The sequence below is a fragment of the Vidua macroura genome, chromosome 14, assembly GCF_024509145.1.
Source record: "Vidua macroura isolate BioBank_ID:100142 chromosome 14, ASM2450914v1, whole genome shotgun sequence".
Classification (NCBI taxonomy): domain Eukaryota; kingdom Metazoa; phylum Chordata; class Aves; order Passeriformes; family Viduidae; genus Vidua; species Vidua macroura.
In genome coordinates, this window is record NC_071584.1 from 20,454,181 (window position 1) to 20,586,571 (window position 132,391).

Consider the following 132,391-nt stretch of genomic DNA (forward strand, 5'->3'; position numbering starts at 1 on the left):
TGGGACCAGAGACCCAGGCCTGGCACCAGTGGGGAACACTGCACGATCCCAGAGAAGGCTGTTGCCTGTGGCTCTCCCTCTACACCCTCCTGACACTTCTCTTCCCCGGGCAGATAGCGATGAGACAAGGGGAAATGGTTTTAAACTGAGGGGAAAGACTCAGATTAGATGCAAGGAGGAATTTCTTTACTCAGAGGATGGGAAGGCACAGGCTGCCCTGTGGCTGCCCCATCCCTGGAAGCGTCCAAGACCTGGATGGAAGTGGCTGTGGGCAGCATCGTCCAGGGGAAGGTGTCCCTGCCCATGGCAGGGGGTTGGAATGACAGGAGCTTTAACCTTTCCAACCCGAGCCCTTCTGCGATTCCCTGGCTCCCCAGGCAGCGCCCGGGCCCCTGCTGCAGCCGGGCGCCGAGCTCTCCTGCAGCCAGGGAACAAAGAGCCATTAAGGGTAAGGCAGGCGCCACGTTCAAAGGGAAAAGCAGCAATTACAGCCCGGATCCTGCGTCAGAGTTACGAGCTGCACTACGTGAGAGCACGCCCTTCGTGGCAGGGCTAAGGCGTACCTGCCAGCATCATTTACGTTAATTAGCCAGCTAATCAGCTGTGGGCGCTGTGGAGCCAGGGATGGCCCTGGGTGACAGCTGAGGGTCCCAGAGGGGACAGCACCTGCTGGAGACCCGCGCAGCCCCTCGCAGGGCACCCCTAAGCCGGCGCTAAGCTCGGCTCAGAGGGCGCCGGTGGGGCTCAGCTGTCCTTCCCCATCCGTCTGTCCATCGGGGAAAGCCTGAGCAGCCAGCCCGGCACCCAGGTCAGATTTCCAGCCCCGAAGAATGAAAAGGCAGCTGGGCCGAAAGTGCGCCTGCCTTGGCGACCAAAGCGGGCTGGGGGTCCCGGCTGTGCCCGCACAGAGCCGGCGGCAGCGCTGCTCAGCCCCCGCTAAACAGCAAAGCTGATCAATTAAATACTCACTCTGCTCTTCTGCAGCGCGCACAAACGCCATGGGGACCGTCCTCTTTAATGCCAGCCGGTTGCCCACCCCTCGGGGAGCCTCCTTTAAGCTGCTTTCTCCCAAGCCCAGGACCGTATCTCCCCTTTCCCGGCTGCTGCCGAGCGGCACAGGCACTGTCCCCTGCCGTCCTCCCCGAGGGGATGTTCCTGCCCGCATCTGGAAGTGGAACAGCCTCCCTGGGATTTGGCATAAGACCCCTATCTCCAGAAATCACAGCCACCAGCAGCAGCTCTGCCCAGCGGGCTCTGCCTGCTCCCGTCATTCCAGCGCTGAGATTTTCATGGCTTCGGGCTCTGCAGAACCTGAGCTGGAACGGACAGAGCTGGGCTAGGTATTCAGCAAATTTGCAGCAAACAGCTTATTGGAAACATTTAGCCCTCTTTCTGTTCATTAACGAAGTTCAAACATACTTTGATTTTCTTCATATTTGCTCATTATTGGAAATTGCACAGGGATGCTTTAATGGGGACGCCGCGGAGCGGGGACAGCCTGCCCGTTGTTCCAAGGCAGGCAGCAGCCACAGCACGTCCCTGCTACGGAAACCTGGCAGGGATTCAGGCTCCTTCCACCACCCCCAGACCTCCCCTTCCGCAGGCTTTGCTGCGAGCAGACTTTGCTCCAGACGCAGCAGCGCTCGCTGAGAGCAATTTGAAAGGGTTTGCAAACACCAGCATGGTTCTTATTGAAACAAATATCCACCAGCCTGCGTCACGATCCGAGAGCAGCAGCTCTGGGAACGAGCACATCTCCCCAGCTGCCTTGGACACGGTGTCACGGCAGCAGCCTTGGAGCATCTTGGCCACAGGCAGCCTCCTGCCAGCCCAGCCCACGCCACAGGGCAAGAGGGGACACCCCATGACCAAAACGTTCCCTGTGGTGGGAGCACCCAAGCCCAGGCAGAAGGCCAAGCCCACATTCTCCACCCCCGCAACAATTCCTGCATGGACAACAAAGCTCCATGAGGCTCCCACATGGGCAAGGAAAGGCAGAGCAGGGCCGTGAGATATCTCCTTCCCCTGCTGCCCGAGCCACCTCTTACCTGGGCCAGGAGGTGTGAGGTGACCAGAAGAGAGAGCCGTGGCTAAGACACGAACCCCTCGTCTATCCCATGAAGTGTTGGTGCCACTGCCACACCTCCCAGCCTGCAGAAGGTCCCACCAGCCCCAGCAGAGCTGCCCTGCCCCAGCTGTGGGACGAGCAGCCACCACAGGGACTTTCCCAGCCAGGAGCCAACACCGACCAGCAAAGGGGTTTTGTGTGAATGCTCCCCACCACGGCCAAAACCCCTGCAGGCCCAATATTCCAGACCTGCTGTGGCATTCGGGTTACTTCACGTATTGTATGGCACAATCCCAGTTTATTTTGGGAATTACGTGGTGATGGATAGCTAGATGTAAGGAAAGGCCATTACACGCTATAAAAAGCTGCACAGCCTTCCTGACTTCTCTGTGACAAACCATCTGCTTCTCCTGCACCTCCCTTTGTTTATCCTGCTCAGCTCAGCTGAAATTAAAATTGACAAAAGCAATTTCTCCCGATCAAGTTAGGGAGATAAGGAGAGCGGCTGCGGCACGCAGTGCCATAGAAACCTGGGCCACTCCAGCACTTCCTCCTCCTCCCCGTGCAGCAGCTCGGCCTCTGAAGGGAAGAGCCCAGCTGCAGGGGGAAGATCCCCCCACTCCTGCCAAAGGAGAAACACAGATGGATTTAGCCACGGGAGATCAATCTCACAAACGCAGCGCTGAGAAGGAGTTTTGTTTCAGTCCTGTTCCCATCCCCTCCCCTTGCATTCAGACGTACAAAGTGGCCCCTTTGATTAGAAAAGCACATTTGGATGAATTTGGAATTATTTCCTGATCGAGGGAAAGGAAGGGGAAAGGCAACATATTTTCTTGGAGAACATTTCTGGGGCATTTGAGAACCTTCTAGGTTATATTTACACTGCTAAAGCACTTTCCAGATCAAAGCACACTGAAAAATATGGGTCCAGGCTGCAGACACAGCTGTAGCTCTGCTCTGGCACCAAGCCCCCAGGATTCAGTACCACAGCCTCTGACAACACACCTGGCAGGGGGGTTCAAAAGCTGTAGGATGGAAGAGAGCCCCTCATCACCTCCTGGCACCTCTCCTCAAAGGGCTGGGGCTCAACATTCCCCCCTTCAGCCCAGCAGGGTCATCTCCTGGAACCTATTTGCATCCCAGAGCGCTGCTCCACTCAGGCAGAAGCCAGGAGCCCAAGGCAGGGCGTGCAGCTCTTAAAAGATGAGGGACCTTCATATTTCTACCTCCAATTTCTTTAGACATGTTAATAGCACGAGGCCTTTTTTCTCTGAGATGCAGGAGCAGCTGCTCAAGTCTCCACTGAATTAAGCTAAGGGCAAGTTTTACGTTTTGAAGAGATTTTTTTTGGGTCTGGTATTTTTCTTTCAAACCTGAGAGCAAAGAAAGACATCACAAAAACATCAAGCTGCAAGACATGCCATTTCCCCTGTGCTGGTATAACTCAGGAATCGCTGAACAAAATCGCAGTCCATGTTCCTGACAAATTCCCCAGTGGGCTGAGTAAAGGCTGGAGAAATTCCACCCCAGAAGGTAATTACTTTCTCTTCTCTTTTTTTTTTTTTTTTTTTTTTTTTTTTTCCCTTCCTGAAGTTATTAGAGCCTCAGGAAGGCCTTGCAACAGAAGCACCTTGGATCACAGGAGCAGCAGCCCAGTGTGTGCTGGAGCTCGCTGCATGGGCTGCAGGTACCAGCCTTTGCAGGGCAACGCAGCAAAGTAAGGGGACTGCCCAATGTCACAGCCCTTCCACTCACTAAATTTGGAGGTGGAAACCTCCAGGGCCAAAGAGGAGGCCAAAAAGCACTCTAGGTGGGAGCAGGAGCCTCACTGATACAGACTGCACCTTTTGCAGGCATCCCTGGCTCCATGGCCACCTCTCAGCAAAGAAAACCTCCCTCAGCTCAGGTGCCAGGGAGCAGGGGGTGCCTTGGTTCCCAGCCAGCACTGACCCTCCTCCCTCTACTGCACTGCTGCAGGAAGTGCCTGCCGTGGCCCCACAGCTGGAGCAGGCTCCACAGCCCGGCAGCCAGAGCTGCTGACACTCACTGCCAGCACTTAATCAAGATTCATCAGCTGCTTTGATTGCATTACACATCAAGGGGCAGATAATGCCGATAAACCCCTCCGCAGCGAGGCCACCACGCCAGCAAATCAATAGAGCCACTCTGCATCTGCATAGGATGCATCACCCGAGGATCTGGAGCTGCTCCTGGGTTTGTCCAGGATAAGCACGATTAGATCTGGATCAATCCCAGCCCTAGTGGGGCTAAGCAAGATTAGACCACAATCAGCCTACATATCGATCGTGTAATTTGTCACCACTGTGCCTGGGGAAAACATTCCCCCTGCAGGTGACAGAGCTGCCCTGGCACGAGGGGGTGGCAGTGCCAGCCCCGCTGCCCTTGCTGAGTTCATTAGACAGGTCACTCAGCACTGCCATTGCTCTCTGTGACAACGTGCTTAAAGTTCAGCACTGCACTCTTCCCCACATTGAAACAGAAACGGGGGTTTACTCTGGGGCGGACATTTTGCATTAAAACAGTATTTTAAGAGTTGGAGTAAGGATTGAGCTGGCTCCTCATTTATCTGCAGCTAATGAATCTCCACCAACCAGCAGCCCTGGAGTGCTCTCACCCGGGCCAGAGCCAGAGTGTGGCACAGGAGCAGTGTGAAGCCTGGGGAGGAGGCAGCCAGGCACACAAAGAGAATGGGGAATGACCCACAGCACCACAGCCTGACAGCCTGTGCTGGCACCAGCCAATGCCAGGTGACGTTTTGGTGCCTGGGAAAGGGACGTGACTTCATCCAGACCTTGCTAAGTTCCCTGGGATTTGGAAGGGTTTGATGATTATAATAACTTTTTTTATACATCCCTGCCTGTAGGAGTTCGAAGGATTCAAAGACTTTCAAACCCTCTGGCAGCTGAGGGGCCCACAGCAGGCAGGGAAGAGAGGCAAGAGCTCTCCTGGCCTCTGAAGTCTGCTTCTCCTCAGGGAGCAGTGGGAAGTTATTTCTGCAATATTGCAGCTGGATCAACCGAGGAGGAGATGACACGAGATTAATGAAATAATCGTGCTCTGTGGGCTGAGCAGGGAGCAGGGCAGGATATTGCCCTGGCAATGCTCCTGGCAGCAAGCTGAGCACCAGGCAGGGAAGCTACAGGCACAAACCTGCCCCAGCCTTCTGCCTCCAGCAGCAAGAACTTCTGCCTGCACCTTTCCTCTGCCTTGTCCCCTCCTGTGCAAGGGAGGGTCATCTCCAGGTGCAGACACAAGTTACTCTGATCAGGAGCACTGAACCCACCTTGATCTGTTCAGTGACACGAGTCCAGTGCTTGGTTTTTGTCTGCCCGAGCAAACACCTCCAGAGGTGTCCCTGTCCTGCTCTCACTGACTGTGCTATTGAAAGTGTCACCTGCTAAAGACAAACATTTTTGTAAGTGTGGCAGGTGACGCCAATAAATCACGGGGTCACACTGCTGCCAGGGAGACCCTGATGGGCCACCTCGTTTGTGGCCCTCTCAACACCCCTCTGCCCCCATTTTCCTTTCCCACAGCAGGGTCTTGCTCTGTCATGTGCTGGGAGTCCCTGGAGGCTCCAGCCACATCTGCAGACGCCAGTTTCTGCAAACACCCCCTGTGCAGGTTTTTTCCCCCTGTTTATCCCACTTAATCCAATTTGCTCTTGCATTGAGTCACATTGAACACAGCGGCTGCCAACCAAATATTCAAAAAAAAGCAGCTCCAGCCCCTTGCCCATGGTCTGGAGAGGAGGCTCTGTGTGGGCATCACCCTTGGAGAGGGCAAAAAGCTCCCTTGGCCCCCGAGACACAGCTGTGGTGCACCAGTGACCCAGCAGCAAGTAACACAGGGGCAAAGGACTAAATCACATTTGTACAGCCTCCTCCATCATGTTTCTCTGCATTATTTAAGAGAAAACATGTTCTCTTCTAGTCTTTATCCTTTCCCTTTCGCACTCAATCCCTGCTGTGGGCAAGTGAATTAAATCAAACGCTCCAAGCCCGGGTTTCATGAAGCCTCTCTGATCACACTCTGGGACTAATGTAGGTCTAGAAAGGCACCCCCTGTTCCTGCAGCAGGCCAGACCCGGCTCTGGGATCAGCCAGACCCGGCTCTGGGATCAGCCAGACCCAGCTCTGGGATCAGCCAGACCCGGCTGCTGTGCATGCACTGAAAGCCCAGAGCCCAGCACCCGCAGGTCCAGCTCCAACCTGCGGGACAGAGCCATGCCTGGGAGCAGACACAGGGGCAGCTGTCCCCGACCCTGCCTGGGAGCATCACCAGACAAAGCCCGAGCCTGTCCCCAAGGCAGGCACCCCACCCAGCACAGCCCCAGCTCCGCCGCCCCAGGCTGTGCAGACACCCCACAAACCCCTCACCCCTCCACCACCCAGGGCCTTGCAGGAGCAGCAGCACATCTCCCAGAAAGCTTCACCTGCGGGGCCCCTGCAGCCAGCAGGGCAGGAAGAGGCTGGGTGACAGAGGGGCAGCCCCTACACGGCCGAGTAAAGGCTGGGGGGCAGGGAGGGCAGCCTGACCCCCGAGGGCACCCATAAGGGCGTGAGGTTGGAGCAGGCACCCACATCTCTATGGATAACCCACCCCTGCAGGGCAAAGTCGGTTTTTTCTGAATTAATCTATTTGCAGAGCTGGAGTTGAGCTAGCTTTAGGTGCTATTTAAGCTGCTTTCCCGGTGCTTCATGTTCAGCACTTGCACGGTGGGGTTAAATCAGATGGGGGAGCAGGAGCAGAGCTACCAGCACCTCTGGGTGCTCAACCTCCTCAGAGCCCTCCATCCTGCATGCCTAAGGCATCCCCCCCATCAGGGGAGCAGCAAAGGAGCCCCAAAAGCTTTAGGATGCAGCATTGGAGGGTCAGACCCCACCAGGGCCCCCAGCAGAGATCCTTCATGCTTTGGAAAAAAGCTTAGCGAGGAGGATTTCTCCTCACTGTCATTAACCTGACATAATGTCTTTCCTGCTGGCAGCTTTCAGGCTCAGCAGGTTTGTTATAAAATTCATTATCAGATATTGCAATCACAGTCACCTTTATTGGGCTCTGCATTTACAATAATTAGGCCAATAAACACTGATTTATAAAAATGACAAACAGGAACTCCCAGTAAGCAAGAAAAATGTGCTTTCTTTAGCGAGCAGTTTCTCACAGGATGAAAAAAAAATTGTAGAAAGGTAGGAACCAATCACTGTAGGTGACAGCAAAGTAAAGCAGATTCTCCTGGGAATTTCCACATCCCAGCCAAGACATCACCAGGGACAGACCCGGGGTGCAGACCCCAGTGCCAGGGTCCCTTCCCAAGGGCTGCAGAAGCAGGGAGCAGGGGAGATGCTGGAGGTGCAGCAGGAAGAGAAGATCACAGCAGGTGGCACAGAGAGGGAAAGAGCAAGGAGGAGGCAGCAGGAACCAGGAGGGAGAGTGGGAACAAAGCAACGGCAGAGAGAAAAATCCAACAGAAGGGAAACACCTTGGCAGGGAGGGAGGAAAAAAAAGAACCTGGGGAGAGGAAGGGGAGAGCAGAGGAGCAGAAGAGAAAGAGTGTGAGATGGAGCTTCAAGGCTTAACGTCAAGGAAAAAAATGAGAGAGGGACTGCAGATGCTCTCTGCACTGCCAGCCTGCTCCAAAGGCACAGGGGCTGTCTCCGTGGGCTCCCTGAGGCACAGCCAGGCTGGGACAGCGAGCTGGCCCCAGAGCAGAGCCCCGGGGTGGAAGGTGAGGGCAGACACAGCACACGCAGCACAAGTGGGCGTGAGTGGGATCCCAAAGGCAAAGGCTCCCTGAGCCAAGGAAAGGGCAGAGCTGCAGCCAGGGGAAGGAGCTCGTGGGACACAGAATTAGGGGGGCAAACCAGCCCTCCTACAGACCCCACACGGGTGCCAGGAGACCCTCACCAGGGCCAGTGCCCCGGGACTCTGGCACCTCCCCAGAGGGCAACAGCTGAGTCCCCCACGTCCAACAAGCCCCAGCAGGACAGCAGCTCCTGGAACAGCCTCAGCGTGTCCCTGTCCCACAGCCACGAGCCCTGGCAGCCCTCTGGCCTGACACCAGTCCCCTGCAGCAGCCTCTGGGGGTGGGTGCCCCCAAAGCTGGGCAGGGACAGCCCATGGGCCGGCAGCCAGCCCGCCCTGGCAGCGTGTGCCAGGGCACAGCAGCACCAATGTGCTCACCGTGTGCCCTCTGCACCCCCTTGGCAGCCCGTCTGCCACCACACGTGGCTGGGGCAGAGAGAAAGCAGAGCAGCAGGAGGAGGAAGAGGAGGAGACCATCCCCTGCCATCACTGCCCCGTGGGCACGCAGCCCAGCCTGGTGCAGGTGCCCCACAGCAGCAGGGCTGTGCCCACCTCACTGCCCTGACCCACAGCTCCCACCTCCCCTGCCTGCACCAGAACCTCCTCCCACCTCTCTCTCCTACTTTTTTTGCCTGTTTCCCCTTGCTGACCCGCAGCTCCCAGCACACACTGCTACTGGGAGCCCTGCAGCCCCACTCTGCCAGCCAAGGGCACACCCCAACTCTCCCTACAGCCACCCCATCCCCTTTACACCCTCCCAGGCAGCGTTGGCTCCAACCACCTTTGCTCACGAGGAACACCTGATGCCCCAGGAAGACGCATGGCTGTCAGGAGTGCCCCCCCAGCTGCCAGGGAACACTCAGAGGGGAGCCAGCATCAGCTGATGAACCCCAAAGCTCGTGGGGCTACGGAGCCTTCCAGCACTTCAGTCTGTTTGAGGCAGACGTGGGCAATCATGCTGACTTTGTTTCGTTTTATTTATTTTATTGATTTTTAAAATAGCTGCTTTTTTTTCCAAAAGCGCCCTGGGGCTGTGAACAGCTTGGCTGTACATGTGAGAGCTGGGAAAGAGGCAGCAGCAGGGAAACAGGTGAGGCTGCATGGAGACATCACGGAGAAGAACCAGGCAAACCCCCTTCTCCTGAGCCTCAGAATCTCCCCAGGAGCCTCGGGGCACCCAGGAGACCTGGGGAATTCACCCTCCCAGCCCTGGGCTGCAGCTGCCTGTGGTCTCAGAGGACGAGGGAAAATGGTGTTTGCATCATCACTGGGCAAGTAATGGTAAAAGCCATCAATGGGAGGTTTAATGACAATCAAAGAAAAATTAACTGTGTTGAAATTCTTCCGTTTAATGGATCCTCTCTTGATTAGTAGCATGTGGGAGTATTCTCAACTCTTTCTTTACTTGCTTTAGAGTAACAACATTAATGCATGTATCAGGTGACAGTAAAATAAGGCAGGAGACATTGTGGTGCTGCACTGATTCAGTAGGAAATGTTCAGTATGTTAACATTAAACACTTTAGGTCTGCTAAGCAGTGATAAAATGCTGGTTATTCCCTTCTCACAATCCCAGAGCAATGCAGTCCCTTTTACCAAAATTTTTCTTCTCCTTGTAGGAGAAGGTTCTCAGCTGAGGTAAGAGACTGACCTGGCAGTTCCTCAGATGGGAGCCTGGTGCCTCTCCAGGTGCTGACGAGTCTATGCTGGTGCCCAGAGCACCCCTGGATCCTGCACGGCACCCCCACAGCTGCAGCCCCACACCTGCACCTCTCCAGGCAACCAGGCCTCATCCACCTCCTGCCCCCAGACACGGTCATCACAAAACTGCCCTCTGCTAATGAAGCAGGCTGGCAATTAACTGCTGCCAGCAGAGCGCTGGCATCGCTCCGAGCATCCCTGAGCAGGGAGCCAGTAACAGCCCATGGTGGTTCTGGGTGATGGGTGACAGGGGGAGATCCCCAAAGGGCAGGGGGAGACACCAACCCATCCCCCAGGTTAACCTCTTCTTGCTCTCCTTTCCTGCACATCCCAGAGGAGCTGCAGACTATTCCTTAACAAACCTCAAACTGTTTTTAATAAAAGGCACCAACGCACACGGAGCTTTCAATTACGTTTTAGCTGTCCCAGTAGGAAGCAGCTCTTTGCTGGGAAAAGTGCCTTACAATAGTGCAGGATTATGGGCTTGCACTCTGCATTACAGGTATTCAAGGCCCCGTGAAAATAAAAAGTGCTCAGCACACATTGCATTGCTGAGCTAAGCCTCGTGCACGGGGAAGCATTTCGGAAGAAGTTAAGTGTTTGAAGTAAAACTGTGCAGTCATCTGGTAGAACAGAGACATGAAATTGTTATTTATCAAGATGAAAGTGGCATTTGGATGAAATTCTCGGGCGCTGTTAATAACTTCTGTTGAGGAGGGAGCTGCGAGAGCAGCGCCGAGGCGGCCGTCCCCGGAGCTCGCAGGAGGGGGATTTTTCATGGGCTGTGAGCAGGGGCAGCACGTGTCTGCTGTAATAACTTCCTGGGCGCCTCCGTCACAACGGCCACCGCGAATTTATCTTTTTCTGTTCTCTCCCAAAGCTTTGTCAGCTTTGAGTAATTTGCTGTGAGCAGCAGCTGCTGGAGTGCCACACGGCCACGTGCGCCTCCGACATGAACTCCAACTCCCCGAGCAGTTTTATCATAATGATTAAGTTTCTTAACTTGAATCAAGGATGTCTCTGGAGTTCCCCACGACGATGTGAACTTAAGATAAACAATGAATGATGAATAGGCCAATTACTGAAGCCTCCCTTACAGAAACCTTTGGCTGAGGCTGCCTGATAAGAGGAGGCACACGTCCTCTCATCTGGCAAGTGTTAAAATTGGCCGGTTTGAAGCAAAGATAGTCCTGGGTAATCAGGCGCTGGCTAATGAGCACCCTTCTTTTCTATGTGTTTTTTTTCCCTTTCTCTGTTTGCTGTCCATAATGCTGGAAGTGGAGAGGGAGCCGTCAGCCTGAGCCACACGCTGCAAATGCTGCACCAGGGTACAAATCCCTGCCCTCGGCCCCCGAATGCACCCCGGCACAAGGCACAAAAGCAGCAGGAGGCAGACGAGGGCTGTCTGGTGGTCCTGCACATCTTCTGGGCTAAGGAGGCCTTTCCTGAGAGACCCACCCAAAGGAGAGGAGCAGCCATGCCCTAAGCCTACCAGCAGTCTGGTGACACTTCGTGGGCGCACTGCAGAGGGATACAGATGGCACAGCTGAGGGCGGAGGGAAAAGCACCTTGGAGCAGGGCTGCAGCACTTCAGCCGTGCTGTCAGCCAGCATTCAGGACGTGCTTGGGGCTGGAGCACCAAAAAGAGCAAAGCAAGAGGCATTTTCCCTAGGGAGAGGTCTCCCAGCAGACAAGGGCTGCAGTGGAGGTGGTCTCAGTGGGGTCCCTCGGGTGCTGTGGCTCCGTGTCGCTCCTCTGGCCCCGTCCAGGAGCAGGTGTCACCCCTGCCAGCAGTGAGAGCTGCCTGGCACCACGTGCCACAGTAAATGGTATGATTTACTTACTACCTATGGAATTGCCCAATTAATTCACTATCCACATTAATATTATGGCTCATTTTTAACTTTACTGTCTCCATCGTTCCAATTTAGTGCTGCTCAGAGATGCTGCCACTGACCTTAATGGGTTTTTCATTATAACAAAGAGCACGATATTAATCACGAGGGGCTTTCAGCTGGAGGTTGCTGCCCAAACCCCCACTGCTTTGAGGAGCTGCTTTTTAGTGGTTTGGGGACCTATTTTATTTCTGCCAGGCTGCTCACCCCCGCTCACACCGTGTACAATCCTTTGTGCTGTCCAGGAGGAATCTCTTGGTATAACATTTCCAGGCACAGAGATTTTATGCAGCAGTCAAGCTACGCTGCAGATATGATAGATTTTTCTGGGCAAATTGGAACACGGAGTAGAAAACTGAAAGGATGCACCAGTCATAGCCAATGAGCCTCTTATTGTCCTGTATAAAAATCAAATGCCTTTTAATCATTTCAAATGTTCTTCTGGGTATCAATTAGTCACACATTAATATCAGTATTGCTTCTCTTCCTCAGTTCACATCAGATTAAATTCTCCCCTGTCATATACACTCGGTCTCATTAGCTTCATGGAAAATTAGTAATTGTTCCCTCTCCTTTGGCATTGATGGGAGATTTTCATCAGAACTGCTTTTATACAGAGAACCTGCTTGTCATCTTAAGGACACTAAGAGGTTTTCCCTCAAAATTATTGTCTTTTCAGAAAGAATACTTTTTTTTTTACTTCTTTTTTTTTTTTCTCTGAAACCCTGAAGTCTGAGCCAGAGCACTGGGGAATGGGTCAAAAAAAACCCACCATTTTTTATGAGTGTCATCCTGCAGTTTCTGCCCCTGTCTGCATGCCAGCCATGTGTCTCCTGTCAGGATGCAGTGGCTGTAACACAGCCACAGGCGCTGAGGGGGGACACCGGGGGTTGCAGAGGGGTTTGCTGCTCTCAAAGCCCCGATCCAAGGCTGGCTGCTCTCTCTGTGGAGAGCAGCAGTGTGGAGGGCTCTGATCCTGCTCCCTGCCCTCCGTGGGGCCAGCACACCCTGTGCAGAGCTGGCCCTGGGGCTGGGCGTGCACGCGTGCCCGTGCTCACCCCGCTGCTCCTCCAGGCAGCAGTGCCCAGCTTTGCAGCATCAGCAGGGCTGCAGCCCAGCCCTGCATCCCCCACGCCCCCAGCACCCACCCTGGCCTCTGCATCCCCAGCACTGCCAGCGCTGCAAGGGGCCTGTGATATTTATTGAGTTTTATTAACTCCCAGCCCCTGGGAGCTTCTCACTTCTTGCAGCTATTTCAGACACCCGACTCCTGATGGAGTTACAGTGATTGCCATTAAAAAAGCTTGACATTTACCTTACAACAGTAATAAAATAATAATGCCTAATTTGGTTTATGAGTGGTATTTGCAGTGTTTCCTGTGCCTTGAGTGGGGGATATGGTGAAGATCTGCTGATCAATTATGTCTGCTTAGCAGCACTGCTGTAATTCTTTCCTGTAATCAGAACCATCTTTCAGTAGAGCTGCTCCAAAGTTTTCCTCTGAAACCCTAATTTTGACAAGAAAAGAAAATGTTTTCAAATACTTGAGTTTCCAGTGAATAACAAAAGCTTCTGAGATGGAACTTTCTGGTGGGAAGCGGAGACAGACAAACCTGGTGTCTGCACAGATTTGCTGCATTTAGATTTCCAAAACCCCTCAGATGTTTTCAAAGGCTGCCCACGATTGCTTTCCATTAAAAAGGGGTTTTTTTCTCCTCCAAATGACCTTGTCAGTAGGATTCCCTTCTGTTATTGCTATCTCAAATATTAAACCCCCCCACTGTGTATTACTCCCCTGCACTGCTGAGGGGCTGTGGGGTGAGGAGCTCCTGCTGCTCTGGGGCCAGGGAGCCCAAAGCCCTTTGCAGGGAGCAGATACACACAGGGCACACCCCCAGCACACACACGTGCACAGTGCTCTCCCCTGGCTATTCAGAATCTCCACTTCTGTCCCTCCAGGATTTACCCCTGGCTGCAGGCAGCAACATCCCAATGCTCACAAAGCCAGTGCCAGACCTGCTAAAAGCAATTTCTTTCTCCATTTCTCATCCTGAGCAAAATTCGATGTGGATTTTCTTTTTTCAGTGCAATTTTAATTAGTGCATGATGCACTTTGGGTTTTTATTAGAGTAAACAGCCTGGAAAAAAAAGCCCATGCCAGCTCTTCTACACCAGGGAGCCTCATCCTGTTCAGACCAGAAACCTCACGCTGGATTTCTGAAAGCCTTTCTTAAGATGGGTTCATTTCCATGAAGAAACTCTACGACTTCAACAAATGGAAATTTTTGAACGTAGTAAAAAAAGGAGAAAAAAAAATTAGTCAGGAAATTCCTGGCTAGGCTGACTTTGGGGTAAGGCTGTGCAGAGGGGAGAGCTGGGGCCTCTCCCCACACACGGGCTGCACACGAGTGCTCACTGCATGGCCACGCACACCCTCTCACCTGTCTGCACACCTTACACACACACCTGTGTGCACACGTGTCCCCTGCCACGCCCGTGTCCCCTGCCATGCCTGTGTCCCCTGCCATGCCCATGTCCCCTGCCATGTCTGTGTCCCCTGCCATGTCTGTGTCCCCTGCCATGCCCATGTCCCCTGCCATGTCTGTGTTCCCTGCCATGTCTGTGTCCTGTGCCATGCCTGTGTCCCCTGCCATGTCTGTGTTCCCTGCCATGCCTGTGTCCACTGCCATGTCTGTGTCCCCTGCCATGTCTGTGTCCTGTGCCATGCCTGTGTCCCCTGCCATGTCTGTGTCCCCTGCCATGTCTGTGTCCCCTGCCACACCTGTGTCCCCTGCCATGCCCGTGTCCCCTGCCACGCCTGTGTCCCCTGCCATGTCTGTGTCCCCTGCCACGCCCGTGTCCCCTGCCACGCCTGTGTCCCCTGCCGTGTCTGTGTCCTTGCCATGCCCATGTCCCCTGCCATGCCTGTGTCCCCTGCCACACCTGTGTCCCCTGCCATGCCCGTGTCTCCTGCCACGCCTGTGTCCCCTGCCATGCCCGTGTCTCCTGCCACGCCTGTGTCCCCTGCCATGTCCGTGTCCTTGCCATGTCTGTGTCCCCTGCCACATTTTTGTCCCCTGCCATGCCCGTGTCCCCTGCCATGTCTGTGTCCCCTGCCGTGTCTGTGTTCCCTGCCGTGTCTGTGTCCTGTGCCATGCCCATGTCCCCTGCCATGCCCATGTCCCCTGCCATGCCCATGTCCTGTGCCATGCCCGTGTCCCCTGCCATGCCCGTGTCCCCTGCCATGTCTGTGTCCCCTGCCATGCCCGTGTCCCCTGCCATGCCTGTGTCCCCTGCCGTGTCTGTGTCCTGTGCCATGCTCATGTCCCCTGCCATGCCCATGTCCCCTGCCATGTCTGTGTCCCCTGCCATGTCTGTGTCCTGTGCCATGCCCATGTCCTGTGCCATGCCCGTGTCCCCTGCCATGCCTGTGTCCCCTGCCGTGTCTGTGTCCCCTGCCATGCAGCTCCCGGGCTGTTCCCACACACACATGAACACCGCAGCAGTGTCCCTGTCCCCAGGCTCATGGGGCAGCGGCAGTCTGGGCACCTCCAGCCGTTGGCACGTGGGCCCAAGCTCAGGGCAGAAGCAGAGGCCGAAGGAGAAGCGCGGCGCTGGCCGCTCGTGACAGCCACCAGCGTGGGAACGGCGGGGCCGTGGGGCCAGCAGCGCTGCGGGACAGCTGGCTGTCCCTCCGTGGGGGTGGCCGTGGCCCAGCCTTCCCACCGCGTGTGCAGCCAGAGCCTCTGTAACTCCACCTCGGAGCGGGCTGGCTCCTCGCACACGGAGGAGACCATGGGAGGGACAGCTCGGCGCAGCCCGGAGGACTGCCGCTTTCTGGACGTGAGTTCATGGCTTGCCTTGCCACCCTGCATCCCTGCAGTGCCAGAAATGTCTGAGAGGTGCGTGCCCTCGTCCCGCCGGGAGCCCCTGCAGCCTGCCTATCGCTGCTTTGTCATTCAATAGGCAGAAGCAGCCAAGCCGCGGAAGAAGAGCTGCCCCAGGTACCAGCTCTGTGGACTGCTCTTCAGCGTGCTGCTCCTTTCCCTCATTCTGATATTTTTTGGTGTCAAATACCTCTGGAACCCAGCACCCAGAAAAGTAAGTAAAAACTCTTTGATCCGGCATTTCAGAGCGTTGCTTCCCCAGACAAAGCTGTCCCCCTCCCCTTGACGCGCTGAAACTTTTAACAACTCTCCAAAACCCAGGCAACTTCACAAAATGCATTTTCTCAGACCACAGGTATTCATGGGACTTTTAAAATTCTTTGTATTATTCATAACTAGCTCTTGCTTTATGCAGGCTGGCTTTTTCCCCTGTCACCACGTTCTTTCCCCAGTTGACAATTACAGGGGATGGGAGCTACGCCATGAAGAGTTAAAGTTTCTCTTATTTCACCGGCAGCAAATTTTATGACAAGTAAGAAAATATTTTCCATTTCATTTCAATTATCTTGCCAGAAACCGGTGGAAAAGTCATTATGCCACCGCATAAAGAGGAGAGAAAGCCAGGACGCAGTGGTGATTGATTGTCATGGATTATATTTCTTACTTTAATGTGTCTGCAATGTGAGGGACGGTGAGACGGATTAGCTTCTGGAGGAGCTCCTGCTAACTGGATTGGGCTCCTTTATTCCCAGCTGCAGACGGACGCTGCTGTGAGTGCCGGGCAGGGACAGCTGGAGATGCACAGCCCTGCTGCCGCCCAGCACCCTGACAGTGCTGCCAAAGCCCTTCTTTATCCCACACCCCAAGCAAATCCTTTAACCTTGAAACCCACAGCCTGCCTGGTGCCCCTCCTCCTCCCTTCCTTCGAATTTCCATGCTCATCCAGGAGGCCCCGCTTTGCACCCCATCACCAGTGGGTTTTGCTGGCTCTTGAGAACGTCTCCAAAATTCCTGCGCACAGCCGAGGCAGCCTCTTTCCCACGCTGGCATCTCCAGTGTGCTCCCTGCACTATCCTGGAGCTGCTCCAGCCTGGCCAGGCCGCCCTCCTGCCGGGCAGAGGAAGCACCCTGCTCGCTGGAAACTTTATCTTCTTATCAGCGAATAGAAATAAATACCCCCTGAAATAAAAGGAAAAACAATAAAAGCCATATGTTCCTCCAGAATCCTGCCAAGACGATTATAAAGTCTCTACTGTTCCTAGAAAAACAGGGGTCATGCCAGCCATGAGGGGAAGAGGCTGTTAACCCCTGGAGGGGCGGTTTTCTCCAAGCAGGCAGCGCAGAGACAATGCCACAGCTCAGAAAGGACATCCAGAGCCCCAGCCCTTGGTGTCCCCACTGGTGGAGGATGGAGTCCATGCAGCACTCCCCAGCACCTGATGGGCAGGGAAGTGGGGTGTGAGGTCACGAGAAAGCAGAGCTGTTCCTGCAGCAGAGCTGCACACAGAGCCCAGCACTGCCCTGTCCCTGTGGCCATGGGGCTTCTCCAGCTTGCCCGGGAGTCCTCAGGACAAACAAGCTGGGGGGGGGGGGCTGGAAGTTGGTAACGCTCAAAAATATCAGCCAAGGGGAATTAAACTCTTTAAGGAACATGAAACCCTTCAAGCTTCCTTCATGTAACTGGAGAGTGGAAAAAAACTTGAAAGAAGGTCGCCCCTCCCAGGGGTGGCCTTGGACACGGCTCTGCCCTCTGCACAGCAGCCTCCTCGCCAGCCAGCACAGCTGATGATTCAGCTAACGAGGGGTTCATCACAGCCTTGCAGAGGGACATACTTCAGCCATTCACCAGCAAGTGTCATTTTTAGCCCTATAAAACATCTCATAGCTCTCTGAGCAGCACAGAGCTGGCAAAGCCCAAGTGGGTTAGCTGGCCGCTGTGCTGGCCAAAGTAATTCTTTGTAAATGGAGAGGCACTTGAAGGTAAGGTGCCACCTGGGATCCTGCCCTCCTTGAAATGATTTATGGCACTTTGTGCATTTTGTCAGTCAAAACCAGACGCCTTCCACCCATCTTAGGCTTCAGATTGTTTTACCATATCATAAAATCCACGGAGAGCTATAGATCTTTACAAAGTCTTCTGCAGACCAACAGGAGGTGTCCGTGGCTGCCAAGGCACACATCACTCCTCTAACCTTTGAGCAGGGGTGTGAATGTTCCCATCAGCTCCCGTCTGCACAGGCAGTTCTGCACCCACGTGGGTGCCAAACAGGGGACACCAATGCTGGAACACTGCTAAGAGGCTTTGAAGCCCCACGGGGAGGGATGTGCAGGAACCAGGGCACTGTGAAAGGGGCTTTGGGCTGGCACTAAGGGCAGAGCTCCTGCCCCACACCAGTGGGGCCAGCATGCTCCTGCCCTGGTTCCATGGCCATGCCGTGGGATGAGCAGGGCTCTCCCATCCCCGTGCCTCCATCTCTGCTCCCTGCCTGGTGAACTGGAGGGGATTTGCACAAGCCCTTCACTTCCACGCGGTTCGAACTGGGAAACGAGGCTCCCCAGGGCCCGCCAGCTCTCGCCGCGCCAGCAGGATCGTTTTTGTGCTTCAAATAGCATCTGCCACTGCTCATCCTGTAAGGGTCAGGCATCCGCAGAGACCGAGGGCTGCCGGGCTGGCGGCGTGCGGCGAGACCTGCCAGCGGCAGCGGGCTGCTGCTCCCCGGGGAGCGGCGCCGCCGCGAAGCCGGCTGCCAAAGCCCCGAAGCTCTGCAGCAGCCCTCGAGGAGGTCTTTGATCCGCAGGCAATCCTTGATCTCCTCCAGGCAGAGAGAGGCTCATACCTCTGCCTTTCAGGAAAAACAGAAGGCACAGGGGTGGAGCGAGTAAGCTGGGGAGGACACGATGGAGCAGGTGAGCCGGGGACAGCGTGATGGAGCAAACGAGCCAGGGATGCAGTGTGCAGGCCAGGGAGAAGGGAGAATGAAGTACCTGTGGGTTCGGGGCTTCAGTCCAGCCTGGGATGTAACCAGGCTCGTGCCACAGAAAGCACCAGCAAAGGCTGAGCTGGGGCAAAGCTCCTGCTGCAGGTGTGGGAGGAGCATCTCCCCCCAGGTTTGACACACATTGCCCCTCGTCCTGGCTGCAGCCTGCCCTTTCACCCAGCCCAGGCTCCCCCCTGGGAGCTGCCTCCCCTCGTGCTGGCCTGGTGATCGCTGTGGCGCAGAGCTGGGCTGTGAGGGAGCAGCCAGTCCCATGGCAGGGTCCCCAGCAGCAGTGGTCACACAGCCAGCACAGCCTGTCTGCCCACTGGACAGCCTGTGAAACCAGAGGGGTGCTCAGCTGAGCCCTGTGTGACTTTGGCCTCCCAGGTTTATGACATGGAGCACACGTTCTTCAGCAACGGCGAGAAGAAGAAGATTGTGATGGAGATTGACCCACTGGCCAGGACAGAGACCTTCAGCAGCGGGAATGGCAGTGAGGAGATCCTGGAGATCCATGACTTCAAAAACGTGAGTGTGCAGCTTGTCCCTGAGACCCTGCAGGCCTGCAGCAGGACTGGTGGGATCCTGCAGGACACTGTGAGGTCGCTGGAGCAAGTCCCAGCACTATTTATCCCTGCGTGGGGGGAGGGAGACCCAGACACGCTGGGGATGCTCTCAGAGGAAAGGAGATGTGTTATCTACATAAGCTTCCACCTGTATTTAATGGTGGCGTGGTTCAGTCCCAATGAAATACAGCTTAGAAGCCAGAGCTAGTTATTGGATTTACCCTTGCAAAGGAACGCCATGATCATCAGTCTACCTGAGCCCAGTGCATTTGTCTGTCTGGAGAGCATTAAAACCTCATGGCACTGAAGAAGGCTCTCTATGAAACCTAATTAAAATTTGTAGGGAAATACCCTGTGCAGTGACATATGGCAAAATTTTGAGTTAATAACCTAGCAGGAACTGGGGGCTGAATGTTCATATAACCATAACGGTCAGATGCTATTCTGCATATTTTTATTTATTATAATGAGAGCTCATGATAGTTATCAGGAGAAGAGGAGCAGCGTAAAATTTTATGACTACCTGCCTTAAAATATTTGTAAAAAGCCCAGTTCTCCCAAACCATAAAATGCAATATCCCTTATGAGAACCTGTTAGTACATCTTAGCACCGCTGCTGAATGGAACTGGCACAAAAATAGCAACAGGAAAAATATGACTAAACCTTCCTCCTCCAGCTGTACCCTACCTCCTACTCTTTGCCCTGACTGCTTTTTGGGTGTTTGCTTTGATCCTGTAGGGAATAACTGGCATCTTCTTTGTGGGACTTCAAAAATGCTTCATCAAAACTCAGACTAAAGTCCTACCTGAGACAACAGAGGCCAAGATCCCTGAGCTTGAGGTAGGTGACTAAAACAGGGCTCCCCCCTGCCCTGTGAAATCCACTCCTCTCCCTGCCATAGGGGCTGCCATTCCTGCCGCCTTCCCATCTGCTCCAGCCTTCCCAGAGATGCTGCAATAAAGAAATAATGAGTTGTGATCGCTTCATAAACTGATCTTATTTCAGAGGATTGCTTATAAAAACAAGTGAAAAGAGATTGGATTAGAAAGCAACAGACAAAAGCCTCTCAGCACAATACCAGAGATCAAGAACAATAATCCTGTTGTAGTCAAAAGGTCGTAAGGCAGCTCAGGATTAGCAGGCACCAAAAAGTCAATCAAATTGCTTTCTCCAAGATTTGAGCCTCATGTTTTCAAACAGAATGAGGCAGAAGTAAGGGATTTAAAAGAGCAGCCACATTTAAGAAATGCAAATTGAGAAAACTCTTGGCATGCAGACCTGAGAGGTGGGAAGCACCAGGCTGGGGCCACTTCCTTGTCCTGCATGTCCCACTGATGGGCCTGATTGCTTCCTGCACCCCTTTAACTGCCCTGCATCCTGCTGCAAGGAGCATGGAAAAAGCGTGGACTCCATGATTTAACCCCTCCCTGACAGTGTGGCCTGGAGTGACAGCTCAGTCCCGTGACAGCAGTGGCCCTTTGTCCCCATCCCCATGCCCAGGCCCCGGTGGTGGCACAGCCTTCCTGCCTCCCCATTTTGTTAGCAGATTGAATCCCCCCCAGGGAAGCTGCTGCAGATAAAACGCCAGCAGGACACGTGTTTGAAATGAAGCGTGGGCAGAAACATTTCCCTGAATCATGACCCAAATTCCCAGACACCGATTCTTTGATTATGCCCTGAGAAGCTAATAGATCTTTTCAGCTACCGTCGTAAAAGGGATATAACTTCCCAGGCTTTAGCAGAACATTGCCCCGGGTAGAGAGCTGAAATGTGAAAGCCAGTGAGATAAATGTAGATTTAAGCTCCAGTCATGTCTTCTTGGAGCCTGCACGCTGCCAGGTCCTGCAGGCAGCACCTCCCCGACCCTGCAGCTTCCACCAGAGACTCCAAAAATGACCCAGACTGGGTCAGGTTGTGTTGGCTCCTTCCTATGACTTCCCAAAGCCGTAAGGAAAAACTCTATAAAAGAGATACACAGCTCTAGATGCCTTCTGGAGAGAAAAACACTTTTTGCCAGCTTGCTCTATGGGCTACCACCACCAACACAGACAACGTTGCCTTGGCAGAGAGCTCAGCGCAGACCCATCCCATAATCTTTATATATCTCCCTCCCTAAGTGCCTGCCAAAACACACCATGGACTAATGCAACAGCAGAGACATGTGGTATAAATTACAGAATACAGCGTGCAAAGAATTTCTGTGAGGAGTAAATTAAAGCATTCGATCAAAAAATCAGTAGCAGAAGGAGAGAGGAATTAAATCCCAGGAGCAAAGTAGAGCAGAGGTGTTTTAATCTTGTGTTTTAAACGACATGGGGGGCTCCAGAAGGCTCCTCCAGATAATGGGGGCTGTGCAGGAGAAGGGTCTTGGGTGATGAACTAAGAGAGAGGAGAGCAGGGTGGCGAGGGCTGTTGGGGTATTGCCTGTGCATCCTGTGAGCACCACGAGCCAAGGCAGGTGAAGTCCAGCTGCTCTCTGGGAGGAGAAGCAGCCAGTGGTGGGAACAGGGTGTCTCACCACGCCAGGGTAATGTCTTGCTCTTCTTCCAGGGACAAGAAATCACCACCACCTACTTTGAGCAGTCTGTGGTCTGGGTGCCTGGGGAAAAGCCCATTCAGAACAAGGAATTCCTGAAGAGCTCCAAAATTTTTGACATCTGCAAAAACGTGACCATCTTCTGGATCCACCCCACGCCAATAGCAGGTACGAGGAGCCATCTCCTCCCCAAGGGACCCATGAGCCCTCTCACTGGCAGCAGCCCTGTCACACACCTGTGGCCCCCCTGCCACGTCCCCCTCTGTGACGTGGTGGGAACCCACTTTCACAGCCTCCTTGTACACCTCAGACATGAACACAGTGCTGCCTGTGACCACAGGAGATCATGGCCAATGTAATAGCAGGGGCTGAAGTTTCTCTCTACAAAGCACTTGTTTCTGCCAGCTCCCCGCTGCCCTGCACTTTGCAGAGTGGCCACCCTCCTCATAACAAGGGGAAAAAAAAAATAATCCCTTGTACCTGCAAAGAAAGCAGCACTGCTGGAAACTGGGACGCCTAAATTCTCGTCACCACATGAACATCAGAGTGTGAGCAGACATCTGCATCGAAATCACACGGCGGGGTTGCCACCTCCAGCTGCTCACTACACAGCCCTCGCAGAGGTTGTGGCCTCTGAGATGTGCTGGTGTAATTACCCGCTCTCTCTAACCCACTTCCAGCCGAATGAGCCAGTTTAAAAATCCCTGCTGAGCAAACTCCCTCTGCTCTGCAGCCGCAGAGGCACACGGCATCGCTCACAGGTGCCAGCTCACCGGTGCTCCGGGGGGCAGGTGGGCACCAGAGCTCCCTGTGCAGAGGGAGGCTGGTGTCCCTGCCTGCTGTCCCCTCTCTGCTTCCCTGTCCTTGCTGTTAGACCCACCTGCAGCAGTGTCCTGGGTCAGTGAGTCCGGCTGGGCCACCAAGGTGCATCCAAAGCCTTTGCCAGGACAGCAGTGTCCCCAGGCTGTCTGGCACCTTCCCTAGCAAAGGAAATTATTGCTGCTGCGGTTCTTTCCCAAGCTAAGAGAGCTGAAGCTGGGCATGATCTGCCCCAAATCATGTTGCTTTGATGGGGCCCTACAAATCCACCCCCCAGCAGCAGAGCCCACCAGGAGGATGTGCTTCTGCACGCCCACGGCCCCATGCAGGAGGTGCCAACAACACCCACCGATGGGCACGGGGATGGAATGGGCCATTATCTCCTACAGCCCTGCCCCAGGCTGCGTGAGAGCAGGAGGCAATGGAGCACTGGTTTGCAGCGGGCTTTTTGTGTACCTTGGCACCAGATTCTGCTAGAGACATCAATTCTTGCCGCTGCATTTGTCCCCCTGCTCCGTGGTTACTGACAGCGACGTTTGGACTCTTCCTGTAGCTCCTGAGCTGGCCAACCTTGAAGGGGCAGAAGAAGAAGAGCCTGAGCTGCTGATAGGCAGCCAGAGCTGGCTGGACGGGGGCAGCGAGCACGAGCCGGAGGAGGACACGCAGGCGGGGCCCAGGCGTCGGGCACGGCAGCTCACCGAGGAGGACCTGCCCGTCAACGACTACGTGAGTGAGGGCATGCCACGCTGGGCTGCCCTGGCCACAGTCCCGGGCTAGCCTGGCACGGTCAAGGGTGTGCCGGCTGTGCTCCTTGGGATGCCCCGTGCATGCCCGTGGGGAGGATGTGCATGTCCCGTGGAGGACCCCAAGTGCCACCAGGTGTCCCCAGCCCTGTCACCAACAAACGGGTGAAGCCTGAGCTGCAGGAGGGAGGAAGCGGGGTGTCTCCATGTGTCTGCTCCTCTCGCGGGGTGCCCAGAGTGCCCTGCCAGGCTGTCCTGCCCACGCCCCCGGGGTGCCTCAGCCCCCTCCCTGCCCTGACTCTGTCTCTCCCTGGCAGTCGGAGAACGGGCTGGAGTTCCACCCTCTGTGGGATGAGCGAGGCTACTGCTGTGCCCAGTGCCGCCGTGCCAACCGCTACTGCCGGCGGGTCTGCGAGCCCCTGCTGGGCTACTACCCCTACCCCTACTGCTACCAGGGCGGGAGGGTCATCTGCCGCATCATCATGCCCTGCAACTGGTGGATCGCGCGGATGCTGGGCAGGGTGTAGCCTGGCCGTGCCCGCTGCCACCCTGCAGGCGCTGCTGGCACAGCACCTGGCGGCCGTGGCCCCTCCCGCGGTGCCACCCCGCACGCCCAGAGCTCCCGCAGAGTGTGCGGCAGCCGCGCCGAGCAGCAGCGAGAGGCGAACAATAAACGTCTTGTATGAGCGATTGCAAAGAGAATGGAAAGTCGTTCCGTCTCCGTCCGATGCTTAATGGGTCTGCGAAGTGATCTAATTGCGCGGCTGCCTCGCCGGGAGCATCCATAACTCAGGTGCGGGCGCTGCCAGCGCTGGCCTCACCCGCAGCGTGCAGAGGTCCCCGATGTGCTCCCTGGTGGTGCTGGTGGCTGTTCAGCACGTCCTGACCTCTTCCAGCGTGCTCTGACGTGCTCAGCAGCTCTTGCTGGCGGCTCGGCGTGCCACCAGTCCTCTCTGGTGCACGGGGACAGGGAGAAGCTGGCACAAGGAGCTCCCTGAGCAACCGAGCAGCCAAAGTCAGGAGTCCACTCCTGTGGAGGACCCCAAGTGCCACCAGGTGTCCCCAGCCCTGTCACCAACAAACGGGTGAAGGCTGAGCTGCAGGAGGGAAGAAGTAAGTCCTGAACACTGCAGCTGCCCCGAGCAGGACAGCCTGCCACAGGGCTGAAGGCTTACACCAAAATCCCCGTGCACCCCTGGGCACTCTTCTTTCTGCCCGTGCCCTTGGGGCTCATGCCAGAGCCAGGTCCCAGATTTCATCCCAGGGAGCCAGCTGCTGCTGAGGAGCTCTGGCATCCTGCGGGTGTCACCAGGCAAACCCCTCAGTGTCACCAGGGGAGCACACTGCCATGGCTGGAATGTACAGACAGAGCAGGGAACAGACACAGGTGCCAGGTGTGGCACCCCCAGGGCTGCTCCTCACATCCCCACAGCTCCCAAGGGGACCTGAGCACGTTCTAAGGGCAGTTCTCTTCCTCCCTGCACACAGCTGCCCTGACAAAGTGGTTAAAACACTGGGAGCACAGCAGCAGAGCTCCCCACATGGCATCCCAAGGGACACCAACCACCCTGGGGACACCAAGCCTTTCTGACAAGTCCCTTGAGACATTTATCCCACTGAGAGTGGAAGTGCAAACACGGCAGGGGGATGTGCAAAACCCACCCAGCCACAGCTGCTGCAAGAAACCAGAGCCCTGGGGCCAGCCAGAAATGCTTCTGCCCCTGCTCAGGGTGTCCAGACAGGTGACCAAGGTGCACCCAACGCCTTTGCCAGGACATTGGTGCCCCAAGTCTGCCTGGCACCTCCCCCAGCACGTGCCTGTACGTCCAGAACATCTCTCCAAATTAAAGTGAGTTATCTACATCAGTGCTATTTAAGCAGGTAAGATCCACACCCTCTGATGGCTGCTGTGCTTCTGCTGCCTTTGGGGACGAGCAGGTTTGCACAAGCCTCCACAACCCATGCTGGTTTTCCTGCAGCTGCTTGGGAAACCTCCAGGCTCTCTGTGCCAGCCTCTGCCAGAACCATCCCCATCCACCTGGCATCACCTCCACTGGATGCCCCAGGAAGGAATCTGCCCGCAGAGGCAGGGGCACAGAGCAGGGCAGGGCCCTTCCCTCTGTGCAGGCTTTAAGATGACCATGGGTTTATCCGAATCCTGCTTCTCACGTGTCCCTGCCCTGCCTCCATCCACCCGTTCTCTGCCCTTAGCCAGTCTCCAGCCCAGCTCCCGTGCTCTGACGCACTCTGCCTCGCCATCCCGAGCCAGGAGGCTTTCAGCCAGCCCCGAGCTGACAGCAGTCTGATTTACTCACCTGGGCGAAATGCAGCACGAGGATTTGGGGCGTTTCCCTCCAGGCTCCTCCGTCAGCAGCCAGGCTGAGCCCGTGCCAGGTCCCTGTTGGGCTGGGGCAGCTCCCCCAGCACCCAGGCAGCTTTGGCCACAGGGGTGACACTGACAGGGCCACCACTGCCACCCTGGCTTCACTGCTCTGGTTACACCTGCCTGCTCCCTAGGACCAGGACAGGCAGCCCCGCATCCAGCCAGACACAGACCATTTATGTTCAGTGCTTGAGACCCAAAAATGCCCCGAGCCTGGCAGAGGGGTGCTTCACTGCAGCACCAGGCTCACAAAGGCAGGGGCTTGCTGACAAAGCAGCCCAAAAATGAGCAGTAACAAATGAATTTAAAAGCTTAAATCCACATTTCTTGCCCTGGGGAGCAGCTGGGGCCTGGCACTGCCCTGCCCTTTGCCCCAAGGCGGCGGCCAGCAGGCCAAGGGTGCACATGTTCACTGTGGGCTGAAGTTACCCACCCCGCTCCTGGGCTGGGCTGCTCCAGGCCCTCTGCTCCAGCACTGTTACACAACCGTTGTAATGAAGAAAATTCAATTACAGAAGTTATTTGCAAGCAGAAGTGCACCAGTGCACATTGGAAGAATGCAAACTGCAATGGCCAGAGGTTCCTGCCTGGCCCAGAGTGAGCAGATCAGCCCCGGGGGGACTTGCTGCTCTTCAAGCAGAGGAATTTCCAGGACATGAAAAGAAAAGTCAAGGAGCTTTCATAGAGTAAAATATCTTAATATTTATTGTGTCTCAGGACAAAAAGAATTCTACTCAATACATAAAATGAGTTGAAGCAGCATATAATACTGACAATCAAGTCACAGCTGAATCGGTGCAAGGACACCTACCAAGGTAAAGGCACCAGGAGCTACATCACCAAACCTCACTACAGCTTACAAAGAACCACTACAGCCCGTACTTAGAGAAGTACAACTATAAAAAAGTATATAAAACCCAGGGGAGGGAGGAGACAGCTTGGCAACAACCTTGCTGAGCCAAGGCTTCAGGCAGGCAGGACTGTGTTTTAACAGCCCTATCTCAAGAACAACTGTGTCTGGAGAGTGAGGGGATGTCCAGGGGCTGCCCGAGGGAAGGGAAGCATCTCTTTCCCAGTGGAGGCACTGAAGATGAGCACTGGGACACCTGGGAGGCCACCAGCACAGCAGTTCAGCACAGTGTGGCACTCGGGGCACGAGCCAGGGGCTGCAGTGCCTGCAGGAGCGCCTGCCTGCAGCCACCACAGCCACACCAATTATTATCCCAGGCGGTGGCACAGCAGAGTAGTGTCAGGACAAGTCCCTGAGTGCACCAGGACAGCTGCTGCACTCCCTTCTATGAGCTAGTTGAGAAGAAGATCAGTCAGTTCAAAGCAAGATTTCACGACGTGGCATCCAGAGGAAAACTGGAGGTGGAGGCCATTCCCCAGCCATTCCCTGCAATGCACACAGCAGAGTGTCAGCAGACAGGATGGATTTATGCACAGGCTGAGATGACACAGGCTGAGATGACACAGGCTGAAATGACACAGGCTGAAATGACACAGGGTAAAATGACACAGCAGACACGGTCTTGCAGGTGCTCCCTAACCCTAAACCCCCCCACGTGTGGTACCCCCACCCCACGAGTGACCAGCAGCAGCCAGGGGGGCAGAGGCAGCCCACCAGGCTTACAGACATACCCAGCCACAGGCACAGAGAGCTGGGGGCCAGCTACACCATCTCATACTGATTGTTCGTGATGTACCGGGACAGGCAGCAGGAGAGAATGATGCCAATCAACTGAAAAAGAGGAAAAACAAACCCCACCTGTCAGAGAGAGCCAAAACCAGGGAGAGGTGTTTTCAGGAGAAAACCTGACAAATTGCTCCAGGGTTTTACGAAATCCAAGGATGGACAGTGGGGTTTACAAACCACTACAAGGGCTGCTGCACCCTGCTTCAGAATCACTGAAAGTGCCTGAAGCACGGGATCCTGGCAGGCACCAACTAAACAAGCTCCTCACAAGGGATGCTCCAGGTCCCATCCCCTTACAAGCTGCTTCACAAAGCATCTACTGTTTTATGGTAACTGCAGAGATTACACAGATATCAGGAGTGTCACAGCCAATGACACAGCCACTGGAGAATGGCAGCACCTCTCCCTGCTGCAAGGACCGGGGGAAGCAAGGCTGCTGCTCTCACAGCAGGAAGGTACTGTTACCACAACATGCTCTGGTATCACAACACAGCCTCCCAGCACCTGTGCAGACTCCAGGGCCAGATCCTGCATGACTCTGACCGCCACAAGCCAAGTTAGAGGCACATCAGCACAAGGGGTCCCTGCCAGATGTGTGACCCAGCCAAGCTCGCTGAAGGGGCAATAAAAGCTAGGAACTGGTTACAATTCCCAAGCCTGCCATCGGCTGAGATAATGCTGCAGCTGGGAGTGTGTGTGCAGCTCACCACTGGTGTATCAGCCACATCTCAGCGAGTGCAGAGCCAACCCAGCCCAGCCCAGCCCAGCCCAGCCAGGGAGGAGCGGGGCGAGCAGCGGGCAGAGAGGAGCAGCTCCAGCTCTCAGGCTCTCCCAAAGCCCTCGGTACCACGAGCTGCAGGCTCCCACCTCTCCCCAGTTCAGCCCATCTGTTACAGAAAACACACTGTGACAAGCTCACACAGCAGTATCTTGGCAGGTTCCTGCTCCCCAGCCCGCAGCCCCGGGCCAGCAGCACCTTGACGCTCACACCACGGCCTCTGGGTGCCGGCTCAAGGGGAGGCAGAATCTGAGCCCCTCCGAGGGCAAGGCTGGCTGCTCAGCACCAGAGCCCAGCAAGCTCCCAGAGCACAGCTGGAGGAGGGCCAGCTGCACATCCTGCAGCCATCGGAAAGCCCTCGGCACCTCGGGAAAGCCCAGCGCGGCGTCAGCGCCCGGCGCTGGGGGCAGGGGCCTCCCGTTTCCTGCCGGGATAAAGCTGCTGGAGCTGGGGCTGGCCAGCACGCTGCTGCTGCTGCAGGAAGTGCCCTGCACAATAAAGTGAAGGAGACACTGGGGGAGAGGCCATAAGGGCAGGGTGGTCAGCCAGCAGCACAAGTGGTGCCACACCGGCACTCACGGCGACGCCACCGCACGGGAGCGATGCCGAACACCCTCCTGATAACAGTGTGGGTGGGTAGGAAAAGGAAGGGCACAGATTTGATCCCTGCCAGCAGCAGGCACAGAGAGTTTGTCCATCTCCGTTTGTTTTTTCTTGGAGTCTGTTGGAGAGGTCTTTCCAAATAAACCTGGGCACAAGGAAATAGAGCTGGGGCCTGCACAGCAGCCAGACTGAATCCAAAGGGAATCCACAGAGCAGCTGCCCCTCCCTGACCGAAACCAACTGTGCCTTTTGTACACAGCAGACTTTGCACTGAAATTAAGACCTGCTAGCTTCACTCTGCACTCCTCCCGAGCCAGACAAGGGAGATTTACCTGGAAACACGCGATGCCAAAGGAGATTCCGGCCACAACGCTCATTTTGGACTCCATTGTTGACGTTACCAGGAAAAAACAACCCTGCAGAGGAAGCAAAGCAAGCACGTGGATCCAGTGCTTTCCACCCCTAGGAGTACAGACCAGCTCCTCTCCAAAGCACCGGCAGCTCCAGGGGAAGATGCTCCTGTGCAGGCAGCAGGGGGGTCCTGGCTGACCCCTCTTGCCAGACCTCAGCAAAGCCATTTCCCTACCCGGGCTGCCCCCACCAGTGTCCCAGCCCAGATGCCTTATCAGGGGGAGCACTGCCCTTGGGCTGCTCCCAGCCTGAGCCAGGTGACTCGTCAGAAGAGCCCTTGCATCGCTCAGCCTTCCCTGTGGATGAGGTCACACGCCCTCACCACCGGGTCAGGACTTTGCACCGAAGGGAGATGTCAGCACTGCCGAAACAAACTTCACTGGGAAGCTCCTTCCTTACTCACCTGCTCTTCAAAACACACATCCCCAAAGGCCAGTGCTTGCGTCTGGCTGGGCCCTGATCTCAAAGGAAGGAGTGGGGGAACCTCAGGCAAGAAGGGAGGATTCCATACCCTTACCCTACCTGCACTCCAGGGGAGTCTCTGGACCACTGAACATCAGCATGGATAGGGCAGTTCTCCTTTCTGCCAGGGACAGACCAGCCCTCCTCCACACACCCATCCCTGCCCTTCCCACCTCCAGCACCCACAGGCAGATTTTTCTGAGTTTAACTTACATCCACAAACACTTTCAGCTTGGCCTTGTTTGGGTCTTTCAGATCTTCCTCCGAGCAGTCGTTCTGGTTCTTGCAGCAGCTGCGGGGGATGCCCCTCTGGCTGAAGTATTCAGTCCTCTCCCAGTCAGAATAGTTCTGCACCCCGCAGCAGTGCAGCTGGAGTGGGAAGCACATTTGGGGAGCTGCTCACACCAGGGAACTGACCCCTAATGCCACCAACATGCCATGGCTGCCCCAGCCTCGCCCATCTCACCCAGCCTCTGCCAAAGGCCAAAGCCTGTGCAGGGATGGTGATGCCACAGAGGTTGGGGGGACACCCTGGGCCAGGGGAGAGCTCCCAGCTGTGACACCCTGGTCCAGGGGAGAGCTCCTCCTGTGACACCCTGGTCCAGGGGAGAGCTCCTCCTGTGACACCCTGGGCCAGGGCAGCATCCCCCTGTGACACCCTGGGCCAGGGCAGCATCCCCCTGTGACACCCTGTGCCAGGGCAGCATCCCCCTGTGACACCCTGTGCCAGGGCAGCATCCCCCTGTGACACCCTGGGCCAGGGGAGAGCTCCCAGCTGTGACACCCTGGGCCAGGGGAGAGCTCCCAGCTGTGACACCCTGGGCCAGGGCAGCATCCCCCTGCTGCCAGCCCGGGCTCTCACCGTTCTCTGGATGGTGTCCACGGCCTCGCTGTGCCGATCCGCCGTCACGTTGTAGTCCTTCAAGGCCAGCTCCAGGTTACTCTCAAAGTTTGTCTTTATCTGCAAGAGAGAGGTCTGAGGGCGGTGCTGTCCCTCCTGCCCCGCAGGACCCCGTCCCGCCTTAGTCACCGCTCAGGGACGGCAGCAATGACTCTGGCCGTGGCCAGCAGACGTTCCCCAGCCAGCAGGCAATTAGAGGCTGTATTAAAGGGCAGGCTGGATGCACTGTGGCAGCAGGGATGCTGCCTGTAATAACAAGGACGTGCGCCGTGCCCAAGCAGGCACAGAAACCCTCCCGGGAGCTTTAATTACTGAAATTATTGCAGAAGACAGACCAAAGCCAGAAATTACAGTCCAGGGCTACTCTGCCTGTTCTGTTGGAGGGACAACGTGCTGTGCTGGGCTGACCCTGCACCCAGGCTGGTCCTTCTGGGTCCTTACACGGACCAGGCTGCTCTTTGTGCTGGTTTAACCCTGTTTTTGTTAAACTAAGCACCGCTCCCAAGCAGCCCCTCTGTCCCTCGGTGACATCTGCGACTGCCCTGGGGTAAAAGCAGCACCAAACTCACTGTGCAGCGCCGGGAGATGGCAGTGGCCACCCAGACTCACCTCGTGCCTGAAGACGAACCCCACGATGGCGGCCACCAGGACGATGAGGAAGATGAGGGACAGGAGCATGGCATACTGCGGGCAGAAAGGATGGGATGGGAGGGGATGGATGGGATGGGGTAGGACAGGACGGGATGGGACAGGAGGGGATAGTGGAGGAGGAGAGGAGGGGGCAGGACAGCATGGGACGGGGTAGGGATGGGATGGGATCAGACAGGAATAGGATGGGATGTTTCGGGATGGATCAGGACGGGTCGGGATGGATCAGGAGAGGACGGGGCTCCATCCCGCCCTGTCCTAGGCCACCCACCAGCTTGAGCATCCAGGTGCTGCCACGGCAGGTGGCGAAGCAGCCGAAGGTGCCCAGGAGGACAACGACGGTGCCAGCGCCCACCAGGACGAACGGGACATTGGTGGCTTTCTCGTCCAACAGGGAGAAGTAGACGGCCAGGCTCACCCTACCCCAGATGCCCACGGCCAGCAGCACAATGCCCGACACCTGGTGGGGAGAGGGGAAAGCCGCGGTGGCTCGCAACTATCGCGACAGGGCGGCGCAGCCGCGACGCGTCGCGGGGGAGAGGGCGGGCGCTCACCCAGAAGACGAAGGTGTAGGTGAGCAGGACGCTCTTGAGGCAGGTGATCACCGGCTTCGTCTGCAGCCGCCGCGACGGGGACGCCATGGCCGACACGGGGCGACTGCGGGGCCGGGCGGGGCCGGGGCGGGGCCGGGGCGGGGCCTCGGGGACACGCCCCGGACACGCCCCCGAGCGGGGCCGGTCCCGTCCCCTCCGGAGGTGGCCGAGCGCTCACGGAAATGGCCGAGCGCGACTGCCAGCGCCGTGCTCTTCCCCCCTCCTCCCGCAGGGGGCGCCCCGGAGACCCCTGTCCTGGGACACCCCTGTCCCCTGTCACCCCCTGTCCTGGGACACCCCTGTCCTGGGACACCCCTGTCCCCTGTCACCCCCTGTCCTGGGACACCCCTGTCCTGTGACACCCCTGTCTTGGGACACCCCTGTCCCCTGTCACCCCCTGTCACCCCCTGTCCTGTGACACCCCTGTCCTGGGACACCCCTGTCCTGGGACACCCCCTTTCCCCTGTCACCCCCTGTCCTGGGACACCCCTGTCCTGTGACATCCCTGTCCTGGGACACCCCTGTCCTGTGACACCCCTGTCCTGGGACACCCCTGTCCTGTGACACCCCTGTCCCCTGTCACCCCCTGTCACCCCCTGTCCTGGGACACCCCTGTCCTGGGACACCCCTGTCCCCTGTCACCCCCTGTCCTGTGACACCCCTGTCCTGGGACACCCCTGTCCTGTGACACCCCTGTCCTGTGACACCCCTGTCCTGGAACACCCCTGTCCCCTGAGACACCCCTGTCCTGGGACACCCCTGTCCTGGGACACCCCTGTCCCCTGAGACACCCCTGTCCTGGGACACCCCTGTCCTGTGACATCCCTGTCCTGTGACACCCCTGTCCTGTGACACCCCTGTCCCCTGTCACCCCCTGTCACCCCCTGTCCTGGGACACCCCTGTCCTGGGACACCCCTGTCCCCTGTCACCCCCTGTCACCCCCTGTCCTGGGACACCCCTGTCCTGGGACACCCCTGTCCCCTGTCACCCCCTGTCCTGGGACACCCCTGTCCTGGGACACCCCTGTCCCCTGTCACCCCCTGTCCTGGGACACCCCTGTCCCCTGGGACACCCCTGTCCTGTGACACCCCTGTCCTGTGACATCCCTGTCCTGGGACACCCCTGTCCTGTGACACCCCTGTCCTGTGACACCCCTGTCCCCTGTCACCCCCTGTCCTGGGACACCCCCATCCTGTGACACCCCTGTCCTGGGACACCCCCATCCTGTGACACCCCTGTCCTGGGACACCCCTGTCCTGTGACACCCCTGTCCTGGGACACCCCTGTCCCCTGTCACCCCCTGTCCCCTGTCACCCCCTGTCCTGTGACACCCCTGTCCTGGGACACCCCCTGTCCCCTGTCACCCCCTGTCCTGGGACACCCCCTGGTCCCGTGTCGCCTCCTGCCTGTCCCCTGTCACGACCTGTCCGGTGTCATCTGCTGCCTGCCCCGTGCCACCCCGTACCTATCCCTGCTACCTCCTGTCCGGTGCCACTCCCTGCTTGGCCCGTGTCACCCTCTCTCCAGTGCCACCCGCTGCCTCCCCCGTGTCACCGCCTGCCGGTGTCACCCTCATCCCACCTCCTACCTGCTTGGTGCCACCCGCTGCCACCTCCCGCCTGCCCCGCGCTACCCTGTGCCACCCCTTTCCCGACCCATGCCATCATTCCCTGCCTCCCCGGTGCCACCCCCTGCCTGTCCCGTGCCACCTCCTGCGCGGTGCCAGCCAGCCCTTGCTGTCCTGCTCCAGCCCTGGCGTGCCCCACTCCCTGTGCAGGTGTTCAGCGGGACAGGCACCCCGCGCCTGGCACACGGCACTACCGGCACATGGCACTACCAGCCCGCCAACAAGCGCCGGGCTTCCTGCCCTCCGTGGGCTGAGCCCTGCCGGGGGTGTCCCGGGGGTGTCCCCGGGCTGCGGGGGGCTGCGGGACCCCCGCTCCGGCAGCAGCAGCCCCTCCCGGCTGGCCTCTCCTGCCCGGGACAGCGTGTCGGTAATTAGCGCGCTCTCAGCCTGGCCGCCGCATAATTAATTAGCCCATTGAGACAGCAGCACGTCCCCCCCGCGCACACCCCCGGCGAGCGCTCCTACCTGTCCGTGCCAGGCTCACCCCTCGCTTCTCCCGGCCGCGGCGGGCCCGGCTCCTGCCCGACCCCAGCCCGACCCCAGCCCCGGGCTGCGGGGCAGCGGCCCCAGCAAAGGCGCTGCTGCGCTGCCTCTGCCTGCGGGGGCCGGGCTGCAGCGGGGAACAGACCCCGGCTGGAAGCGCTTGCCTCGGCAGCGGTTTCGGAGCCTTCCGCCTGCAGCGGGGTCTCTCCCTCCCTCCCTCCTGGCAAGAGGTGGGAAAGGGGACCCGGCTCCTGCGGTTTGTGCTCGTCCCTGCAGGCCCCGCGTTCCCGGAGCCCGTCAGGGCTGGCACGGGCTCGGTTTGGCTCTCTCCTGTGTCCACACAGGCTCCTGGCTCTTCTGCTTGCAGAAGAAAACCTCTTACAACCTTTTAAAGCCCCGGAGAAGCAGGAGGCGCGTTGGAAAACGGGCGATCCTGGGATTTATTATTTTTTACAATCTCATCATTTTGGGCCTGACTCACGGCTTTTGAATGTTTGGGATGGGCAGCCAAGGGGGAAAGTAAGTTTGCTCAGCACAAGCAGAGCGGCCAGGCAGGAGGGACAGACATCAGCGCCGTGACAAGGCGACAGAGGGGGCCGTCATCCTGCCTCCAGCTCCTCTCCATCCTCGCCAGGGCTCGCGGCTGCTCCCGGACCCAGCACGGCAGGTGGGCTGCCCAGCGCAGCCCCCCGGCTCCCCAGGATGGCGCAGGAGGCAGCCCCCGTCCTGCTGCTTGTCCTTGCCAGGCTGGTGTCATCCACGTGGCACGAAGGTGAGTGCGGGCACAGCGGGGCTGGCTCCTGGGGTGGCAGCCTGCGCGGTTCTGCTCCTGTGGAGGGCTCGTGGTGGGAAGGGACGGAGGATCCCCGGGAGCAGCGATGCCGGGAGAGCATCAGTGCCTGAGGAACGGGGTGCCTGTGCGGGTGAGCTGTGGGTACAGGGAGGAACGGAGGGGATGCTGGCAGGCATCCAGGGAGGAGCAGAAAACCAGCCTGTCTTGCTCACGCCCCCGCCTGCGGGAGCGCCGCTTCCCGCTGACTCCGCGCTCCCACGGGGCCACCGGCCGCAGATGTTTGCTGGACGGAGCACACAGTCCCGACCGCCCCATGGCTGGACCAGGTCACAGGCCTTGTTTGGGGTGATTTCCCCCTTCCCTACTTCCATCCCGTCCCCTGGCCATGCTGCCAGCACGCCTGGGGATGCTCCTGCCCAGTGCGGCCGGAGCCGTGCCGGCGCCAGGTGAGAAGGAAAAGGCAGCACTTGCAGTAGGAGGAAACATTAGCATTAAATGGCACATGGGCCTGCGGGGACACGGTGCACTCCGTCCCCAGGGCCCCGGCGGGAGTCTTGGCAGCCCCCCCGGGAAACAGCTTCGTTCCCCAGGTCACGGACACATCCCCACCGCCGCCCCCATGGTGCCGCCCCTGCTCCTCTGCTCCCCGAGGATCCATGGCAGCGTGAGAGGGCAGCTGGAAAAACGCATTGTGAAAACGGGCGGGCGACTCGTGGGGAGCAGTGCTCCATAGTAAAGTTCATTTTGGAAAGATGCGTAATGGAGTTTCCTCCCCGTGACGGCGGGGCTTCTGCTCGCGTCGGCTCCGGCGGATATCCCCTTCCCAAAACCCGGAGCAGAGACAGGAGGACATGGGGTGCAGGCGCGGCGGGGCTGCCGCCTTTCCTGGGGTCCCCCCCAGGCCGAGCATCCCCGCCACGCCGGAGGGGAGGCGGTGGGCTGGGCGGGCGGCGGGGAGGGGGCAGCGCTGGCGGGGGCCAGCGGAAACGCGGCGGAAACGTGAGCTCAGTGCTGGGGAATGCCGCGGCCGGCCGAGGCGCCGAGGGGCCGAGGGGAAGGACGTCAGCCTCTCCCCCTGCACGGCCCCCTCCTCACCGGCGAGTACCTTGCCCGTGAAGGCACGGCGCGGCCGCAGCGCGGCCCGCGAGGATGGCGCAGGGCTGTCCTCACCCCGTCCTCCGCCGGGCCCCGCTGCGCAGCACGGGTGGCGAGGGGCCGGCATCTCCGGCCGAGCCCCTCCAGCAGCTCCATCCTTCCCTGGAGCACGGGCAAGGGGCTGCACGCCCACCAGCCCCCGCCCGGGCAGCGTGCTCGTCATCCCTTCCTTGGTGAGGGGACGGGCAGGAAAGGGCAGGAAAGGGCAGGAAAGCGCAGGAAAGGGCAGGAAAGGGCAGGAAAGGGCAGGAAAGGGCAGCTTTCTCCCTTCCCTGGGGATGCCCCGTGGCAGTGACGGTGCCATGGGAGCGGGTGGACGGACTTCCCGGCAGCACGAAGCTGGGGGTCGGTGCCAGCCCGCTCCGCGCCAGCGCCCGTTTCCTGCCACAAGCACGGCTGCCCTGCCGCTGTTTAGTCTGCGGCTGGTGCCAGCGCACTCCATGTCACCGGGGACCGGGCTCGCGGTCTGCCCGGTTTAACCCTTGGCAGCAGCCCCAAGGACAGGGTCTGCCCAGGGCTGGGATTGCTCCTTGGCAGCTGCGGGACGTTTTGCAGCCATGAGCTACCCTGCAGCCTGCTCGTCTCTTCCTTCCTCCCAGGCTCTGGCTACTACCTGGAGAGTCACACCAACGAGGTGTACGCAGAAGAACCACCCCCCGAGCCTGCCCTGGATTACCGTCGAGGTAACGGCACCCAACCCATCCTTTGTGTCCTCGTGGGGAAACCGAGGCATGGCAGATTCCTCCATCACCTCCCTGCTCTCCCGCAGTGCCCCAGTGGTGCGCCACGCTCAACATCCACCGCGGAGAGGCCACTTGCTACTCACCCCGGGGCAGCTCCTACCGCAGCAGCCTGGGGACACGCTGCGAGCTGAGCTGCGCCCGCGGGTACCGCCTGGTGGGTCCCGGTGCTGTCCAGTGCCTGCCCAGCCGCCGCTGGTCGGGGATGGCGTACTGCCGACGTGAGTGTCCCAGCCCTCGCCTTGCCAGCATCCCACAGGCACCCACAGCGGCCAGTCCCGGGTGCTCTGCCCACCCACGCGGCCGCCAGCCGCTTCCCTCCCCTCTTTGCTGTCTCCATCCCAGAAATCCGGTGCCACGTGCTGCCGGCGGTGCTGCGGGGCTCCTACGTGTGCTCAGCAGGCGTGCAGATGGATTCCCGCTGTGACTACACCTGCCTGCCCGGCTACCAGCTGGAGGGCGACCGGAGCCGCATCTGCATGGAGGATGGGCGCTGGAGCGGGAGCGAGCCAAGCTGTGTAGGTAAATTCTCAGCCCACGCTGCTGGGGCGTGCAGGGGATCATCACCCGTGCCTGGGGTGTCTGCAGGTGTCACCCCACACCCAGCCCGGACATTTCCCGCACCTCCCTCCCTGTCGCTGCTGCTCCCCGCAGTGCCATTAGCCCTGAGGCACAGGCACCAGCCCGGACTGGGGCACTCAGCGCTGGCTTTACAGCAGGTCCGGGTGGCTCCGAGGTGCCTGGGGTGGTTCTACACCGCTCTCATAGCTCAGCCAAGGCATCCACAGGTTTCATCAATCCCTCTCCTCCCTCTGGGCAGATCTGGAGCCTCCCAGAATCCGCTGTCCAGACTCCCGGGAGCGCATAGCAGAGCCAGGCAAGCTGACTGCCACCGTCTACTGGGACCCTCCCCGCGTGAGGGACTCTGCTGACGGTGTCATCAAGAGGTGAGGGCAGAGACGCTGTGGGCACTGCCAGCGAGGGCTGGAGGCCGTGCCCGGGCTGCTGATGGAGAAACCTGTCTGTTGGGTCAGGGTGACGCTGCGGGGCCCGGAGCCCGGCTCCGAATTCCCTGAAGGAGAGCATGTGATCCGCTACACCGCCCACGACCAGGCTTACAACCGCGCCAGCTGCAAGTTCAGCATCCGCGTCCACGGTGAGAGCGCTCCCGCTCGCTGCTCCCCCAGCTCCAGCCTGCACGCCCGCTGCTGGGCACCCATCACCCCAGCCTGTACATCCAGTAGTGGGCACCCATCACCCCCAGCCTGCACGCCCACTGCTGGGCACCCATCACCTCCAGCCTGCACACCCAGTAGTGGGCACCCATCACCCCCAGCCTGCACACCCAGTAGTGGGCACCCATCACCTCCAGCCTGTACACCCACTGCTGGGCACCCATCACCCCCAGCCTGCACGCCCACTGCTGGGCACCCATCACCCCCAGCCTGCACACCCACTGCTGGGCACCCATCACCCCCAGCCTGCACACCCACTGCTGGGCACCCATCACCCCCAGCCTGTGCACCCACTGCTGGGCACCCATCACCCCCAGCCTGTACACCCACTGCTGGGCACCCATCACCCCCAGCCTGCACATCCACTGCTGGGCGCCCATCACCCCCAGCCTGTGCACCCACTGCTGGGCACCCATCACCCCCAGCCTGCACGCCCGCTGCTGGGCACCCATCACCCCCAGCCTGCACACCCACTGCTGGGCACCCATCACCCCCAGCCTGCACACCCACTGCTGGGCACCCATCACCCCCAGCCCTCACACCGCTTCTCTCTCTGCAGTGAGGCGCTGCCCTGTCCTGAAGCCTCCGCAGAACGGGTACATCTCCTGCACCTCCGACGGCAACAACTACGGAGCCACCTGCGAGTACCTGTGCGACGGGGGCTTCGAGCGCCAGGGCACCTCCCTGCGGGTCTGCCAGTCCACCCAGCAGTGGACGGGCTCCCAGCCCCTTTGTGCACGTAAGTGGGGCGGGCAGGGCAGGACTTGCCCGTGGCCATGCCCAGAGCTTTGCGGGGCGCTGCCCGATGGGTCAAAGGGATGATGGGAGCACCATGGCACCTCCCCACACGCTTGTGTCGTGCCCCAGCCATGCAGATCAACACGGATGTGAACTCGGCCGCCAGCCTGCTGGATCAGTTCCACGAGAAACGCCGCCTCTTGGTCATCTCGGCCCCCGACCCCTCCAACCGCTACTACAAGATGCAGATCTCCATGCTGCAGGTGAGCAGAGCTTCCTGCCGCCCCCCTCCCCACCTCTGCATCCAGCACCGCCTCAACTGTGCCCTCCTCCACAGCAAGCTGCCTGCGGGCTGGACCTGCGCCACGTCACCACCGTGGAGCTGGTGGGGCAGCCCCCACACGAGGTGGGACGCATCCGGGAGCACCGGCTGTCCCTTGGCATCATCGAGGAGCTCAGGTAGGGCAGGTGGGGCTGTCCTGCAGAGCCAGGTGGCTATTCAAGGGGACAGGGAAGGGGAGCGCCTCTAGCAGTGGCAAAGCATGAGGTTGCAGCTGGGCTCACGAACAGCCCCTTTCTGCTGCACCAGAGGGGCTCGTGCAGCGGGGGGACCCCCTGCAAGTCGGAATGCAGTGTCACCAGAGCTTCCCAGAGCTCACAGCCCCGAGGAAGAGGTGGGAGCCCCCACTCCAGGAGGACCTGAGCGTGGTCGCAAGAGGCGGGCAGGCTCAGCCCTCAGCGCAAGCCCTGAGCAGCGACCCCCCCCTTGCACCTGCAGGCGCTTCCTGCACCTCACACGCTCGCACTTCAACGCGGTGCTGCTGGACAAGGCGGGCACCGACCGCGAGCGCTACATCTCCCCGGTCAGCCCCGACGAGCTCTTCGTCTTCATCGACACCTACCTGCTGAGCGAGCGCGAGGCGGCGCGGCGGGCACAGAGCGGGGACCCCTGCGAGTGACCCCCGGCCCTGCCCTCCGGGGATGGACACCTTCCTTTCTGCTTTTCTAGTCGCCCACTGTAGAGGAGGAGCAGGGTGCCAAGGAGCTGCGGGGAAGGGGAGCCCCTCTCCGGCCGTTCTGGCACACAGAGGTGAGCAGGGACTGTGTCCCAGCAGTGTCCCGCTGCCCAGAGCCAGGAGCTGTTCCCAGCTGGGGGATGGTTCAGCCCAGCCAGGACCCTGGTGGGAGACATTGGAGTGCCCCTGCTCAAATCCCAGGGCAGGGGGGAGCCGGGGAGCCAGAGGAGAGTGGCAGGGCAGGGAGGGCAGGCCGGCCAGCAGTGTGACAGCCTCTAGCACAGCAGCTTCAGCCTCCCCACGGCTCACCCTGCGCACAACCTGGACCCGACGCCTCCCACTCTGATAGCCCTGATTAAAAGCAAATAGCCCCACACTCAGCAGAGCCCATAGCAGCCAGCCAGCATGCAGTCCACCCTAAAGGGCTTGCCATCTCCCCTGCCAGTCACTCCCCTCTCCCACCACCCACGGGGAACCCTTTCTGGGAACTGCTTTGGCAGTAGAATATTAACTTGAAATAAATAGATTTGTATAAAAAGTCAGTGCTGGCACATGTGTCCCCGAGAGGCCTGGGAAACAAATGTTTCCTGGCCACCACAATCCCCAACCCCCCCAGGCTGACCCCACACAGTTCCATCCATCCAGTGCTGCAGCTGGGGCTGGGCTGTGTATGGGGAACAGGGTGGAGAGGACAAGGAGAGACCAGACTCCGGAACGGGGTGGTAGGAAAAAGAATGGGAAGAAATAAAAACACAATGACATTTCAAAGCATTTTGCCCGGGGGAAAAGAAGGGAGGGTCCATGAGGACTGCAGTTCAGCCTGAAATCTGGTACGAGGCTTATGACAAGAGGAAAACCCTTTAAACGAAGCTAGGCCAAGACGACTTTCTGCCCAAGCCTGTTTAGAGAAGGTCATGTTTATTAAAGTATAAGGAAAAAAAAAGAAACCAACGGGTACTTGGCAGCCCTGCCAGGCTGCGCAGTAAGCACGGCTCCCGACAGCGGTGCCAGTCCTGGTGCCACAGCCTACGGCCTCAGCTTGGCCATGGTGGAGCGGAGCTGGAGCGTCCCCTCCGCCCAGGAGCCCGGGTACTGGCACATCTTCTGCCACAGGTTCAGCTCCTCGCCCGTGGAGTCCATCCAGTCCACAGCCTGCCCGTTGCTCATGCCTGGGGGAAAGGCGTGGGAGAAGTCACCGCTGGGGCAGCCCGGCGCCCGCAGCGCAGCAGCCCCAGCGAGGGGGGGCCCGCCGGCTCTCACCATTGCCCACCCCCAGGCGGACGCCCCCGAGGAAGTCGTTGCTGGCCAGCGGCTCCCGGTCCCAGACCGTCAGCTCCAGGCAGATGTGCTGCAGCTCCTCGGGCTTGATGCCGTTGTAGACAAAGGTGTGGTTGTAATGAGGGTTCAGGGTCTTCTTCACCACAGGCGTCTTCCTCTTGGAGGCTTTGTTTTTGTGTGGCAGGAGGTAGCTGGGGGAAGCAGCCCCTTGGGTGAGCAGCACATGGGCAACTGCCTCCTGCTCTGGGGGCTGGGGCACCTCAGCACCCCAGGACCCGGCCTGGAGCCCCCCTTCCTGCTGTTCCTGGCATGGCTCAGGAAGAAGGACCACGACACCCTGCAAGGGGCCCTCCTCCAGGTCCCCCAGCAGCTTTGGGAATACAGCCAGGGAGGACAGTGCCTTCCTCGCCCCCTGCCCCAGGACCCCCACTCACCCCTTGACAAAGCTGTCTGAGGTCCCTCCAGACTTGGCTGCTGTGAGGTTCTTGGCTTCTTTGATCCACACCTGGAGCTCACCGCCTTCCCCTGTTTTGCCTAGGAAAAACCCAACACGGTAGAAATTAATCAAATTTAATTTCTACCACTGCAAACTTCTGGAAAGTTCCTGCTGAGCACCCTTCATCCCAGAGGTAGGTGCAGAGCCTGGACTGGCATCTCCTCTTGCCTTCTCCTGTATTGGCCCTGCCTGCTGAGGGCAAAGGCAGACAAAATTGCTTCTTTGCTTCATGCAGGGACAGAGATCAAGCCTGGTCCAGCCCCAGAGAAGTACTGAGATGGTTTGGGCAGCCTGAGGACAGCCAGGTCTGCCCTGACCCAGAGCAGCTTTGCAGGCACTGCAGAGGAGAAGGCTGCAGTGACACCACCCAAAACCCCCATCCAGAGGCAGCCTGCATGGCCATGAGCAGGCCCTGCAGGGCTACACGATCCTGGAGCTTCAGCACTTACCTTTCCTGCCATTCCCAGCCCCAGGATGCTTGGCAGATGGGATGTACTTCATGGAGACCACCAGCTCCCCCTTGTACTGGTGGAAACCAGCAGCATCTGCCCCAACCTGCAAGGAGGTGAGAATTACCAACCACTGCAGAGAAGCCATGGCACACACAGTGACAGCCTGGTGTGCAGCACCTCCAGGCTGGGACAAAGGACTTGGCTTCTCCTAGATGTGGCTGAGGTGGCACACGTGCCTGCAAACTCTCCCTAGCATGACCAGTGCAGCCCAGCTCCTTTGGGAACTTATTTTATAAGTTCCTTTGGGAACTTATTTTGACCTGACGAGGAGAGGGAAGCTAGGCTCAAGGCAGAAGATCTGCCCTTTTTTACTACAACAGCACTGCTGTCTGCCCCTGGGGTATTCATACCTCCCAATATTTGATTTGGCACAAGCCTTTTGGCAATGCTCAGCTGAGGTCTCCACACCCCTCCGCCCACTGAGGGCTATACCCCCAAGAGGACCAGGCAAGGGAGGCTGTGGGCAGCAGGGGCACACCTTGCCATGCAGGGGTAGGAACTCCTCCAGGTGGCTCTCGAAGTTCCAGGCAGCCAGAGGGACCTCCACCTCCCCCAGGAACGTGTTGCGGCCGAAGCGATCGTGGTGCCACACCGAGAACTGCAGCGTCCTCGCGAGCAGGAGGGACTTGTTAATCTCATACTGGGGACAGAGAAAAGCACTGGTGAGCAGGCAGGAAAGGACAGGGGCAGGCCTGGCAAATTCCATCAGCTACAGCTCACGAGCACGAGAGGAGACAGGTCTGAGAAGCAGTGGATGCGCACAGGAGCCCGTTCCTCTTTCCTTCCATGCCTGCCAACACCTCAGAGTGCCAGGGCAGAGGTGCAGGAGCCTGTGCTGTCCCAGCAGGTGGCCCCTGGAGACAGGACTCATGGCATCTGGCCATCCCACACCAGCAGAGCTCTGCCAGACCACCGAGCCTCAGGTGGTCAGAGCACAAGACCTCAGCAAACCTGGCTGTGCGAGCCTGAAAACCAAACCGCAGCTCCCACTTCCTCCTGTGCAAGAGTGCCTGGCCTCAGAGGTGCACTGCCAGACTCAGGGACAGAGACAGCCAGCAGGGATGGTAAAGGAGAGTGCCAAGTTGTTCTGTGCTGGGGCCCAGAACTTATCTCTGCCCCTGTGGCGTGCTGCCCTCCCTCCTGCCACTGTAACACGCCTCCAGGGGCCAGGAAGCCTTCGCCTTGGAAGGAAATACCCAGGGTAAGCAGGATGCCTCTGCTCTGGGGAATGCCACAGGAACCAGGGACATGTCCTGTGACACAATTACATCTGCAGCTGTGCCTCCACCCCACCGTGGCACTGGGGCCTGGCAGCACAGCCAGAGCAGAGCTGGGACTGCAGGGATTTTGCAGCTTTCAGGGCGCAGTCTCTGGACATGGGTCCTCTGCAGAGACGCTGCTGCAGGGTTAGGAGCTCACCCCTCCCCTGGCTTGTTCCAGCAGCATCCCCTGGGTACCTGCAGGCCAGCCCAGCCCCACTCACCTTCAGCAGCTCGTTGTACAGGGGATTGATGGTATTGCGTTTGATGGTCGTCTTGCGTTTGCCTTGCCGGGATTTGTCGGGCAGGAGGTAGGTCTTCACGTACCTGCAGGGAGAACAGGCAGCACTTCAACAAGGTCCCCCCACAATTAATCCTCCGAGCTCCCCAGGGCAAGCCCAGACCTTCTGCCTCGCCAGGACCCTCCCACTTACAGCTCCCATCTCTGGTGGGCACCCACAACCCAGCTGGGCACCACCAGTGGTGGCAGCAGCCATCGCCCCCCTGGCTCTCACGGGTTGGAGCGCTTCCTGCCCTCGTCCCCATAGGCCAGCTGGCGACACTCCTTCACGTGAATGAACAAGGTCTGCGTCTTCTGCTCGTAGCTCAGGGAGAAGGAGATGCCCCCGGTGACAGCCACGCTGCCGAAGTCGCCGGCCTCACTGTAGATGCTGACCATGCTCCCCAGGGTGCTCTGGAAGACAAGGCAGGGCTGAGCTGGCACGGGATCACCGGACAGCCCCTCCTCATCCTCGGCAAGGTTACTCCCTGGGCCTCTTCTGCACAGCCCCCCTCAAGTCCCCGTGGCTGGGGATGGCCACAGGTGCCTCCCTCCCACACACAGCTGCCTGGAAGAGAGCTGGGTCTCTGCATTTTGATTCCCTTCTAGGGGAAGAAGCCCCCACACACGAGGCCCTTGCCCCTTCCCTCCAGGAGCTGCCTGCCCTGCCTCGCTCCCAGCCAACCCTTTGGCACTGCCTTTCTCCCCCACTTCTCCCTGCAGCAGAGCAGAGCCACGCCACGGGAGCTCACCGAGGAGGTGCCGCTGCGCACGCTGCCCCGGGCCACCCGCTGCCGGTGGATCTCCACCAGGTTATCGATGTCCTCCTCCTCCTCCTCCTGCAGGGACAGAGAAGCCACCGGTGTGGGGAGCGGTCAGGCACAGCCAGACAGACACCCGGCTCCTCCAGCTGGCAGCCACCTCCGTGGCACTCTGAGGGTCTCACCAGCTCCGTGTTGAGGCCAGGGACTGACTTGCTCCTGTCCCCCAGGGAACCACCTTCCCCCACAAGGTCCTCGGGGCGCAGGTCGATCACGGACTTGGTGTAGTCTGCACGAGAGGTGGTGAACAGCGGCACGGAGCAGGACTAGCAGAGCCCTGCTGCTGCCTCACGCAAGAAGGCTGCCCCAGCCTCTCCCATCTGCACTGAAAGCCCTTCCCAGCCCAGGGAGGAGGAGCTGCCCACCCCGGCTGTGTCAGCACCCGCGCATCTCTCACCCGCAGGCCTCACCACCCGCCGAGGGTTCTTCTTAAATATCATTTCATGCTCGTCCACCAAGGTGCTGCTGCGGGTCCCCACGGTGGCATCCTGGGGAGGAAGAGTCCCTTGAGAGCAGGGCAGGGCTAGGAGCCCTGTGGGGTGCCCAGCCCCATGCCCCAGGACAGGGCTGAGCCTGCCGGAGCAGCGTCACGCACCCGTCCGTCAGAGAACGCGTTCTTGGAGCGGAGAGGCAGGGTCAGGCTGGAGGAAGCAGGTCCTGCTGGCCCAACAACCTGTTTTCCAGGGATGGCTCTCTCCAGGGAGTTCCTCCTGTGGCGGACACAGAAAGGTCTGTCCCAGGCCACAAGCACAGCTGGCAGAGCAAGTGCTGGCCAGGAAATGCCACTTGAGCTGCCCGTAGCAGCCTGGGAGCAGAGGACCTTCCTGCCCAGGGACAGGCTTCAGCCCAGCCAGAGGAGCTAGTTTCCCCTCACTAGACTGAGAAAAACACACTTCAGATCAAGGTCCCAACCTCTGCCAGCCAGTCCTGCCAAGGACAACCCACGCTGGGATCCTCTCACCTGCCCCCCACATCAGCAGGACTAGGTCTGTAGCTGTCCAGGCTCATGTTTTCCATGGACTCTGTGTCGCTTTTGCCATCCCAAGGGTCTGAGGCATCTGGAAACAAACTGCAGACAAGCAAAACCACAGGTATGTCCTGTTTGGCGAGGAGGTCGGTCTGAGAGAGCTTCTGCACCGCCAATGATCCACTGGGGCAGCAGATTCCTCTCAAACCTGCAGCAGATGAGAGCTGGTGCCTGGAGCATGGGAGACAGCAAGGATTCTTACCTGGACCCCTCCCGGGGTGCAGGGGGGCTCGGCTGCCGGAGTGAAGAGGAGCTTTTAGGCTCGCTGAGCTGGGCTTTCTGGAGGAGAGTTTGTCCCACAGTCTCTCTTTTGTTGCCTGGAAGAGAGGCATCAGGAGGAACACTGCTCCAAGCTCATTGCCTGGAGCAGGAGCTGCTCCCATCCAGCCCCACACTGGGCAGAGATGCACTGGGGAAGGCTGGAGCATCCCAGGTGGCTGGGCTGTGGGAGGAGGCTTTGCTGTGGCACCCCTACCTGTCGGCCTGTGCCGCAGGGACAGCCGCACCATGTCGCTGCCCAGGTGGTTGGCAAAGCGGTTCACCCTCTGGTCATAGAACCAGTCACCCGTTGCCTTCTTCAGCTCCCTGCAGGGCAGGGGTGGTGGGGGCAGTCAGGGGCAGTGGGGGCTGTCAGCTGTGCCCCAACCCACCCTCGGTGCTGCCACAACCCAAGAACACAGGCACAATGGGCAAAATCAGCAGGTGACTGGGCAGGGACCACTCATGGGGCAGTTGACAGGCTCAGCTACATCCTCAGCAAACACGGGACCAAGGCAAGTTTTGTAGGATGGGGGAGGCCAAAAGGGAGGAAACCCGGGATGCTTGGAACACAAAGTGCACAGGGGAATGCTGCAGTCAGTTCAGAGGGTGAAGGAGACACAAGCGTGGGGTAGACCCATTTCTCCATCACCCAAACACGAGAACCCTCTCCAGGAGTGACAGCAGAGCAAGCTGCCCTGCACTGGGGAGGACCAGCCAGGCTAGGAAAGGCTGGCTATGGGGCATCAAGTTGAGGCAACTGAGAGGAGGAAGGGGACAGGAGGCATGTACAGAATGTGCCTGCCATTTGCCCTGGCTACTCACGCCTCCTTGGTGCAGACTTTGCAGCGCCAGGAGCCGCTGGGGCTGTAGGAACGGCAGTCCCGACACACCAAGTGGTTGCAGCCCCGGCAAGTGTTGGCCTTGGGGCTGACGCGGCCCAGGCTCTGCTGGCAGCGGGCGCAGGTCCGCTCGCTGTAGCGCTGGCTGCCCCGCTTGGCTCCCTTGCGCCGGATCTCCAGCAGCTCATTCTTCAGGCGCCTGCTCAGAGCCGACACCAGGAGCTGTCAGGGGCGCCCCGGGACCCCGGCGACACCCGTCACCCACACTCGCACTCATCCGCCCGCCTCCAGAGCAAAGCGGGGAAGCAGCTCCTGCCCCGCTCCAGCCGCGTTCGCACCTGATCCTTCTCTCCTCCGCCTTGCGGAGCTCCTCGTCGCGCTGCAGGACCTGCAGGATCAGATCCCTCTCCACGTCCGACAGGAAGGACAGGTCCACAGCCTCCGACATCGCTCCACCTGGGATGGCTGGCCCTCACCGGACGCCAGCTAGGGACATGCCAGCTGCTGAGCGCGGGTCCCGCCCCGCGAGGTGCCCCGTGCCCGCTCCCGGGGCTGGACGGGATGGCGGCACCCGGGACACCGGCCCGCCCGCCGTCTCCACCGCCCTGTCCCGGGCTGGGCTCGGGCCGCCTGCCAGCCCCGCCGCCCCGGTGACCTCAGCCGGCTCCGTGGGACCGGGCTGACGCCCAGCAGCCGCGGGCAGCCCCGGCAGGAAGGAGCCGCCCCGGGCTGCCCCTCCCACGAACGCACCGCGGCTCGGAGCTGCCCGAGCCCGAGGAGCCGCCGGGAGCGGACGCGCACCAGGGCGGCAGGGGCCGGATCCGGCTCGCAGGCGGCGGCACCAGGACCCGGGCGGCCGCGGCCGCTCCCGCCTGGACGGAGCCGGAGCGCCTGCTCGGGGGCTGCAGCCGCTCCCCGCTCCCGCCCGGCTCGGCGGAACCGGCGGGAGGGACCTTCCCGTCCCCGCAGCCGCACTCCGGCGTCCCTCGGGGAGGAGGGGGCGGCGGGGCGGACCCCAGGCTCCTCTCTGTCGGGGAAAGGGGGGCCGAGGGCACCGCGTTCCCAGCGCGGCCACCGGGGCTAGGAACTGCCCCCCGCCCGGGACACCGCGGCTGGATCCCCGGACCACAGAGGGACCCCTGGCTCTCCCCGACTCCCCACCAGCCGAGGGATCCCCGTCCTCCCCCGTCCGCGGAGGAACCCTCGGTACCCCCGCCGGCGGAGCGCCGCCCGATCCCGCGATCCTCCCGGTACCTGCAGCGGCTCCGGGCGGCGCCTCCCGGCAGCGGGAGCGGGGAGCCGGCAGGGGAGGGCGGCGCCGGTGCCTTAAAGGAGCCGCGCCGGCCGCACCTGCGGCACGGACGGGGCGGCCCGTGCGGGAGGCGGTGCCCGCTCCCTCCAGCCCCTTCCCCCGCCCGATCACCCCCGGCAGAGCTGCGGCTCCGGCCCCGCGGGCCGCTTTCCCCGGTGCCCCGTGGCCCTGACTGGGTGGGCGGCTTCTCCCGAAGAGCACAGAGCGCACGGACACCCGAACTGCGGGGGACCCCCCGGCATCCCCAGGGAGGAGCCCAGGGGCGCGGCCGTGGTGTCCGCCCGCCGCAAGGCTCCAGCCGCTGCCCTTGTCCTTCGCGGCAGAGATACCGTCCCCGCAGGGCGCCTCGTCCCTGTCCCCCGCAGCACAGGCACCGGGGAGCCCGAGCACCCGCGGCTGGCCGAGCCGCGGGGCTCCACCCGCGGGCAGGCGGTTTCTCGCCACGCAGGACAGCGGGGGAAGCCACCTGGGTGCAGCCCCAAGGCAAACGAGAGGACGCGGCTCTGCCCACACTTTCGGCCGCACCCCAGGGATGGGAGAGCCGGAGGCTCCCAGCGCTGTGGGAGGTGATGGGACATTGACACAGTGGAAAAAACCACGGAGACATCAAAGGGCCAGCGGGAGCTTCCTCCTGGGGCAGGGGTTCGCTCCATCGGGAGTACACAATAAATATGCAGAGGGCTTTGGGCTTGCAGGCAGACAATGCCACAGAGGCTTTGCTCCCTGAGCCCCTCCACACACCACCCCAGGACCCAAAGTGCCCAGGCCAGACCCCCACGCTTGCACCAATATTCACATTTTAACTGGACACCAACAAGAGGTGGTGAGAAATATCTTTATTTCTGAAAAAAAAAAAAGATAGGAAGGAAACGGGATGAAGAGACTTGCTTCCAATACATTAAAAAAGCATGCTGGTAAATACAAGCACAAAGCTTGTCCCTGACCTGCTGAAATGAACTCAGCAGGAACCCAAGGCTTCTCAGCACTGTGGCTCTCTCCTGTGTGAAAATGGGGCTCAAGGTGCTACCACATGTCCGAGACCTGGGCAGCGAGTGGCAGAGCCAGGGCAGAACACTGGCACTCTGTGCCCCAGCTTGCCCCATCCTCGTCTGGATCCTGAAGGGATCTGCCGTGGGGAGCACAACCCTGTGTGCCCTGCTGGCACTGCTGGGCAGTGCTGCCACCTGGGAACCAGGGGACATAAGGCACATCCAGGCTGGCAGCAGGACACTGCTGGTAGCATCTCCCTGCCCCTGGTGCTTGATACCACCCTTCCACGGGAGCTGGAGCCCCAGCGGTGCCCACGCCCCGCTAAACGGGCGGCGCAGGCCGGCACTCGAGGTCCAGCACGAGGTGATGCACGTGAGGCGCGTAGGACTTCACTGCCTCGACGTGCAGGACGCTGGTGCGCCACGGCCGCCCGTGCAGCTCTGCCAGCAGCCCCCGGATCCGTGCGGCCGTGCCTTCAGCCCAGCTCCGCCACTCGGGTCTGAGCCTGGCCCCCGGCGTGTCCTCCCCACCGGGCTCTGTCGGGCGCCGTGCCTCTCCCGCGGAGCTGGCTGCCCCTGCAGAGCCCCGCTCAGCCGGCAGCTGGGCCGGCGCCGGGCCGGCCTCCACGTTGTGGTGGATGTGGAGAACCCCGCCCGTGTCCTTCTTCAGGACGCGGCAGGCCACCGGCCAGCCTTCCTCCGAGCTGGGAATCAGCCCCAGGTTCACCCTGTCTGCCACGTCCCGCAGCTGCAGCTGGGAGGAGAGCGGGGGTGAGGGGACGCCCGCGGGAGGGGCCCCGCGGCCCGGCGGCAGCGCTCACCTGCCGGCTGTCCCCGCTGTGGATGCGGCAGCGATCCCGCACGCCGTTCAGCACCAGGCTCCTGTGCAGGGCCTCCACGGCGTGGCTGTTCCACTCACAGGCGTGGACAAAGGCGGCCCCCGCGTGCACCAGGAAGGGCAGAGTGAAATAGCCGATGCCTGCAGGCAGGAGGTGGCAGCGGCTGGGGGCAGGGGCCTCCCGAGACCCACACTCCTGCCCGAGGGCAGGGCAGCATGCACATTGCCACCCTGCCTCTCCAAGTCTGCTTTGCTCTGGCTTGGAAAAAGCCCAAACGCTGGAAAAATGGAAATTTATCCCTCCCTCTTCTGCAAAAGCAAAATCTGCCTCGAAAAATGTTTACAGGAGCTTATTTTACCTCCAGTCTTTGGTCACCAGGTTGAGACCTGCCTGGCTCTGCAGAAGTGTCCAGATTACCATTTCTTTAGATTAATCCACAGCAGTTTTGTGGGTGGCATGTCCTTTCAGTGCGGCACAAATTGGACGCACTAACTTCCTTAAGCACAAACAGTGGCAAATCTTTCCCCTGGATCCAAGTGATTCCCCAAACCAGCACTAGGCAGCACTAGACTTCTCAGAGCCTGAGAACAGGACATCCTAAGTGTCCAGAGGCTGCAGGGACACAGGCAGGACAGCAGTGCCAGGAGAGCTGAAGGGCTCACAAGACAAGACAGGAGTTCTAAGCCCGAGTATTTTTCATTCCAAGCTGGAAATGACATTTCCTGTGTACTTGGATGCCTTCAGCACCTGTCCTGCCCCTCCTCCGTCCCCATTACCTGCATAGAGATCCACCAGGACCTCCCCGGAGCAGGGCAGCGAGGCCACACGCAGCTTCTCCGTGATGTTGCCCGGGGAGAACATGCACTTGGTCACATCGAAGGTGTACCTGCAAGACCCCGCCCAGATGGTGAGGGCAGCCCCTTCCCCGGCCAGCCGCATCCTGCAGCTCCTGCCCACCTGATCCCGTTGTCCACGTGCTCCACCCAGCCGTGCTGGCCCAGCAGCAGGGTGACGCTGGGGGTCCGCATCCCATCCGGCATCACCCGTCCCCGCCTGGCCACCCGCCGGGCCCCCAGAGCCGAGGCCACCGCCTGCCAGAGCGCCGAGCCTGCAACACAGCATCCCGGGAGATGCGGGCAGCGCGGGCTGTGTCCTGTCCCGTACCCGTACCTGTGTCCCGTCCCGTACCCGTGTCCCATCCCATTCCCGTGTCCCGTTCCCGTGTCCTGTCCCGTTCCCGTGTCCCATCCCGTTCCCGTGTCCCGTTCCCGTGTCCTGTCCCGTGTCCTGTCCTGTCCCGTTCCCGTGTCCCGTTCCCGTGTCCTGTCCCGTGTCCTGTCCCGTTCCCGTGTCCCGTTCCCGTGTCCCGTTCCCGTGTCCTGTCCCGTGTCCTGTCCTGTCCCGTGTCCCATCCCGTTCCCGTGTCCCGTTCCCGTGTCCCGTTCCATTCCCGTGTCCCATCCCGTTCCCGTGTCCCGTTCCCGTGTCCCGTTCCCCTGTCCCATCCCGTTCCCGTGTCCCGTTCCCGTGTCCTGTCCCGTTCCCGTGTCCTGTTCCCGTGTCCCGTTCCCGTGTCCCGTTCCGTTCCCGTGTCCCGTTCCCGTGTCCCGTTCCCGTGTCCCCTCCCGTTCCCGTGTCCCGTTCCCGTGTCCCCTCCCGTTCCCGTGTCCCGTTCCCGTGTCCCGTTCCCGTGTCCCATCCCGTTCCCGTGTCCGTGTCCCGTCCCCGTGTCCCGTTCCCGTGTCCCATCCCGTGTCCCATCCCGTTCCCGTGTCCCGTGTCCCGTGTCCCAAGGCCGCTCACCCAGCCTGTCCCAGGGCGCAGCCCTGAAGCTGTCCTCGCTCAGCAGCACCATGTCGCCGTGCCTCTGCCAGGCGTGCGGCACGTCCCGCTCCAGCTCCGCCGACCAGCCCGCACCCAGCAGCCGCCGCAGCTCGTCCCGCAGCCTCCGGGCCGGCGTGCGGCGGCGGGCGGCCCTGGAGGGGACAGGCTCCTGCAGCGGGGACGTGGCGCGGGGGCTCGGCGCCCAGCGCCGCCCGCGGGGCTCGGCCCGAGGCGGCTGTCCCCACCTGGATGCGGAGCAGCTCACACGGCATCTCCGGGGGCAGGCAGAGCTGCGAGAGCTTCTCCTCCAGCACGGGCAGGGCCACGCGGCCGCCCGGCGCCCGCTGCAGCCGGTACCGCCCGTCCAGGAGCCGCTCCTCTTCCAGGCGTTCCCTGCGGGGCGAGGCGCTCAGGCGCTTCCCAGCCGCCCGGCCGGCCCTGGCGGAGCAGCGCGCAGGGCCCCGTTGCCCCGCGTTCCCACCGCGCCTCACCTGAGGCGCTGGGCGAACCTCCGCTCCGTGGCCACCGCCGGGACCTCCGCGGCTTCCATCCTGCCGAGCCCCAGGCGGTGTCAGGCTCGCCGGGGGCTGCGCCCCGGCGCCCGAAGCGGCTCCCCTGAGGCCGCGGGGCTGGCCGGAGGCCGCTCTCGGTGTCGGGGGATCCCCGAGGCCGCGGCAGCCCCGCCCGGGGGTCCCGGGGAGTCCCGGCCCCCCCGCCCCGCTGCCAGCGGTGCCGCGTTTCCCGCCGGAGCGCTTTTTGAAAGCGCCGCTGCCAGGCTTGTTGCGGGTGGAAGCGGAAGCGGGGGGGGACGGGTGTCGCGCGGACCGGAAGCGGCGCGGGCGGCGCGATGGCGGGGCTGTCGGTGCGGGACCCCGCCGTGGATCGCTCCCTGCGCTCCGTGTTCGGTGAGGCCGCGGGGGCGGGACCGCGACCTGCAAAGGGAAAGGGGCACGGACGGACGGACGGGCGGGTTTCCGCCCCTCGCCGTCGGGGCCGGTAGCCGCCGCGCTGACCGGCGGCACCGTCTGTCTCCGCAGTGGGGAACATCCCGTATGAGGCCACGGAGGAGCAGCTGAAGGACATTTTCTCGGAGGTTGGGCCCGTGGTCAGCTTTAGGTGAGAGCGGCCGCAGGCCTCCCCCGGTCCCCCTGCTCGGCGCAGAGCGAGCCCCGCGGGCTCCGCGGAGCCGGCCTTGGAACCGTGGACTCGGAAACCCTTAACGCCGGGAAAGGCCTCTAAAGCCGTCCAGCCCGGCCGCTCCCTCAGCGCTGCCAGGCCCGCCGTGTCCCCACGTGCCACATGCACGCCGCTTTTGGCCACTCGCAGGGACGGTGGCTCGGCCGCTGCCCCTTCTGGTGCCTGAGAACCGCTTTGGCGGGGGAACTTAGCCCGACATCCCGTCTGAACCTCCCGGGGCCCCCTCCGGGCTGTTTCCTCACGCTGAGCAGCAGCTGCGGGGGTTGTGAGGCTGTGCCAGCTGTGCCCGGTGGCTGTGCCAGGCTCACCTGGAGGTGGAGCACAATGCCCGGGCACAGCAGGTGGATGTGGGCACGCAGCTCTGGGCTGGAGGAGCCGCCCTGCCGTGGCTGATACGGCTCTGTGCTCTGCACTGCCATCCCTGTGCCTCCCACAGGTGTTCTCCAGGCCGGGCACCAGCCTCTGCAGAGCTCTCAGTTCAGGTTTTGGGAGTTCTGGGAGCAGCCAGTCCCGTCCTGTGCCCCGTGGGGCCACGGGAGGCACGCACACAGCTGGCACTGGTGGGCATCCCGCCCGCCACAGCCGTGCCAGGAGCCAGCAGGCCCTTTGGCTTTGGCGTGGGCCCGACTGCCGCGCCTCGGGCTGAGCTCACCGTGCCCCCGGCGCTGCCGGGCTCTATCCCCGCGTCCCCCGCGCTGCCCCCGGCGCCCTCAGCAGCGGCCTTGCTCTCCTCGCTGCCAGGCTGGTGTACGACAGGGAGACGGGCAAGCCCAAGGGCTATGGCTTCTGCGAGTACCAGGACCAGGAGACGGCGCTCAGCGCCATGCGCAACCTCAACGGGCGCGAGTTCAGCGGCAGGGCCCTGCGCGTCGACAACGCCGCCAGCGAGAAGAACAAGGAGGAGCTCAAGAGTGAGTCGGGCTTTTGGGGGTCTCCCTCACGCCGGGCCCGGCCTCGGCAGCGCTGCAGGGCGGGCGGTGTCTCTCCTGCCAGGCTGGCGGAGCTGACCTGCTCTCAGAGGTGTTGTGAGTGGCTCCCCAGAGGGATGCGTGGGCTCAGCTCTGGGGTTTCACTCCCGGATGATGGCAGAATTACTTAGGTTGGAAAAGGTTTGTGAGGATCACGGTCCAACCTTTGACCAAACACACTGCATCGGCCAGACTGGAGCACTAAATGCCACATCCAGTCTGTCCTTAAACGCTTCCAGGAAGAGTGACTCCACAGCCTCCCTGAGCAGCCTGTTCCCATGCCTAGTCACCCCTTCTGGGAAGCAATTCCCCCTAAGGTCTCCCTGGTTTTGCTGCCTCCTTTTCCCCCGGCGGGCTGGTGCTCCCCTCCTGCCGAGCCTGTTCCACGCGCTGTCCGTGTCGCAGTACGAAGTCACCAACTGTGTTGCAGGCTTGGGCACAGGTGCACCCATCATAGAGTCGCCCTATGGGGACCCTGTCAACCCCGAGGATGCCCCCGAGTCCATCAGCCGGGCAGTGGCCAGCCTGCCGCCCGAGCAGATGTTCGAGCTGATGAAGCAGATGAAGGTGAGTGCAGGAGCTCCCCGTGTGAGCACAGCTGCTCCCGCCACTGCCTGCGCCCTCCCAGCCGTGCCACACCTTGTCAGAGCTCTGAGCAGTGCCTGTCTTTCTCAGCTGTGTGTCCAGAACAGCCCCCAGGAAGCCAGGAACATGCTGCTCCAGAACCCCCAGCTGGCTTATGCACTGCTGCAGGCCCAGGTGGTCATGAGGATCGTCGACCCGGAGATCGCGCTGGTTTGTGCCTTGCTGCTCATCCGGGGCTGGCAGGATATTGGTGGTAGCCTTTCTGCAGTGGCAGTGGAAAAGAGCTCCTTTCTCCTTCTTCCTCCCCTAGAAAATCCTGCATCGCCAGACCAGTGTTCCTCCTCTGATCCCAGGCAACCAGCAGGCAGTGCCAGGGCCGGGGCCTGGGCCGGGACCGGGGCCTGGGCCAGGGCCCAACGCGCAGCTGAACCCGCAGAACACGCCGTCGTCCCAGCCACAGCCCATAGTAAGAGCCTGCACAGCACGTGAGGTGTGCAGGAGCAATGGGCAGTGCCAGCTCTCCCAGCTGGGGCACGTGCCCAGGTGTCGGGGCGTCCCTGAGATCCAGTGTCTCTCCGGGCAGGGCGGGATGCACGTCAACGGCGCTCCTCCTCTGATGCAGCCACCCATGCAGGGGGGAGTGCCAGCCCCAGGACAGATGGCAGCCCCTGTGCAGGGCCCAGGCCCTGGCCCCATGGCTCCAGGAGGTGAGTTTGGGCCGAGCTGCCCCACCTGTGAGCACACGGGTCCTGCAGACACCCCCCTCTGCCTTCCCCCTAACCACAGGGCTCGGCCCTGTGAGAGCACATGTAGTCCTGTACTGTACATTGTGGTTGTGCTGCTGCCAGAGGTGGGCTGCAAACTTGGGTTATCCCTGGGGGGGAACCAACACCAAGGGGGTAAACCTCCAGGTGCTCCCCCAGGAGCTGGGAGCGAGAAGGTATTTGGGACCAAAGGAACAGGTTAGTCATCCGGGATGGCTGAGGAGGGGTCTGATCTCTGCCTGTCCCCTCTCAGGTGGGATGCAGCCACAGGTTGGGATGCCGGGTGCAGGGCCCGTCCCCTTGGAGCGTGGACAAGGTAAAACAGACGTGTGTAGTGCTGTGTGTGGTGTGAGCCTCGCTCCAGTGAGCAGTGCTGTGCCCTAGCTGTCTGCAGCCTGGCTGTGCCCAGCCCCGGGGCTGTGCCCGGGTTTGTTGGCTGGGGCACAAGGCTGTGGCAGCAGCTCCCTGGCTCCCAGGGCTCAGCCCCTGCCCCAGTTGGCTCCCGGCTCGTTCCGCACCCTGTTGTGCAGCCGTGCCCTGGAAGCCAGGAGAGCTGCCTGCCCCCACCGAGCGGGATGTGTCTGTGTTTTCCACCTCTGTGAGCCCGTGTCTGTCCCTGTGCTTGTGCGGGCAGGCAGAGCTTGCTCTTCTCTGGTCCTTGTCCTGCTCCTTCGCTGCCTGGGTGCTGGGAAGCCGCTGGCGCGGCCGCCGCGTCCTCCCGCGCCGCGCCCAGCAGAGGGAGCCGCGGCTCCGTTTGGCTCGAGGCTTGGCAGGGGCTTGGCGGAGGGTGACGGCTCGGCTTTCCCTCCGCAGGCACGGTCTGTACGGCCCGGCCCTGGGGCCCGATTCCTTACGGTTCACACGTTGCCATACGTAGGTTAGTACGGCCCCGGTGTTCCTGTTCTCCCGGGAGCAACACGTGCAGACACCTGGCACCTCTGTTGCCTTGACTTCTATCCTAGGCCTTGTTTCAGCAACATGCAAATCTAGTCTGAGATCCTTTGGCCTTAGGGTCAGCTGACTCTCATTTTCTTTGGGGTGGGCACTGTCTTCCTGAAAGCTGTCTGATAGTTCTTGGCACCCAAAAGGTTTTGGAGAGCAGAAGCTGGGTGTGCGTTATGGGGCCAGCGTGGCCCCACGGAACGCCGCGTCTCTTGGCAGGATGTCTTCTCTGCCTGCCTCTGTCCCTGAGTGAGGGAAGGACCGTGCCACGCTGGCTGTCCTGCCCGTGGTGACAAAGAGGGTGTGAGCGGAAGAGGTTGATAAAGCCAGACTTGCAACATTTTCTCTGTAGGTTTTCCTGGGGATTTCAGGGTGCGTGATCCCGCAGGCAGCACTGTCCCCAAAGCCGGTGCATGTGTGCATACACTATTTACGTGTCTGCTCTTTCCCTCTTTTCCTGCTGCTTGCCCAGGGAACCTGCAGCTCTCGCCCGTGGGACCTGCCAGGCCTGCGTCTATCGAACGCGTTCAAGGTACCCCGGCACCAGCTCCCTCTTCCCATGGAGCTCGTTGTGGAGTGTGCAGAGAGCAGCTCTCACCCTGCTGTTCTCAGGGACAGGCACTGCCATGTCACTCCTTGTAGCCTGACAGCAGTAAGAGGAGATGAAGGAGGCAGGATTTCTTCTAGGGCTACAGGAGAGAACAGGCTAGAACCATGCATGGAGCCTCCAGTGCAAAAGGAGAGCCTGTTTGGAAAGGGCTTCTGCCTAAGATCCAGCCCCCTTTGACACTGTGCTTCCAGGAGCCTTCCAGGTCTTGCTTTGCTCTTGGCCCCACGTCAGCAGGGTGTTGATGCCCACGCTTGTAGGGATTGCCATGGGGGCACCCATGCTCGGTTTGGCCCCTGGTGCCATAAGAAACCTGAAATAAAACCCGAGAAGAAAAAGAGAGGAATAAAATTGGCAGCCAGGGAAGGGGCTTTGGTGTGCTCCAGCCTCGTGCGTGGGGCTGCGCCCCCAGCAGACAGCACAGCTCAGGGGAGCAGCGTGGCTGCCCCACGCCCGGCCTGAGAGCGCCGGGGACAGTCTTGGCACGGCACTGGTCATGCAGATCCTCACGAGTTCTTGTGTGTCTCCCTGGCAGTGCCCATGCCAGACCCGAGGGCCCCTATGCAGCGTGGACCTCTACCTGCTAGTGGCCCGCCGCCCCGAGGCCTTTTGGGAGATGCCCCGAATGACCCTCGCGGAGGGACCCTGCTCTCAGTCACTGGAGAAGTGGAGCCCAGGTGAGGGGAGAGGGAAGGAGAGGAGCCCTTGGCACTGTCCCCTGCCCAAGGGTAGCCTCTCGCTGAGGACAGGGATGGCACCAGCCTTCCGGGAGTCGCTGCTGCCTGGTCGGAGGCCTGCGTGCTGCCAACCGTGGGGGCCGGCCCGTTTCCCCGGGGAAGGGATCTCCCCGGGGTGATGGCAGCTGCCCTGTGGCATGGGGCCACCAGCACCCATCCCTGTGCCAGCCTCACCCTCCTCCCCTGCGGCCGGCTTCGGGGGCAATCCCAGCGCTCTGCCCAGACCGTGCCAAGCCAGTGTCTGATTCACACTCTCTCGCTTTTTCTCCTCCTCCTGCTTTGCTCTCCTCGTCTCTCTGCGTCAGAGGTTACCTTGGGCCGCCCCACCAGGGAGCCCCTATGCACCATATGCCTGGTCATGACAGCCGTGGCCCCCCCCATGAGATGAGGGGGGGACCCATGGGAGAACCCCGACCACTGATGGGAGAGCCGCGGGGGCCCTTGATGGATGCTCGAGGTGAGAGAGGGGGCATGAAATACTGGGTGGCTTGGATTGTGCAGGCAGGAAGTCAGAGTGGAGCCGGCTGCCCCGACCCAAGGCATAGGAAGGGGGTTTGGGCAGTGAAATGACTGACTCCAGGCGAGGAGGGCCAGTCCCAGGGTGCAAGGGACTTTCTCCAGGCATGTCCCCTCTGCCCCCAGCCCTGCACTTGTTGGGTGCTCGCTGGCCCCCAGACAAAGGAGGCAGCAGGCTCGTTCCCACACTCCTTGCAGCACTGCTTCCTTCAGGAGCTTACCTTGTGTTTCCTCCGCAGTCGGAAGAGATCCCCGAGGGCTGGAGCCACGAGGGCTGGAGCCGCGCGGGCTGGAGCCCCGGGTGATGGAGGCGCGAGCGCTGGAGGCGCGAGGCCTGGAGCCGCGGGTGCTGGAGCCACGAGTGCTGGAAGCCAGGGCCATGGAGGCCAGGGTCCTGGAGCCCCGCGGCCTGGAGCCTCGAGGGCCTGGTCCCAACCCGCGTGGCCCAATGCCTGGTGGGATACAGGGTCCTGGGCCACTTAACATGGGAGCCAGTGGCCCGCAGGGGCCCCGCCAGGTACACACGGCTCTGCTCAGCCGCTCGGGCACCGACGGCATCCTCTAGGCTGGGGCTGGGTGGGGGGTGTCCCACAGAGCTGCAGCTCTGGGAAGCACCAGGCTTTGGTCACTGGCTCTGAGGGGTCAGGGCATCTGTCCCATTTCCCCAGGCACTGCCCATCAGCTGGGGACAGGACAAGGCTCAGGCCTCTCTCCACCTCTTCCTGAGACACAGAAAGGAGCACAGGAGTTGGGAGGGGAGAGCACATAAAATGCACTCTCTCTTCATGCTCAGGCATCTTCAAGCAGTCCGTGAGGGCATCCATCTGATCATCTGTTTTACCTTCCTGAATTTGTGTTGCTCAGTCCAGAAACCCCCCAGTCTCTAACCCCCCCTCTCTTACTCCCCCAGGTTCCTAACATGGCTGGGGCAGGCATGCAGGGAGGAGGCATACCTGGGGCCGGAGTCCAAGGAGCTGGTCAGCCTGGAGGCTTTAGCCCTGGACAGAGCCAGGTCACTCCCCAGGATCACGAGAAGGTGAGAGAGCAAAAGGGAAAGGGTGAGACAGTAGGAGCAGCACTTCCTGTGTGCCTTTCTGTGGTGGGGCCAGCCCCTCCCTGGCTCTGGTATGCTGTGGCTGCTATTGCAGGGCACATCTCTGACCCCTCTTTCCCCACAGGCAGCACTGATCATGCAGGTCCTGCAGCTGACAGCAGACCAGATCGCCATGCTGCCCCCAGAACAGCGGCAGAGCATCCTCATTCTGAAGGAGCAAATCCAGAAATCCACGGGGGCACCCTGACAGGTGATGTCCTTAACCTGGTCTCACCCTGTGCCTGTTTCCCTCCAGCAAAACAGAGCTGCCCAGGATGGGACTCTGCCCTGCTTCCCTCTGTACCAGGCTCACCCTCCTCTCCTTCTTTTTGGCAGGCACAAGATGGAGATGCCTTGTGCCTGGATAGAGGTGATGCTTCATGGCAGCTGCTTCCCATTGCTACCTGAGCTGATGGTGCATTTTAGGAGAGGTTATGTCACTCTCAAGAGGTTTTTCCCTCCAGTTCATCCTTTTTTTTTTTTTTTTCTGTGTATATTTTATGGTGTTTGAAATAAAGTGGGAGGAGGGTTTGAGTAAATCCACGTCCCTGGCTGCCTTGTTTGGTCTCTCATGGAGGCCAGAGTGGGAGTGTTGGGTTCTGGAGCAGTGTGGCCTGGCTCCAGTCTCGTCCAAACCAGTTGCCATCCTCCCTCCTCCCCACACAGGGCAAGAACTAATCATGGAATTTCTTGTGCCCTGCTGTTTACAGGGGTCTAGGGGAAGGGCAGGACAGAGAGCTTGGCTTTCTATTCCTGCTGGCCGGGCAGGAAGGGCTCTGGATCCAATTGCAGTATCACTTACCACGCCAGCCTGCTCAGGGAGCGGGGTTTCCCTCTCTGCATATGCTGGAGCAGAACCTGGTGGAGCTGAGCTGTGTGCTGGGTGCAGGCTGGCTCTGGGCTGCCAGGGTGGCAGCGAGCCCATGCAGAGGGGTGTGTGATCCTGCACCCCAGAGGGTTTGCTATCAACCAGCTCTTCTATTGCAGGCCTGCAAGGGGCAGAGCACGGGCTCCTTTGTACCTGCACAGCTGGCTCACCACGGAGGCTTTCATTACAAAGAAAAGGAAGTTTAATTTATTCTTATCCAAATGAATGTTTAAACCCTGAGGGGCACGTTTGGCCCCTGACACCTGCATGGATGCCCACGTCCCATCCCCATCCAGTGGTTCTGCCCAACCCACTGGGCTCCCACTGCTTCCCGCTGCTCCAGCAGCATCACAGAATGTGGCTCTGGTTTCCCAGTGAGGGGGCTGGGTGGAGCCACAGGCCCACTTGCTCCATGAGGATCCTTGTACACCAGGACGGGCAGGCAGCAGTCTTTGAACCTGGAATTTCTCATGGAGATGGGGTACCTCACCGTGTCCTGCTGGGCTTCAGTGCATGCACAGATGCTTATCCCTGGCCTTGCTTTGGAAAGGCTTGAGGCACTACAGTCAGGGTCCCTGCCCGCTGGGGCACCAGCCTCACTGCCACTTAAAAGTTTTCCTTGTTGAAGTAGAATTTGACCTTCCTGGGGTCCAGGCTGGAGTGCTGGTGACAAGACTTCTGCAGGCTCTTTGCCAGGGCCTCCGGCCCACAGAGGAACACACCGACCACTGACCTGCAAACAGCACGGACGGGCATGTCAGTGCCAGGCTGGCAACTCAGGGAAAAGGGATTTAAAAGCTTTTTGGGCTCCCTGCCCAGGATAGCACATCTCTCCCAAAGCCAGCCCGGTGCTGAGTGCCAGGGTAGAGGGCATGCCTCCGACTCCAACATCCTGAATTCTGTGCTCAGCTCTCACCTGGGGTGGGCTGCAGCCACCGCTGCAAACTCCATGTTCCACATGGGCCGCCCGAAGATGGTTTTGTGCCTGAGGCCCGTCACTGTGTCCGTAGCGGTGTCGAAGCGGAGCGCCACGTTGTTGGCCTGGGCAGGCAGGGATGGTGAGAGCCCCGGGCACCACCCATGAGCCCCCCTCCAGTCCCTCACCACAGAGGAGCATCCATTGCTGATCCCACCAAACACCGTGCCTGGACTTTGTGCCTAAAAGCCATTGTCATGCTTGCCCTGCCCTTGCTGCCCAGCTTGGCCACCCCGTGTCCCCCTCTTGCAGCCATGCCAGCCCGTGGTTGACTCACAATGCTGGTGTCCCAGCCAGTGAGGAAGAGACGGTAGGTGAGGAAGTCTGCCTTGCCCGACTCAGCCATCTTCTGCTCCAGTGAGGCGAGCAGGTCATTGAACCAGGCGAAGGCTCCTGTGTCCCGGCAGAGCCAGTAGAAGTAGATCTGGGATGCAGGGGGAGAGGCATTGCTCAAGGAGGAGCAGAGCCAGAGGAAGAAACCCACAGTCGGTCCCATGGGACACTCGGTACCTTCTTGGTCTTGAGGGTCTGGTCAGCCTGCTGGAACTTGTACCAGATGGATTTGAGGATGGAGGCGAAGGGGGTGACGCCGATGCCCGCTCCAACCAGCATGGCCACCTCGTACTGGAACACGTCTTCGCTGGCTGTGCCAAAGGGACCATCCACCTCGACCCTGGCCAAAGCAGGGCCTGGGTGAGAGGTACGGCCTCCCCACATCCCTGGCATGACCTGTTGGGCACTCCCCAGCCTACCTGGGTGTTTCCAGTTGGAAGGTGTCAATGAGACGCTCTGTCCAGTCACCAGCTGCCCGGACGTGGATGGAGAAGAAGTCCTCCTCGGGTGCAGAGGTGAGGGTGAAGGGGTGCCACTCCAGCGGGGAGATGGCGGGGCAGTTGACGAAGATGTACTGCCCCACCTCCATGCAGAAGCCCTTCTTCTGCATCTGCAGCTCCAGCACGCGGGCAGGGTGCATGACCACCTGGGGCACGGGCAGGGCTCAGCGCCCAGCCTGGCCCCTGTCCCTAGGAAGGGGCTGTGCCTGTGGCACCTGCCTGCCTCCCCATGGCCACCACGGCGAGGGGCTGTGGCACCGGTGACTCCAAGGGTAGGAGCTGGCAGAGGAACAGGCTCTGCACCACCCACCTTGGTGACAAGCACCTTCTGCTGCGCGCGCCAGACCCGCAGGATCCGCTCAAAGACATAGAGGATGATGGGGGCAAGAACCCACTTCCAGGACTGTGAAGATGGAGGAGAGCAAGGATTGGGCAGGGTCAGGGCTGGAGCATCCCAGAGCATCCTTCTCCCCCAGAGCCATCCCACCACTGCCCTACCTCGGCAGGGATGCTCCCGAACTCGGGGTCTTTGCAGCAGCTGTGGGTGCAGTTCTGCTCCCGCTGTGTGAGGTACTCGGCGCAGTGATTGGGGGGCACCTCTGCCATGCTCTGCTCCGTCTGCCCACGCACCAGCCCACTGCAGGGAGGTGAGGGATGAGCCCAGGGGCCAGCTTCTGCTCCCAGCCAGGGCTGAGCCACACGGCGTGAGGCCAGCTGGGCCAGCCCGCCCTGGGAATGGCAATTCACAGCCCCGCTGTCCCCACAGCTGCCCCACAGGGGTCTGTGTGCACTGCCCCTCGCTGTCCTGCCCTGGGCAGGGTGAGGAGCCTTACGCGATGCCGTGGATGACGAGGCCAGCGAAGTAGACGAGGAAGAGGTGGTGCGTGTACCAGAAGAGCTCGAAGTAGTTCCTGCGGATGAACTCGGTGGAGGACGTGACCATGAGGATGAGTGCCAGCGTGATGATCACCCCGGTGAGCCCCGGGATGGTCGTGAAAGCCACGTACTCGACGGTCTGCAGGGGCAGCAGGGTGGGTTAGGGGAGCAGGGGACAGGTCGTGGTGGGTTGCTGGATGCCAAGGCCACACTCACCGTCTGGTTGGAGTGGATGGGGTTCAGCCACTTGCTGCCCTGCAGGTGCACCTTGGAGAGGACGGCGGGGAGGCTGCCGTCGGTGGCTTGTTGGCTCTGGTTGTAGCGCTCCAGGTTGAAGAGGTGGGCGATGGTGTGCACAGCTGGACAGGGGACAGGCAGTCACCCAGCGGGCAGCTCCCAGTCCCCACTGCTGCCCCATCCCAGTGCAGGGGGTACCTGTGAGCAGGGCCAGTGCGTAGGCCACCAGCTTGTGGAAGGTGAGGTTGTGGTCCAGCTGCTTCCGCAACGTCCGCCTGCAGCACTGCAGGGAGAGGCAGCGGTGTCAGGACGGGACAGGGATGGGGACGGCCACACTGCTGTGCCACCACGGGACACTCACCGAGCAGGTCCCACGGAGGAAGGAGAGCAGGTTGCGGCACACGGGCAGCAGGATCAGCATGCTGTTGAAGTTGAGGCACTTGGCTGACGCTCGAGCCCATGCCAACGCGGACTGGGGAGAAGAGAGGGGTGAGCACCACTGTCCTGTCGTGCTGTGCCAGGACTGGGTCAGGATGGGGCCAATCAGTGCTGAGCTAGGCTGGGAACTGGGATGGAGAGATGCTGGGCTAGCATGGAGATTGGGAGGGATGCTAGGAGAGGACTAGGAGGGGGAGATGCTAGGCTGGGCTGGGATGCTGCTGGGCTGAGACCAGACAGGGATCAAGGCAGAGACTAGCATGGTGCAATGCCAGACCACAGAGTGGGATGAATGATGGTGGGCTGGAAGAGAACAGAACATGAAAGGGGCGTGGGATGTTGCAGCCCCCACCCCACTGCAGCAGGGCCCCGAGGGGCTCGTCTGCCTGGGCAGGCAGGGTGCCGTGGGGAGCACCTTACCCCAAGGATGGCCCTGGTGTAGAAATACCGCTCGTCCCGGTCAAAGAACAGAAAGTAGTAGGTGAAGAGGAAGATGTTGATGCCCAGCCAGGCTGCCTGCAGGGGAAAGTCACAGCCTCGTGAGGGATCCTGTCCCGGGAGCCTCTCACACTGGGTGCAGCCAGAGGGTGTCAGGACAGCGTGTCCCGTCCCGTTTCCTTGTGAGCTGCCCTGTCACGCACAGGGCTGGGACACAGGGTCACAGGTGGGGAGAGGTGTGGAAGCCTTGCAGAATTGCTGTCTTGTCACACGCTGCCCTGTGCATCACCCGTGCATGAGGAAGGAGGAAAGGCAGGAGCAGGCAACACCCGTGTAACGGGAGGGAAGGCAGATCTGGAGGGGGGTCAGGACAGCGTGGGAAAGATTCTGGGACAAGGAAGTTTCACAGGGGCCCCACTGTGCTGCTGTCCCCTGCCTAACCCCCCTGCACCCCACACTGCCGCCTCTCACAGCCACTGAATTTTTGCAGAGATCCCAAGAAAAACCACACCCTGCTGTATATTTGTTTTTTGGCTGTTTTCTTTTTCTTTTTTAAGTAACTTAAAAAATTAAAATAGCCCAACTGTCAGTAAACCCCCATGTTCCCATGCATTCACAGCTCCTCACACGGTGCTGAGCAGCTGATGGGTGCTGGCCAGGCAAGCTCTGTTACACCGGAGATGCTGCAGCACGGCACTGGCAGATGGTCCCCATGGTGCCAGCTCCTCACCCTGCCACGACTTCTCACAGGATCCTCCTCCTCTCACAAGGGGAGAAGAGGCACGTGGGAGGCTCCCAGCCAAAGTGGCCAGGCAAAGCAGCAGCATTTTAAAATTTTCCAGGACCCCCTTCCCCGTGAGCTGTGCTTTCCCCAAGACTTCGGTTTTCCAGAGCCCATCCCTCCCCTGGCTGCCGGGGCGCGCGGGCTGGCGAGCAGAGGGGATGCTTGTCTCTCCCCACAGCCCAGCCCCAGGGCAGCCCATCAGTCCCCATCTCCCCCCTGAGCCCCCCAGCGCCCTTAGCCCGCAGAGCGCCGCGGCGCTGAGCCCGCAGCCCCGCACACTCACGAGGACGGCGGCCGAGAACCAGTGGTTGACCAGGCAGCTGCCCATGGTGCGCTGTGCCCGCGCCGCCGCTGCCCGCCCGTTTTATGGAGGCAGCAGCCGGCGCGACCGTCCCGGCCGCGGGAACGGCACCGCGGGGACTTTCCCCCGAGGAGACTTTAAGGAAATGCCGGCGCTTTCAAAGGCCACCTTCCAGGAAGGCAGGGCTGACCCAATCGGCCAACGCCGAAACGAGCCCCTCGTGCTGGCCAGTTGAGATCCCCCGTGCTGAGAGAGCCCCCGTGGCCCCACGGCTGGGTCACACAGGGTGTCCGGCTGCTCCTCCTGGGGTTTCGCAACCTCTGAGGACAAAAACGGGGCTTTTTTTTTGTAAGGCAGGAATTTCCTGGGAAGAAGTTGCAGAGGATCCATCCTGTGCCTGGCTCAGCAGCTCTGTTTTCCCTGGCCTCCCTCACCAGCCTCCACTGCCCGTTTTGCAGGGAAAAGGAAGAGAAGCATCCTGGGGTCACGGCGCTGTGCTGGTGCCAGGGTCCAGCCCGGGCATCCATTACAGGGCGGGTGATTTAAGACCGAGCACCAGTGGTGCAGCACCCAGGGCTGATGAGCATCCTCAGCCCAGCACCCAAACTGAGCCGACCCCAAAAATGGGTGCTGGGGTGGGGGTGTCGCACTCCTGGTTTGGGGCCAGGATGTCTGGGTCCCATCAGCACCCACTGCCACTGCTGTGCCAGCCACCCCTCCCTTCCTGCCTGCCCTCCACTGCAGGGCCCTGAGCCCTGGGGTGTCCAGTGATCCAGCTGGGAACAGCAGCCTGTTCTGGGCCCCTGAGCCTGGAGGAACAGGTCAGACAGGCTTGCTGCTTGCTGGCATGCTGCTCTCTCCTGGCCTGCAGCCATGGCCATGCTGACGGAAGCACAGGATGAGGCCAGCCCCGATCCCACCATGCTCCTGAACCTTATCGGCTGCACAGAGGGGCTCCCCCCATCCCCACTTCCCGCTGGCACAGCCCCATTCCGGTGCCTGTAAAGGAGAGTTTTACGTGGACAGCAGGTGTGTGCACCCCTGCCAGCCCCGGTGGCAGGTCCCCACCCTCGCATGAGTCACTGCCAGCACCCAGACGCGCAGCTACAGCAAAGTTTCTTTACTGCTTAAAACAGTCCCAGTGGCACCCGTGGCCCGAGGTCGAAATATGCACCACAGCAGCAGGTGGGGGTGTCGGGGCACCCCAGGGGCTGTGCACCATGTGGCAGCCAGCTTGCAGGGGCAAGTGGTTGGGGCACCCCATAAGTTGTAGAATTGTAGAATAGTTTGGGTTGGAAGGGACCTCTAAAGGCCATCTAGTTACACTCCAGAGATGGGCAGGGACATCTTTGGCTAGGCCAGGTTGCTCAGAGCCCATCCAACCTGGCCTTGAATGTTTTCAGGGACGGGACATTCACCACTTCTCTGGGCAACATGTGCCAGTGCCTCACAACTCTCTTTGCAAAAAACTTCCTTATGTCCAATCCGAATCAACCCTCCTTCATGTTCATGTGAGTGGTCCTGAGCGGGCAGGCACGCTCCTGTCCCCCTGTCCCCGTGGGGATGCACTGGGACCTGCTGCCACTGCAGGAGCAGGCAGCGCTCGGCCCGTGCCACGAGCATCCTCTGGCTGTGGCGCAGCCCCGTGCTGCCCATCCCCGTGCCCGTAGCTGGCTGGAGGAGCCAGGCGCTCAGACAATGCTGTGCCTCACGCCGGGCTCCAAGGGTGCCTCGAGGCACAGCGGGGTCCCCGCCGCGTGCCGGCGGCAGCACACGCAGTGCAGGAAGTCAGCGACGTTGTGCCGGAAGAGCTGGCGGCAGGGGTGCAGGTACTGGAAGAAGAGGAGCATGAAGTAGATGCCCAGGCAGTAGCCGAGGAGCAGCTGCAGCACCAGCAGCGCGGTGCAGACGTTCTCATAGACATCAGTCTTGAAGAAGTACCAGAGGATGACGAGGGCCGTGTTCTCCGCCAGCCGGGCCACGTAGTACACGGCCAGGCGGCCCCAGTTCTGCGACTTGTCGATGAGGTCCCGGTCGGCCAGCTTGAGCTGCACGGCCGACCAGCAGAACATGTTGATGCTGGAGTAGAGGAGGGTGAAGGCACAGAGCACCACCACCGTGCCCAGGCGGCTGAAGTTCTTCTCGATGTTGTCAGGCAGGCGGTTGCCGCTGCGCCAGAACTGCACCCAGGGCAAGAAGAAGACCACCAGGAGGTTGGCCAGGGCGATGGGGATGATCCAGTGCTTGAAGACGGTGCTGAAGAGCACGAGGACGGCGATGCGGGTGGAGATCTCCAGGCTGCGCCACAGCACAATGCAGAGGAAGGCCAGCGGCCGCAGCTGCACCTTGTAGTCATCGTACTTGACCTGGATGGCCAGGATGTTGCAGACCAGTGCTCCGTAGGTGACCGACACCAGGCAGATGGCCATGAGGACGGCTGCAGAGGGAGAGAGCAGGGCAGTGAGGCAGCATAGGAGACCAGGCTCTGTCCCAGCCTCTCCACTGCCTGGGGTGCAAAGTGCGGGGCGACAGCTCCAGGTGGGAAACCAGTCCTGGGTGAGAAGTACAGGGTGCCAAACACCTGGGCTCACAGCAGAAGGCTCAGTGTGAGCACTGCTGGAACAGCTCATGGATGGCGGTGACAGTCCCCATGATGAGGTGGCTGTGGGGGAAGTTGCTGGCAGCAGGAGGCTCAGAACCCAAAGGTTCTCCCTATACCAATAAAACACAAGAATTGGCCAAACTGGAGCCATTTCTGTGTTAGGACCATGCCCCAGCCCCCCTGCCCTGTGCAGGAAATGCTGCTCAAGGGTAAGCAGGGCACAGTCTGTGCTCTGAGGGCCCCTCTGCCTTCATCCCAGCCAAGAGCTGCACCACTGTAGCCCCAGAGGCACCCCAAGAGCCAGTCCCATCCGAGGGCTGCAAAGCCAAGGTCATTTGTAGGGAATGCAGGCAGCTGTTCACATTCAGCACAGCCAGGAATACCATGGAGAAAAATAGAAGAGTGCAGCTGGTCCCATCCATGGTGGCTGCCAGCTGCAGGGCTGAGCTGGCACTCCAGCTGTGAGGGAATCACCCAAAACATCATTTGGTATTTACTTCCTGCATCTACTGCTAGGGCAGCACTGGCACTCATTCTTCCAGTGCATCTGCAACTCCCCAAAATGCCTTTGCAGAGGGCTGTGGCATATTAGGGGGTTTCTATGGGGCATCCCCTGTGCTTCCCTTTTCGTGCACCTGCTGTGGGCACAGATGACAAGGTCTGGGCTCCCCGCACTGCTGGGAGAGCGGGTGGGTGAGGGCAGCTCCTTCACCCAGCACTGTAATTGGAATGGTGCAGGAGCACACCTGCGTGCCCAGCTCGGTGCCAAAATGGGAGCTAGAAGTTTGCTCTGGCATATCCACCCCCAAGCACACAAACATCCTGGGAGCAGGCAAGGGAGCCTCGGAGTGGGAGTGCTGGGCTGGGAGCTCTGCTGTGGGAAAATGTGCAGAAATAGATACGGTGGGGGGACTTGAGGGAAGCCAGAGCCTGTAGCTAGATGGAAAAAATGAATGGAGACTGGAGCAGGAAGGCAGGGACCTGACCCTCTTATGAGACATGGCACTGGGTGGGTGGCTTGGTTCTGGAGGGCAGATACGAGCACGGGGCTGGGAGCAGAGCCTGGCACCTCAGCCATGCTGCTCTTTCCCACTTTGCAAGACCAAAAGCAGAAAGCAGAGAGCTGCAGAGTGCCCAGCTTCTGCGGGTTGTGCTCCACATTTAGGGGAGTCCAGCGGAAGCTGTGTCCCCGGGAGGGACTTTTTGGGTTGCCTGGATGTCACATCAGCACAAGCAGCTGAGCAGCTGCCACAGGAGGTGCCCTGGTGGGGTTCCTGGGGAGCACACGTGCCCCTTACCTCGGGCAACAGGGACGTACTTCTCCAGGACGCTGATGTAGAGCTGGAGGGTGAGCTGCGGCGTGGAGCCCAGGAAGGCCTGGATGACCGCCATGCGCTTGAAGGCGTTGCGGTGCGTGGCCAGGCGGCGCTCCGAGTGTCCCACCTCCTGCTCCATCTCCACCTCGTAGCCTTTCCGCAGCCGCCGCTTGCGCGTGATGGTGACGTAGGGCTCCTCCTCCCGCCCGGACCAGCAGTACACCACCAGGGCCTCCACGCACCTGTGGGGACACAGGAGCTGTCACCCCTGCCAGCACCTCCAGCCCCACCTGGCCTGGTGCTGGCCACAGCCCACTCCTGCTGAGCGCAGCCCGACCGCTCTGGGCAACTGCCCAGCAGTGCTGTGGGCAGTGCCTGACCGGTCACACCAGCACCACGGGGATGCCCCGTGGCTGCTCCTCTGCTCCAGCACTCAGGGTGAATCACGGGGAGCAAGGGGGGCAACAACTGCTCCAGCGAGGGGTGAAACAGCTGCTGGAAGAGGTGCAGCATCCAGGGTACGAAGCAGCGACTCTGCTGGGAGCTGCAGCTACAGGAAGGTGTTAATCACCCTTGGGTCCTGTTCTCCCAACTGGCAGAAACCTCTTCCTCTAAGCAGAGGCAAAAGAAACTCTGAAATATCAGAGCTGAATATCAGAGTCTTCTTTGATCTCCCATCTTGAGCAGAAGAAGGCTTCCACGCTTCCTCCCTGGTGGGGACAGCAGGAAGGAGGGCGCGGGGTGAAGCCGTGTGTGGCACGGGCAGATAAGGCAGCGCTTCCGCAGCCCCTTCCCTGCAGGCCTCACTGTGGGCAGGGCTGTGCCTTTCTGCCATGCCTGCAGGGACTGGGGGACCCCGGCCCCTCCACACAGCCGTGGGGTGGGTGTGCGTGGCCAGGGGGGATCAGCTTGGCTCCTGCCTGGGGACCAGCTGGCTCTGCAACCAACAGGACATCATTGTTTATGAGCGCTTATCAGGACAGCACAAATTGCTGTGGATCAAACCCAAAAGGAGGGAGGGTTTAAGATAAATTCTCTGGACAGATCAAGCCAGCACTCATGGCTCATTGCAAACTCCAATGGGAAAACAGTTTCATCCCAAAGGCCCAGCTTGAAGTGTAGATCCAGCTGGCTCCCAGTGCCCAGCCAGACCTTCTCAGCAGGCTGGGCTCCACCTCCAGCCCGAGCAGCCGGCTGAAGCAGCCTTCCCCAGGCAGCCCCGGCTGGCCTGTACAGCAGCTGGGCAGCACCCACCCATCTCTGCCAGCCTCGGTTGGTGTGGTGAGAGTCACAGCACTCCTGTGGGCCAGCACAGCCTGGCAGCACCGAGGCAAGGCCCCCAGGTGGCTCTGAAGTTAAGACATGGTGCCGGGGACACATCTGGCACACTGCTTGTTTCCGCTGACAGAGGAAGTGCGGAGCAGCCACGGTGGTTTTGGAGCCCTGTGGGTACAGCGAGCCCAAAGCGTGGCTGCTGGCCTGCCCTCGGGGAGGAGCCCCACGGAGATGGTGCTGTGCCATGCCTCCTGCAGTGCGCTCTCATGGAGCAGCCTGCCCAGGGTGGTGACAGCCCGGGAGGCACTGCAGCATTCCCAAGGAATGAGGGATCAGCTTGTGCAACATCCATCCACCCCCTCACTGTCCTCTTCCCAGCACAGCCCAGTGGCCCCACAGTTCCCGTGCCAGCCCCACTCCTGCACCTAGCTCTTCTCCATGTCCCATAACCCCACTGAGTCCCACTCCTGGCCCTATGCAGGACACCCCAAGAATCCCACTATGTGCCCAAGAGCATTGTCCACACGTTTGCTGAACTCAGACAGGCCAGGTGCTGTCACCACTTCCCTGGGGAGCCTGTTTCAGAGCTCCACCACCCTCTCTCTGGGTGTAAAACCTTTTCCCGATATGTGATGTAAACCTCCCCTGACTCAGCTCCACACCGTGTCAGCATTCACCCTGGAACGCCCACCGGGGATTCCCACCTGTGCTCCCAGCACAAGCACAACCAAATGACGGCAAAACCAAGAGGCTGAGTGAATCGCTGGCTGCCTCCCAGACCTCGAGCAGAGCTTTCCCAGCAGCTGGGACACAACAGGCTGGCAGAGCCGCGTCCTGCCCGGAGCGGGGTCCAGCAGCAGGAGCACCGGCGGCACCACCGGCGAGCAAGGGGCCCCGGCGGGCCGGGAGCAGCAGAGGCGGGGAGGAGGGACGGGGAGCCGGCAGGAGCAGCTCCCGGCAGATGGCCGCTGACACATGGTCCCGGCGTGCCCGGCCTGCCCGGCGCCGCTCCCTGCTCTCACCCGGTGCCCGCGCCCCTGCCGGGCTCCGCGTATTGGTGCCGGGGGTGCTCGGGGGTACCGGGGGTGCCGGGGGTGCCCGGGGGTGCCGGGGGTACCGGGGGTACCGGGGGTGCCGGGGTGTCGGGGGTACCGGGGGTGCCGGGGGGTACCGGGGGTGCCGGGGGTGCCGGGGTGCCCGGGGGTGCCGGGGGTGCCCGGGGGTACCGGGGGTGCCGGGGGTGCCGGGGGTGCCCGGAGGTGCCGGGGGTGCCGGGGGTGCTCGGGGGTGCCCGGGGTCCCCGCCGCGCTCACCTGATGATGGGCCCGAGCTGCAGCAGGTGCATGAGCAGGACGAGCGGGCGGTCGCGGCTGAGGTCGCGGTGCACGAAGATGAGGGTGAGCTGCACCAGGACGGAGGGGCAGAGCACGAAGAAGACGGTGAGCGCCAGCCAGAAGCGGTCGTCGGAGTGGCCGTAGGAGAGGCAGAGCACGGCGGCCGCCGCCCCCTCCCCGCAGAACAGCGCCGTCGAGAAGACGATGCCGAGCGGCAGCTTCGCCCGCGACGGGGCGGCGGCGGGCGGGCAGCCCCCGCTCGGACCGTCCATGGCGGCCCCGGCCCGGCCCGGCCCGGCCCGGGCGCTCAGCCCCGCCGCGGCGCCATCCCGGGCTGCAGCGGAGAGAAGAGCCGCGCTGCGGGGCGGGACGGGGCGGGGCGGGGCTGCCCCGCCGCACCGGGCCCCGACGGGCGGCCCCGCACGGCCCCGCACGGCCCCGCACGGCCCCGCTCCGGTACCGCCCCGGCACCGCCCCGGCACCGCCCCGACCCCTCGGCCCGGGCTCCGCCGGCCAGGCGTCCCCACCGCGTCCATATCCTCCAGCCCGGGGCCCCCGGCTCCCGGCGCCGCATCCCTGCCCTGGCCGCCGCCCTCCTGCTCCGGGACCCCCATCGCTACTGTGCCCTGGTCCCTCCGGGTGTGGAGGTCCCTGCCCCGGGACAGCCCCACCTGCGCCTCTGCCCCGAAACCCCTGTCTCGGAGCAGGACCTTCTACCGAGGACTCCCCGTCTCCGCAGGGAAGCGCCTCCCCGGCATGGCCAGGACCCACAGCCCAGAGCCCCCACAGACCCACCTGGGGTCTCCCCCTCCCCAGTCACAGTGCTGACAATCCCCGTGCTACCCCTCGGGTGTGCCCTGGAGACTTTGGAGCCCTCCCCAGGACCCCCCTGTCAAGGCCAGGCCAAATCAATTCCGGGCAGTTTCCAACGCCCCAAGGTGCAGCAGCACACGGAGGGTCCCTCCAGGGGAGAATTGCCAGGTAGCCCCAGGGACACTGGGGTCCCAGGGCAGGGCAGGAAGGATGCCTGAATCAGACAGCTGCCAGAGAGCTGCCTGCACCCACCAGCACCTCAGACCCGGGGCCTGACCCCAGCTCCAGACCCAGAATGGCACCACATGGTCCTGCGCTCGGCGGGGCAGCGTGTGGGAGGGGGGTGCTGTCAAGGCAGGGAGCATTTTGGTATCTTGCAAGACAGGCTGTGTCGGGGACGCCCTTCAGGTCCCCTGAGTGCCTGGTGTGTGTATCGAGATTTGGGAACGTTGTTACACGGGAGATGTGTCTCCTGTGTCTTGCGTGTTCCTGCCTCCAGCTGTGACCTTGTGCTACAGCTGAGCGAGAGCGCTTTTCCCATCACCTTCAAGGACCCGCCCCGGAGATAATGGGATGTGTGGACTCGCTGACAGAGCCAAACCTCCCAGCGCTCAGCCCCCCTCCCTCCTGTCTGTCCCACCTCGTTCACCCGCCCAGTGGTGGGAAGGGAGGCTGGCTGGGCTGCTGCCCACCTCCGTGGCCATGGGGGTCCCTGCTGTGCCCAGCTCACGCTGCCTCCAGCAGCAGCCCTGCCCACCTGTCCCCAGGAGTGGTGGTGAGGGCACGGGGGGGACGAACACACGCTGTCTTGCCTGGGCACCCACTGCCTGCCACATCCCTCAGTCCAGCCTGGGCACACGCTGCCTGGCTGGGACACACGGGACAAGGCAAAGAGTGTCTGACACTGGTCAATCTTCCCCGCTTTAGGCACACCAGGAATTTTTAGGTAACTTGTGAAAGGCTCTCAGTGCTCAGCCCTCGGCAGCTAGGCCAGCTCACAGGGAGGTGCCCACGTTAGCAACAGAGACACTGTCCACGCACCTGCCCCACGCCAGCCAAAAGCACCAAACCTCCCAAACCACACGCACAGGAGTTTTCCCCATTTCACCGGGCTGGAAGCATTACCAGGGCTATCGGGTTTATCAGCAGGAGAGCTGAGAATAAAACTGCCTGAGACTGTGGAGGCCATACCTCCCCCAGCAACAGCTCCCACACAGAAGCAATCCCTGTCCCTGCAGCTGCTCAGAGCTTCTACTTCCAAGCTGAACAGCTGCTTTGGGAAACCACAATCCCCATGAGCTCATGGAGACTGGCCTGACTGGTGGGGACGGGAGATCTATGTGTGACCACTCAGCTCTGGTATGACAGTTACATATTTTCAAGATGTTTTTTGGAAAACAGCCTCTCCAAAAAAAACCTCTGGCAGGGCAGAGGGTGAAGGCAGCAGTGTCCAGGCTGTCTGGTGATGGTGTCCAGCCGGGGTGGGAGCTGTGCACGGGAGCAGCTGTGCCTGGCTGGGTGCTGAGCCAGTGACAACACATCCTGTGGCACTGCCAACAGCACCCACGGCTCTGTATGAGCAGCAAGAGCAGCGTGCCGTTTGTACCATTTATGCAACTTCCACTTATCCAAATTAAAAGCATTCCCCAGGAGTCTGGCAGGTCACCAAGCCCTCGGCTGAGCAATGCCTGGGCTTCGACTCATCATATTTTTAATTTCAGCTTCCCTTGCTTCGTGATGAAATACTTAAGAGCAACTGTTTAAGCAAGCAAAAATTCCAGTCCTGTATCCGTAAGCCCCAGCAGCCATCGAGAGGAATGGAGAAACAAAGCCTCACAGCATTTTCCACACCAGTTATTATCCCATTTTCTGTCCCAAGCAAGGAGCAGCAGGAGCTGTTCATGCTGTGAGTCACTTCTACAGCCTGACCCCACCTGTCCTCTGCGCTGTAAACAGCAGACAGGCCAAAAAAGCGATGTGGGTCACAGATAGCATCAGCCAGAGCTCCTGTCCTGCTGCCCTGCCACTCCCTGTCCCTGCCAACCCCACGCCCACACCTCTGCCTGCGAGCCCAGCACAGCTGGGGCTGCACAGACACCCTGGGACACCAGTGCCACAGAGAAACTGCCTGAACCAGAGCTGCCACAGGCCAGCAGGGCCGGGCCAGGCGCTGGGGACATCCTCCCCAGGTGTCCCCACCCTACAGTGGCTGCATTCTGGACCAGCAGAGCTGGTGGCTGCTGACTGGCCCTCACTCTGGAACCTCCCAGAAGCAGAACAGCCCCTGGGCTGGTGGATGTGAAGTGACATGGAATCACAGAACCACAGAATCATGGAATCACAGAACCACGTAATCACGGAATCACAGAATCACAGAATCATGGAATCACAGAATCACAGAATCATGGAATCACAGAATCACGGAATCACAGAATCACAGAATCATGGAATCACGGAATCATAGAATCACGGAATCACAGAACCACAGAATCATGGAATCACAGAACCACATAATCACGGAATCACAGAATCACAGAATCATGGACTCACGGAATCACAGAATCTCCTGAGCTGGAAGGGACCCACAATGATCACTGGGGATACCCAAGGCACCTGAGTCTCACCACCACGTGCAAATGTCAATTTTCCTGTCTCTGCAAGTGCCTGCCCTGCCCTGGACAGCATCCCAGCTTCATTCATTTCTTAATCCCAGCCTCCAGAATTTTTTTTTTTTTTTTAATCCCAGTGTTCACACAGCACACACAAAGGGCAGTGGTGGTGGTGGCCCCCACTGTGTGAAAGCACAGGGTTTGCTGTGCAGCTTTCCCAGCCCCTTGGATGTGCTGGGGCATTTGTGTGTGGGAGCCTGGGCTGTGCGTGGGGTGGGAGCAAGCTTCCTCACCGGCTCTCAGTCTCAAAATAACCCTGTCTGCTTTACACATGCCTGCCTGGCGGCTCAGCTCCTGTAAAAGGAGAAGAGAAAATCGTTTGGAAAAGACAGGGAGCTCCGAGCCAGACTCTTAAAGAGCCCAGGTGGGGAGAGCTGCCAGCGTGCTCCCCCAGCTCTCTCTCTAGGACCCGGAGCCGGCACCGCTCCCACGGTGCTCGTCGGAACATGCCGAGTGCTCTGCTGCCTTCCCAAATATAGCCCTGCCACAGAGGTGGAGGCAGCTGCTCGGGGTGTGGGGATGGCCGAGCTGCCTGCCTTCAGAGCTGAAAGCTCCTCAGAGCACAGCCTGTGCTGGGGATTAAACACTCAGCCACAGAGGGGACGTGTGGATGGGCAAAACGCCCCGTGTGCCGGGTGAAGTGGCAATCACAGAGTGTCCCCCAGCTTGACGGGTATGTGAGAAGGGGACACGGTTTTGTCCCCTCAGTGCAGCCACGCTGCCCTACCGGCAGGGCTGGGACGTTCCCAGGAATCTCTGAGCTGGGAATTTTTGACTTAGTTTGGAAATAACTTTGCAAATGACTGGTTTCCACAGCCCAAACTGTTTGGATTTTGCATTGCTTTCACAGTAACTCAGCTGTATTTTTCCCTGCCCCAGCAGTCTGTGGAATAGTTTCTGGTTGGGGAAATGTTTATTCCATTTGCTTCATCGTGCGACTGCTTTCACCACTCCAGTTCCACATCCAGCCTCACTCTGACCCTGCTGGGAGAGAATCTGGTATCTGTGCTGAGGATCTCATCCCTCTAAATCTCCCTGGAGGCTGTGCTGAGCCCACTGGATCTGGGCACGGGGCTCAGTGCTGCCAGAGGATGCTTGCAGGCACAGCACAGGCCATGCCAGCTGCCTCATGCTTCAGCTCGTTAACAAGAAAGCAGAGTTACCTTTGGGTGCATTTATAGATCTTTGCGATAATTACACATTTTGAAGTCATGCCTCCTTGGCTACAGTCCCAGCACAGGCAGTGGGTGATGCTGTAACACTAAACCAGGCAGGAAGGGTTAAAATTACCTTTAATTAACTGATTCCCCTGGTCCCTGTTGTAAGAGTATACAGCCCTGGCAGAGTGCTAACCCAGCCAGGCTGTGCCTGTGTGTGCCCCGGACAGGCAGGAGGAACAGTTTATGTGTGCTTTCCCCCCCAGGAAAGCAGCAGGAGCACCATAATGCTCTCAACAAAACCACTGCAGGAGCCTGGGAAGGGCTTGTGGCCATCACAGGGGCTCCCCAGAGCTGTGGGCATGGGGAAAGGAACAAGGAGGCAGCTTGTCCTGCCACAGGGAGCGGGGCAAACAGAGCGCTCAGATCCAAGCCTCTCCTAGAAATTTGTGTATGCTTTGGCTGGGAAGCTCCCTGCCAGGAACTGGGTGAAAAGCAAACAATTCCCTGCATGCTTCCTGCCTGCTTCTGCCTCCAACACAGGGTGATGGTGCCGGTGTGGGGGAGCAAAGAACACTCTGGAAAAACCACCTCCCTTACCCAAAAGAGCTCGAGGAATGGTTGCCCACAATGGCTGCATGGCAGTGGGGCACAAACCATCCACTGTCCCCAGCATGCCAGAAAACCTCCACGGTGCCCCAGTTCCTCACCAACAGGTCTCGGTGTCACAGGCTGTAAATATCCTGTGTTCCCAGCCTGACTGCAGGGCGTTTGCCTGTAATTAGCTCTTGGGATTTGGGAGCTGCTGTGATCCGGGGTTACCATTAGCCACCAGCGCTGTGCTGGGATTTAAAGGGACAATGTGGCTGTTTGCATACCTACCAGCTCAGAGCGCTGTCATATGACACACTGAATAGAGAGATGAGTCTCTCCTCAAAGCCTGTGTGTGTCCTTGCCCACCACAGGTCCCTTTTCGGGCAGAGTTGATGTGGTTCCAAGCACAGCAGAACAGCTTGCTAATATTTCTGCCAGGACTTTTTGGTCTTTGCCATCACCTTGGCTTTGGTGTCAGCTCAGCTCAAGGCTCTCCGGGCTGCAGGCAGCCCCTATTGCTCTGCCCGCTGTGTTCCCTTCATCATTCCCCACGTCCAAGCTCCCCAGCCGTCCCCCCAGCTCTGCTGCCTGCCCCGGGGGTGCCAGGGGGGGTTCCCATGTGCCCGACGGGGCACGTACTCACGGGGTCTAGTGAAGCCAAGGCAGGGCAGCCCGCCAGCCCGCGGCCATCTGCGCCTCCGCGTGGTCCCTGTGGTTTCGCCTCATTGCCTCTGCGGCGGCACTCCAGCGGGCAGAAATAGCCCCAAAGCACGTGCTGCCTTCCGGGGAGCGATGCCAGGGGCCAGGCAGCCCCGGCGCCCCGGGCACTGCCCTCCCTGGGGCTCCTGCTGGCGCTGGCAGCACTAGAGGGTCCAGCCCAGCACCGTGCCCCGGCACGGTCTGGTTACAGCTCTGGTGAGGAACATCTTCATTTATCTGCCAAGATAATAAATTCTGCCTTAGAGTTTCTCACCTGGCAACAGTCACCAAGGAAACGAGAATGGCTGCTGCGGGTCCCCGCTGGCACCGCCTGGGGAGGCCCAGTGGCCCTGGCAGAGGGTGTGTGGCTGCACTCCGGCCGGCTGGCTGCGTGGGCAGAGGGCCAGCTGCCCACTCAGAACCTGAGCGCAGGCCCAGCAGAACTCACATCCATGTGGGCTTGGCCCTCGTGCCGCCTCTCTGGAGCCCAGTGTGGGTTTCACCAGGTTTGGGGTGGATTTTGAGGTTTTCCTGGCTGTTGATCATGGTGTGTGTGTGTACTGGGAGGTGTGACCTGGAGCTGCCTCAGGCTCCTGGGGGCTTTTCCTGTCCTCAGCTCTAGTCTGACCAGGGATTTTGGACACTTGTTTTAAAAGCAGTGGCACCCCAAGTGTTCAGAGATGTCTGCAAAGCCATTGGTGCCAGAGGGAGATCAGATCCTGCTGCCCCTCAGGAAGCTGAGCCACTCCTCCAGGGCTGCCTGACACATGGCACTTCCCTATTTATAGCACCTGTGGTCATGTTATAGCACATTCCTGTCCCCTGACAGTGCCACCCCTAAACACAGAGGCAAGAGCTGACACTCGGAGCAAATCACTTCAGCCCTCATACGGCTAATTCTGCAAAAAGCATCACAGCCCCTGCTGTGAGTGAACCTGCCCTGGCTGCTGCTCCCCTCAGGCTGCTGGTACAGGCATGGACAAACCAGGAAAGGCCACCAGGATGGGGACAGGGAGCTGCTGCCACTGCCCCGCCATCAGCAGCACAGGGGTGGCCAGTGACCCCAAATATGGCACCTGGCAGTGATACCAGAACAGCAACTTCATCAACCATTTACCATGCATGGCTGCCTGCCCACGGCATGGAACTGGGGCACCTCCCTTGCCCAGGACAGCTGCTGAGTTCCCAACAGCATGTGGGGCTGGGGAGAAGGGCGTGGGGCTGGGGGGCTGGAGGGAAGGGCAAGGGGCCGTGCCCATCCTGGGCTTGCACCCCTGGGGCCAGAGCAGTGTCTCAGCATCTCTGGCTCGTGGTTGGTGCTCAGCTGGTCGAGGTAGTGCTGCTGGTGCTGGGTGGTTTAGCACGGACTGATGTGAGCCAGCAGGCTCCCTGTTTGCTCCTGGGTATGGCTTTGGAAGGACCTCATGTCTTTGTCCCTCTCGACTCCACTTCCCCCACCCAGAGCTCCTGCAGCTCAGACATCCCTGTGTGACTTCTCCACACACATCAGTGGCAGCAAGCCAGGGAGGACAGCTCTGGCTGGGAAAAGAAGCAGGAAACCTGAGAAGCAAGATAAGAGCTTCAGAGCTGAAGATCGAGGAGCTGGTGCTTTTTTTTTTTTTTTTTTTCTCCACTCTCTGCCCTGTGGTCTGAGGGTCTCCACCAGTTCCCTGCTCCCAGCCAGGCTCCTGCTGGGGCTGGTTGTGTTTCCATCTCGGGGAGCACAGGACCTGCTGCCACGCAGGCGGTGCCTTGCCAGGGCACAAAACACAAGCAGAGAGCAGTGATGTCCCCCAGCCCGGCTCAGAGGGGGCCCTGGGTGAGCAGCAGAGCTGGGCACACCGTGAAGGGGATGCTCCTTGCAGGGGCTGCAGAGAAACAGCCCCTCAGGGATCAGGCAGGGAGAAGCCAGAGGAGCTGCCCCTTAGAGGAGCCCCTAATTCAGCCCACAGGGCCGTCAGGCAGTGTCCCCACCACAAGCCACGTCCACCAGTGATGGGGACACGAGGCTGCAGTGGGGTGGACGAGCCAGTGCCGTGTCACCCAGCGTGGCAGGCAGTCCCAGCACAGCCGGGTCCAGCAGCCACTGGCCTGGGCCGACCCACCAGGATTAAGGAGCCTGCAGGAGTAAGTAATTTAAATCCAGATTAAATTTAAGCAGCTGCTACGCAAAGGGCAAGTGAGCAGAGGCTGTGCAGCGGGGATGAGCAGGTGAGAGACTGACTGGCACCCCTGATGTGAGGGGCAGTGAGAGCAGGGTCTGTGCCCATGGGGTATTGCCCAGAAGGACGGGTTTTTTCTCCAGGCTTGGCTTGCGTGCACCAGACAGAAGGCAGCAGTGCTGTGCCGTGGGACAGGACACCCCGGGATGAGATGTTCCCTGCCGTGAAGAGAGAGCCCAGGCGGGAGGATGAAGCACAGGGACGTGCTGGGCTGCTCACTTCGTAGGTGCTGCAGAGAGGCCACCCCTCTGCGCAGGGCTGCAGACCATGTTCCACCTCTTCTCCCACTGCTGGTCGTGGCTGCAGGCCATACAGGAGCCCATCAGGTAGGTCCCTGTGCCCACTCCCGGGGCTCCCAGGGGTGACAATATTTACCCGTGTGTTTATGAGTGGTGAGGGCGCCGGTGTGGTGACAGGGAAAGACAGGTGCAGGAGCTGTCCCCAGACTGCTGAGCAAGGCACACGTGTGTCCTGCTGCAGGCAGGAGCTGGGCAGGGGTGCAGTGCAGGGAATGGTTCCACAGGGATTCTGGCTCTGCAGAGTCAGCAGCTCCCCAGGAAAGCTGGGGAGGATGCACTGAAACACCTGCCTTGTTTGCATATGCCAGAACATCCAGGTTAATTCCCTGGGACAGCACTGCAAGGAGCTTTATGGTCCTCTCCCTCCAGAGAGGACACCTTACCTGCTGCAATTCTGGACGTGGAGCTGTGCCATCTCCACTGCCATGCAGCCTGGTCTATATGTTTAAGGAAGAAAATGGCATTGCAAATAACTGTAGTGGCTTGTCTGTGGCAGAGAAAATGTTGTTTGTGTGGCTCTGGTGGATCATGTTGCTGGAGAGTGGACAGGACTGGTTAGAAACAGGAAGAACACCTGAGTCCAGGCAGAAACTCATAAAATCATCCTTGCAACCTTTCCCTACCTGTGTATATTCAAAATTTACTGCAAGGAAGGTGTAATCATTGACTGCATATCAGGAAGAATCATGCTGGCCTGTGCATATAATTGCTTAATCCTGTATGATTTGAAAATAAGTCCTTGCCATAGGAAGTACATGGAAGGCTCTGCAGTGTGGGTGTCCCACGGTATTGGGGTGGCTCCAGGACCTTGTGCCTGTCCTCACCCTCTCCCATGCACAGGGGTTGTCCCTGCACTTGTCCCCAGCTGAGACAGAAGCCGTGTCACTGTCCTGCCTCTCTCCTGGCTGAATTGTAGCTGCCATGGGCAGGGTCCTTTGCTTGGGGGCCAGCAGTGGTCACCGCTCCCCAGGAGCACAGCCTTTTTCTGGGGTGCTCACCTGCTGCTGTCGCTCCCCAGGAAGGTGACCCTCCTTGTCATGGGGCTGGACAACGCAGGGAAAACCTCCGTCATCGCGGACATAGAGACAGGTGAGGAGCAGCACAACCCAGAGGCAGCCCCAGACGCAGGCAGCAGCTTTATGGTGCTCTGAAACCAAAGGACCGAGGCTTCTGAGCTCCAGCCGCTGTTCCGGGGGAGTCTGCGGGGCACGGCCGTGTCCCGGGCAGTGGGAGCGGGGACGTGGCTGGGGCAGGAGGGGCACAGGGCACAGGGACGCTCCTGGGCCCCTGTGCCAGCTCTCTGCGCTCTCCCCACACGCAGCGCTGGCCGGGGAGGTGCTGCCCGATGCGCAGCCTGGCCGGAGCCGCCTGCGGCTGGATAGGTTCGAGGTGACGCTGCTGGACCTGCCCGGGGCACAGCGCTCCCGCAGCGCCTGGCGCAGCCACTACAGCGAGGCGCACGGGCTCCTCTTCGTCCTGGACTCCGGTGACCTGGCACGGATGGAGGAGGCCCGCAAGGTCCTGAGCCGCGTCCTGAGCCACCCCGATGTGTCCGGGAAGCCGCTCTTGCTGTAAGATCGGGATGCGAGCCGTGAGGTTGGGGGTGAGGGGCGGAGTGGGACCCTGTGGCGGGGGCTGTGGGTTGCTGCGGGGATTTGGTGCCCGGGAGCTGTCGGGGAGCGCGGGGACATGAGGACCCGAGGAGTGCTTGGGAGATCGGAGCATCCGTGGGGAGGAGGTGAGGAGGGGGCTCCGGTGCCGGGGGAGGGCTGGGGCAATGCTTCACCTAAGCGCAGGCAAGCCGGGAGGAAGCGCACAGCCTCCGTGGCGAGGCACCGGGGGCCGAGCTGGCGGTGACGGCCGCTCTTCCCGTGCCCCAGGCTGGCCAACAAGCAAGACGCGGCGGCCGCGCTGCTGCCCTGCGAGCTGATCGAGCGGCTGTGCCTGGAGCGGCTGGTCAACGAGAACCGCTCGCCCTGCCGCATCGTGAGTGCGGGGCTGGCTCCGCTCCCCGCTCCCCGCTCCCCGCTCCCGCTGCCACCGCCGCGGGGCTCCCCGCGCTGACCCCCGCCCGCCCTCCCGCAGGAGCCCTGTGTCGCCAAGCGGGTCCCCCCCGCCCGCCCGGCCCGCGCCACCCTGCAGGGGCTGCGCTGGCTCCTCCGCGCCGCCGCCGCCGCCCCGGCCCCGCCGGACGCCGCCCCGGTGCCGCCTGCCCCGAGGGCCGCCCGCAGGTGGGTGCGTGAAGCCCGTCCCCTCGCTCCCCCCGCAGCGCTCGTCCTCACCCCCGCTGTGCTCCGTCCCACAGGGACCGGCCGCCCGCCGGGGAAGATGCTCGAGAGGGCGCGGGGAAGAGCGGGGAGCCCCGGCCGGTGCGCCCCGCCTGCCGCCTCCTGCCCCTGGTGCGTGAGTGAGTGGGACCCCGGGGTGGGACGGGGCGGAAGAGGGGCTCTGCCACCCTCTCCTCACCCCCCTTTCCCTGCCCAGGAGGAGAGCACTAAGGGCCCCAGGAGGAGGAAGAGGAAGGTGAAGGTGAAGAAGAAGGGCTTGGGGCAGCCAAGCCCGGCCGAAGAGCCGGAGGGAGCAGGAGTAGGGGCTGCCGGGGGGCTGCTGCTCCCCAACAGGGTCGGGCAGGAGGAGCCCATAGCCACCCCCCACCCAGGTGAGAGGGGACTGTGGGTGGCTGCCAGCTCTGCAGGGCCCCCAGAGCCACCCTACAGGGAGGTGGCCAGGCCTGGCAACATGACAAAACACTGGACCACTGGTGCCCGCCACCTCCATCAGCTCTGCTTGCAGATCAGCTGAGTGCAGAGCCAGCTCACAGGAATCCAGAGGGGAAGAGGAGAGACATCTGAGCATCTCCACAGCGGATGATGCACGGAAGCAATGGAGGACTGCAAACCTGCCACCAGCAGTCCTCTCTGCTGGTTTGGTGACAAAGGCACCCTTGCTCAGGTGTGTGGTGCCTGAAATTTTGTATTTCTCCATTCAGCACAGGGTATGAAAAAGAAAAAAAAAAAGAAAATCAAGAACAAAATCAAGTCACGGGAACCTTCTCTGGAGCAGCAGCATGAGGAGATCTCAAGCACCTTTGGTTGGTATTTCTCAGGACAGATTTTGCTGAAAGCATCAGGGTCTGGCCTGCTGGCAGCGGGCTGGGAGCTGTGCAGGGACACTTGGCCACGGGGTGCTTGGTGTGGGGACACGGGCACGGGCAGGTGCTGCTGCAGGGCTGCGTGGGGGCTGCTCTGGAGGCAGATGCTGCTGCCTCTGCTGCGGGGCGGGATGCAGGAAGGCCACGTGAGTGACTGTGCTGGGGCCTGGGCTGTCCTTGCAGCCTCACTCAGCACAGGTTGCCAGCGGGGCCATGGAGCTGGTCCCAGGCCAGTGCCTGACTGCTCCCCTTGTTCCCAGATTTGTACCGCCGGGCCATGCTGGCTCTGAAGATGAGGCAGGAGCAGAGGAAGCAGCCATCGGCCGTCGCCCCCTGAGCAGGGAGGCACAGAGCACGGGGGTGTGGGCCCTGCAGTGGCAGTGGCACCCACGCTCGTGCACAGCTTGGCCAGGGCTGGCAGAGCTGGGAAATGGGTCCTGGGGCATAAACAGCATCTTTGTCCCCTGCGTGGCTTGAAAACCAGGGATCCACAGGGGCGAGCCAAAAGTCCCTTTGTAAGATGCCTCTCTGGCAGCCGGGCTGCAAATCCATGTGAAAAGGAACAGCCGGCCCCTTGCCGCCCCCTGTTAGTATTTTAGTATTCTGTGGAAGACTCCGTGTAAACCCGGATTAGTCTGTGGAGGAGAGGAAGATCCGAACAAACACCCCAGGGGGAGAGCTTGTCTCTTGAATGGACCTGTGCCCTGGGAAAGCTGTCTTCGCAGGTCAGGGCTGCACTCCCTGCCCACTGCCTGGAACAGTCTCGTTCCCTGCTGGTGGAGAGAGGGCAGCCCCAGGTGGTCTGCGGAGGAGCTCGGCACAACCCTCAGCCACATCTGGCTGTCAGGACCCGCTTCACACACTGGAGGAAGGTGATGCCCGTGTCTGTGCACCCTGCAGCCCGTCGGTGAAAATTTAAGTTCAAAGGCAGCTGGTGGCGGAGGCTCCATCCCCAGGAGCGCTCCTCCGGACCCTGCCATCCTTCCAGGACGGTCCCTGCCGCTGGCAGCCTGGCCCTCTGCTGCCCCAGCTGGTCCCTGGGCTGCGCTCAGCTCCGCCTGACAGGGACGAGCAGCAGCAGAGCCGTGCCAGCCTGGCCGGGAAAGCTCAGCCCTGCAAACACCTCAGCCAAGCCCGGGGTTGGGCGGTTTTCCCGTGACACCTGCAGCAAGCAGTGCCAGCAGCTGAGCTGTGCGTTAGTCACCTCTGCTCCCGTGTCACTGATTAACAGGCGCTGCCTCTGTGCTCCCGGGGAAGGCAAATCACGGAAGCCCTTCCCTCGGCAGGGCTGAAAAGGGAAAGGAAGAGGAACCGGCTGCTCTGCCTTGCCAGCCTGCCGTAAAGTTCTGTCTAACGCTGCTGTATTCAACTGTTGGTGACTACAGGGATTATTTGTAAATAAACTGTAAATAACAACAGCAGAAGTGAACATTGCCCTGTAAATACAGCACTTTCAGTAACCCCTTGTCTCAGTCTGGTGGAGCTCCCTGGGGTGTGGGTGCTGTGGGGTGCAGGGTAAAGTGGGGACCAAAAACGAGATGGTGGCGAGTGCTGCCCTCCCATGAATTTTGGGTTTGCTGGGAAACACTGGAACTCCAAACGTGCTGGAAGCAGGAAGCAGTGCCTGAGCAGCTGCTCCGGAGAGACACATTTTCCATCTCTTGTGCATGGTGTCAAGAGCATTTCCTACAGGGAGCCAGCTGGGTGACACAGCCCTGCTTTGCATTTCAGCACTCGGATATTATCTAGCACATCCTTCTTTCCCAGTTTCCAGAGAAGCTGACTCAGGAGCGTCAGGGTAGGCAAAATATTGTGCCTGGTCCCACCAGCACTGCCGTGGTGCCTCAGCCTGGGCTGTGGCTGCACTGCTGTAAAGTGGCGTGTGAGTTCTCCATTTCTGCAGCTCTTGATGTTGCTCACTCAGAGACCCACGCCTGCCAGCGAGGTCACCAGCAGCTCTCTCCACAGCCTGGGTCCTTCTGAGCCTGAAGGATGGAGAGCGCCAGAGATGGAGGGAGGGAGTCTGCACTTGGCTGGGCTCTGCCAAAGTTGATGACTCTTTGTGTGCTGCCAGAAGATGAAGAGATGTTTCAGCAAGTGCCTGTGGGAATACACCTCCCACCTCCTCACACCAAGGTTGCTTTGCACAATTGGATTGTTTTCTGATGCTTGTTATCACTGTCAGGATTCAAATGTGTGGACTGGATGCTGAGTAGTGAGACTGCTGCTCTTTTGTGAGGAGCACTGCTTGGTCAGAGTTCAAAACACTGCCAAGTCCTCCTCTCCTGTGCACAGGACACCACCAGTCCTTCCAGGCTGCACAAGGCCTGCAGGAGAGCCTGGAAGATGGGTCCATGTGCTGAGGCTGTCACCCCCTCTAGCTCCACCCATGGCCCTGCTGTGCTTTCTCCAAAGTCATTAAATTTCACTTTCTGCACACTGGCTGGGCTTAGCCAGCAGCTACACTTTATGTTATAGCCCCTCCTGGCTCCACTCTACCCCCAGAAGAGGACGGGGGGGTGATGTTGACTCCAAAATCTCCTCTGAGAGCCCTTGATTTGCCCCACACACATGAGCAGGGCAGGAGGTTCCCCATGGCAAGCTCTTGTTGAGTACAGGCACCTCTGCTGCTCTACATCCACTGCTGTGTTTTCTCAATAAAAACTAAACTCTGCAGCTTTTCCCATGTACATTAGTGTTTCCAGAGGAGTGGGAACCATTGTGGATTTCATAATCATTTCCTGGATTCTGCTGGAGACACCCTTTGGGAATGAGCTTTCCCAGCAGCTGCAGTGAGGATGCCCCATGCAGGGGCAGGACAGGGAAGGTGAGCCTGCTCCATGCATCAGGGAGCTGTGGGGTGCCAAACCCATCAGCAACCAGGCCTGACAAAGGAAAAGAAATGAGAGACAGAGATTTGTGATGTGCAAAAAACATGGCAGTTCTTTGTTCTTCACTGACCCCAATTTATAGAAGAAGGAGCCAGCAAGTGGTTTTTGAGAGCATCTCAGACTTTGGAATTTGAGCACTGATTTAGGGCAGTAAAGGGAATTAATTGCAAATGATCCGGGTTAATGGGTGTTTGGAAAGGCAAATGGAATGGGTCACATCCTGCGGGGTGCCTGCAGGTGACTCTCACTCCCCACCAACCCATCTGTAAATGCCATCACCTGCCCTGGGCATATAAACAGCCAGAGAAGGGGGAGGGCACTCCTGGGGTACAGAGCCTGGGGTTTGGGCTGGTGAGGGGCTTTCACACGGAGCTCCCTCCCTGCTTCGTGAAAAGGGTATAAAAATGAATTAAAGTAAATCTCTCCCCCAGCAGAGCAGTGGCTGTGGGGGAAAGGTGAGCAGCCCCTGCTCCTTGGCTGTGCCGTGCCGTGGGAGGCACTGCTAAGGTGTGGGCTCTGACCCGTGTTGCACGGCTGCCTGAAAGCTGCTTTTAGTATGTACAGACTTAAATAAACATGTATAAAGAAGGTAAGTGGATTTTAAACCTTGGAATGGGTGTTAGGTTGATAAAAGCCTGGGGTGGGTGGTTTTTGTACTTGAGAAGCTGGTTGCTATGTACACTTTCTCCTGCTTGCAGGTTCTACCCTCTGACTAACTTGGGTGGGCTGGGTGCCAGCATGCTCCTGTGGAAGTTTCCCAGCTGAAAAAGTGAGTGTTGGGAAGTGGCTCAGCTTTTTTTAGATGAGTACACCAGGGTCCAGGTGATTTTCCAGAGATCATTTGGAATATTGCAATATGTGTGATAACAGGCAGCTCTCAATAGGTTGAATAATGAGCAACCATGCACAGAATTTCTTTTGGATGTTTTGTTGTAGACCCTCTGTTGTGTTACACTAAAAATGAGCTCTGGAGTGTTTGCTGTCATGTATGCTGAAAAAACAAGGCTGGAATTATTGAGAGTAACTCCCTAAGCTTCTTTTGATGGTCATGAAAGAGGCTAGTAAGACTTTGTAAGGAAGGCGAAGACAAAGGATTGGAAAACGAGAAACTATGAAAACTTTCCCTTTCTAAGTTAAATGAGCCCTGTTGGAGACATTGTTGCTGGCAGAAGGAAAAAGGATATAATCAAATTTATTTAGTAGATATGTGTCTTGGGGCACCAGGAAATATGCTGGAGTCTGAGGTATATAAATTAGTCACATCATGTACCAAATATATTTGCTGGGTTTTCCCCCTTTGAAAAAGAAAAAAGCATTCTTTTCAAAAAGGGAAGTTCTGTTAACTCAAATTGGTATTCTCTTTCGCAGATTATCACTCTGTAAGTTGCTGCATATTTGAATGGGTTATTTCACACTTATAAGGACAAAGTGCCTCTAGAGAAAGACTATCAGTGTATTAATTAGAAGGGCTTTTGCTACAGAATATCTCTGGGTGTTGGGTCATGAGCCAATTTGTTAACCAAAACTTTTCATTTGAAAGTGAGCTGCAGCAATCAGAGCTCAGGCCCTGTCTGTGCGAGATCTTTCACCTTCTTAAACTGCACTTGTATTTCAGTGTAGCTGAGTTTAGCAAGACTGTAGCCCAAATACCTGACTTGCTGGCATGTAAGTCTTGCTTGCTGCCCAAGCTCTCATCTTATAGACCTTACCCCCACCTTCCATGCACAGTGCAGCTGCAGGAGAAATTTGGGGGTGATTTTATAGGGTTTTTCTATGGGTTTTTTTTGGCTAGGCTTGTGTTCATAGATTGCAGGTACAATTGCTGCAGAGGCCTGCAGCAACCAGCATCAAGCTCTGTGCCCTGCCCCAGCGAAGAAGGCTGCAGGTGGAGTGATAAACTGAAAATGCCCCGGAGGGGTGGAGTAAAGCGTGTGCAGGTCCCCTGTGGGAGGGACACTCAGCGTGGGTGCCACTGCTGAGTCAACTCCAGTGCCCAGTGCTGCCTCCGGACTTGCCTCCTCCTTCCTTTTCCCAGGAGGGCTGGGGAAGGCCCAGGAGAAGTCCCTGCTGCAGGCTGGGATGTCACAGAGGAAGCCCTAAACCTGAAGTGCTGTTTTGGGCACTGGTGTGGGGCAGGACGTGGGGAGCTGGTGCTGAGTGATGTGCCCAGCTGTGCCCCCGGGCCCTGCTGCTCCGGAGGGGTGGGATGGGCTGCAGGGGCTCCAAGGGAGGTCTGGAGGCAGGGCTGCATGCACACCCCTCTGCAGGCAGCTCCTGGCTGCCTCCCCTCCCTCGAGGGTGTTTCGCAGGAGTGATGCAATCCCTCCTGGAGCACCCACGCACAGCCACGGAAACCTGTTTTCTCCAGGCAGAGGGGCACGAGGGGAGCATGAAATATTCCCACTGCCCTGCTGAGGGGCAGTGAGCACCGCCAGAGGTGTCAGCAGCTACAGGCCATCCGGAGGACTCCAGCAGACACAGAATTTGGGTGGCTTTGGCTGCTTTCAGACAGTGAGCTCCTGGTCCTGTGCCTGCCGGTAGCCCCGTGCTGGCAGGGTGGGTTTGAGTCTCAGGTGTGCACAGACAAGAATTCTCTGCTGGGATCTGCTGGCAAAAACGCTCTCGTTTCTTATAAAACCTGTTCACCAAATCCGTGAAGGATTTGTCCCCTTCAGGAGAAGTGGAGGAAAAGAAATGGGGTCAGCTTCTCCTCGGTGCTCCCGTGGTGATCCTGGCGTGCTGTGGGGCACCTGTGCGTCAGGACAGAGCCCTGCCTGTCCCTCCAGAGTGCTGGGACTGAGCAGCCCTGGGCATGAACTCACCGCCCCAGGTGGAGATGGCCTTGGGATGGTTGTCAGGGGGACAGGGTGGCCTCAGAAGTGGGTGGCACTCAGCAGCGAGTGCCTTTTCCCGGGTGCTCTTGCCCGGTGTGAGGAGCAGCGAGACAAGGGGCAGGTCATGCCCCAGCAATAAATTAGCTGTCAACCTACATGCTTGGGTTAACGAGACCTACTTCAAGCTGTGGCGACTCTAAAGACAAGCCTGTAGTACCCGTCCGGCGGTGGGAAGGACCTTGATGAGGAGTAATGTATCTCCATTGAATCCATACGACATCGGATGTCATAAAAATCCGTACAATATTTGGAAGACGTGGAAAGCCGATTGTTTGTTTTACAGACAGCTCTTTATCCTCCAACTGGCCACACGATGGCAGAAGAAGCAAAGAACACTGCAAAAAAAAAAAAAAAAAAAAAAAAAAGTGTTTAAAGAAATAAAGGAAAAAAAAAAAAGCCCAAAGGTGGGGAGGGTCAGTGTGTGACCCGAGGCCGGAGCCCGGCCCCCCTCCTGCCAGGGACTGGACTCAGGAAACCCCCACCGCCGTGAACAGCCAAAACAAGGACAGGAAAGCGATTTTGTGAGGGGATTTAATGGATTTACCCAAGCTGTGAGGTGTTCAAGGCACTCCCTCGGGTCGCTCCTTCGTGCCCTGGTGGCAGTCTGAGCGCTCGGCTGTGTTCTGGATTCCTTGCGCTCATTTTTTAATTGAATCGTGGCGATGGACTCCAACCAAGCTGTATGGTGCAAAGTTCTCCCTCGGAGAGGGAGCTGCCCCTTGTGGCCCCTTCTCTTACAGGTAAAAATGATCAAGCCGAATTTAATAATAATAGACTTTTATTTCGCGACCAAGATTGGGTCCGAGATAGCCACAATCAAAAGGTCAGTGCCGAGCCCGGGGATCGGCGCTGGGTGAGACACAGGTCCGACCTCTGCAGCACAGGGTCTCCTATGTTCACCCCGACTGTTCGGTCCGAGCAGTTCTTATACCGTCTATTCTGCCTAAGGCAGGGTTTCTTTTCTTCTTTTCAACAGCTCACATATTCATGTAGTTTCTTTTCTCCGCGTGGAGCTGAACAAAACGCGTCCGGGAAGCGATGTATGCCGATCAGGGAGTTAATTACTGGAATTCGGCACTGAGAGGCGTCTTCCTGATGGCTCTGGCTATCTCAATCTGAGATATTTATGGAGCGTTCATCATCTGGGTGTTCTCGGATCACCCTGGAGAAGCGCCCATCTCCGAGCGAGGAGCACCCATCTCCTTGCGAGCCACGTTTATTCGTTTGCAAATTAGGTGCTTTTCTCCCTGCTGCCAGCTGCGGCTTCGAAATGTGTGAAGCGACCTTCCCCTTCCCGGTGTGAGCGCTTAAGAGAACTTAGAGGGACGCTTCTAATATAACATATTTCACACGTCTCTTTCTCATGTGCGCGAATTATTCGAAACACGCACAGCGCTCCCGTGGGCAGGGCACGCCTGGACGTGGCAGGAATCCCTGCCAGCTCCGAGCGGGAGCGCTCTGGGCACTGCCTGAGCCCCGGCACCGCCCGTGCGCGGCTTTAAAAGGCGCATTCTTAACAGATTTCCCGTCTAAAGGCCTGTGAACCGACAGAATTGCCACCGAATCAGCAGTGGAACCGTGCAGGCTGTTCCAGGCTCTGAAAAAGCCCGGTCAGGGTTGTTTGCTTCCTCTCTGCGGGGCTGGTTTCTGCTGAGGTCGGGTTCTGCTGCCCCGGAGCCTCTGTGTCAGCAGCGACGGGGGATGACAGCGGCCTTGATTTCTCCAGTGAAACCCTGCCTTTGGCTCTTCGGGGTGAAGTAAGGCGGCGGATGGATTTAAACATTCTGGTTCTCAGCAGGCTACTGTGGCTCTGCTCCGGCTGAGTTTGGGAGACCAGACACTCGCCTGTGGCTCTTCCCAGCTGTGCTTGGACTTATTTCATCGGGGAGCTCCCTGGAAAAGGGTCTCTGTCCCTGGTGGCAGTGCATTAAAGCTATTGGTTAATTCTGTAGCACAGTCCAAGTCTTGCATTTTGCTTCTAATCCCAGCAAACCTTAAAAAAAAAAAAAAAAAAAAAAAGACATCATCACTTCAAACTAAACTGGGTAGGGGCTGCAATTTGTATGGCACAGGAATTGTAAGGAAAGTGCAGCTGCATGGATTCTTCTGCTGGTGAGAGCAACTCTCCTGATCAATTAATTCAGGTGAAAGGTGAGGAGCAACTGTCCCTGTAGCAGTATATTGAGGAGAAGAATAGAGCTATTTTTCTGTGAGCCAGATAAGCCAGATTGCCTTGGCCTTTGGGAACATGCAGGGGCCAAACCCCAAAGGCTCTTGTTCACTGGGCATGGCTGGTCTGTTCAGCACCTACCGCAGAGCCCTGCAACGGGAAAAACGTCTGAGAACAACAGCTCCCTCTTCTAGCCAACACGAACAGGCTAGAAAAACATCAGGGAAGTACCCAAAAATCAAGGCAAAAGCTGCAGGGCAGCGTTGGTCGAACTTCAGTGCTCTGTTGCTCTGTGGGGGAGGGAACTCTACAGCCGGCCTGGTTAGGCATTATATAAAGATGTTTAACAATTGCCATTCATTATTTTAAAATGCCTGGCATTGTTTTCTGGTTTCCTCTGTTGTGGTTAGGCCTTTGTGTGGAAAGGTGAGTAACAGCACAGCTGCACAGGGAATGGTGGGGAGGCTGCACTTGGGATGCAGGTGAGTGCTGGCTGTGAGAACGCTGCCCTGCCCTGCAGGGATGTGGAGCCTTCACCGATCCATCTGCTTGCTGCCCTGGGAGAAGTGGGGTTAAAAAACCCCACAGGCTCCTGCCTGCCCCACACCTGACTTCTGTTTTGGTGCTGGGGCTGGCTTAGATGTATCACACTGTGTGAAACTGCCAGACAGTGGGTGCTTATGCACAGTAAATGTGACTGGGTTTAGCCTCAGTAAAATCAATATGATGCTATTTTCACTTTAAAAATGCAAAGTGAAAAATCTGTGCGTTTTCCGGGCCTCTGGGAGCTGCCGGTTGCTCTCCAGGCCCAGTTGTGGTGCCACAAGGTGAGTTTTGCTCAGTTTCCAGTAAGAAGCTGCCTTTAAACCGGGAGCAATGCAAGCTGCTGGAATGGCAGTGGCACCTGGGTGCTCCTGGAGGTGCTTGGAGCTGTCGGCAAGGGACAGCACCAGGAAAACTCCCTGCCCTGTTGCAGAGGCTATTCCTCCAGAAAAGGCTGTTTTATTACTAAGCAATAATGATGTTGAAAACATGTAGATTTTTTTAGGGTCTGTGTTGTCTTTTTCAACTCGATGTTGAAAACATAACAAAAAACATGACGATTTTGTTAGGCCACATATCCTCTTTTTCATTTTGGTGGTTTACATTAATATTGTCATGCTCTGTGCCTGCTCGACTAGGGAGATGCTCCCTGGAGGAAGCATTTTGGGTAAGTTTTGCTGTCCCAGCCCGGGGGAAGGGGGTGTGTTGTGTGTTCTGCCCGAGTGCTGTGGGAAGGCTGGAGGCACCAGGGAGAGCTGGGCAGCTCTGGGCTAAGAGGCTGCAAAGCTGCCCTGGGAATAGGCTGGCCTGGCTGAGCCACGCATGGCAGGAAGAGTTTCTGGTGGGGGAAAAGTACCCAGAGACTCCAAACAGCTTCTGTGGTCAGTCATGACTTGGGAAAACGCTCCAAGGTGTGTTTATGTTGGCTGCTTGAGCATGGTGACCGTGCCTGGGCCTCTGCAGCAGAGGGGGCAGCCCAGAAAGCCAACCCTGCATCACCAGCAGGTGAGGGGGGGTTCTGCCCCTATTGCACCCTTGAGATCCCTGCCTGCAGTGCCACGTGGACCTGTTGGAGCGAGTTCACAGGAGGCCAGGAAGATGTCCTAAGGGCTGGAGCATCTCTGCTATGGTGACAGGCTGAGAGAGCTGGGGGTGTTCAGATTGTGGAAGAGAAGGCTCTGGGGAGACTTTGGAGTCCTTTCCAGTGCCTGAAGTGGGACAGGCACTTTTAATGGGGCATGTAGTTACAGGGCCAGGGGGAATGATGCTTTGGGCAGGTCACACAAGGCGTAGCCCTCTTTAAACTGAAAGGGGGCAGGTTTCGATTAAATATTAGGAAGAAATTCTTCCCCCGAGAGTGTTCTGGCACAGGTTGTCCAGAAAAGGTGTGGATGCTCAAGGTCAGGTTGGACGGGGCTGGTGAAAGGTGTCCCTGCCAGGACAGGGGCTGGACGGCGACGGCCTTTAGGGTCTGTTCCACCGCAACCGGTTCTGTGCCAGAGACACAGGAAAGGGGCCCTGCAGCGGGGACACACCGCGCACGGGGACGGGACGGCAGCGGGGCTGGCGGGCCGAGGCTGTCCCCGCGTGTCCCTGTCCCCGCGTGTCCCCTGTCCCCGCGTGTCCCTGTCCCCGCGGGTCTGGCCGGGCTCGGGGCTCCCCTGTCCCCGCGTGTCCCCTGTCCCCGCGTGTCCCTGTCCCCGCGTGTCCCCTGTCCCCGCGCTCCGGCGGGTCTCGGCCATCCCCGTCCCCGCGTGTCCCCGTCCCCGCGTGTCCCTGTCCCCGCGTGTCCCCGTCCCCGCGCTCCGGCGGGTCTCGGCCGTCCCCGTCCCCGCGTGTCCCCTGTCCCCGCGTGTCCCCTGTCCCCGCGTGTCCCTGTCCCCGCGTGTCCCCGTCCCCGCGCTCCGGCGGGTCTCGGCCGTCCCCGTCCCTGTGTGTCCCCTGTCCCCGTGTGTCCCCTGTCCCCGCGTGTCCCCGTCCCCGTGTGTCCCCTGTCCCCGTGTGTCCCCTGTCCCCGCGTGTCCCCTGTCCCCGCGTGTCCCCGTCCCCGTGTGTCCCCTGTCCCCGCGTGTCCCCGTCCCCGCGTGTCCCCTGTCCCCGTGTGTCCCCTGTCCCCGTGTGTCCCCTGTCCCCGCGTGTCCCTGTCCCCGCGTGTCCCTGTCCCCGCGCTCCGGCGGGTCTCGGCCGTCCCCTGTCCCCGTGTGTCCCCTGTCCCCGCGTGTCCCTGTCCCCGCGTGTCCCCTGTCCCCGCCTGTCCCTGTCCCCGCGCTCCGGCGGGTCTCGGCCGTCCCCGTCCCCGCGTGTCCCCGCGGTCCGGCGCAGTGGCTCCCCCTGGCGGTGGCAGCGCGGCGCTGCTGCGCTCCCAGGCTGCTCCGGGGCGGCGCCGCCTCCAGCGCGGCGGGACAAAGCGGGGCCGGGCCGGGCCGGCGGCATGGAGCGCGGGGCGGAACGGAGCCGGCGGCGCGGCCCGCAGCCCCGCTAGGAGCCGAGCCGAGCCGAGCCGTGCCGGGCCGGGCGATGCGGCGGTGAGCGCGGCGGGGCCGGGCGCCACCGCGATGCTCCGCCGCAGCCTCAGCCGCCTGGTGAGTGCGGGGCCGGGGCGGCGGGCGGGGAGAAGTTCGCGGTTATTCCCTCTCTGCCGTGTGCCGGGGCTGTTCTCCCGCGGGGGCTCGGCGCGGGGCGCATCCCCCTCCCCGCGGGGTCCGCCCCGGCCCTGCAGCGGCGGCTCGGTCCGAGCCTGCGAGCCCTCCAGAAGTTGCCTTTGCTGCCAGAGCCCAAACGCTGGTTTTTTTTTTTTTTTTTTTTTTTTTTTTTTTTTTTTTTTTTTTTTTTTTTTTTTTTTTCCTCCCAAAACCTGCCGGAGGGGACTTCCCCGGCCCGGCAGCGCGCTCCCCAAACCGCGTGTCTCTTCCTGCCCTGGGCGGGATGCGGGCTCTGCCCCGCCGGATCCATCCGAGCCCTTCCCGCTGCCACATAAGCTGCTCGGAGATTTCACCGTGACCTCACTGCTTGGCCTGAGCTCCGTAATTACTCACGTTTTCCTTTTTCCACGGCAAATGTGGGGAAAACCGGCGTTTTACCGGCGCTCCGGGCGCTGCTGTTGGCTCAGCAGTGTCACTGATTGCGCAGTGCGTAGCCAGCGAAGTTCCTGGAGTTGGGGCGGGGGTGCGCGGGGCCAGCGCAGCCCGAGCCCCCCGCGCCGCTCCGCAGCCGCTGCCCGGCTCCACCTGCCGGGATCGCGGGCTCTGCCCGCAGGGCCGGCGCCGCCGGGAGACGCGCTCTCCTGCCCGCTTCTGCTCCGGAGCGAGGCATTCCTGCCAGATTTTCCAGGCTTGGGGCACAAAAGGGACTCGAAATCGCCGTTTTAAGTCTGGAGGCAGCTCCGCGGAGCTCGGGAGGGAAGGGGTTGATTTGGGGTTGGTTCTCCATTTGTAGGCTGTGTGTCTGTTGCAGGCTCTGGGTTAGTTAGCCCTGTGGAGAACACACCTACCACAACCATTGTTTTGCAGCCTCGGGGACAGAGGGATCAGATGAAACTCAGCGCCCTGACTTTCTGGCTTTGATGCCTTTCGAGTTCGGCTCTGCCCTAAGTGCTACCCCACCCACCCTAGCAGGAGTTTTTTGTCCCAGTCACGTCGAGAGGCGTTTGTGGTTTGAGGCATCTCCGTGGAGTTCAGTTAGAAGCTTTTTTAGGTGGCCGCTTCCTGGAAGCGGGTAGCTGGAGCTGCCTGCCCGCGTTCTGGATCCAGCACCCTCCTCCCCCGTGAGGAGCAGCCCCTGCCCTGCCCGGGGGTCGCACGGGGTCTGTGTCACCTCCCCGCGTCCCTCGGCGTGGGCAGGGGAGGGTCGGCGCTGCTGGGGTGTGATGTCCTTTGAGGTGGAGAAGAAGCACCCCGGGCGAGCGCAGCGCAGGTATTTCGGAGCGCTGTGTGCAGGGCCGAGCTGTTGCAGCGCCTCTCTGGAAGGGTGGAGGTGGTTTTCTGGCTGGAGGAGCCTTGTTCAGGGACCGGGACGGAGTGCCAGGTCAGCCGCAGTGTTGCTGCGGGGGTTTAAGACGCTGTGTCCACCTCCTGGCTTTGTGAGCAGCATTTCAGCAGCCACGGGGAGTTTATCAGGCTGGTGCCAGCGGTGTGGGTCCCCCATATCAGCCCTGGGCTGATGGAGCAGCTCCTGCCGTGCTGCTGCAGCTCTGCCCTGTCCCCAGCCCTGCCGGGTGCCACAGCAGCCTTGGGTCAGTCCTCGCCCCTCCTGCTCCGTGGGGGCAGAGGGTGACCCGTGCCAGTCTCTGTGGAGCTGTCCCCGAGGTGCTGCCTGGCCCTCAGTCCTGGGTGGGCAGTGCTGGGCTTCAAGGGATGCTCATCCTGTGGCTCATCCTGCAGAAACTCGCTGCAGTTATTAAAGGCTGCAGATTTTCTGACACTTAGAATCCCGTAGGGCTACTTGGACAAACACTGTAACCTCTCCACTGTGTGGTCTCTGCCTGAGGCTCATAAATACCAGCAGATACTAAAAATCCTGTTTTCAGTTGTAACTCACAGCTTAGGCACAATGGATGTGACTTGCCCTATCAGCATGACTGTCTGTGGCTCTGTTTTTCCCTCCTATAAACTCTTATCCTGGGTAGGGTTATGAAATGGGATGGTAAAAAGAGCAGGAGGGATAGGGTGGGGCATGTGGGTCTGCACAGCTACCTGGGGGTACAGACTGATGTCTGCAGAAACAAATTGGATTCTGAACTTTGGTTTGCACCACTGAAATAATCCCTGTCACAGGAAGAGTGGGGCTGGGATCGCTGCGGGGAGGTGGGATTGAATTGCCATGGTTAATCCACTTTTAGGCGATACTGTCAACTTGAAATATAACTTTAATTCTTTTTTGGAAACGGATTCTAGCACTGGAGTCTTATTTTTAGTCTCCTGCTGCTTGTACGGCTGTTGTGGGAGGGTGCTGGAGTGGAGTGGGGAGGTGTGGGGGTGTCCAGGGGAGGGCTGGGCTGAGCACTGGCCACGTCCCGACTGGCCGGGCACTGCTGTCCCTGGCTCGTGCATCAAAGGCAGTGTGCTGTTCCTCACGTATTGCTCCAGCCCTGCCCCGGGGCCACAGCTCTGCCCGCAGCTCTGCCCGGGCTGCTGTGGGAGATAAGTGAGGAATGCAGAATGAGAAGTTGCTGTTGCCCTCATTGTTTTCGCTTTTCCTCCCAATTTGCTTTTATTTAAGGCCAGTCTGGGAGCGAGCCCTGGGAGCTGTGACCCTGCTCACGGTGCAGGAAGGCTGGGGTGGTGGGTGAAGCACCCCAGGGTGCTCTCCCTCCTCTTGGGGTGCCTGCTGCTGGCTGAGCCCCTGGGCTGGTGCTCTGTCCTGGGTCTCCTGCCTCTGCAGTCAGTGCAGCTCCTTGCTCTGGTACTCTCCTGTTCAAAACCTAGGATAAGTAAGAAAACAACAAACAGTCTGTAATTGGGAGCAAAATTCTCCTGTTTGCGTGTAACAATAGGACCTTGGTCGTGTTATTCCAATTTAATGAAGTACCTTGGGGCCTGATCCTCTTTGCAGCCCGTGTCCTGGTAAATCCCTGGTGTTTGGCAAGTGCTGGGCTTGTTGTGAGCTCTCAACACTGCTGCTGGGGGAAGAAGGGGCCTCTCGGGTGGGTGTGCAGTGGCTGTCCCTGTGCCCTGTCCCAGGCTGCAGGGATGTTCTCTCGCTGCTCCTCTCCTGGGCTCTGCAGCCCTCTCTCCTGTGCCAGCACTGGGGGCTCCCCCAGCTTGGTTATGGGGCCCTGTGGGGCAGGTCCTGCCTGGGACTCTGCAGGAAGGTATCTCACTGAGACCTGAAAAAGGGAAATGGCCCAAAGTCACTTTTTAGATGGGAAGTAAATTCCCCACTGGCACTGGGAATAGGTGAGAAGGGGCAGGGGCGGGTGGGGAGAGCCCCTGGGGTGCACTGGACAGTGTGGGGCTGTCCCTGCCCAGCTCGGGGGGTGCTGGAGGTGTGGAAAGTGTCCAAGGCTGTGGTGGAGGATGCTGATTTACAGTCCCATCTTTAGGATGTGCAGCAAGTGTGTAATAAAATCTATTTTTGCACACAGATCACATCTGTGATTTTCTTTCACACTTGGTTTTTTTTTTTTCCATAGAGTGTGAACCAAACATTAGTGTGTGATTGCAGTTCCTATTCTAATAATAAAGATGATTACAGTTAGGAGTTGGAAGCTGTAGGAGTTGTCTTTTCCTCCCAGTCCAGCCATGTTAACACCTGGAGAGTGAGGCTGCATGTCAGGTACCTTGTAGCTGGTGCCAGCTTCTGCAGGAAGTGTTTGGCTTTCACTGATGTGGCAAAAACCTGCAGGCAGCAAAGCTTGGGGCTGGGGTGTCTCTGTGGCACCAGGTGGCAGTTCAGAGTATGGGTTTTAATGAAGCCACTTGAAATTTTCGTGGAAGTTGCTGGAGTTTTGTTTTGTAAGATGTGTTTAGCATGATAGCAGCATTCCACGTGCTCAGGCAGTTCCCCTGTAGCAGCCACAGGGCAGCCCATGCTTGACCACAGGGAAGTCAAGGCAGGCTCAAATAGGGAAGCTGGGACTGCAAAAAGCTTAGGGCTGCAATCCCTTAGGGGTGCCCCTTCCCTGGAAAATGGGGACACAGGAATTTCTCAGGTTCTGGGGGACACAGGGGTTTATGAAATTCCTGTAACCATTTCCTCTTTAATGTCTCCTAACTGTAGCCTTATTCCCAGAAATAGCTTGGCCATTTGTTTAAAAACAAATAAAAGCCAAACAAGAAACTTGGCCTGGGATAAGCAGCTGCATGTGTTCGTGTGCTCAGTTAAAGTTTGGGAATTTGGAAATTGCTGTAGGGAAGGCTGGAAAGCACCGGTCAAACATTAATGATAAATGATGCTTCTAATTAAACCTGTGGCACGCTGGAACTTTTCTGTGGAGAATAATGAGTCTTGGCTGTATTTTCTTCTTCCCTCCATGCCACTTCTGTCCCCAGCTGGTATTTTGCTAAGAGTAATGATGATTGCCTGGGCTGTGCAGGAAAGGTTCAGAGCTGCAGCTGAAGACATGGCAATTTGCTTTTAATAATAAAATTTGTAAAAGCAAACAGGACATCTATTAATAACAAGCTTTTCAGCCTTGCCTTTAATTTCATCCTGTTGCCTTTGGTTTATGTGTTTCCTTTCTGATTAAAACTGCTGTGTTCTGGCTGTAGCTGTCTCTAGTGGAGAGATTTATTTTTTTAAAGTGTTAGTTAAAAGCAAGGCTGATGGAGAGCGTTCACAGTGTCTCTAAGTCAGACACCCTAAACCTTCACACCCAAATTAGTTGTCTGCCAGTGCTCATGTTTTTAGCAATGCAGGTTTGGTCCCTATGAGCAGCTTCCTCCCATGGCACCATGCTTGCATCTCTTACCCCAGGTTGTAGTTCCTTGCACTGTGGGACTGTGTTCCCTTGGGAGATTTAAACCCCCTATGTTTGCTGAGAAAATGCTGGGCTGGCCAAGTGGGGGAACGTCTCTGTGGCCGAGATGTGCCTGCCAGAGGAGCTGGCATTGCAGGGCTAAGGGAGTCACCGAGCAGGCTGCCTGGGAAGGGGCAATTTTCCAAGCAGCTTGCACACAGGGTGACCAAGTGTGCTGTTACCCCATCTGCTTTTCCCTGAAAATGTTTGCTGGGGGATTTTTCGGGGGAGTTTCCTGTGTTTGTGGTGTGTGGGAGCGGGTGCTGAGGCTGGAGGGCAGTGGGGAGGTTTTCCTGCCTGGCTTGCATGGTCACTCTGGTGGCTTTCTGCCCAAATGTGTCCCCTGCTCAGGGGAGGGGGCAGCAGCTCGTGCCCTGTGCCAGGAGAGGCTATCCTGAGGTTATCTTGGAAAATGCCTTACCTCTGCATCTAGACCAAAATCCGCTTCTCGCTGCTCACGTTGGAAATATTTCTGTGCTTTCTGAGGTCTGGGAAGGATGGGCTGGTTTTCCCCAAGCAGGTTTTGTGGACCTGCCCTGCCTGTGCTCTCCCCAGCCAGCACACCTGTGTCCAGGTGCCCCACAGGTGATGCTGTGGGAGCCAGGAGAGCCTGGCACACACTGCAGCCCTGCCCCTGCCAGCTCCATCACCTCTTGCAAGTAGACAAGATTTTATTTTTTTTTTTCCCAACTTTAATTAGCAAGCAATATCGAGGCTGATGATAGTAAGCCATTTCTGTTGTTATTATTGAAATGACTGTGCAGTAATCCTGTGTAGCTCTGCTCCCCTGGGGCTCCCTGCACTCCAGGCTGGCTCCAGGACCAGCGGCAGCCCCTGCTGCTCTGGTGTAACCTGCACGCTGCAGTTTGCTGAGCTGCCTTCAGTCATCCAACATGCCACCAGTCCCTTGCTCACTAGGCTTGCCTGAGCTGGCTGACATTTGATTTGGACAGTCAGTGTTCTGCTTTTTTTGCAGTAAACTCAACTCCAAGACTTGAGTGTGGAGCTGCTCTGTGGAATGCCTTAACCCTGCTGTGGGAGGAGGGCCACGCTGCTGCTGAGTGGCAAAGTGCTTTAAAGCTTGATTTACTAACTTGTAGCCTGGGGAAACTGAAAGTTCCCCCTTTTAAAAGGTCTCCTCTTTCCTGCCCTCACCTGGCTGCTGGGTCAGGAAAAGCCTGTTCTGCCCAGAGGCTGCAGTGACTTCAGTAGATATATATGCATTAAATATGCATGCATGCAATACCTGCACATTAAATATGCATGTAAGCAATATATAGAGATGCATTAAATATATATATATATATTTTTTTTTTTTTGCTTATGGGCTCTTTCTCAGACTGGGCCAAAACCCAGGGAGCTGCTGGGCAGTGATTGGCACAGGGCACCATTCTGATGGTTGCACAGTGCATTTGGATGCTGAGCCCCACGTGGGACAGTGGGGTGGGGAGAGGAGCTGAGGCTCCCTGGTGGGAGGAAAGCTGTCCTAGGCTTGGCTTCTCTTCCCCTCCATCGTTTTTTGTGCTCTCACTGAGATGCTCACTGCCACAGATGCTGATCAGAACCAATGTTCTCTAAAATGTTTAGCTCCCTGGGCAACCCCTTCTGCCCATTTTTTGGACACCTGTTGCCTCCTGCTGACTCCAGTGGTTTTTTTCCCCCAACCTCAGTGGTGTTGTTGGGGGTGGAATTCCAGCTGAAGCCCATTTAGTCCAAAAGCATGTCTCCTCTGGCCACCCAGCCTAACTGATAGCTTTGTCCTGCCCTCCTTAAGGAAAGCTTACTGCACAATCCAAAGAGCTTTTTGTTTTCCTCCTGCAGCAGAAGGAGGGGTAAGCCCCTGTAGGGCTGTTCTAGCTGGGTATTTTGCTCTCAAATCGGGCTTTTCTTTTCTGTTTCCCATCTTGAACGAGATTCCTGCTAAACTCCATTGTGGCCTTTGCTGAGTAATGCTTTGCTGCAGACTTTTTGCTCTCATTTTCTGCTGATTTTTCAGGGTCTATAGGTGAAAGGACTCCAGCCTTGCTTATGGAGGGCTTGGTAATTTTTTGCTGTGCATTTTCAAAGAATCTCTTCATCTGGCATGTCTTAAAGTGTGCTGTATACCTTAACAAGATTCTGTGAGATGATTTCTGTGGGAAACGGAGGCATTGCTCACTTGCTCGATGTAATTTGTTTGCAGTGTTGTGGCAAATGCACTGATTTGCAAACCAGAGGGATCCTCTGTTTCTTGTGCTGTAAAGGACCTAGAAAAGCTGAGTAAGATGTGCAACAGGCAAGACCAGACAATTTGAAGCTCTTCTTTGGTTCTGCCATCCAAGATCTCTTCAGCAGTAATACAAATTAAATACTGCTTGACTGCAGCGACGCTGTGCTCTGTTGCTGGAGTCTCAATTGGCTTAAGAGGGAAAAAAAAAAATAAATCTCACTGCCGGGAAATTAAATGCAGGGGGGAGAAAAAAATCCACTTTTGTGAGCAGCCCTTCCATCCTTTATTGTGATTTCTGTGTAATTCCTCCCCAGCATTCGTGCAAAGCCAAGCAGCTGCTATCTGTGGGGACTCAGATTGCACTCGGGGGGCTGCAAAGCCAGCCTTGAAATGCAGCATCAATGAATTTTTTCCTACTGTTTGCTTTGGGTGGTGTTTTGCATGCCGCTTTTGTTCGGCCTGAGTTGTGGAAGGTTTTTATTCTCCTTGTGTTTTCCTCCTTCCTCACAGCTCACCTTTTCTTACACTGTTTGCTCAGGGAGGGAGTGCAGTAAAATTAGCTGCGATGCCCAGAGGGCTGTGGTCCTGCATCAGCCAAATCAGTGTTGTGGAGCACATCCTTTCCTTGGGGTGGTTTCTCCTGGAGCAGTTGACTGGATGGAAGTGGGACTTTCCCCCTGGCAAGTGCCACTGCAGTAAGTGCAGGGTGGGAAGCACTCAGGCAGGCACAGGAGGCCGTGGGTGCAGGAGCTGGTGCTGCTGACTGGGAGAGCAGGAACGCCCTCGCCTTGGTGCCTGGCTAGGGAAAGAGACTGGGCTGGAGATGGCAGAGTCATGGCCTGGGATGCTCTGCAGCTGGGCTGCACCGTGGTGTGAATTGCAGTGAAAAATTAAAAATGATTTTAATAAAGATTTGTAGGGATGGTATGTTTATTATAGTGCTGGGTGTACCTAGGGATTGTTTTTTTTTTACGAAACAAAGTACAAAAAGAACTTTTAAGTCACTTTACCCTGTTTTAAGGTTTGAAAAGTCTTATTTCTTATATTTTTAGCTTAGAAAATCGCAATTTTTTTTCTTTAGCTAGAGTAGTTCTATTAGTGTTGCAAAGTTACTAACAACATATTTTTCTTACGCTAATAAGCTTAAAGCGGCACATTTTACTTAGATCTAAATAGATTTTTACCGTGTTAAATGTTCAGTTTATCTCAGGTGGAAGCTCCAAGGCTGAGGTGCAGTGAGAGCCCAGCTCTGTGTCCCTGTGTCTGTGCTGGGCAGTGCTGGCTGTGAGGCTCTCTCAGCCTCTGCCTTCCCCAGCCCGGCCACAACAGGAGCCAAAGGATTTCCTGGAGATAAACAGTTCCAGGCCACATGGTGAGGATTTCTGTGCTGCCTGGGTGGATTTCACTGGTCCAGTATCCTGGTGTGACTGTGCCTGCAAGCCCCAAGGATGAATCTCACTGTAGTACCCAGAGATGAAAATACTCCCAGTGTGGTCTGGGTCGCGTGGAGCTGATTTTGGCTGTGGAGCAAGGGGTGAAGTAGGTGATTTCTCCCTCTTTTTTTCCCCTCTTATCTCCTGCTGCTGCTGTGGAAACATTTGTCTGTAGTACAGCAAGGGGCAGAGTTAGAAAACCACAGTTTTTATGGTTTGGGAGTTGAAAACCTTGACTTGAACCCGCGTGAGCGAGGAGCGTGGGAGGTGCTGGCACCTCGGGTACCACTGTGGGGATTGAGACACCCCGGGATGCTGGTGCAGGACTGGGGGAGTCCCTGCAGGCTGGACCTGCCCTCCCCTCCCTCCTGGGGGCTGTTTGGGAGGTAGGACAGCCTCCCTGGGGGCAAGCTTGGGCTGGGGATGGCTCTGGGCAGCCCTGGGTGCCAGCCCTGGCTTCTGGGGTGCTGTGGTGAGGCACAGGCAGGGCAGGCTGCAGCCTCTGCCCTGGAGTGTGTGCTCAGCCAGGCGGGCTTGCTTCCCAGGGGAAAGGGAAGAAAACTGCTCTGGGAAATGGGCTTCTCGCCAGTCAGCTGGCAGCCTGGCTCTGAAACGCTGGGAAAACTTAAAAAAAGGGGCAAAATGTTTGTAGGTGGCAGAGGTTGGAGTAACGTCTGGCCGAGCTGGGATGCAGAACATAGTATTTAGGGGTTTTTTTGTTTCCATAACTGAAGAGCTCAGGCTTTCAGGGGACCAGAAAACAACGGGAAAACCAACAAATTATAGCTCTGCTGGGTGGTGCAAGCACTGACAGTTGCAAACTGGGAGGCTTTTTCCATTTTGCTCTTATTTCAGTTTTTGCCAGGCCAAATCACTGCTCTGGAGAGCTTGCTGCCCTGCTAAAATAGCTGCTGATGAACAGACATATGTGCACAGCTTGAGCCGGGGAGAGGAGGGAGGAAGAGTTTTGAAGACAGGAAGGCCTCGTTGTATTTGCTTTGTGACCTCTGCAAAACATTTGGCTCTTATTCAAAGTCCTTTTACTGTTCTCGAGCCTGAAGTGTTCCTATGAGCCTGAATTTTATATGCTGGCAGCATGCTGGTCGAACTTTTCTTTTGGACTGCCAAAAATAAAGATCTGCTGCCTGTACTTCAAGATGAGCAATGGTTTCATAACCCTGGCTGCCAGCAGGGCAGGGAAAAGAAGAATTGAGATGCTTCTGAAGGTCGGTGGTTGTGCTTGAGCAGGAGCAACAGATTTTGCACCAAACAGCAGCACTGAAGTCATGCTGCCCCAGTTGATCCTGTCTGGGTTTGGCTTTCTGCATCACTCGTGAACCTGACTTTGTGCAAAGTGCTGCTGAGCAGAACCTGTGATTGCAGCCATTGGGGCGTGCTTGCTGGGAAGATGCCCGAGGGTAGACTGCCTCCAGAAGGAAAAACAAAATCCGTGCCAAAAAAGGTCTTTTCAGCTGTCACCCCTGTCCATGGCACTCCTCAAGTCCAGGATAGGGCTGGGCTCTTCTTTAAATTTATTACCTAGGGAAAAAAACTTCTGTATTTCCTCTCTCCACCCTTAAGAAGCCTTTCAAGTAGCCTTTTCCCCTGTTCTCTCCACCCAGCCATGTCTGCCTGTTTTTATCAGTGGCTTTATTGGCTAAGTCAGCTTTTCCAGGAAATGCAGCCTGGTTGGGCTCTGCTGTTCCCCAGCCCGCTGTCCTTGGTGAAGGTGATCTCCCTGTCACACCATGTGGTGGGGCAGCAGGTCCTGGGGACAGAGGGGACATGGGGATGGGCTCTGGTGCTGTGCTGGAGCTCATCACCTCTGCAGTGCCATCCCCAGGGACGAGGTCTGCGTGTTGGCCCCATCACGTGCTGACTGTGCTGTGAAAAGCCCCAGGAACTGACCCTTTCCCCTTTTCTTTAGGTCTGGGGCTCTCGTGGTTGCCCCTGCTGCCCCCCACCTTGGCTGGAGCTGCCTTAGCCCAGAGGTCACTCCTTGGTGGTCGTGTTCTGTCCCTGGCTGAAATACCCGTGGCAGCTTCAGCCCCAGCACAGGAGAAGGGGGCACTGGTTTAAATTTCAACCTGCTGTTTTCCCAAGGTACCAGCCTTCCCATCCTGCTTAGGAACGAGCAGCAGAGTCCCATCCAGTGGGAAATGAGGTCGGGCAGTGTGTGCCTTCAGCCCTTCCCGTGGGCCTATGAGCTCTCAGCATTTCAGGTACACTGTTGGTTGGTTGTCCTGCCCAAGGTCTGTGCATGTTATTGACCCTTTCCCTCAGTGCCCTTTCAGGCACAGGGAGAGTGGTGGGGTCGGTGCTGGAGCTCTCTCTCCAAAGCAGGAGATCTGCCTAAGCATGTGGTCGCTGTGGGTAAGCACAGTCCGAGCTGCTAATTGTTGAGGGTATTCTCAAAGCATCCCTTGTACCCTCACGGGGATCACTAAGGACAGAGAGGCACAGGAAAGCTGGCAAGAAGAAATATCAATTAAGAGTACATCGGTCGGGCAGTGAGGCTGATGTGCTGAGCAGCTTCCCGAGGCTGATGGATGTTTTGGGGGAGGTTACGGTAAATTTATGGAGGCTTTCAAAAACTGTGGCTGTTTTCCTTTGTTCTTCTGAGGCTAAATGAAACAGGAGCTAGAACAGGCTGTTTTGGGAGGTGCTGTTATTTTTGCAAGCTTTTTTTGTAAATCAGGTCGCCTTCTCTACAACTTTTATGATAAATGGAACAATGCAGGAGCAATTAGACTTTAAACTATTCATGAGATTGAAGCCAAGTAATGTGATTTAATCTTTCTTTTGCATATATTTAATACAAGCTGTGATTTCATTCAAATGTTTGAGCTTTGTACTTGTACTGTATAATCTCTGGGTTTAGCAGATGATTTTTTTTAAATGCCTGTGGTTTTTATTAGAACTGTTTTCTATGAGTTATTTGTGTTTACGTTGTGGCTTAAAGTTATCAGCAAACATGAAAGGAGAAGTTTTTTCTGCTAGTTAGTTCTGGTTTTGCTGCTTTCTGGAACTGTAGTAAATCAAATGCTGGTGGTTTTTTAGTTCTGCTGCTGTTTTTTTTGTTTTTCTGGAAACAGGGCCAGAAGGTAGCTCAGACACTTGCTTTCCATATGGGGGATATAATTAAACACTCTTTGCAGCTGCCCTAGAAATAGTCCTCTTGAAGTGGCTGCAGAGCACGGGTTCACCTCTCCTGTTGAACTCAGTCTAACTCCATTAATTTTTTACCCAGGCTTGCTAATTTTTACCCAGGTTTGCAACTTCTACCTGGTGCCACCTGGCTGCTGTGATGCACTCCCGGGAGGTGAGGAGGAGCCTGTCCCCAGGGCAGGCAGGAGGCTGTGCTGGGGAGGGACATTTCTGTGGGAGGGGGGCACAGATGGAGAAGGGGACGGGGGCACGAAGGGACAGTTGCCCAGACTCAGGCAGAGAATTTGGGGACTGCTGTGGGCTGCAAATGTAATTCTGCCATCTCTGTGTAATGCTCCACCAGCTTCAAGTCATCAGTGTGTTGGGTTATTAATTGCACCCATGGGCATTTTTACTCCTGGCCTGACACCTTCAAATCATACCTGTTCTTGCCTCCTCAGAGAAGAATTTGGAGTGGAATGCCAAGCCTCGGGTGACCCTCCATGGGCACCTAGATGGGCTGTTTAAGTTTGGGCAATGTAAGAAAATCGCCATTATCCCCCCTAATGCCTTGATTTCAGAACTGCTGCTTCTGGCAGAACGTGGGCTCTATAAAAGGTGCAAGTGTGGGAAGGTTGGGTTACATCAAAGCATTTTCCAGAACACATTCATGTGTGAGTTTCTCCCTGGCAGAGAAGGGTGGTGCTGCAGCAGCAGCCCTGTGTCCCATGCAGGTGCAGCTGGCACCTGGACGTGTCCCGGGGCAAAGCCAGGACTGGCTGCCAGCTGCCAGCTGGAGGGCTCTCCTGGCAGAACAGCCTCGCTCACCTCATCTTTATCTCCTCTGCTTTGTGTCTGACTCTCTGGCTGTTGCCTTCCAGCTGAGCTCCTTCAGGAGAAATCTGGTTTGGATGCCCTGCTGAAAGATTGACTCGCTGGTAGGCTCAGTTTGGCACCAGGGGAGCAGAACAGGAGCTGGGAACTGAAGCTTGAGGCATTGCAGGAGAGACCTACATCTCTGGGGCTGGTCCTCAGCTGGTGCAGCCAGGAGAGTGGCTCTGCTCAGAAATGCCTCCTTCCCTCCCTCCTCTCGCTTCCTGGTGTCTGCAGTGTCCCCCTGGTGCTGCTGTGATGTCTGCCAGCTGCTGGGAGCTCTGGCTGCCAGGGACACACGGTACAGCAGGGGGGTCTGTGGTCATCTACCAGCATCCCCACGTCCTCCAGCCTTGGTGGGACAATGCAGAGTGGCTTCCCTGGCACTGTCCCCACACCATGCCCAGTCTGGCACTGCTGATCCCTACAGACAGCTCTGCTACTCCCAGTGCTCACACAAACACCGTGCCTCCGGCCCAGGGAGGTGAGAAAGTGCCTAGGAAGGGAATGCAATTGTTTATTTTCTTGGATAATCCTTTTGGCAGGCTTGTTTCTAAACAGCAGGAGAAACTCTGGCTTTTGCCTGCACCAGCTTGCTCCAGCACTGGGAACTGAGGGCTGTGTGGAACCCCACCAGGCAACAAGGCAGCTGCTTGAATTGCATCCAAGTCATATTTTCTGTTTTTTTTTTTTTTTTTTTTTTGCCATCAGAATTAAAATTTTTCATGAAAGGCAGTCAGAAAAAGTCCTCTAAATCCTCTCCTTGCTAATCTGCATATTTTATAATTCTCCCCAAAGCCTGGCAGTTATTCCCTAAATCTGCCTCTAAGTCTCTGTTGAGAGCCATTATTAAGACGTAGCAATCTATTAACGACCCGGCCAGGGCCGGGCTGGGCTCGTCAGAGGGAGAGCTTTTAATTGCTGAGCTCAGCCAGCACCTCCTGCTGCAGGCTGGGGTGCACTCGCCTTGTGGGGGCTGGGGAAGAGAGATGTGGTGTGAAGCCTTCCAGCTGCTGGTGGGGCTGTGGGCAGGTGTGACACCGTGGGGAGCTGAGGGAATGGGAAGTGAAATGCTGTGAGTGGTGGGAGCCTGGTTAGACCGTGGAGGGAGGGCTGGCGTGCACCGTGGGGTTGCAGTGCCATTGCTGTCATTGTGTAGGTGATGCTGCAGGTAAACAGCAGGGGACTACAGGGTGAAAGCCCTCCTGGGAGCTGGTGCTGATAACTCAGTGTGGATAGCTCAGTCAGCCAGCACACCGCACCTGGATTTGGGCTCTCCTCTGCTCTGAGGCTTCACATGCGCTGTGCTTTCTGTGGACAGTCAGGAAATCCTCGTGGATGCTTTTCCAGAAGTGCTTTAAGCAGAGCTTTGTGGTTTCCGTGCCAGCGCGCGTGAGTGGCAAACCCTCACCCTGCTCCTTCCCAGCGCCGTGCCAGCGGGCAGGGGAAGCTGTCGCTTCCTCCCTGGGCTGGAGGGATGCTCACCAGGCACGCCTGGCTCCAGAGCCTGGACGGGGCCACGACGTGGGGACATCCTTCTCAGCTGCCTGGTCCTGCTGTGGCGTGGATGGATGGCTCTGCCTCTTGCTCCTGGGGCACAGGTTGGTCAGGCCGTGGCTGGCACCTCCATAATGCAGCAGAGACATCAGGGGACCTTTCTTGGCTCTAGCTTGCAGTTTGGGTGCTGTTGGCTGCTGCCGTGGTGGTGGTGTGGCTGGGAGGATGGTGGCATTCCCTAGCTGGGAGTGTGTGCCAGCCCTGCCCACGCTGGGAGCTGGTGGAGGTGGTCACTGCTGGGGGTGCTGCTGGCTCTGTTGGGAGGTGCAGGGACATGGTTCTAGTATTAAAAGAATATGAAGAATAATGAAGATGCTAGGGCACGAGGATCCTCCTGCTCTGAGCATCAGCCCCTGGAGCTGTGAGCATGGCTGTAGGGAGAGCAGTCAGCACGCCTCCCCAGGTGCAGGCATGGTGTAAAAACACTTCTTTCATTAAAGGTGCTGCAGACATGGCTGGGAAACAGAGGCAGGGAAGAGCTGCTGCTTCCATTGGGCAGATCCTGTTCCTGGTGCAACAGGATCCATTCAGTTGTTGCTGCTCCAGGTCCACCAGTTTTAATTGTTTAAATTTTTGGTTTTGACACTTTCCCCAAGCAGCAGTTAGTCCCAGGCCTTCTGTCTTAGCATGTTTTTCTTCAGAGCACCTTCTCTGTAGCTGGGATTTGTTTGCACCTTGACAAGCTGCCTGCACTGAGCCCTTTGGATGAGGGATGCTGAGCTGGATCCTGGGCACTCCTGGAGCATCCATCTGCAGAGGCTGAGCCCATGCTGGGCAGCTGACCTGGGACAGGCATTTGGCAGCTTTGACACCTGCTCTGGTGGCATTTCAGAGCAAGCAGGCTGTAGGGTTGAGGATTAGTGTGACTAAATGGAGTATGAAGAGTATTGCTGGTGTTTTGGCAGCTCTGCTGCCTGGTAATGCCCTCGAACCATAGACTGACAAATGTCTTCCCTGTTCATGTTTTAAAATTCGAAAACTGGACTCTAAGGAGATCTTACCCTGGTCTAACACTACTCTTTCCTCCTCACCCCTCTTCCCTTGCTTGCTCTTAGTGGGCATTTTAAATTCACTGTGTGATTTTAAGTTCAGCATCACAAAATGCTTCCTGGTGCCAGCCAGGTCTTCTCCCTTGGCTGTGAGCATCTGTGGCTAGGACAGTTTGTTATATTAAAGGACAGACATGGACAGAATGAAAAGCTGATTTTTAAACTGTTGCACAGTTCTGTTGTTTTTGAAAAGAAAGTTTTCTGGTCCACTGAGAGACTTGAGTGTGCTGGGGCTGGCCAGAGCTGGAGGCTGATGGAGACAGAGCTCACAGTGCTGCCAGGGACCTGCAGTGGTCACAGTCAATCTATGATCCAGACCAAGGCAAAGAGGAAGAGGTATACAGAAGGGAAATAACAATTTTCTTCATGTGTCTACTCATTCCTTTCTCTCAAAGGTGTCATTGAGCAAGATCATCTTCACATTCATATTCTTTTAATATTAGAGCAGTTGTCACAGAAAGACAAAGCCTCGGCTTTGTCTCAAGTTGGGAAAGGTTTTAAAAGAAGTTACAAGAAGTTGGAAATGTTGAAGAGTTCCATTGCAATAGAGGAGTTCTGGTAGTTTTGGTGCATTCAGGTGCTTTGTTTATATGTGTTAACAGCCTCTCCTTTGGATGGGGAGGATCTGTCTGAGGCTTGCAGGGGCTGTCACCTGTCACCTCCCGTGGGTGGCTGGGTCTCTGCTGGAGCCCCGTGCTGCCGATCACAGGTGTCTTTGGCTTTGTGCAGGGGCTGTGCTGTCCTGCAGAGCAGCCCTGCAGAGCTTATTCCTCTGCATTTCCCTCATCCTGCTGCCGAGCAGCGGGGCTGTCATCAGGCCCCCATGATGTGAGGCTGACATTCACTTGTGACATCTCATTCTGCTTTAAATTAAACCCCCAGCAAGCCCAGCTGGCTTCCCAGCACCATGTGTGTCATCTTGAGGAGTTTGTGCTGTGAAACTGTCTGCTTCATCATTCGTGATTTTTAGCTGAGATTTTTAAATAGCAGAAGCAGACCCTTTTGGTTTTTTGAGCTGAGTACTAAATCTGTGTGTACCAGTGTGGTGGTGAGATATTTTGCAAGGGTTTGAGGGTTGGACAGAAGAGTGAGTGTAAGGGAGGGTGCAGTTTCCATCGTCCTCCATGCAATGAATAAACCCAGAGCTGAAGGATTCTCCCGGTCAGGACTAGAAGGAGATGTATAGATGTTAAATTATATTCCTCATGCCTTGAAGTGCTTGATAAAGACATATTCTCCTCCAAGAAGGAAACATAACCTGGCACAGGCTGCAGATGCAGGCAGCAGCTGTCCTGCACAGGGCAGCAGTGCAGTGACCTGTCCTGGTGGGGTGTAGGGCTGTGGCAGCACATTTCTCTCTCTCTCAGGATCTTTTCATAGAGGTGCACAGAGAGAAAGAAAGAGAAAACAATTTCTATTTCTGCTCCTTGTTTTTCCCATGTGGAATGTGTTTGGAGAATTGTTTACCTGGGGGGATTGCTTGGTTGGATTCTGGTGAGGATTGTTTGGGGCTGGTGGCCCATCCAACCCACCTGTGGCTGGACTCTCAGAGAGGGTCACGAGTTGGGAGTTATTGTAGTTAGAGAAAGTAGGCATGTAATTTCAGTATCTCCTTTATATAGTATATTAATGTATATAGCACATACATAGCATAATAGTATATTAATGTATTATAGCACAGTTTTAATGAAGAAATCCTTCAGCCTTCTGAACTGGAGTTGGAAACCAGCATTTCTTCCCACTGGCTTCACCTGCACTTTACAGTATGGGGCGGGCTGTGGTCCTGAGCTGGTGGCTGACCAAAGGCGTGTTTCAGGCTCAGCACATCCTCGGTTTTGCTCGGCGGCCTCGTGTGTTCTTCGTTGTGTGTGCTTTGGCTGGGGCAGAGAGGCGAATCTCTGCGTTCCAGCACGCCGAGCTGAGGAGCTGGGAGGTGTAAGTGCAGACCCCGGGGTTCTTGGAGCTAACAGCTGTTTCTCCCGTTGCTGGCAGTGTGCTGGCGAGGAGAAGCGGGTGGGCACGCGCACCGTGGTGGTCGGGCACCGGCCCGTGTCGGACACCGAGGCGTGCGTGGCACAGAAGTTCTGCGACAACAGGATCGTCTCCTCCAAGGTGAGCTCCCTGCCCACTGCTGCTCCCCCGTGTCCTGTGAGCTGGCTCTGGGAGAGTCCCAGTTCAAGGGTGGACGCAAAGGTGCCTCTGCAGCCTGGTGCAGCCCTTACACACAGCTCCAGCCTCTCTCTTCCTATTTTTTTTTTTTTTTTCCCATCAATGCCAGTGGGGGTGTGGGCAAGTTCCTTTCTTGTAGGCTGGATGAGAGCAAAGCACATGGACACATTGGTTTTGTGGGGTTGGGTTTTTGTTTTTTTTTTTTTTTTTTTTTAAAGTTTTCTGGCATCCCCTTGGGGAAGAAAAGACAGGTTAGGTGTATAATACAGCATGAGATAGCAGCAACTCAAGTTTGCAAAAGGGAGTGGCATTATTTTGTAAAGGGGCATAAAAATATGATTCCCTCTTTTTTTTTTTTTTTTTTTTTTAATTCTGTGGGATTTTTCTTTCTTGAGATAGGACAAAAATAACCATGCTCTGTTTATCCCTTTGGATGAAAGGGGGGGAAACATTCATATGGTATTAATGCAGCTTTTGTTTATGGTGGAAAACTGTGATGACACCCATCTGCCTTCTGCTTAGCTTTTTTCCATGACATTCATGAAGCTATTTCAAAAGATTTGAAGCCAATTCGAGTAAAATATCAAACAAGTGGCATTCCATATTGTCAACACAGCTGGATACGTATCCCAGTGCTCAGGATTTGTGATGCTCAGCATACACTTACGCCTCAGTTTTGCTGTACTTGAGCTGCAAAGGGGTTTTTCCCTCTCCTTTTTCCTTTGTGCATCTTGGATCTTATCTGTTTTTGTATGTCTGGGTTTATTTTTGGGAAAAGCTTTCAGTCTGTCCGTGTTTAACTTGTGTAGCATTCCCATTGATGTTTCCCTGGCACGCAGGAGGGGCCTTCAGTGAGGACACCTTCCCCCAGCCCAGTTCCCTCCCTGACAAATGGTTTGCTTTAGCACTAATTTTAGTTCTTCCTTGATTTGTTTTTGAATGTTATGTCCTTGCTCTTTTTTCCTTTTATATTTGCTTGGCCTGGGACCTGACCAGTCTTTTTTATAATTAAGTCTTGAGACTCGACTGCTTATTTTTTTTTATTCCAGACAGACTGAAAGGTAGATATTAGACCCATTATTTCCCATGTTGTTCTTCAATTCCACATGCTTTCCAAAGTAAATGATTCAGCAGCCTTCTTAAAATTATAACAAAGGACAACCTAATACTGAATTTGTATGGGCAACCATGGCACTTTTTTTTTTCTTTTTTTTTAACAAAAACAGCTCTAAGTTGGTTTGGGGAATTTGGAAAAAATGTGTCCACTGTGGGTCATGTTCTAATGAAGTCACCTGTGTACAAATGCCTTTTTAGGGGTTGTTTCACTTGCGGCTGTCCAGTGCTGCAGCAGAGAGAGCTGGAGAAGCTGGAGCAGGAATTTGGCATCTCAGCACCAGCTGCACTGTGCTGCTGGGCTTGGCTCTGGCAGCTGGAGCCCTCCAGGCTGCTCAGGCTGTGCTTCCCCTGCCACGTCAGGGGACAGCTCCTCTCCCCTCCTGTGCACCTCGTTCCTGTTTTGTCTCTCTGGCCCCTGCCAGTGCCTCGGTCTGTTTGAGCCCCTCTCTCCCCACAGTACACCCTCTGGAACTTCCTCCCGAAGAACCTTTTTGAGCAGTTTCGAAGAATCGCCAACTTCTACTTCCTCATCATCTTCCTCGTGCAGGTAAGAGCTGTGTGGCTAAGAGAGGGAGCTTTGTTTAGGCACTGATGTTTGTTAAACACGGCTTGAGCAAGAATTGAGCTTTAAAACTGTTTGTGCTTACAGAAGTTTGGAAATTCTGAAGTTGGAAGCTGTGTTATAATTCTGCCATGCCATCCAAGGCATAAAAATAATTAAAATATCTGGGATGGGGTTTGAATGGCTGCTGAAACACTGAAAAACCATCTTAATTCTAACTGTTAAGGTCATTCAACCACTGAAAATACACCTGTTGCTACACAATTAGGATCTATTTTTTGTCACCATTGCTACTTCTGTTTAATAACTCTCTATTTCCCCAAGTGATATGATATTTTTATGTCTCAGATATCATGAGTTTCAAGGCAAGCAGGAGAGATAGGATGTACTCAGTAAAATTCAAAAAATGCATAGGATGACTTTTGGAAAGCTGAAGCTTCAGTAGGTTGTTCTGCATGGGCAAAACAGCAAATTTATTACAGGCACAAACTTTTCCTGATCTGCTTTGTGGCTTGAGTGAAGGGCCAGATCCTGAGGAATACTCATTTTCTGTTCTGTCATCCAAGAAAAGCAAGCTGTCAAAATGTGCTGGGGCAAAGGGAGCTTGGGACAATCACTGCAGCGCCTTTGCTCACCTTTCAGATCCTGGGGCTGAGCACACAGCCAGCTCTGGGGCTGGGAATGGGCACCAGAGCTCCATCCCAGCAGAGGACAAGGCACCGTGTGCCTGCTGCAGGGTTTTGGTGGCGCTGGGGACGGGCCCTGGCTCTCTCCCCAGCTCCTGTTTAAGCCATGAGTGCCTGTGCAGTAAGGGGTTCTGATTTGCTGTCCCTCTGGCTGCTGCAGGAGCAGGGATCCCGAGCCATGTGGCTCCTGCTGGCAGTGTGACATGAAAGGCCAATTTGCTCTGGCGTCAGCTGGCTCGCCTCCATCTCTTCATTTCGCTGGCGTTGCTCCATTTTGTCAGACCCAATTTGTAATTTGCCTTGAACTGAAGCGATACCCTGGAGTCAGGATGTCCTTTTTGTGTAGCTGGCCACTTAGTGACGTGCTATTACATTTTATCTATTGACCCTCTGGCTGTGGAGAGCGTGGAATATTCCTGATGATAGCTCCAAACTGGGTTTGTCTAGCTGCTTGCCCGTTTTAGGCACAGCTCTGTGCAGGTGAGAGAAGAGCCTGGCTGTTCTTCCTAGTCTTTATTCTGTGAGCACCTCTGAAATCAGGAAGCAGCCCTTGTGGTCAGTTAGAGAACAAACACACCCAAGTGAGCAGAGCCCAGCCTGGCAGCACTGATCCCCTGGCTGCTGGACAGAGCAGCCCCCTGTCCCCAGGTGCTTGTCATTCTGAGACATCACTTGCCTTAGAAAGGCACTCGGGGCCTCTCCATTCATTTTGAATGCCAAGGGTTATACCTTGAAAAATGCCACCTCTGTCTTGAATGTTTGTGCTTACATTTGAATTTCTGCAAGTTAATGGGGTTGTCCCCCCTGACTGCTGCATGAGGAGTGAAGTGCCACAGGGCTCGAGGACTTGCCCTACCTGTTGTGAAACACTTTATCAAAACTTCTGCTTCTCTGACTGCAGATCCAGCTCTTTGTAGGACAAAGGACGTGCATTAAACGTAAAACACGCTGCACACAAACAGATACAAATTTCTTTGGTTCCTCTGCTGCAGCTCTCACAGGAATCTGCAGGGAATCTCTGGGCAGAAGGGGTGGCCTGGAGTGAGCACAGCCCAAGGGTGTTTGTAGACAGACCAAGCTGGTGGCAATAAGCTGTTTCAGGAATCTGCAGAGTCTCTTTGAGGAGGAAAGTGGAGATAACTTCTGGAGTGTGGTCCTTAGTGTCCTAAGGAATCTCGTGAGAAGAAACTATTAAGTAACAAGAGGACTTTGTCACTTTTAAGTGGATTCAAATTGAGCTGTTGAAGTCCTAAGATAGTTTCAGAGGAGTCTGCCTTCCTCCTGGCTTGTTGCTCGTGTGTCCCTCAGCTTTTCACCAGCTACAAAGGGGAACAGTAGTGTCCAGCCACGGGGTTTTTGCAGAGAGTCCAAACTCTAAATACAGATCTGAATTATTCCAGGCACTTCATCTGCTATTGTGCTCCTTTAGCTGTAATCCTGTATCTGTGAGGACAGGAATTGTGTTTTTTTTTAAATATAAATACATACAACCATAACTTGTCCAGTGCAGGGAACTCTCTTGTTGGGCAGCAGGAGGTCCTCCACTTTGACCTGCTCAGCAGAAAGCCAAAGTTCTTCTTGGATTCCCAAAACCTGTCCAGTTTTTACAAGATAACTTCTGGCTTACTGGCCTAAGCTTCGTGATACTGCTCTGGTGAGTGGCCATCACATGTGCTGTGTGCAGTGTCTGTGTGACACTTGGCACTATCCTGGCTCAGAGCTGTTCCTCCAAAGTGTGGTTTCCACCAGGCTTTCTGCTTGGAAACACTTTACACCCATTTCAGTGAGCCAGGGCTTCGTCTACCTGGAAATATTTTTGGTTTTTATCTTGGTTTACCCTCCTGCTGCTTAACTCATCTGCCATTTATCTGGCTGCTTCTTGTGGTGTGTCTCTTCCACTTCAGAATCTTCTGGCTTTTCTCTCTGGGTTCAGGAATGCAGGGTAATATTGCAGCATTTCATAGTCAAAAATGTTCACGTAGCTGATAAGAGGAGTCCTGTCCTTAACACAGCTTTTACAGGCAGCCTGAAACAATAAATATCCAAATGCTGCTGTTATGTGAGCGTGCTGGGGAAGCACAAACAAGAGACAAAGTCCCTTTGTGGGGACACAAAGCCCTTCTGCTGAGCTTTCCCTGTCCCTTTCATCAGAGCCCTCACGTGCTGCTCGTGCTCCCAGTCTCTCCAGGACCAGCAGGAAAAATGACCAGTTTGTGGTGAATTGGTTTGGAAGGTGGAAATGCTCCCTGCCACTTAGGAACCTGTCCTGCCATTCTTACCCTTTGGGCCACGTCCTGGTACAGTCAGAAGGAGCAGCAGTTTCCCACAGCCTGGAGGCTTCACTGGTCTTTACTTGGTGTGGCTCGAGCACTGCAGTGAGCTCAGAAGGATCCAGCTCTCTGCCCCAGGGCCCCTCTGCAGCCATGGTGCCTGCATCACGCTCTGAGCTCCAAATTTGAGAGCTTAAAGACAAAGCCTGGATTTCTGTTTTACTTAAATATTCATGTTCTGTTCTGCAGTACATTTCCTAGGTAATTTGGGCTGGTGGGTGTTATTTTTAGCCTCCCAGTGTCAGTGGTTCAAGATGACTGGTGCTGCCCTCCCTTTCATAACCAGCCCTTCCTTCCCTTTCTCCTCTGCTGGGCTCTGACCTGCCCTCAGTGGGATAAGCCCCCTTTTCCCCCCATAACCAAAGCTGTGGTTTCTCCTGCTGCCTAAAAGCCAGGGCTCAGCAATGTTTTTCTCCCTGCAGGTGATAGTGGACACCCCCACCAGCCCGGTGACCAGTGGCCTCCCGCTCTTCTTCGTCATCACTGTCACAGCCATCAAACAGGTACAGGTGTTGGTGTGGGGAGGAGATGCTCTTTGAGACAGCTAGGGAAACAGGTATTTAAATGTGCTCAGAAGCCACCAGCCCGTGCTGGTAGGTTTGGTGCACCCTTCTCAGAGGGTGAGGCGGGCACAGGTGCTTCTCAAGAGAGGCTGCACGGTGAGTGTGGCTGCTGGTGTCTCCTGTTCTGGCACTAAAGCATCCCTGTGCTGCTGAAAGCAGGCCATGAGGGTCAGCAAAGCTTTCTGCTGTAGGTCTGGTGTTACGGGAATGTTTTTGCTCTTCTTGGAAGCGCTCCCTGAGTCCTTGCAGAGACGTGCTCCAAATGCAGCCCACGCTCTGCTCCCGCGTTGGTAGGTGGAAAGGACAGGTTCTGTTCAGCCACTCAGCTAGTCCTGAAAGCATGTGGTCCTCATCTTCTTGCAGTGTTAAAAGACCTTTTGCCTCCCATCACAGGCACACATGCCATTTTAAATTGCCTGATTGAATAATAAAAAAAGAAGTTTGATCTACGGGGGCTGGAAAGGGAGAGCTAGAATAAAACCTCTCTGCTTCAAATCTCAATGCTTGTTCTTCCAGTAAAGACTGAAGAGGAAGAGTCTCGTCCTGCGTTACCATAGGAAAGAGTTGCAGGCTGCTGAGTGTATTATTCATATTATCAGTCTGTTCTTACCAAAGCTGAGAATAATAGAAGTGTGTTTCAGTAGTTTAGCTGCTCGTTGCATGGCCCGCATGTAGATTATTTTTTGTGTTATTTCAGTCTGTTCTGAATCTGTCAAATATGCATATGAAGGTTTTTAAAATGAATTGATTCAGTCTGAGCTACTCTGGTTGATGTTTTGTCAGGCATGGAGGAGGTCTGAGGACGGTGGCCTTATTCATGGTTTTAATGTGTCCCTCTGATCCTCACGCCTCCTTTTGCATTAGTTTACTCACTTTGTTACGAGTTTGTGTTGCCTGTGTCTGTGCCTTAGGGGTACGAGGACTGGTTGAGGCACAGAGCTGACAACGAAGTGAACAAAAGCAACGTCTTTGTTGTCGAAAATGCAAAGCAAGTGCGGAAAGAGAGCGAAAAAATCAAGGTAACTGTGAACTGAGAGCCTGCACGTGGTTCTCACTGAGGCTGACGGGCACACAGAGCTGTGTGCTGAGGGGACAAGGGCAGGGGAGGAGGGGTGTCCTGGGCTAGAACTGCCCCAGCTTGCTCACTTTCAGATGAGATGCTCCCAGTTAAGGAGTGAAGCTGCCTTTGATTTCTTTTGAAAAAGCTGTCTCACAAAAGCTGTACCGGGGCTGACAGGTGACAGATCTGTCAGCATTTTGCACTTCTCCAGGACAGGCAGTCCTCTATTTCCTTCTCTCCCAAGGACACCAGGAAAGTACACTTAGCTTTGATGTTAATTTATCACACCGCACTTCAGGCAAGTACAGCCTCTTGCTCCATCAAGATTTAGCAGAGAAATAAACACTGAATGTGCCACGTGGGTGCTCTGAGTCAGTGCAGGGCTGGATTGCCCCATCAGGCCGTGGAGTGATGTTCAGGGGTCTGTGCACCTCTTGGACCCCAGTTTACCCCTTAGGCTTTGAGAGAAGCTGAATCATACTCATCTGACAACAACTGAGAGGACTTTTCATGTGGGTGTTTCCTTTCTCCTAGGTTGGAGACATAGTAGAAGTGAAAGCAGATGAGACCTTCCCCTGTGACTTGATATTTCTGGCCTCCAGCAGCCCTGATGGGACCTGCTACGTCACCACGGCGAGCCTTGACGGCGAGTCCAATTTCAAGGTCAGGGGCTGCTGCTGGGGGCTGCTGCTGGGGGCTGCTGCTGGGGGCTGCTGCTGGGGGCTGCTGCTGGGGGCTGCTGCTGGGGGCTGCTGCTGGGGGCTGCTGCTGGGGGCTGCTGCTGGGGTCCCCGGGCCCGGCGCCGTGGGGCCGTGCTGAGCTGGGGGGTGATGCTGCAGAGCCCATCCCGGTGCTCTTGAGCAGCTCCTGCTCCTGCCTGCTTGCAGTGTGTCAGCAGTGGGCTCTGGGGGACCCTTTGTGCTCTGCTCTGTCTCCGAGGGCCGTTTGTGCTGGCGCTGCCCCAGACTGTGTTGCTGTTTATCGCTGCCATCGTGTCAGTGCTTCCCGCTCTGCTGCGGCAGGGGAGCAGTGCCTGCAGCTCTCCAGCTCCTCTCCAGGCCCTGCCAGCACCCCTGCTACCTAACCAGGCGTTTCCAGTGGCATCAGGGACCTCTTTGGGGCAGCACGTCTAGGATTCATTGCGGGAGTTTTTCACCAGCGTGAGAAAAGCATCGCTTCTGGGATTTTCTCTCTCTTTCCCTGAAGCAAGCAGTGAAACTTAATGCTAGTCTTGCTCAGGATGAGTATCTTCAGTTTATTTTCTTTCTCTATCTCCCCTTCTCTAAGCTAGGGAAAGAAGCAACAACAAAGAACTTACATACGTCAGAAGACATGAACATTTGGTTGCACTTGAGTTTGATAAATATTTGTAGAAGTATAATACATAATATAATAATAAAATAACAATAATATTATAACAATATAATAAGTATATTTGATAAATATCCAGATAGTAGCAGCTGCAGTAGTGGGACTGGAAGATGCTTTAAAATGACATGATTCTTTCCAGCACACTCTGAAGTCAGTGGGAATGCCACTGTGGATCTGATGTGCTTGTCTGGGATTTGTGGCTCTTCTCGACGGGTGGTTGTCAGCTGGTGCTGGATAACCTGTGTGGGAGCTGGTGGCACAGTGCTGGTTCCTCTAGTGAGGAGGAGTTGGGGCTTTGAAGTGGCTTGAGGCTAAAAATAGCTAACCGTGTTAAAAGGCTATTGCTTATTTGTGTCAGGTGTGTTATAGGCGTGAGTTCACATTACTTTTGCAGAGTCTTGGCTCTTACCAACTTGTGAGCCTGGAGATGCGATGCTGAGTTTCTATTTCAAGCACTGTGGTGGTTTTTTCTTGGTTTGTGGATTCCTGTAGGTGACTGGGAGCTGTCTCCTGTTTAATGAGGAGGTGAAGATTAATGTGAAGGGGGAGAGAACAGAAAAGCCAGCTCTGTTTGGGGCAATAGATCTAACATTAGGAACCAGGGTTTGCTGCAACAGGGGGGTGAGGGAAGCACATTTGAGTTACCACCAAACCTCATCTTGCAGGGGTATCTGCTGCCTTCCTGGTGGGCATTTTTCTGGTATTTGGGGCACGTCAGGTTGGGGTGTGGGAAAGGTGCCTGAGTGAAACTGGAATAGAAACGTAAAAGAGATTTTTGTCAGGGCTCTGTCTTTGAAGCACAAATCTTTGGCCGTACGTTAGCTAACAGAACACGTGTTTTCTAAATGCACTAAAGGATGTAAAGATCCTGGAATTGACTGGGAGGTGGCTTTGAAGTATCACTCAGTAACTGCACCGTGTCTCTGCTGACGGGAGCGGTGCAAAACCCCACGCGAGGGCTGGGTTTGCTGCTGGGCACCGCAGGAACAGTTTTGACTTGTGCCTCACAAAAGCTGCAATCTGTACTGGGGATCCGTGTGCCTGCTGGAGCGTTTTCAGCTGGAGGAGCCAGGCAGGTTAGCAAAGCAGCACGGAGGAGGGGATTTCTGGAGCCATGGCTGCAGCGTGTGTAAGTGCAGGGAAGGGCTGCGCACGTCAGGAGCGGAGGAAGCGTTTTAATGAATTTGTTTATGAAGATGGATTGAGGCAGCCTGCCGTGCAGCCCGCCGTGACTTGGAGCTCTGAGTAGCTCCTATAAATAGAGCCCGAAAGGCAGCGAGCAGATCCTTTGTGGGCTTTTCAGTTAATTATGAGAGATGAACCTTTGCAGCAGCAGCTGCTAAAAATAGCTCGGAGTCTGCCAGCGCTCTGCCTGGTCCCTGGTGCTGGAGCTGGTGTCTAGATACCTTCAGGAGCCAGGGCAGGTGGTGAGCCCCTTCCTCACGGGGCCACCTGCAGCCTCCCCTCCACCCAGCCAGGGCAGGTCCCCAGGGAAACAACCAAGGATGCTCTGCTTTCGGTGGATGCCTTACTGAGAGACGCCCAGCTCACTGCTGTGGCTTCTCTGGAGCATCAGTGACTTCATTCTTTCTCTGAGAGATGCCTCAGCTGCTCTGCGGGAGCGTGGCGAGGCCTCGGGAGAGCTGCTGGTGCTGGCAGGCTTGTGCACGGTGGCATTTGAAGTGGTGGGGTACAGAACCCGGGGATGGGGCTGACGCTGCCTGTGCTGCTGTGCCTGCAGACTCACTACGCGGTGCGGGACACCACCGTGCTCTGCACCGATGAAGCCATCGACACCCTCACGGCCACAATCGAGTGTGAGCAGCCACAGCCCGACCTCTACAAGTGAGTCTGGCCCTCCTGCCTCCTCCCCTGCCTGTCCTGCCCTGCAGCTGCCCGGTGGCATCCCCCTGCAGCCGCCTCAGCACTCGGATCACCCGGGGGATCTGCAGTTCAGCAAAGCAAAGGCCATCTTCTTTGTGCCAGAGACCAACAGGTGTCTCGAGGCACTGATAAGCTACTGGGCCTCCTCTGTATGAGCACAGCAGAGTCTTCAAAGCTCAGTGTCTTTGCAGAAAAGCCTCCCCTGTGCAACAGTTCTCGTGGTTTTTGTCGGCTCAGCAGCAGTAATGGTCCGTGTACCCATTTTTGGGCCACTCTCACCTTCCCAGTGAGATGCACTGGGCTGAATGACTTCCAGGAGTAAGAGGTCTGTGGTTAGATCCCTTGAGGGAGGTTTTCTGGGGTGTGCTGCAGTCTGTAATGGGATGTGCTGGGCTGTGTAAGCACACGGGCACCCCTGAGCATGAGGAGTGTGTGGCTTCCCTCTGTCCTGAGCACAGCCACCCCTCTGAAACATTAAACTCTCAAATTCACTTGTTTCTGGGTTTGCTTCCATGTCCTGTCAATGACTTTTCTTTGTTACCTTTGTAGTAGAATGTGTTTGTAACACAAGTTTCTCATATTTTTGTCACAGATTTGTTGGAAGAATTATCATCTATGGGAGTAACCAAGAGCCTGTAGCCAGGTTGGTCCTGCAGCTGCCTGTTGGCCCTCCTCAGAGGGGCTGGGCATCTACAGAGAATTTCAGAGATCTGAGCTTGTCCTGCCATCATTTGGGATTATTTTTTTTTTCTTTAACCACTCCAAAGATTTCATTCTAAAAGGAGGCTTCCCTTCTGCCATCCTGTGATTTGTTTTGAGCCCCTTTTGGGGAGGCAGTGCAAGACCACCTGGTAATGGCCTGCCCTGCTGATGGGGCACAAACTTACCAGGCAATGACAAAATATTGTCATTGGAAGGTAAGCAAAAACTCAAACATCAGAGTGTTCCACGGGAAGGATGAGCAGGTGATGTTCATAAGCCATGCACAACAGCTGGCTCTCACCAGAGCGTGTTGGATGGGTTTTGTGCTCTGGTGGGTCTGTTCATACCCTGGGAGCAGCAGGGGCTCACTGGGGGTTCCAGAGAGAAATAAAAACACAAATGGGGCTGTCAGCTTTGATGGTGCCATTGATGGACTGGGCTGGAATGGACAGGCTTCTGATGATTTTAACACTGCAGTTTTATATGAGTACTGGAACATACTGGGTCTGAGCATTTTGCAGTTATTCCTCAAAAGCCTTACTGAAAATCCCCCAGTAAGAGTGGAATCTTGCATTGGGGATAGTATTTGTAAGATGAAATGGAAATGTAATTATATAAAGAGAAAAACAAACTCAAGTAAGGCCCCAGTTTAACATACAAATCATGTAATCAGACATAAGGAAACTTTGTTTATCTTTCTATTCTAATTCTAATTTATAAAGTAGTTTGAATGTTCTTTGAGTGATGTAATGTTGTAATTTCTTTTATGTTTAGGTCTTTGGGTCCTGAAAACCTGTTGTTGAAAGGTGCTACCCTCAAAAATACCAAGAAGATTTATGGTGAAGTTGTTTTTGTTTGTTTATTGAAATAGTTCTGATAAGTAATGACGAATGTAGATGCTCACTGCTAAATCTGGAGAGGGAACGTACTTCTCTACAGCCTGTCTACCTGGGCTGCCCAGCTGCAGTTTTCATGCAGAGTGGCCAGGGTGAAATTCGGAGGCACTGGCTCTGTCTGCAGGGCTGCCCAGGTGTGTCAGTACAGCAGAGCAAGCTTTTCCTTTTGCCTGAGACACGATGAGCAGGAGCTCTGATCCTCTGCTGGGAGCGCACCAGGCGCTGCTGGCGCAGGGAGAGGGCTCTGGTGGGAGACTTTTCCTGACTGTGCGTGATCCACGGGCTCCTGCTCGTGCTCTGGGACACAGCAGTGGCATTACTTGGCAGCCTCAGGGGTCTGGGGAGTTGAGCAGTCCTTGGGGAACGCCTGCTCCTCAGCTGGGACTGGAGCTGGATGTAAACACTGGTGCCTGCTGGCTCCCTGTGGGCTGCCCGTCCCTCATGAGCCCTGCTTTGATACCCTGCAGGAGTTGCAGTCTATACTGGCATGGAAACAAAAATGGCTCTGAACTACCAAGGGAAATCTCAGAAACGGTCTGCAGTAGAAAAGTGAGTATTTTACGTCCAAAAAAAAAAAAAAACCCCGGTAAAACCCGTTGGGTTTGGGTTTGTTTTTAATGGATGGCTTGTACAGAAGTAATCCCCTAATCTGCTGCCTTTTGCTTCAGATGCTCTCTGATTGCACAGAAAAATCTGGGTATTTGATAAAGCATGTCTTGCTAGAAGCAGCATCATTTAGTAGCTTTTTTGTTTAAAAACAAAATTAAGAAATGTTTAAATATATGAACCTGACACTGAATATCAGCAGTGTCAAAAGCACTCGTTCTGTAATTCCCTTCTTAAAAGTAAGGAAGTCTTGTTCCTGCCTGTTTACATGATTTTCTCTATAAAAATAGCTGCAAGAACTTAAAAAAGAAACCTGTTTTTCAGATCCATCAACGCTTTCTTGATAGTGTATTTGTGCATCTTACTGGGCAAGGCCACTGTGTGCACCACTCTGAAATATGTCTGGCAGAGTAATCCATTTAATGATGAGCCTTGGTACAACGAAAAGACTAAAAAAGAGAGAGACACGTTCAAGGTAAGTGGATTTGTATTTCAGCACCTCCTCCAGCTTTACTCACTCTGGCTGTTTAGTTTAATCTGATAGTGCCTGCTGCCAGCCCTGGGAGTCCTGTTTGCTCACAGAAAGTGCTGTTGTTTCCTTTGGTCTCTCCTGCTGTTTGTGTTTCTTTTGTGCCTCTCTCATGCTTGTGCACAGTGAGGTTTGTGTGGAGCAGGGGCAAAGCATGAGTAAATACTGTATAATGTAGAAATGCAGCTGATGTAACCTGGGTCCTTATCTGAACTCAAGATATCTTTCAGCTTTGAATAGGTAAGCCTAAATTGAGGCCATGTCAGCCAGCTTGTTAAACTTGCCCAGACGTGGGCAGTCAAGCCTGAGTGAGTGCAAGTGTGTGTAGGGATCCTCACTGGATGGGTTATGGAGTTGATGGGTTGTGTACAGGGATGTCACTGCACCACTGGTACCCTTGCCACAGCTTGACTGGTCTCAAGCCACCTGCTCCTTTTTTCTGGTTATTTGGGGTTGGCATGAGCATGTTAGCAGTATATTCTTGAGGGGAATATGCTTATGAAACATTGTTTTGGTCACTGTGAAGCAGTGAGATGTGTACCTGGTAGCTCTGCAGAAGACAGTGGGATTTTCTGTGCCAAAGGAAAATGGGATTTAGCCCTGTATCTCAGCTGTATTCATTTCCATGATGTTTTTTCCTATTTAACCTTTTCTGAGAAGCTGTCTAGATTCCCTGAGGTGTTTCTGCAAACTGCCCCTGTGTCCTGACAGCCACAGGCTGCACCTTCTCCTCTTTCCTTCGCAGGTGCTGCGGATGTTCACAGACTTCCTGTCGTTCATGGTCCTCTTCAATTTCATTATCCCCGTCTCCATGTACGTTACAGTGGAGATGCAGAAGTTCCTGGGCTCCTTCTTCATCTCCTGGGACAAGGAGATGTTTGATGAGGAAATACAAGAGGGAGCACTGGTGAACACCTCGGACCTGAACGAGGAGCTGGGGCAGGTCAGAACGTGCTGGGTGTGCACCTGTCAGGATGAGGATGTGGCTGAACGTGCCCTCCCTGCCAGGAGCCCTTGCTGTGGCAATCCCTGGCGGTCCCCTGGGGCCAGAGCTTCACCCAGAGCTGCGGTGGCACTTTCCATTTGATGTGATTCCACTCGCTCTGCCAGCCAGATAAGGCTATAAATAGTGCATGAGAGAGCAGCAATTGGGTCACGCCAATTGTTTCCATTTTGGGGAATATCAGGCGCGGCGCTCCGCGTGTCAGGGTGCTTTGCTTTCACTGCTTCAATTAAAAATTAAAAACCCTCTGCCTCTTTGAGGATTAGTGAAAAATGTCTGCCCAGTCGTTCCCTGGGCGTGCAGAGCACGTGCAGCTGTGCTGCTGCTGCCTCGCTGGGGCACCCAGACACCTCAGGCTTCCCTGTCTGCTCTGCAGTGGGAGAGATGAGTGCAGGGCATGTGTAGTGCCTCCTGCTTTTGGTTTTGCTTTAAAAACAATAGTAAAAATACACTTGGAGTAGCAATTAGCCGATGGAAATGCAGCTCCAAGACGAAAATCCCCAAAGGAGGCAGCAGACCTGCAGCAGCAGTTCTGTAAGCACTAGGGCTATAGCAAAGGACCCAAGAAAGTGAATGAGGGGAGAGTGAAGAGCCTGGAGACAGATTTTAGGTCTTCAGAAGCTGCCTCCTGCCACCTCTGCAGCAGGCTGAAAAACAAAGGAGCAAAGTAGCAGAAGCACAGGGTGATGCAGTGGGGCACCTGCGGGTGTTTTGCAGTCGGGTTAGGATGGCCAGGTACCCTCCAGCACTGGCACAGCTGCACTGGGACGCCCCAGGCTCTGTTTCTGGGGGCCCCTTGCCCAGCCCCTGTGGCAGCTGCCCGTGCTTGCAGGTGGAGTACGTGTTCACGGACAAAACGGGCACGCTGACCGAGAACAGCATGGAGTTCATCGAGTGCTGCATCGACGGGCACAAGTACAGGGACTGCACTGCAGAGGTGGATGGCTTCTCCCAGACTGATGGGCCCCTCAAATACTATGGCAGAGCTGAAAAGGTAAGAGATGTGCCTGCTGATGGCTGTGAGGGCTGCGTGGCCAGCTCCTGGCTGCGTGTGGCGTGCAGCTGGTAACGAGCCCTCCCTCCCTCCTGCCCAGAGCCGTGAGGAGCTGTTCCTGAGAGCCCTGTGCCTGTGCCACACGGTTCAGATCAAGGAGGCAGACCAGGTGGATGGGCTGGTGGCACACCCAGAACGCAAATACACCTATATCTCCTCTTCCCCAGATGAAATCGCTTTGGTGAAAGGCGCAGAAAAGTAAGGATGTGAAGGATGTTGGCTTTTTAATTCCCTCTCTCTGGCGGGGAGGAGGGAGGTGAGGGTGATCTGAAGCTGATAGATCCCTTTCCACGGTCTCTCTGCTGAACCTGAGCTGCAGTGCTGTGAGCCTGTGGGTTTAAATGAGCTCTCTGTTAAAGGGATGCTCTGTAAAGGATCTCCCTGAGCAGCTCCCTGGGAGACCATGGTTTGCATGCACTGAGAGCAGCCCCAAGGTGCTGCAGTGCCCAGGTGTGGCTTCTTTGCTGGAGCCCACGTGGCCTTGTGCTTAGGAACAGTTACCATGTGCATATTGCAGTGAAGTCTTTTCCTCGCCATGCAGTGGCAAAATAATGGGATGGTTACTTCTGTCAACCCCACATTTGAATCCTGCCAGAGATGCTCAAGGGCAGGCTGGGGGGGCTTTGAGCAGCCTGGTGAAAGGTGTCCCTGCCCATGGGTTTGGGATTAAATGATCTCTCCAGCCCAAACCACTCAGTGATTCTATGCTCTTGCCAGCCCCTAGGTTTAGATGGAGGCTGCTGCAGCTGTGTACACTTGCTCATGGCTTGTAAAGCTGCCAGAGAGCCAGTGGACCATGTCCAGAGGCTCTCTGTGTCTGTGTGCTCCAGTGCCCAGGCTCTCCAGGGGATGGGAGCAGTGCCAGGACATCATAGCAGGCTCTGCATGGAGCAAACAAGCATCCAGCCGTGCTCCTTAGCCCGGGCTCACCGAGCTCTGCTCTGCAGTGCAGAAGGTGAAACGAGAACGTCGTTATGTGTAACATGTGCCAACGGGTGTTTTCAATGCTCTTCTGTCCTTTTGTTTATTGACAGGTATGGTTTCACTTTTCTAGGACTTGAAAACAATTTCATGAAAATACGAAACCAAAAGAATGAAACTGAGATGTAAGTGCTGCTGGGGCTGCTGAGGAACAGGGCTGCTCTTCTGCACCACTCCCACCCAGCCTAATCGGGTTTGGTCAACCTGGCAAGGTCAAAGCTGTTCCCTGGGGGCAGTCAGACCCTGCTGACCTGCCCTAAAACCCCTGTCCCATTTACAAAGCACAGCACATCAAGGTGTGGGCGAAAAGAGTCGCTTGCAAAAATCCACGGGTGCTTTTCTGATGTCCAAATTCAGGTCCCTGAAGAGCCTGCAGTCCTTTGTATGTATGCTTCATCTGCACCAGGTTGTGCAGGTGGCTCCTGGGATCCACGAGGTGGCTGCTGACCTTACGGGCCATGGCTGGGGCTCACAGCAGGACACTGTGAGCCTGAACTCGTGACACGGCTCCATTCCCTGTAACCTCTCCTTCCCTTCCCAAACTGAAAATAGATTTTACCCTGTGCTCACAGCTTGGTGGACATCTGTGAGTCACTGACCCAATCCCAGCTCTCCCTGAAAACTTGCCTTCACAAGCCAGTTTCACTTCTTACTTCCTTCATGAAGAAACTTCTTATTTATGTGGGAGACTCAGTGTTACTGCTTGTGGAACGTGGTGCCCCACTTCCTGCTGAGCCCCTGCCCAGCCTGGGGGCTCAGTGCACTGGTGGGTACCCACACCCTCAGTCCCATGCTCAGAGCACCACAGGACTACTGGAATCTGGGTTTTTTTCCCTCCATTTTCTTATGCAGTAGCTGTAAAATTCATTCCCAGGTGGCTTAAGCCACTTGCAGGGTGTATTGATTTCTGCAGCTCATTGTTAGTGATTTTCTGTCTCAAATAGTTATTTTTCTATTTTTCCTTTACTGAGCCAAAGCTTTTTTCTCTTGCTCTAAAGGTACCAGCTTCTCCACGTGTTGAACTTCGACCCTGTCCGGCGCCGTATGAGTGTCATTGTGAGAACCACCACAGGTACAGGCAAAGTGCTTCTGAGGGCTCTCCTACCTGTGTGCAAGCTGTCAAACACCTCCTCCTTGCTCCTGTCACCCAGCAAGCTGAGCTGTTAGGTTTTTCTAGGCTGGGCTGACTAAATTCTGTACTGGGACTGGTATCTGTAGAGTTAATTTTCTTTCATGGCAGCTTTTTGGAACCAAGAGCAGATCAGAGAATGAGAACAGTGACCCATGGAGGGAGAGCTCCCTGCCTGCCTTGTTGCAGGCTGGAGCAAGTACAGGGAGACATGTGAGAAAGTCCCCTGGGTGGGATGGGGTTTCATGGGAATAAAAGACAACAATTCAGAGGTCACCATCCTTCTCAAGTGTCAGTCCTGTAAGGTTTGGGATGCTGGTTTTGCCCTCCCTGGAAAGATTGCCAAGGCTTACAGGTACAATGCCCAGCCTGTGGCAGAAAAGTTGCTCAGAGGGAAGCAGGGGCACCCAAAGTCTCAACCTGAGGTGTTTCACAGGCTGGTCAAAGGCCATTTTTGGTAGGCACTTGGGTTTCTAGCAGTTCCCTCTTTAGTCCTCCCAGACTTCCTCCCTCTGCATCACTTGCTTGCTGTGGGCATTGTTAACTCTTTCTGCAGCTTCTGAGTGCTATAAATGATTTATAATTTGCTTTTAGGAAAGTTGCTTCTCTTCTGTAAGGGAGCAGACTCCTCTATTTTTCCAAGGGTGCAGCAAGAAGAAATCCAACAAACAAAAGTCCACGTGGACCGCAATGCTATGGTGAGCACACAGATGGAATTTGGCTGGCTCCTGGGGTCAGGAAAGCCTTATTCCAAAAACAGGGATGTGACCTTGCTTTGGAGAGAAGTGTTGAAAACCTGAGTGTCACTTCACATTGTTTTGATGCCAGGCTTCTTTCCTTTTCTGTTTGGTTGGCTTCCACCTTTATTTGATATACTTATATGGTCTCCATCACAGCTGTGTCCAAGCATCTCCCAGGCAAGTTAAAAATAGAAGCAACATCAGCAGCCTGGTCCCAGTCGTGGTGGCTCCCAGTCCTGCTCTCCCTGCTGGCTGCATGCTCCCAGCCCTGCTCCTTCTCTTGGTTTCTTTGTGCACATCATAAGCAGCACCACGATTACTCAGTGTAAACACAGAAAATTGCTCTTTTGACACAAGCCAGCAAGTAATCCTTGCCCTCAGGGCCAGTGCTGCCAGAAGCACTGATGACAGACAAAAGCACCAACCCTAAAGTGAGGAGCTGTAAAAATTCTGGATTTAGGGCGTTTGTCCACTTTGTTTTCTTTCCCTGCCACTGCCAGGATGGCTACCGAACGCTCTGTGTGGCCTTCAAAGAACTGACTGAGAAGGAGTATGACAAAATTGACAGACAGCTCAATGAAGCCAAGATGGCTCTGCAGGACAGGGAGGAGAAGATGGCCAAGGTTTTTGACGACACAGAAGCAGACATGCACCTGATTGGGGCTACTGCTGTAGAAGACAGGTAAGGAGGTGACTCCACCAGCAGCACTGTGGTGCCTGTGGTTTCTCTGTGATGTGAACTTGTGGCCTGGACTCACCGTGGTGGAGCTGAGCAGCCAGGCAGATGCTGGCAGTGTCCAGGGCAATTAATGACACCATGGCACAACCCATTTCACAGTGCCCTAGTTGCTTAAATTGGCTGGTGTAGTAGGAATTGGGATTTATTAATGAAACTACCGAAATACTTGCACTTCTGGAGAGTGAATTAAGCACACAGCATTAATTTGCACATCAAAACAAATTCAATTCCACATTCAGTTATAGTAACTGCAAGTGTAAATTAAACTCTTACTGTGAGGCCTCTAAGAGTCAGGAGTATAAAGCAGTGATTTCTCTTTTTGTCTGCAAATAGAACTTTGGTATTGCTGACTTGTAATCCTTATTCCTGTGGCAGTGGTCTCCCCAGCATGGGAAAAGCCAGTGAGCTTCCCTTGAGCGGGTGTTTTTACCTGCAGAATCAGACTCAGGGCTGTGTGGATGAGGTGCAGTGATGCTTTGCTTCTGCTCGCAGGCTGCAGGAGCAGCTGGCAGAGACCATCGAAGCCCTGCACGCAGCTGGCATGAAGGTTTGGGTGCTGACAGGAGACAAGATGGAAACTGCCAAATCCACCTGCTACGCCTGCAGGCTCTTCCAGACCAGCACGGAGCTGCTGGAGCTGACGGCGAGAACGGTGGGCGAGAGTGAAAGGAAGGAGGATCGGCTCCATGAGCTGCTGCTGGAGTACCACAAAAAGCTCATTCAGGACATTCCCAAAAACCGGGGAGGCCTGAAGAGGTGAGTGAGCCAGAGGACCCAGCCTTGCACGCTTCAGGTGCAGATCTGGGGGAGAAGCAGGACCGTGCTGTGGCCCTGGGGACCGGTTACTTGCAGACACTGCGAGTGGTTCCTTTGCTTAGCTCATCATCTCTGGTATTGGCTGGCTTTGAACTTTATTGCACTGTTCCTTTAGTGAAGGGCACGTGCTAAGTCTAAGCTTTTTAAAATTGCTAAGCCCCGAAAAATGGATGGGAAGAAGATTTACCCAAAGCCATTTTTTTTTTCACTGAGATGATACTAGCAGCTAGGCTGACTTAGTCTGGTTAAGTGTGAAACGTGTTCCTTGTTGTGCCCAGAAGCTGGACGTTGAGTCAGGAGTATGGACTGATCATAGACGGCTCGACGCTGTCGCTGATACTCAACCCCTCTCAGGACTCTGGCTCTAGCAATTACAAAAGCATCTTCCTGCAGATCTGCTTGAAGTGCACTGCAGTCCTCTGCTGCCGGATGGCTCCTCTGCAGAAAGCACAGGTATTTACCCCTCCCTGCCCGAGCCCTGCCTGATGTGACACACGCTGAGCTCATCAGCTGGGACTTCACCTCAGCATCCTCATCAAGCAGGACTTCTCCAGGCTGTGTGTAAGCCTCATCTGAGCTTCAGGGCATGATGAAAGCACACCATTCTTTCAAATCTGAATGCAAACCCTTTGTTTAATATGCTGGCAGGAACCCATAAACCCAGGCCAATTAGAAATAAACAGAACCTCCCAGTTTGCTCTTTTTTTGGTTTTCCTTTCCAAATTTGTCAAGTGGAGTCCGTGACTTCCTCACTCCAGCAGATGATGTCCCAGCCTGATAAGTGCTGTGTTTCTGCACCCTGAGATGCGTGAGAGAACCCACCTTTGGGAGAACAGGGTCTGGCAGAAGGGAAGAGCAGGATGTTGCTGCTGGGGTTTGTTTTTAAACACTGTCCTTCAGCCCTGCACTGCTGGACTGGGCTTTTGCTCTGGTTGTGACTGCAAAGCAAGTAAAGAGGGCTTTTATTAACCTCAGCTCTCCAGGTGTTTTATTGCTGCTGTAAAAGCCTGATTGCCTGTCCTGGGGGGAGCAGTGGGAAGGTCTCTGGAGGCTTTTTAACTGAATTTTGGGCTCTGCTGCTGTCCTCTTTTTAAATCTTTTAGATTGTGCGAATGGTGAAGAACACAAAAGGAAGCCCGATAACCCTCTCGATAGGGGATGGTGCAAATGATGTCAGTATGATTTTGGAAGCACATGTTGGAATAGGTGAGAGTCCCTGAAACACCCATCTCACAGCCCAGACCTGTCTGCTCTGGCTGGGGTTCACTACTGAGGTGCAGTTGGTGCTTCTGATTGCACGTGGCTAAACCAATCCCACTGAAAAGTGTGGGAAGTCTGTTCTTGCTTTCTTTGGAGGCAGAGTTTAACTCCAGATTCATGCTTGAGGTCGTAGAATCATGGAGTAGTGTGGGTTGGAAGGGGCCTTTAAAGGGTCCAACCCCTGCAGTGAGCAGGGAGCTCTTCAGCTCCATCAAGTTCCTCAGAGCTGTGAACAGCCTGACCTTGAATGTTCCCAGGAATGGGGCACCCACAGCCTCCCTGGGCAGCCTGTGCAGAGTTTTACCATCCCCATTGTGGAAGAGAGAGATGAGATCATCATCTACTACTCACCTGTGCTAGCACCGTTCTCTGTCAGTGATACACTGCAGATTGTTCCAAAACTGTGACCAAAGTAGTGCTGGTAAGGATTGCTTGGGGCTCAGGAAAAAAAGGGGCACGAGCAGCAAACAGATGGGAGGTTAGGGGCAGTGCAGTGACAGAGTCAGGCTTCAGTGCCTGGTGGCAGGAGCTCAGCACAGGGACACTCACGTGTGTGCTGGGGCTGATGCCCAGGTGTGTCGTGCCTGCAGCAGCACACCTGCCCTGCAGCTGCACTGTCCTTAGGACTGGAGCAGGCTGGAGACTCCTCCTGGCTGCACACTGGGTCTGAAATGTGGGAGCCTCCTGTAATGCAGGGTCAGTGGAAGGGAAGGGGCACGTTCTTCATTTGGGGCTGTTGGAAGTGCTGCGGTGCCCTCTGATGAAGGGAATCCAGTGCAGTCCATCTGGATGTGGCTTTTGTGAACAAAACAGCCCTGTGGGGATGTCTCAGGAGGCTGAGCAGCTGCAGGGGAATAACTGAGCTGTGTGAGATGCAGGCCAGCCCACGGGGAGCCAATTCCTTATCTTTCATCAGGTTAGCCTTCACCACACTCTTACACAGGAAATCACAGAGCAGCCTAAATATAGCTTAAAAACTCCAGAGGCAGGTCTGAGTGTTGTGGAGCCAAAAGCACCCAGAAAGTATTGATGTTTGTTCTCCTGGGGCACTCAGGAGGGAAACTCAGCCTTTGTCATGCCTTGAGCCACTGAGTGATGTGAGCAAACCCGGTGGGCAGCATCCAGGTTCCAGCCCCTTTGGGATTAACCCCTTGCCATGCTTCTGTCTCCAGGGATAAAAGGCAAAGAAGGACGCCAGGCCTCCAGGAACAGCGACTACGCTGTGCCAAAGTTTAAACATTTAAGAAAACTGCTACTAGCACATGGGCATTTATATTATGTGAGAATAGCACACCTTGTACAGTATTTCTTCTATAAGGTAAGGAGCAGTGTGCAGCTGGGTCCTTTGTTTATCCTGTGCATTTATTTGGCAATAGAATAAAATAATAAACAGGAAAAAAAATGTGGGGGGTATTCTGTAGCTCTGTTTTCCTTCCCTGGGACAGGCTGTGTCTGCCATGTGCCTGTCCATGGAAAACAGTGCTTCCAGGGGAATGTGAGCATTCTCATGGTGTCTCCTGCAGATAGTAATTGCTCACTGGATTGGTTTTGTGCTTGATTGAACAAGTGCCTTACCTTTGTCTGATGTTGTAATGTCAGACACTAATGTCTGATAACAGGAAAAACTGCTTGGGTTTAGACTGAGAAGTCAAGTGCCTCCCTG

The 132,391-nt window shown here is 57.1% G+C and overlaps 10 protein-coding genes across 22 annotated transcripts in view; 5 read left to right on the top strand and 5 right to left on the bottom strand.

Annotated features, from left to right (window-relative positions):
* Positions 1 to 15,257: 15,257 nt before the first annotated feature.
* Positions 15,258 to 23,727, top strand: TNMD (tenomodulin). Its single transcript, XM_053990262.1, has 7 exons — positions 15,258 to 15,332; positions 15,456 to 15,590; positions 18,742 to 18,882; positions 19,660 to 19,761; positions 21,472 to 21,625; positions 22,830 to 23,002; positions 23,337 to 23,727. Exons 1-7 carry the CDS (start codon positions 15,285 to 15,287, stop codon positions 23,544 to 23,546), a joined length of 963 nt encoding a protein of 320 aa, XP_053846237.1. The 5' UTR covers positions 15,258 to 15,284; the 3' UTR covers positions 23,547 to 23,727.
* Positions 23,728 to 26,079: 2,352 nt separating this feature from the next.
* On the bottom strand, positions 26,080 to 31,585 carry TSPAN6 (tetraspanin 6). 4 transcript variants are annotated; one of them, XM_053990182.1, is made up of 8 exons: positions 31,456 to 31,584; positions 31,173 to 31,361; positions 30,863 to 30,937; positions 30,215 to 30,313; positions 29,566 to 29,721; positions 28,812 to 28,895; positions 27,044 to 27,143; positions 26,080 to 26,798 (listed from the first exon to the last, which is right to left on the bottom strand). In XM_053990182.1, the coding sequence occupies exons 1-7, from the start codon at positions 31,540 to 31,542 to the stop codon at positions 27,075 to 27,077; spliced, it is 759 nt and encodes a 252-aa protein (XP_053846157.1). In that variant the 5' UTR covers positions 31,543 to 31,584; the 3' UTR covers positions 26,080 to 26,798; positions 27,044 to 27,074. The 4 variants fall into 4 exon arrangements, with proteins under 4 accessions (XP_053846157.1, XP_053846160.1, XP_053846158.1 ...); XM_053990183.1 differs by lacking the exon at positions 26,080 to 26,798 and adding an exon at positions 26,801 to 26,879; XM_053990184.1 differs by lacking the exon at positions 26,080 to 26,798 and adding an exon at positions 26,818 to 26,894.
* A 2,354-nt stretch (positions 31,586 to 33,939) lies between these two features.
* On the top strand, positions 33,940 to 39,762 carry SRPX2 (sushi repeat containing protein X-linked 2). Its single transcript, XM_053990215.1, has 10 exons — positions 33,940 to 34,377; positions 36,153 to 36,236; positions 36,323 to 36,514; positions 36,639 to 36,815; positions 37,114 to 37,240; positions 37,328 to 37,449; positions 38,088 to 38,267; positions 38,396 to 38,529; positions 38,604 to 38,725; positions 39,045 to 39,762. The coding sequence occupies exons 1-10, from the start codon at positions 34,308 to 34,310 to the stop codon at positions 39,223 to 39,225; spliced, it is 1,389 nt and encodes a 462-aa protein (XP_053846190.1). The 5' UTR covers positions 33,940 to 34,307; the 3' UTR covers positions 39,226 to 39,762.
* A 417-nt stretch (positions 39,763 to 40,179) lies between these two features.
* SYTL4 (synaptotagmin like 4) lies at positions 40,180 to 47,373 on the bottom strand. Of its 2 annotated transcripts, none has more exons than XM_053990165.1 (17): positions 47,310 to 47,373; positions 46,394 to 46,541; positions 46,039 to 46,254; positions 45,431 to 45,540; positions 45,158 to 45,272; positions 44,890 to 44,997; positions 44,524 to 44,638; positions 44,326 to 44,416; positions 44,054 to 44,157; positions 43,860 to 43,943; positions 43,343 to 43,521; positions 43,052 to 43,154; positions 42,047 to 42,208; positions 41,506 to 41,611; positions 40,995 to 41,094; positions 40,543 to 40,751; positions 40,180 to 40,451 (listed from the first exon to the last, which is right to left on the bottom strand). In XM_053990165.1, exons 2-17 carry the CDS (start codon positions 46,501 to 46,503, stop codon positions 40,309 to 40,311), a joined length of 2,055 nt encoding a protein of 684 aa, XP_053846140.1. In that variant the 5' UTR covers positions 46,504 to 46,541; positions 47,310 to 47,373; the 3' UTR covers positions 40,180 to 40,308. The 2 variants fall into 2 exon arrangements, with proteins under 2 accessions (XP_053846140.1, XP_053846139.1); XM_053990164.1 differs by having other exon boundaries at positions 43,860 to 43,946.
* Positions 47,374 to 48,164: 791 nt separating this feature from the next.
* Positions 48,165 to 51,661, bottom strand: TRMT12 (tRNA methyltransferase 12 homolog). Of its 2 annotated transcripts, none has more exons than XM_053989858.1 (7): positions 51,511 to 51,661; positions 51,265 to 51,412; positions 50,999 to 51,188; positions 50,153 to 50,303; positions 49,972 to 50,081; positions 49,178 to 49,335; positions 48,165 to 49,104 (listed from the first exon to the last, which is right to left on the bottom strand). In XM_053989858.1, exons 1-7 carry the CDS (start codon positions 51,567 to 51,569, stop codon positions 48,679 to 48,681), a joined length of 1,242 nt encoding a protein of 413 aa, XP_053845833.1. In that variant the 5' UTR covers positions 51,570 to 51,661; the 3' UTR covers positions 48,165 to 48,678. The 2 variants fall into 2 exon arrangements, with proteins under 2 accessions (XP_053845833.1, XP_053845832.1); XM_053989857.1 differs by having other exon boundaries at positions 48,165 to 49,110.
* CSTF2 (cleavage stimulation factor subunit 2) lies at positions 51,646 to 58,967 on the top strand. 3 transcript variants are annotated; one of them, XM_053989851.1, is made up of 15 exons: positions 51,646 to 51,924; positions 52,057 to 52,135; positions 52,958 to 53,127; positions 53,615 to 53,751; positions 53,860 to 53,979; positions 54,080 to 54,235; positions 54,353 to 54,476; positions 54,787 to 54,849; positions 55,948 to 56,007; positions 56,618 to 56,759; positions 57,125 to 57,276; positions 57,575 to 57,852; positions 58,246 to 58,371; positions 58,514 to 58,639; positions 58,765 to 58,967. In XM_053989851.1, the coding sequence occupies exons 1-14, from the start codon at positions 51,867 to 51,869 to the stop codon at positions 58,634 to 58,636; spliced, it is 1,788 nt and encodes a 595-aa protein (XP_053845826.1). In that variant the 5' UTR covers positions 51,646 to 51,866; the 3' UTR covers positions 58,637 to 58,639; positions 58,765 to 58,967. The 3 variants fall into 3 exon arrangements, with proteins under 3 accessions (XP_053845826.1, XP_053845827.1, XP_053845828.1); XM_053989852.1 differs by lacking the exon at positions 55,948 to 56,007 and having other exon boundaries at positions 51,647 to 51,924; XM_053989853.1 differs by lacking the exons at positions 55,948 to 56,007; positions 56,618 to 56,759; positions 57,125 to 57,276 and having other exon boundaries at positions 51,648 to 51,924.
* Positions 58,968 to 59,475: 508 nt separating this feature from the next.
* Positions 59,476 to 65,290, bottom strand: NOX1 (NADPH oxidase 1). Of its 2 annotated transcripts, none has more exons than XM_053989855.1 (13): positions 65,248 to 65,290; positions 63,077 to 63,172; positions 62,580 to 62,690; positions 62,417 to 62,501; positions 62,198 to 62,340; positions 61,939 to 62,120; positions 61,604 to 61,742; positions 61,416 to 61,508; positions 61,025 to 61,251; positions 60,783 to 60,945; positions 60,550 to 60,696; positions 60,213 to 60,337; positions 59,476 to 60,029 (listed from the first exon to the last, which is right to left on the bottom strand). In XM_053989855.1, the coding sequence occupies exons 3-13, from the start codon at positions 62,637 to 62,639 to the stop codon at positions 59,903 to 59,905; spliced, it is 1,491 nt and encodes a 496-aa protein (XP_053845830.1). In that variant the 5' UTR covers positions 62,640 to 62,690; positions 63,077 to 63,172; positions 65,248 to 65,290; the 3' UTR covers positions 59,476 to 59,902. The 2 variants fall into 2 exon arrangements, with proteins under 2 accessions (XP_053845830.1, XP_053845829.1); XM_053989854.1 differs by lacking the exon at positions 65,248 to 65,290 and adding an exon at positions 64,162 to 65,187.
* Positions 65,285 to 76,828, bottom strand: XKRX (XK related X-linked). The gene is made up of 4 exons (XM_053989856.1): positions 76,583 to 76,828; positions 70,686 to 71,040; positions 68,080 to 68,339; positions 65,285 to 66,616 (listed from the first exon to the last, which is right to left on the bottom strand). The coding sequence occupies exons 2-4, from the start codon at positions 70,976 to 70,978 to the stop codon at positions 65,871 to 65,873; spliced, it is 1,299 nt and encodes a 432-aa protein (XP_053845831.1). The 5' UTR covers positions 70,979 to 71,040; positions 76,583 to 76,828; the 3' UTR covers positions 65,285 to 65,870.
* Positions 76,829 to 79,127: 2,299 nt separating this feature from the next.
* ARL13A (ADP ribosylation factor like GTPase 13A) lies at positions 79,128 to 83,759 on the top strand. The gene is made up of 9 exons (XM_053990548.1): positions 79,128 to 79,186; positions 80,178 to 80,181; positions 80,243 to 80,730; positions 81,040 to 81,145; positions 81,245 to 81,390; positions 81,465 to 81,558; positions 81,644 to 81,818; positions 82,149 to 82,250; positions 82,571 to 83,759. Exons 1-9 carry the CDS (start codon positions 79,128 to 79,130, stop codon positions 82,645 to 82,647), a joined length of 1,251 nt encoding a protein of 416 aa, XP_053846523.1. The 3' UTR covers positions 82,648 to 83,759.
* A 9,542-nt stretch (positions 83,760 to 93,301) lies between these two features.
* Positions 93,302 to 132,391, top strand: part of ATP11C (ATPase phospholipid transporting 11C) — a 54,601-nt gene continuing 15,511 nt past the window's right edge. For all 5 annotated transcript variants that reach the window (XM_053990176.1, XM_053990178.1, XM_053990177.1 and 2 more), the window contains exons 1-22: positions 93,302 to 93,390; positions 110,525 to 110,644; positions 112,275 to 112,364; positions 115,818 to 115,898; positions 116,870 to 116,977; positions 117,553 to 117,681; positions 120,131 to 120,234; positions 120,866 to 120,916; positions 121,750 to 121,814; positions 122,339 to 122,420; positions 122,802 to 122,952; positions 123,752 to 123,949; positions 124,842 to 125,003; positions 125,104 to 125,261; positions 126,098 to 126,169; positions 127,043 to 127,116; positions 127,768 to 127,871; positions 128,414 to 128,595; positions 129,145 to 129,408; positions 129,747 to 129,921; positions 130,572 to 130,674; positions 131,901 to 132,046. In XM_053990176.1, coding sequence (XP_053846151.1) covers positions 93,364 to 93,390; positions 110,525 to 110,644; positions 112,275 to 112,364; positions 115,818 to 115,898; positions 116,870 to 116,977; positions 117,553 to 117,681; positions 120,131 to 120,234; positions 120,866 to 120,916; positions 121,750 to 121,814; positions 122,339 to 122,420; positions 122,802 to 122,952; positions 123,752 to 123,949; positions 124,842 to 125,003; positions 125,104 to 125,261; positions 126,098 to 126,169; positions 127,043 to 127,116; positions 127,768 to 127,871; positions 128,414 to 128,595; positions 129,145 to 129,408; positions 129,747 to 129,921; positions 130,572 to 130,674; positions 131,901 to 132,046 — 2,646 coding nt within the window. In that variant the 5' untranslated portion in view covers positions 93,302 to 93,363. The remainder of the gene's footprint in view (positions 93,391 to 110,524; positions 110,645 to 112,274; positions 112,365 to 115,817; positions 115,899 to 116,869; positions 116,978 to 117,552; positions 117,682 to 120,130; positions 120,235 to 120,865; positions 120,917 to 121,749; positions 121,815 to 122,338; positions 122,421 to 122,801; positions 122,953 to 123,751; positions 123,950 to 124,841; positions 125,004 to 125,103; positions 125,262 to 126,097; positions 126,170 to 127,042; positions 127,117 to 127,767; positions 127,872 to 128,413; positions 128,596 to 129,144; positions 129,409 to 129,746; positions 129,922 to 130,571; positions 130,675 to 131,900; positions 132,047 to 132,391) is intronic.

Excerpts from the sequence above, each read along its gene's own strand:
- TNMD (XM_053990262.1), top strand. The coding sequence starts at position 15,285 with ATGGGAGGGACAGCTCGGCGCAGCCCGGAGGACTGCCGCTTTCTGGAC. Across the intron at positions 15,333-15,455 it reads AGGACTGCCGCTTTCTGGAC|GCAGAAGCAGCCAAGCCGCG; the intron begins GTGAGTTCATGG and ends GTCATTCAATAG. Across the intron at positions 23,003-23,336 it reads ACCTGCCCGTCAACGACTAC|TCGGAGAACGGGCTGGAGTT; the intron begins GTGAGTGAGGGC and ends TCTCCCTGGCAG.
- TSPAN6 (XM_053990182.1), bottom strand. The coding sequence starts at position 31,542 with ATGGCGTCCCCGTCGCGGCGGCTGCAGACGAAGCCGGTGATCACCTGC. Across the intron at positions 31,362-31,455 it reads CCTACACCTTCGTCTTCTGG|GTGTCGGGCATTGTGCTGCT; the intron begins GTGAGCGCCCGC and ends TCTCCCCACCAG. Across the intron at positions 30,314-30,862 it reads GGTTCGTCTTCAGGCACGAG|ATAAAGACAAACTTTGAGAG; the intron begins GTGAGTCTGGGT and ends TCTCTCTTGCAG.
- SRPX2 (XM_053990215.1), top strand. The coding sequence starts at position 34,308 with ATGGCGCAGGAGGCAGCCCCCGTCCTGCTGCTTGTCCTTGCCAGGCTG. Across the intron at positions 36,237-36,322 it reads TGCCCTGGATTACCGTCGAG|TGCCCCAGTGGTGCGCCACG; the intron begins GTAACGGCACCC and ends GCTCTCCCGCAG. Across the intron at positions 37,241-37,327 it reads GCTGACGGTGTCATCAAGAG|GGTGACGCTGCGGGGCCCGG; the intron begins GTGAGGGCAGAG and ends CTGTTGGGTCAG.
- SYTL4 (XM_053990164.1), bottom strand. The coding sequence starts at position 46,503 with ATGTCGGAGGCTGTGGACCTGTCCTTCCTGTCGGACGTGGAGAGGGAT. Across the intron at positions 44,417-44,523 it reads ACGCGTTCTCTGACGGACGG|GATGCCACCGTGGGGACCCG; the intron begins GTGCGTGACGCT and ends CTTCCTCCCCAG. Across the intron at positions 43,155-43,342 it reads GGCAGGAAGCGCTCCAACCC|GTACGTGAAGACCTACCTCC; the intron begins GTGAGAGCCAGG and ends TTCTCCCTGCAG.
- TRMT12 (XM_053989857.1), bottom strand. The coding sequence starts at position 51,569 with ATGGAAGCCGCGGAGGTCCCGGCGGTGGCCACGGAGCGGAGGTTCGCC. Across the intron at positions 50,304-50,998 it reads TGCGCCCTGGGACAGGCTGG|GCTCGGCGCTCTGGCAGGCG; the intron begins GTGAGCGGCCTT and ends GCTGTGTTGCAG. Across the intron at positions 49,336-49,971 it reads CCTGGTGGATCTCTATGCAG|GCATCGGCTATTTCACTCTG; the intron begins GTAATGGGGACG and ends TCCTGCCTGCAG.
- CSTF2 (XM_053989851.1), top strand. The coding sequence starts at position 51,867 with ATGGCGGGGCTGTCGGTGCGGGACCCCGCCGTGGATCGCTCCCTGCGC. Across the intron at positions 52,136-52,957 it reads GGGCCCGTGGTCAGCTTTAG|GCTGGTGTACGACAGGGAGA; the intron begins GTGAGAGCGGCC and ends CCTCGCTGCCAG. Across the intron at positions 53,980-54,079 it reads TCGACCCGGAGATCGCGCTG|AAAATCCTGCATCGCCAGAC; the intron begins GTTTGTGCCTTG and ends TTCCTCCCCTAG.
- NOX1 (XM_053989854.1), bottom strand. The coding sequence starts at position 64,206 with ATGGGCAGCTGCCTGGTCAACCACTGGTTCTCGGCCGCCGTCCTC. Across the intron at positions 62,691-63,076 it reads ACACCAGGGCCATCCTTGGG|TCCGCGTTGGCATGGGCTCG; the intron begins GTAAGGTGCTCC and ends TCTTCTCCCCAG. Across the intron at positions 60,030-60,212 it reads GTGGCTGCAGCCCACCCCAG|GTCAGTGGTCGGTGTGTTCC; the intron begins GTGAGAGCTGAG and ends TGCTGTTTGCAG.
- XKRX (XM_053989856.1), bottom strand. The coding sequence starts at position 70,978 with ATGGACGGTCCGAGCGGGGGCTGCCCGCCCGCCGCCGCCCCGTCGCGG. Across the intron at positions 68,340-70,685 it reads CAGCTCGGGCCCATCATCAG|GTGCGTGGAGGCCCTGGTGG; the intron begins GTGAGCGCGGCG and ends GTGTCCCCACAG. Across the intron at positions 66,617-68,079 it reads GTACGTCCCTGTTGCCCGAG|CCGTCCTCATGGCCATCTGC; the intron begins GTAAGGGGCACG and ends CTCCCTCTGCAG.
- ARL13A (XM_053990548.1), top strand. The coding sequence starts at position 79,128 with ATGTTCCACCTCTTCTCCCACTGCTGGTCGTGGCTGCAGGCCATACAG. Across the intron at positions 81,819-82,148 it reads CATAGCCACCCCCCACCCAG|CACAGGGTATGAAAAAGAAA; the intron begins GTGAGAGGGGAC and ends TTCTCCATTCAG. Across the intron at positions 82,251-82,570 it reads GGAGATCTCAAGCACCTTTG|ATTTGTACCGCCGGGCCATG; the intron begins GTTGGTATTTCT and ends CCTTGTTCCCAG.